Genomic DNA, 144,179 nt, shown 5'->3' with positions numbered 1-144,179 from the left:
TCATTACACTCCCTCCTGTCTGTGACACCTTGGATAATGCAACAGCCCACACAGATGCATTTCCTGAGCAAAGTTACGTGAAGAGTATTTTTTTAGAGTCGAATCCAAATCATTGGTTGAACCCAACACCTACACACTTCCAACCATTTGCTGATAAAACTATCCACAAAGGCTCAATACAGAGGCAGGGAGATGTGACACAATGTAAAGAGAAAATTCATAAGAATGAAAAATAGTTTCGTGCTCAGGGACAAAGCTTGCCCTGGTAAATTGTTTCGTGCATATGAAGTTTCTCAACCTGAAACTTGACCAAGTCCAGCTGACTTGATGCCACACAATGCAAGTTCAGTGTGCAAGTCACTCCTTTGACCACAGCACCCAAAGTTGTTTTAATAGCTACGAAGTTCAGGATGTCAGGTAAAGGCACAACTTCAGTTATAGAGAAAAAAAGATTAATAAAGTTATTTACCCTAACTGTGATAGTTTCATCCTAAACCAGAAAACAACATAACTTTTACCAGGTGATCATCCAGAATAAACCAAAGCCCTACAGGTTAAAGCAACAATCCTTAACAAAAAAAAAAACCTACTGTCTATGCACAAACCAGATAAAAATTACCTAAATTACCTAAAACTTCTGTAAGCATATTTTTAAATTAAAAATTTAATACAAAGGACCCAATTTAAGAAGTTTCTTGAATCAGAAAACTTTTATCTGTCTGTTTTCAAGGGGATGACAAAGCAAAATTGAAAGATTAATCTTCTGCAGTTGAAAATTAGACGTGAAAGTATCAATGCTTTCATGTTGCTGAAAAAAGATGCTTTAAATTTTCATTGATTTTTGACACCTTATAAAAGCGTTAATGATGCTACACGAAAAAATTATTCAGCGACTATGACAAGTAAAATTCACTATGGAAAAAAATGAGAAACTACTTTATTCCCTGATTTTTTACTTCACACCCATAATTTGCATAAAAGATTGCTAACTATACCATCTGGGAAGGACACACTTAAGGTGAAGGAAGAGAGATTGAACTAGTTGTGTGTGGTCAGGGTGACCTGTAGAAACAGGGTGAGAACTTGCTGAGCTTCATGCTGCAGAAACGGATGTTGCCTCCGTCAATGCCCCGTAAGTTACAGGGAAGTTAGTAACTCGTTTTTCCTTTGGAAATGGAAAATTCTTCCATTTTCCTGTAGTCCAGGAGCTTTTACAGTTGGCTTCCCTTCCCTCAGGGCAGGCTTTTCTTCTGCTGGTGGGAATCATATGTACAACAAGAATTGTTTGCAGCCATGCCAGGCACATTTCCAAGCAGCTGGACAGTTACCTTTAAAGAGGACTTCTTAGTTCCCCCTCTTCTTTTTGTCAAAGATATTGCAGGAAAGCTGCCAACCCCTTCACCAGAGCAATGCACTTCCAATATATAGAAACCCTCCGATTTATATATTTTTTTGCACTGCACACAATCTTATTAGAGCTTCTGTGCCACATAGAATAACAGAATATGCCACACAAAATAACATTAGATCACAATTTCCAGGATATTCAACACCTTGAAGGTGCAGCTTTTTCCATCAGCTTCACTTATGGGATCTATAACAATATAAAACCAGCACAGAACCCTGACAACAAGGCATTTTGTGGAAAAGGGAAGTAACTTTTCCTGGAACTTAAAGAGGAAAAGCTTGAGGATTCCCCACATCTGCTCCTAAAATGATGGTCTGTGAAGACCTTCTGAAAAGAGCATAAACACAACTGTTATTTGGGCATTCAGCAGAGGGTCTGTGTGAGTGAGCATAGTCCAGTGGTTACGTTCCCCAAAAGACAGTAGTGATAGGATCACACCATGAATTTTGCCAGGTTCTTCCCTCTCCTGAATTGCCCTGTGACATGTATTACCTAGTAAAGAAGTCTCACTCCTAAAAACCTGCAGCATCACACCAGGAGAACACAGGGAGAAGTAATTGGATGCCAGTGCAAGTGCACAAAGACAAGACAGAACTGCACAATGCTTCAGGTAAATTGACAGGATGCTGAAGAGTTCAATGAACAATCTATTCAAATGCTGTAGCACAAAAAGAAAATCAAAACTTTTTAAGCATCAAAAAAGAAAAACAGCTTTTTTTTTTCTCCTTTTCCCAGCTTTCAACAAGCAGATAAAATTCAACTTGCCATTCCATCTTGCTCTGGCAGACTGAGGTAGTTTCTAGGTCAGATACTGAAACTGATGTTTCCAAAATAGCTACATGACCATTCTCCCAAGCATCCTCAAGCACATCTCAGTGCACAAATATGCAAACATTTGCTTAGGAGCAGGTACAGACTCAGTCCTATATCCAAGAGAAAAACCACGGCAGTGAAGAAGATGATTAGACAAGGCCACTTGGAAAAGGGAAGGAAAACACAGATTTGGAATAAGACTGAAGGACAAGGACAGGGGAGATCTCTGCAAGAGAACAAAATGCAGTGGCAAAATGACTACCTAAGAAGGAACAAGCAAGAAAACGGGATCAAAACTCAGCTTGCAGGCAAAGACTGAAGGATCCTACCTTGTCAGGAAACAGGGACAGCATGGATCAGAAATGAGATGTGCTAGAAGTGGAATGAAATCACAGAAAAAGGCACTGCTATAGGGTAAGTTAGGCAGGATGCACAGAATCCTTTGCATGAGGGGAGGCAGTGGACACTGCCTCTTCCCTGCTCCCTCCCATTTTTCACTTTTCTTCTTTTCCTACTGCTGTGGTTGTTTGTTTTTGTGGGGGTTTTTTTGTTTTGTTTTTGTTTTTTTCTTTTTTTTTTTTTTTTTTTTTGTGTGTGTGGTTTTGTGGTTTTTTTTGGTTGGTTGGTTGGTTTGGGGTTTTTTTGTTTGTTTTTTTGGTTTTTTTGTTTTGTTTTGTTTTGTTTTTTGTTTTTTTTTTTTTTTTTTTTTTCCCTCTCTCTGAGCTACCCAAACCCAGCAGTTATACACACATCCATCCTTGCCTCCCCTAACTGAGCCGTGCTCAGTTCTGGTTGTCACAATGCAGGTGAAAACCATGTCTTGTGTTTGAAGTCGAGAGATTCAAGCTCAGCCATGTAGAAATGCAGCAGTACAGCACAGTCTGTTCTGGAATGTGAGACTTGAGAAAAGGATAAGAAAAATGGCCCTCTCTTATTATTCCTATTGTACCCAGGCTTTTCCAAAGTCTCACAGACCCAGTGCTGAGTCATTTCAAAACATAACAATTGCTGGAGACAACTCTCCCCATATGCACTGCCACATTGTACAGCATTCACCATTCCCAAACAGCTGTCCTAACACAAAGTCATTTGTCAGTCAGGTCTACAACCCCCCCAGATTCCTTGAGAAAGCTTAGAGGAAAGTGTTCAGAGTGTCCCATAAGTCTTTTGCCCACCCGTATTTTGATAATGAAAACTAACCCCTTGGTTTAGTTAAATTAGAGATGCTTTTATTGCTGTCATTAAAAAAAAAAAAAACAAAAAAACAAAAAAAAAAAAAAAAAAACCACACACCACCACAAGAGTGCAGCCACTGGAGTAGGAGTAGGGAAAAGCTGAAGCAATGCCTTAAGAACCTGTAATTCTGCCAGTGGATAACAAGCAATTGAAGCAACAAACTATTTATAAACTTATTACAAATACTCAGTTTTTACTGAAGGTATTAAATTTGTACTTGGTACTCTCTAAAGTAGTTAGCACTTACATATGAAATTCAATTTTTGTAATGCAATGAGTTAGAGGAGCCAGCAACTTGGTAATTCCATAGAGTTTAAATGACAGGGCTTCTCTCAACAGATCAATGCAATGATGAGATCGCAATATTAATTCTTTTTAATCATGAAGCAGTCACTCAAAGATCTGGGGAGCGGACTTATCAGCTTAGCTAAACAAGACATTGTGAAATAGCTCCTTTTAAGCTAGTTTTTACTTAAACAGAGGAGAATTACACACCAAATCAGGTCAAGTATAAGGAGTCCCTGCCCTCACTGCCTATTGCTATTAATAAAGATTAAAGAGCACCAAGCCAGGGTATGGCCGTGCCCATTTTTCTACTAAGCAAGTACTGCTGCTGTTTGGTACAAAAACCTTCTGAAAAAGTGGCTTTGGTTTTTGCATTATATCATCCTTGACAGTCTCTCTCTCACCACCATGAACTCCTTCAGCTTTTAGTTTGCATAGCTCCCCACGGCAGGAGTCACACAGCTCAGTGGGCACCATCACGGTGTCAGTCAAGCACCTCCTCTGTCTGCATTTTTCTGAGAAGGATTTGAGGCTTTTCAATGCTTCTCAAGAGTCAGATCATGCTTCTGGGTGAAAGGCTTTTTCTGAAGTTCTCTTTTATACTGATGCTACAGCAAATTGACACAGCAAGAGCAATATCTATTCCACAGTTCTTAAAGGCCCAGGCACTCTGCTGCTGCAGCAATGAGTCTTACAAAAACCTTCAAGGCACAAATTTCCATGTGTCTCCTTTCTAACTTTCAGCCTACATCTTCTGAGCATAACCTCCCCAACAACCTCAGCCCAAATCTTTCCACCTCAGGCGAGTGCAGATCCACGTGGCACAGCAAGCAATGACATTACTTGTGCAGGAGCCACATCATACACAACAGCAACACTTGCCACTCAGCAAAACCAGGGAAAAGATTCCTGCGGCTGGAGCTCTTTTCTCCATCCAGAGGAAACACTATCAGGTATGAATTAATTTCCTTGGATTTGTGCTGTTGCTCTTTTCTTCCTGATATGGTAAGTACTCACCAGTGACAACTCTTCCGCTTTAAGTGCAAAAAAACCAACAGAAAAGTTTTTCTCTGTTTATTGAGGGAGAGATGGGATGCTAAAATAAGAAAACAAATATTAGGTGATATTTGCATTCCTGTGAGGAGTCTTGGCATCTTAGTCAAGCACTGGAACACTTTACAAGCATAATACATCCATAGATTTAAAAAAATTCTGAGAACCATCTAATACAAGCAACATAACCGAACTGTTTCAACTCAGTAGAGCCACAACATGCACAGTGTGTTCATCAGCTCTGAGAGTTATATTACCCCTTATCCATTTTATGGAATAAATTGCATAAGTAAAATACTTTCCATGCTCCTCTGATACATCTCTACTATAACTTAGAAAAAGCTAAATATATGACTCCAGTGAAAACCTGCTTTTGGACAGGTTAAAAAGGTTTCCGTAAATTTGAAGATGCAAATGCCATGTGTTTTATAGTGATCCTGCTTTCACTGAAGGAGGGTGTGAGGTAGGAACACCACTCTTGCTAGCAGGAGCTCTGCAAAGAACACGAAAGGAGTGCTTGCCCAGGAGAGCTGGCTCAGCCCCCAGAACTGATTTATGCTGTGCCGTGGCAATCACTCTTCCTGAGGAGAGTAAATCCCAGCGCCCCAGGCAGCTCACCCCAGCCTTGCTTGCACACCACTGCTCTCTGTTTGTCTTGAACACCATCTGAGAGATGGATCTCAACAATCCCTGCCCTTTTCTTCAAGGGGTACCACAGCCCAGTGTCCCTGCCCATCCCCACAGAGGACAGCCAGGGACCCCTCTCCCATCCAGCACCAGGATGCTTCAGGAGGGCTCCTCCACCACTCCAAAACTACCATTTAGTGGTCAGCCAGCCTCTCTCAGAGCAAACAAATGAACTGATAAGCAAATTCAGCCCTGTGGCTAAAGCCAACTCCTCTTAGCCAACTCTTGTTATCAGATGGTCAGGCTGTTCTCAGCTTCCAAAAAAACAAACCTCATGAAGGTGGTGCAAGCCAGACGGTGCTGAAATATCTTTCACAATGCTCTCCACCAAGTAGTAATAAAGCACAAGCCAATTGTAAACAGATGTTCAGTCTTAAAGCAGCTTTCAGCTGCAGTATATAAATACAGCTTATGCTAAAGAAATGTCTTCAGTGAATTTTGTTAACAACAACTCGTCATGAGAAGCCAGTAAGTTTATGTTGCAGCACTACAGATTGTGGCTTTATGGCTAGAAGTAGGTCAAATGGATTTATAGAGCAGCCCTGACAATACAGTTGTTATTAATATAGGGGTAGTTAAGTTTATCACCAAACAATGTATTCTTATCTCATTTTCTCAGTACTCCAGAGCAAAGTCCACAATATGATGCAGATATTACGTACACACCAGAGCAGCAGACAGCTGGGCCATTAAAAGAGCTGCACCACCAAGAGCACTGCTTCCTAAGCAGTTATGAATCATGAAATAAAACATAAAAATTGATTTCTTTTGTGTGGACATAAAGAGAAGCTTTAATAGAATTAGATGCTTCTTTTGGCGATTGTTATGCCACAGAAGTGTTTATGTGCCATTAAGTAATTTGGCTGATTAACTCTTTTGTATACCAGGAACAAAGCTGATAGAAACCCAAAGACAAATACCATTACCACCTCATTAAACAATATCAGAAACAAGGAAAAGGTGTTTTGTTTTGCAGCAGTTGTGTAAACAAACATCATTCTTACCTACAGAGAATATAAAAGCAAAACAACAACAAAAGTGCTGTAATTGCCATTGAAATATTCAGAGGCTTTTGGGAAGCCTTTTATTCTCTTCTATAAAATATTGACTTTTTGTTTGAAGCTAATAAACTACACCTGCCAAAAATCACTCACATAATTTAAAAAAATAATTACAAACAGTCAAAAAAAGTTACACGTCTTCTCTAGCTTTGAACCAAGCTAAAGTCAATGAACCAAGTCAGCAATTCCTGAAGCACCTTGTGGCTAACACTTCCCATGACTTCTCATATGTCTGTAGGAACATCCTTCTGATGTTTTAGCAACATTGACCATGCTGAACAGCAACTCCCACAGGCACAAGCTTTGAAACCACTTACCCTCACATTTCTAAACTAGAAATGACCTAATTAAAAGGCAATTTAGAACTACCTATTTTTCTGCAGAAAAGCCTCACCTGATTATAGCATCATTAGCTAAATGAGGAACTTTTTCACTGTTTAACATGCAATTCAAATAAAGTCACAAAATGCAAGCAGCTTTCAGCCTGGTTTGAGCAGCTCCCTGTGTGGCCCCAGGTCAGAAGACCCAAGAAGCAGGAGGTGGCACTGGAGCTGCCACTTCCAGAGAAGCTGCAGATCACAGAAGTTGTAGGGTTTAACCAGCAAAACCACAGACTCCAGATACATCTCAGACATTTCACAGAACAGAGCTGTGCCAACCTACAGGGCCCCAGCCCACAGTGCTGCTGCTTCCTCTTGCTTGCAGCAACACTCTCACATCACTGGTTCAAATTCCCCACTGCATTTTGTGGTCATGTTTCCCCTCCAACTATCCTCATCTGTTGCCCAAGATCCTGATGGGTTCCTGTCACGTTTCTTGACTAAAGTAACTGCCCATGTAGGTGAAAGGGTTATTCTGCAGTCATGAGAGGGTGGGGGAGAGAAGAGTGTTAATACTTCTGTTGCCCAGCGATCCAACAATACACAACTTAATCCATTTTGGAGCTTTCTTCAGTGGTTCTTTTACTCATTTTGTCTCCAGGAGAATGCTCCCAGACTCTGCACACCTCCTCTTAGCAGAATCTTTCCATACCACTAATTATTTTTGCTTCTCCCACCTCCATCTCTACACTCTTGTCAGCAGCAGGCTAAGAAAGCACACACTGTTTTCCAGTTGGCTGCACACCACACTGAGGGTGACTGTCATTATTTCCCTTGTTCTTTCCACAACCTGCTGGCAATTACCTTTCTTTATGGTGACAAACCATTTGTTATTTGTGGAGTGCAGTTAGCTCTGAAGCCAGTAAAAAAGAATGTAAACAGCACACATTATTCCTTCTGTTGTACATTAACTTCTATACACCAAGGATCAGTTTGACCCTCCATGTGCTACACAGTTGTTTTATTTTGCCAGGTCCTTGCAAAGCTCCTTTAGTGCAGCAGATATCTATTAAGCACCAAACAGGATGCCTCAGGGTTCAAGAAACCTAACTTGAACCTGCACTATCTGAAATTGGACCTGGCATTTTCTGTGATGTGACTGAAATAGTAACTTTGCTCCCATAGATCACCACTTTCCTTTAGGACCTGCCCTCATCAGTTTCCCTGGTATATTTGGTATAGTTTGGCACTTTTCAGAGGATTGTGACAAGGAGGCAGGCACAAAGAAGAGCTGAACAGCAGGGCTTGAGTCTGCTACACACCACACATGTGCAGCCCCTCCAGGCACATGCTGGGGCACCCTTTAGCCTGAAGCATTCAAAGCTCCTCACTCAGTTTGAAGGCAGAAGGCATAATTTATGCAGATCCAAGGATATTTATACCTCTCCCACAAAGTTCCAAGCCCCTCTCCTGATATTTACTACTGCAGGCTCAATGTCTGGATATGATTTTGTCTAAAGCTGCTCCTCATATTAATAACTTCCAATAACACCCATTAGCTCATCTCCAAATGGCATCCAGCTGCACCAACAGGTAGGCAGTAGATGACTACACCACTGGAAGATCTCTGGTCTCAATCCAACATGAGTAAACATGGCCCATAATTGGGCATTTGTTGCTCTTTGTAGTAATCGCAATGTTTCACCACTTGGCAACATGATCAGAAACAACAGTGAGGAGTCCACCTGGCTAAATCCAAGATGGATCTCTCTAAGAAAATTCATTATTCAGACTAGCATGTTTCACCTATCCAGCAATAACACTGTGTGAACACATAACTGCACGAATTTATGTAAAAGAGCAACACAGTGAGGGTGTTGCAAGAAGAAAAATGAGAACTCAGGCAAAAAAAACCCCACTTCTACAAGATGACTCAAGAATTTAAACATTTGCATGAAAATGCTTGAAAAGGAATATAAAAAAGGCAAAAGGTGGAGGAGCTGTAAAACGTTGTAGTTACCAAAAAAGAAACTACCAGAAGTAACAGACAGTAGAAAACACGCAGACAAAGAAATTAGTTTTATTCTACAAGCATTTTATGTATGCTTTGGTTGCACAACTAGGAGATAGCAGAAGCCAGATGTATTTCCAACTCCACTGAAGGTCATTTGAAAACAGGACGGGGGGTGAGGGGAACATAGGGAGAAAGCTTCTTCTAAAAGGAAAAAAAGTCTCCAAAGGAAATGAAAAAATCCAGGACAATTTCTTAAAATAGTTGAGGTTCAAAATACCTCTGAAATAGAAAGATTCAAGACACAATGCTTGAAAAGTTTTTTCAACACCTTAATATTGAAAAAGACTACAAGGCATCCCTTGAATATGACTGCCATGAGATGGGGCAGTCTGGGATTTAGAACTAGAACTTTCAGGAAGCACGTAAAAACCTGGCTGTAACCTCAAGACCCCACTAAAGCAAAACCTAACTTGCACTCCACAGGTGCTGCAGAGATAGTTGGCTTCTCCAGCTGAGTTAGAGCAGGATACAAGGCTGGAGAAGCTTGTCATCAATCTGCCCAGTGTACCCACAGTCAATAAATCCTCAGGCAGCTCTGAGACTCTTTCTAAGCAGCACCGTGTTCAGAATTCACCCCACACCACTGCAAACTCCACCAGACTACCACTAAAGTGGGGATTTCTGGTAGATGCAGTCAAATACAGTATTGCTTTCCCTCTCCAGCAGTTCCCAAGCCTTCTCATAAAAGCATCACTGGTATTTGTACTTCAGAGGAAGAATACAACCCAGGGTTCATTTGTTTTGTACATAGTTGATTATGTCTTAGAAGACAGGTTTCTCTTCTGTTCCCTGCTCTTTTATGTTGAAGATATAGGGAGAAAAAAAAATAATAGTCTACAAACACGGTTTGTGGTTACTTCATTTCTTTGGACTACATCAAGAGAAATGCTTTTGCAAAGTAATATTACCCAAGGCAACAGCTATCACTCAGATGAAAAGAGAATTTCATATATTTTCAGCCATCACTTAATCCAGTTAACATCTCTACTGACACTTCCACATAGTCTTTTGCATCCACTATATCTCAAACTGATGTTTGTGCTAAAGGACATTTTCTCTCAATTCAAGGAAGGATCAAGTCCTCTTTGCTCCTATAACAGAAGCAACAAGCAGACACCTCAGGATAAGCAGCCAGATCAAATGTCTAAGGAAGAAATAAAAGCCCAGATTCTGAGCAAAGAGAGCATCTGTTCTGTAGCTGTGGAATCTCTCCCTGGGGCTTCATCGAAATGCAGTTGCTTGTTAAAAGCAAGGAGGCAGGATAGATTCAGTTGTTTTCCCTACAGCTACTCCCATTCCAGAGGAGAAGCTGAAAAACAAGGAGAGAGTGTCTGTGCAAATCCCAGATGATGAGAAAACCAGCACCTTGGACACTTGAGCATATACATTTGCTCTTTAAGAATTAGAGTTCAAATCAGCAGGGAGAGATCCATGAGTGCTCCAGACAGACCTATGAGGGAATCGGCCTAAGGAATATTTATTTATCAGAGGCAACACAGAAAGAACAGAGGCTGAGAGATGCCTGCTGCATGAGTCCTGGCAGCACAGTACACCATGACATCCTGGCCATTAATTTTCAGTGTCAGCCTGTGGTTTTTTTCCTTTTTTCAAGGACCACAAGTAGCTTAGAAACGTCCCCATGAGGAGGGAAATCCAGGGTCTGCACTTGTAACAAGGAAGCTGTTTCACTGAAAACCCATCCATTCTTCTCTCTGCATGATAGAAGCCTTCCAAGAGCATTTCTGAAAATGCACCAGGGACACCTAAAACACTCTCCCCACTCTCTCCAAACAGCTTCAGCTTGGAATTCATAGAGTACAAAGAAAAACAAACCATAAAGCCACATAATAGACTGAAATATTACCCAGCTGTGAGGAAACATCAGAATTGATGCCATGACAAACACTATACACTGAGAGATAAGCAACACAAAACTGCTGGGGTGAAAGAAGCCTCCTCACCAGCACATACAGATCCAGACTCTTGAGAGAGCTGCAGCCTGAGCACTCTGGTCACACAAATTAAAAACACAAACTCCAGCAGAAAGTGAGAGAACAACAGCAAACCAGGCTTTTGGGAAGCAATCAAACAAAATTAAACCTGCTTGGCTACATCAGAAAGGATTTTATTACCTGAGGTGCTGGTAAAATACTGGACACTTGCTTCTCAGATGGATTTCTGCATCAGAGCTGTTTCTATCTGCCTACAGAAGCACAGCTCTCCCCCTGCTTTACCTGACAGTGCATGAAGTTCTACAGCTACAGGTAAAGCACAAGAAACTGCACTGTGGGCACATGTCTTGAAGTAAATGAGTGCGCTGTTTACCTTGGAAATTCCTGGCTTGATGAACTGTTAGCAGAGATTTCAGCTAAATATCTTATTGCTGCAGCATGCAGAAACTAAGCCATACTTCACTCACACAAGGTAGTGATATCAGTTCAATGCATTAACATCAGCATTTGTCTTTCTTTTATGCTTGATCAAATAAAATCACTTGGAAATCATTTATTAGCTTGCTTACGGTCTCATTGGTTCTAGAAAGGGTGTAAAACTAGAAGGAAAACAATAAATTGAACCACATTATAATGTTCAACTCTGGCTTGTGTCACTCAAGAATTGCTAATAGCTAAAGACTACCCTAAAATCTAAGACTAGGACTAAGACTGCATCATAACAGTATTCTTAATATCCAGCCTAAGCCTCCCCTGACACATCTTCAGGCTGTTCCCTTGGGTCCTGTCACTGGGCACCACAGAGAAGAGATCACTGCCTGCTCCTCCTCTTCCCCTCATCAGGAAGTCGCAGATTGTGATGAGGTTTCTCTCTTTTCCAGGCTGAAGAAGAAAATAGAATCAATAGCAAGTCTGTTGGAAATTTAATTAATTTGAACCCTTATCAGTTAAAATAGCCATTATGAGAAAGTAATATCAACTTTCAGATGCACTGTTTGTTGACCTGCTCTAAATATTTGTAAAAAAATAAACACCACTAGAACACTCTCCCTGATGGCACTTTATATTTCTAACGTGAGTTGGGGTTTGTACCAAATGACTGTTCTCACAATTAATACCTTTTTATGCACAAATACTCAAAGTTAAGATGCTGAATGATTTGCATTGATGCAGCCAAAGATAAACACAGACAAGGCAACCACTACCTGTTAATGCTTTGAGCATCAGAGCTGAGAGCTTGAACTTACTCCATCATTTCAGGTTGACATTGGTGAACTTATTGTCTCCTAAAGACTTCACAGGATGCCTCTCAGCCAGCAAGAACTCAAGTCACAGCCACATCAAAGATAATTAGCTAACATTTACCAAAAATAAATTAATTACTGCACAGGAATCTGGTCTATTCATAAAGTGGAAACCTTAGGCCTTTTACTGCTTTGTATCTGGCATCAACTCCAAGGACAGCACAGGATGTTCCTTGGGATCACTTCCATGTTTGCACACAAATCCAAACTCACCTTTCTCAGCCTTACCAAGCTACTTGATCCTATCATAGAAATCCCACTGTGGCAATGGTAAGAACAGTCATTTCCAAGTTCAGGTTTCTTTCACTAGGAATAGGAAGGACCAAAGACACGAGCGTGACACCTCATTTTTGACACAGCCTGGATTAGGCAAAGTGTTCTCTCCCCTTCCCAAGACAATTCCATACTGATTCCTACAAGCAGGGCCACTCTCTTACCAGATCCGCTGCGTGGCCACTGAATGACTGCAAACTAAACCCATCCTGAGCTCTTTTTTAAAGGCTGGTTTAATCCAGAATTTATGTCAGTTTCAATACATTAAAAAAAAAAAATACATCAGTTGTTGGGCTCATTTTGTAGTCATTCACTTTTGGGAAGTCCTTTCACCTTCCAGAGCACCCATTTCAGGGACAAGGGCACAGCAGGGTTCCAGTCAGTGACTCCATATCTGCTTGTGTGGCTTTCAGGAATCTGCATCTCAGATGATGTCAGGAAGACACAGTGAGGTCAGTAGAAGTACTGGACAACTCCTCTTGGTACTTCAGCCTGCAAAATTATTGTCCACTTCAGCCTGTTCCCCTCAGGTCCCTTTGATAAAAGCAAAGGTTTGTTTTGCAGCAGGATTTCTGCAAGAACAGGCAGAAGTAACCTGTAAATACTGTATCAATTACTGGGCATTCTGGATGTTTATTCACAGAATTGGAAATACTACAACACTGAAGAAACACAGTCCTTATTTCTGGAAACAAGTCCTATTATAGCCCAAATCATTAACTTCCCCAAAGACATGATGAGTCAAATATTTTCCTGCAGGATAACAACATCCACTGTGGCAGAGTAAAAATAACAGCATGTGTGCTCTGGCAGTTGAAGAATCACCATTTCAGTGGTAACAGCTTTTCACCGTAAGGATCAACTAAAACTTTAATTGCTTCATGCTCACCTCTCCCTTTCCTACTCATCATTTTTTATATTATACCCATCTTGTCATTATGCTGCTGTACCGCTGTTTTGCTGTTCTCAGTTCAAAAACAGAGCAAGCTTAAACTTATCTTCAAACACTGAAAAGATGCAGATACTTGCATATCACTCAATCTTACTACTTCAAAAAGCAGAACTTTTAATTTTTATCTTGAAAGATCATTTCTCTGACCAGCATCACGCCAACTACTGCTCTATCATCTTTCTTCCACCATAAATAAAAGGTATTTCTTCTTCCATAGTCCTCCTCACATGAGACAATGTACCTCTTTCCCTTCTTGCTTTACTTCATATAGTGAAAACGCAAATAGAACATAAGAATGTGAGTAAAATCACACCTGTTTATAAAGAGTGATTCTATTCTCATGCCTTTGCAAATTAAAACAAAATTGTTTCAGACTTGAGGGTAGATACTGTACACCATCCACCTCAGCAGGCTTTGTGGTTCTTAGTGCAGTGTATAACAGCAAAGCTCCCTTTACTCTTTTATTATTATTATCATCATTATGATTGTGGGAGGAGGGAGGAAAGGACAGAAGCAGCTCTCTTACTCTCTTTTAGGAGAAGACAAACTGACCAGCCTTCTGATCAGAAGAATTTGTTGGTACAGGGATGCTAAAAATGAACTTGACTCAATGATATCACAGTGAAATGAAGGTGCAGAGACTGTTGCTAGAATTAGATATTTTATAATGGCCCCTTTCTGTATAATGATCCAACATTTATCTAAATTTCACAAACATACATCTTTAGAAATTGCAAAAAATAGCAGCATTTCAAGATACTGTTAGCACTGCAAAAGCACAAATCCAAATGCCTGCAGTTCTCCAGTCCCTTGTGCATCCATCAAAGAGGGATGGAAAGATGACTGGCTTTAAATTAACTGTCTGACAAAGCACTACAAAACACAGCTATCATGGAAAGATGGATATTTAGTCTCTTACGCTAATGAAAAAATAAATGAACACGTAAGCCTTACAGACAGATTCAGACTTCTAAAATAACTTATCCCAACAGCACTGATGTGTCATTATTCTCAAGTTCAGTTATATTAATCCTTGCAATCTTTCCAAATGCACAGCTTAAAAGTGTGGCTTCCAAGCAGTTCGCAGTACCTCTGATGACTAGAGGTTCATTCCAGGAGAAATCTTTATGTAATGGCCTCATCACCAGTTACACAGGTGAGAAAAAAAATTCAGAAAGCCTTTTTTGTAGCTGAGTCTTCCTTTAATGACTGTTACAGCATAAGATTATACATAGGCCTAGCCATACATTGCTACACCTCAGAAAAATCTCAAAAAGTGACAATACAGCACTTGTCCATGGCAACAGATACAAGGGCAGCAGTTACTAAAAGTGACAAGTGCTAAAAACAGCAGATGAACCCAGAGACAAGGTTTTCCTTGTGCAGATAGGCTAAAATCTGGAAGCCCTGTCTCATCTTCAAAGAGCAAAACTTTCTATTTTCTTAAAAAGCACAATAGTTGGGGGTTCACAAAGACATTGTAAATCAAGATCAAGTTGTTTTTCCAGCAGTTCCCCAACATTAAAGCTTTCTTACTTTACTGTTTCCTCAAGGACTCCATAACATCAAGAATTTGGGGATTTGAGGGGGAGCAAAGTAAAATAAAAACAAAAAAGTATATGGGGAGGGAAAAAAAGTGTAGGCCACCAACAGGAAACACAATTCAGTGAAGAGCAAGTCAAAACCAATCCCTCCCATACACATGGCTGACAATGGTGCCCTCAGAACTAGAACTGAGGTTGGTTATTTCATTCATTCTCCTCCCTGCACAGGCTCCTTGGATAAGCCACCTTCTAGCTTTGAGCTGAGCCCAACATGAGCGCCCAAGTTGTATTTTACAGTAGATTTAGTTACAGCACAATCCAGTCTTTAAAAAACAGGAACACAGAGCATACACGGCTCCCCCGAGCTATCACAGCCTTGGGGTTTGGTCCAACTCCTACGTGCTGTCCTTGAGCAGAGGAACTTGCAACATGCCTTTCCAGTCAAGAGTTGATTACATTAAAATACTCAGTGAGAAAAAAATATCTCCCAGTTCATAGGAGTGCCACACGAGTTCACTTGTGGCTGCAGGCAGGATTTAGACAGACAGCCTGGGGATACAGACTCAGTGCGTGTGGGGAGAGCAAAACACCTCCAACAGATCAGCTGCTAAACCCCAGTCCGGCACACACCACTTCTCATGGTGCACAGCATACACTCCTGCTGGCAATTTGAGCCTTTCTGCCTAAGGCAGCTTGCTTCTCAGCCTGCGCTCTCCTGGCTCAAAAAACTCTACTTGCTCTCTGAACATAAATTCTCCACAAGCTGTGTTGAGGCTTTGCCTCCCCTCAGTGAGTTGTTTTCCAGAGCACATCGGCTTTATGCAAAGTATTTCCTCCAGCAAAGGGCTGGTTTTGGCTTTTGGGCAGGATACAAAGCTTAAGCACATTAATCATAGATTTATTTGCAGGATTAGCAAATCCCCAAGTTGTGGTTTGGGTGAGAAGGGAAAGATGGTATTTAGATGTGAAAACTATAAGACAGTGTTAAGATTAAGGTGTTAAGATATGAAAACCAGCATCTCTTCCTTGATCAACTAAAACACCATTAACTCTCTTTTCTCCTAGAAATCTAACTATTACTAGGAACAAGATGTACTTGGTAATGCTTTCAAGCCTACTACTTTGATAAATCTCCTCCCACATACTGGATCACACACACAGAGCAGCCACCATGCCCAGTGTCAAAGAGGAGAAGGAAAACCTGAGATGTGCCCCATAAACCTCTTTTTATGGCTTTATAATGGCAAACACTAACCAAACACCATTAAATCAACACAGAAGTCCCATGCAAACCAACCAGCAGGCAAGGCAAGCCAGGCAGAGTCCCAAGACAATCCCTAAGCCAGTTCTGTAGGGCAGGAGCTAGACAGAGGGTCCCCCATGTTTCATTGAGAGAAGACAGGCCTCACTCCCACAGGCATTTCCCATCTCAGTTCCCTTAGGACAGTGTGAATGACTTTTTTATAGAAGATGACCAGCCACCTGTACATTAATAGCACCAAGAAAAACTTACACTAATTCTCTTCCAAGCAGCTGGGGGTGACCAGAGCTTGAAACACCCTGCTGGCACAATTGCCACTACTGCATTATACATTCCACATTGGTAGACACACCTAGCAGGAGCAGCAGGTCAGGATTTAAAGATATATTATGGCCAGAAATAGGCTACCTCAAGCAGTGGATCACACTGGAGTAGAGCTTGCCCTAGGAAACCATGGTCTACTCTACAGGCGTGGCTGAGTCAGCCACAAGAGACATGGCTTCAATTACCAAAATCATCCTACAGGAAACGTGCCTGTGGTGCTGCAAACAGTCTTAGCGACTAAAATATTAAAAAACTTCACCCTTCACTTTTGCAAAACAGTTCCTGTGGCTGCTTTAGCAAAAGAGAAGATGATACCATCTCCTCTATCAACATTTGCGTCAGAGCAACAGCTTGCAGCAGCTAGCACCACATTTCTGTGATCACACAGAATTTCTGGCCAGTACCATCTTCAGATTTTGTTTTTCCCCTTTCCTGAAGGGGTGAGGAGCCCATGCAGAGAGCACATCATTAGAAATAGGAGCAAGGGGCATGCAAGTGTCTGTTCAGTTCCATATCCCTCCTGATAAACTGATAGTTCACAAATGTGTGCCAGCTGTTCGCAAATGGATTCTTGTTCACTTGAATTACAATAGACACTTGTTTTGTATTGTTGCTGTGGGTAAGCCACATCTACCTCTTCTTTAAGTCTTGCAGCAGCTTTGAATATTTGAAATGCAGTGGAAGTTTTTCATGTTTAGCAACAGCTTCTTTTGTAATGTTCCCTGAGTTTATGAGCTGTACAAAAGAAACAGAACATGTAATAGCTACTTGTACTAGCAAACAGCTCTGTTGGATATCTTGGGATACAGTCACCTTTCCACCAGCAGTAGGACAAAGCAAACTGACACTTCCATGTTTACTTCCAAAAAACCGTTGAGATTCTCCATGAGGATCTTGCTCAGTGACTGTAATAGAACCCTAAATATCCAGTAAAATTACAGATTTCTTTAATAAAAAGAGCACCTGCACAAACCCAGGCCTCAGAATCAAGTGCATGACCAGTTAGACATGGTTAAAATGCTGGTGTGGCACAAAAAAAAGACTTTCAAAGCCTTTTTCAGTGTATTTGCTTTTGCTCTGATTTTCATTTTCTTATAAGCTTCTTCAGTCTCTCTTTCCAGTCTGACTGCAAGGCTTGGCAAGACATCTCAAAAAATCCACACAGAAGCAATGAGCACTTTACTGAAGGCTCTCTCATGCTCAGGGAAGAGAGGCAAGAGCACCTTGAGACGCAAGAGCAAATCTCTTCCACCATCAGGGAGAAGTCAGTCACTAACAGCAAGGATTAAAGCAGAATCTACTCAATTTTGATACCATTTTCTCTGCTCAAATATGGGTCTCAGTAAGACAGGACAACACACCCTCTACACAGGGTTTCTATCCCACATCACTTAGCAAGAGCATCCACTCACATCCAGGGTCTGGAGCTCTCAACCTTGCCAGCAGTGTTTGAAATCCAGGTGTGTTCAGAAACCCCACAGCCTCAGCCTCTCTCAAGCTACTGGACACACTCCACCAGACTCTGCTCTTTTGTTTTACAAGTGGATCTAGAAAACAGTGCCAAAAAATGTCAAAGTGGAAAGGCTTTTTATTGCTCCCCAACTGAGACTTCCACAAATTCAGCAAATGGTATTTTCAGATAGTTTTCCAGACTGCAGATGTTGGCATGAGCATATCAGCTCTTGGATCCTTTACCCACCAGTTCAACCTTCAGATTTTTCCAAATCATCAGCATAAGATCTCCAAGTACAAATATTTTGCCTGATGTAAAATATGAAACTATTTCCACACATATTGATTGCTGAACTACCACTCTTCTTCAGAAGAATCCAGATATAGACAAGGATGTGCATTATTAATCTGATGACATACAGTGTAATCAAGCTAATTAATTTGACAACTTGAGATTGAAAGGTACAAATTGAGGAAAGTGCTGTAACAAAAGTAGGAAAACATGACAGTTTCAAGCAAAATATTGCATGCAGAAGCAATGTCTTAAAAAGCAAGTTTAATTAGTAGCACCATATATTTTATTATTTTGAAAAGCACTAACTAGAAAAATTTCCAAATTGTTAATTGGAGAGAGTGAAAAAAAAAATGCTTTCTTCACAAAGATGGAACTGAATTCATTTACATACAAGCAAGCCAATGAACACTGCATTAGAAGACTCTTACAAGTAAAAAAAAAAAAGAAAAAAAAAAAAAAAAAAAGCTTTGAAATGCCACAATAAACTGACAGCAAGAAAAGCACTTTTTCCTTCAGGCATGTAGTAACTTATCTTGGAAAAATCACCAGACCAAGCAACCCCGTTGAAGTAAAATTCACTGGAGGAAATACTTTGCTTATTATTTTATTGCTAAAGAGCTCAAATTGGCAGTCATTTCCAGTCCAAAGCTCCATCTCTACCATCCAAACCTTTTGACAGTACTGAGTAGCACACACAATACTCACACAGCTGTATTCATTTTCTTAAGAGATTAAGATGAAGAAATGCCAATTGCAATGTCTCCCAAAAAACATCTTAACACCTCATTCCATCTCAAAACCAAAAATGCAACCCTAAAACACATTTGTGAAGAAAAGGCCACCAAGCTCAAGTTATTTTTGCAACCAATATCCAAACACACCAATTTCATTTAAATGATACAACTTCTCAGTTAAGAGAAAAGGCTTTAAATCTTCTACTTCAAATGGAACTTTCTGGTTCTCCAACTCAAAACAATTCACGTATCAACTTCATCCTCCATGCTACACAATTCTTTCAGATCTTCCAGTGATCAGAACATAACAGAGATAAAAACTGATTTTCCATCTTATAATTCATGTTGTCATTAAGTGTGCATAAATGTATTTTGGGAAGTAAAAATAGTTGGTCTTTCTATTCCTGGAACATGATTAATAACTACCAACACAAAAATGTGAAATTATCGTACTAAATCAACACGATCTATTTAACCCTCTTAGAAAAGGGTTTTTATGAACTTCTATGATATTAAACTGAAAACATTGAACAAACATCTGTACATCTTACAAGAAAAAGTTATGTGGAAATGATCAGTGGATTCCTGTCATAGAAGATTTAGATCCCTTGGACTCAAGTATGACAAAGCTGTGTTTACCATTACTCATGGTGAGGGTGAGCACACAGTGATGCTGAAGAGAACTAGCAAAAAAAATATACAACTTGAAGAGATAAATGGTTTTCATCCAAACTCCCTTGGGCTCATATCCATACAAGCCTCACCAGATAGGAAAGGGACCACTAGGTTCAAACACCACTCTGACATGTTTTACTACCTATCCATGTTCGCATCACCAAAATCAGAAATTTTACACACTCCAAAAGCCCAAAAACAGGTGAGGGCAGAAACAGAAGGGCTCTCACCTATTCTAGAGGCACAAAAAGCCCACAGAGGAGGTTTGGAGACACACTGATGATCTCTGATGTCTGAGCTATACACTCATCTCATGACAATGCTCCAAAGGTTTTTCCACTGCACCCAGAATTAATGGGGTGCTTTGCTCACAATTTATCGATGCCTCACAGGCAGCAGAGGTATCAGACAGGGGCTTTCAGATGTAAAATATAATGACTGAATACACCAAAACAAAATACCATTTTATCTTGCTTTCTGTCTTATGAAAGCTTCTTCAAAACCATTTCATTGTTCAGGCATATTTTTCCCCCCAATCCATATTTTTCTCCTTTTTTTCCCATTTTAATCCTAAACACATTTCTAGGGGTAACCGTGGCTGATGTTAATGCCACATGCAGCAGACAAGCACCACGAGCTCTTTCCTGCGCAGTGAACAAGATTATTTCTTGTCATACATAATTCACAAAGCAAATTAAACATGTCAGAGTTGATGAATATTGTGAAAGTGACTCTTGGAGAGCAGTCAACAGATGGAAAACAGCAAGGTAATGGTGGCCTCACTAATTACTTACAGGCTGAGCTTTTTTGACCATCTCAGAACTGTAGTCAATATATCAAGGTGAGACTGAAAATATTTGGCAAGTACTAAAAGAGCAAAACTTCTTGGCAAGATATCTCATAAGAAAAAAATAAAACTTTTCCTCTCCATATAAAAGGCGTGAAATTCTCACAAAGTGCAGAACCTGGATAATTTACAACTGGAGTGTTGCACTAATAAACTAAAGTAGAAGAATGTCTTACATTTTTTAGTGAGGCAGAAATGTTTTGTGCCATGCAGCCCTGTCTAGGCCATGCCAAACATGAAAAATTACAAAGGTGTGAGTGCACTTTAAAACCCTTTATGAAGGCTTCTATATATATAAGATGAAAAGTTTGGCTTGATTTTCTCTTGTTCTATAGCATTAATAAAATCCCTTCATCCTAAATGAACTTGGCTTTTGCTGGTTCCAGGGCTTGATTAGATAGAAACCAAATCATTTTGTTACAAATGCCAAGTCAAAACAGGGAAAAACTTCTAAAGAACTGCAAACTTGCTGCAAGTTTGTATTTTGGTCCTTCTTGTGAGGAGGAGGAGACTTTATGCCATCAGCCTTGGTATCTAGTTAACTTTGTGTAATAAATCACATCTCCTAGTAATTATACTACCCCTCATAATAAATTGTGTCCTCTTTTCATTACTGTGATTGCAAATCTGTCTCTGTCTCACCAATCTCATAAGAAAATACTTCATTTTCATTGGGGCAACAAAGAGTAAAAGGTAAGAAGCAAAAGGGAAAACTAGCAAACAAGGGGATTTAGGGAACGAGGAGGAGAAAATAACTGGTATAAGAAAGCAAGCAAAACAAGAAAATCAACACTTCATACTTTTCTGAGTGTTACTTTGTACTCAAAGTCAGAAGCTATTGCCATTATTCCATGCATCCAAAGCAATATATACACATACAAGTTACTGCTTATTGTAAAGCTAAACCAAAGTTATTTTTTAGCTGTTGTGCTTGGCTCATTCCTGCTCATGGAGAAATCCTTTAAATCTAAGCCAATTCAGGGCATGGGCCAGACCAGAATTCTCCCTTTCCTAACACAGCACAGGCAGCCCTCTGAAGCTCTCCCACTACTTTATCCTTCGGGGTACATGGATGGAGGACTCAGCAGTAGATTTGCTGACAAATAATTCATTGCATTAAGAATGATGGAAATTGGTCTTTAACACAGCCAGGAACAGCAGCACTAGATATGACTTTGTAATAAATACCTTTGACAAGACCTGAATGGATGTGTCACTTGCAGTGGAAAAATACCAGTGGCAATGAGACCTTAGCCAATATACAAGTACTTTTTAAATTCATATAAATAATAAAGAGAGAATTACTTCTTTTAACTTTTATTAAATTTAAGTGATAAAATATATTACCATTAGTGGAAGAGGACTAAAATATTTCAGTTACATAAAATGAACTTCATCAGTGAACCTACACCAGTGAGTACCAGAAACAGGTGACAAACTTCTCTAAGAAGAAAAGATACAACATAAAGAAAGCTTTGGATGTGCTCATGTGCACATCCATAGAAGGCTTCAAAATCTAAATTCCTTCAGATAAAAGACAAAATAAGAAAAAAAAAATCTCCACAGTGACTCAGTGATGATTTTTGCCGAGGGCCAAGGCTGCAGCTCACTGCACTTGTACAAAGAGCTGGAAACAACATTTTTATTCATGCAAATTGTGTAGTAGTTACCAAGCATCAGAAAATCACCTCTAGCAACATCAAAGAGGTGCTCAACAGAGAGGACTTGTCAGTGTCACCATGTCTTACATACACATGGGGCCAGTGGAGATAAATGTTTCAAAATTCAGAAAAGACCCTATCAAATCAAAATAAAAAAATGCTATATTTATACTGTAATTGAAACTAAATACTTTCAGTACATGATCTCCATGAAGTGGAGTTATTGAATTTCCCACGTTTAGGATCTTGCGGTATCAAGAAAAGAACTATAAAGTTGTAAGGTCCAACCTCACTTATTCATGACTGATATTTCAGCACATGCTGTATCTATGCAGCAGCATTAGTGTTCTGTAGGCATCTTTTTCAATTTGCATCAAGAATACCTCCGCCGTTGTAATTCAACCTAAAACCCATTAAAGCTATTATATTGTGCATAAAAATTGATGAACAGCAAAATTTTGAGCAAACCTAATCACCCATATATTTGGAAACATCTGTTTGATTTTTTACAGGAAGGCTCAGTGGGGTATAATGTGGCATACAGCAATGTAAGTCTCAGCTAACTATAAATCCTGTAACTAAATTAGAATTACAACAAACATAACAAATCTGGGGTTACCCTGTGGTTTCACAGCAGCCTCCTGCTGTAAATGACAGTTTCAAAATACTGATCTAATCTAACATTTACCACACTACTCTTCAATCCTTCTCGTAAGGAATAACAGCCTGATTCCATATCAGCACAAGAAATAAATTTGAACCATACTGTTCAACAGCTTAAGTCACAATCTGAACTTCAAGGAAGCTGAGAGCTCAAGATTTCAGGTCAGAAAGAAATAATTCTTCAGTGAAGAAAAAAAAAAAATAAAAAAGGAAAAAAGATGAAGCAAAGAGTGGTTGGTTGACCTTGAACTGCTTTGGCTTGTTTTATTTTTCAATCAACACCTTCAAGCACAATTAATTCCTATCTTCCTCCATGTTGCACAGCTGTTTATTCTCCTCTCTATATTTTCATGAGTTTCCAAATTCATATTTCACAGAAAGTGTGGAGCTCAGGCAAACTTGGAAAAGCATCTATCTCCATTTGCCTTCCTAAAAACCTGCTTGTGTCCACAGGAAAATCAACACACCATAGTTGAAAGGAGTGTTATACAATGGGAAGACATGCCAGCACTCCTTGAATTACCCAGCACAAACCCCAGCATTTCAGAGCACAACAAAAATGAACTTTTTCATTACCCATCTTCAGTACATCTTTCATTCCTACAGAGAATGAAATTTTGTCCTTAAACCAATAAGAAACATTGCCTGAAGTCAACCCTCAAGAAGCTGTGTGACCTTTGGATATTCTAAGGAGAATAACAAAAGCTCTTGCAAATATCTGCATTTATTTGGTTAGAGAATTAATGGTGCCAGCCCATCTCACAGATGACACATGCAGCAGTAGCAGCTGCTCTTTCAGACACTGACTGTAGCCAAGTGACCGTGCCTTGCCTTGAAAAATGGATTGCACTCCATCAAACTTCTCTGCGCGATGATTTTATGAAGGCAGTGTGATTTAGCTCCTGGCGTAGAAGCAGATACTTTCCTGCATGATAGATTTCACATCTAGACATCCAAGATGCTGGACAGATCAGGTTTTTCACATCTAAAATGCCAGCTTCTTATTAAGGTGACAGCTGGGTGTGTATTCATGCACATTCACACTTTGCAAGGAGTTTAGGAAGCTCACAGGAAGCACATTCCTGCGTGTGGAGCCCACTCTATGGGAAACAAAGTGAAAGCCTCCTCTGGTCCATTCAGGTTTCCATGGACACTTCAGAACCAGGTTGGTACCCTGGAGATGGTCAGGAACATGCAAATGAAGAGCACACTGAAGAAATGAGGCGGTCGCTACATCATCTCATGATGGGCTTCAGCAGCAAACTCAACACACTGAATTCAGCCATTCGATGATGAAAAAGGTTTGTATGATTATGTGTTTCATGGTTAAGTGTTCTGCCTGCCAGCACATGGACTTGTTTAAAACTCCACTTATAAATCCATGTATGGAGTACTCTCTCCTTCAGTATTGCTTGTCTTGGGCCTCCCAAGACAACGTTCCTTCTCTCCACATTCCATTTCCTTACAGGGCACTGGAGAAGGTGGCACTTGAACTCCCACAGCCCACCAGAGTGGGCAGTGCTCCCTCCACCACAGAGGAGAGGAAAAAACCTGCTGGCCCCAGAAACAGCAGGCTCTGGGTGCTCAGTGAGCGACCAGTAATTAATTACCCAAAGAAGGAAGTGAAGGTTTGAAGCACAAAGCTGATCAATATGGTCATTAGAAAGAAGGATGCTCACCAATCTTCTGTGCCATTCTGGAACTGCAGCTTTCAAAACCACAATGTAAAGTATTCAGTCTGTGCATTAGAGTATTTACATTGTCTATCCAAAAGTATCAATCAATCAATTTAATAAGTTTAATAAGCACTTTTCATTTGGAACATGAATCTGAAATTATTCCAGCTTCCAAGACTTCCTCAGTCCCTTGACTACAGAAGACCCTCTGCCTTCCACTACTGGTAAAGGCCTCAGCTGATTTTGGGTCTTTTAAAGAGATGTACAAGTGTCACTTCAGCAAACTCTATATGATGAAACCCTCTGGAAAGCATTAAAATTAATAGCTGTCCATCCTGAGTAGTAGCCAGAGCATTTCTACTGGTAACACAGATCCCACAGCCAAATCCTTGTTGTATGATGCAGTCAGAATATTTGTGCTCAGTCCCAACTTACCCCTAACAAAGCCTTACCACAACAGGGACTGACTATTTTCTCTTCCAGGTGATTCTCCATTCCCAATTATGACCAGAAATTTTTGGCAGGACCCAGGAGAGTTTATTTCCTAAGTAAGCCCTGTCTGAACTGGCACCTAAGTTAAACTTCCATTGCAAATTCATGGTTGCCACTATTGTGAAACATCCTCACACAGCCAGAGGAACTCAGTGAGAGAAAGGGGTCACTGTGAAATTACTGCTGCTTACAAATTTTTTTTTAGTGCATGGAAAACTGGGCCATTATTTCCCTAACTCATATTTTCCATACATTTAGAATTATGCAAAAAATCATCCTTCTATCAAAAAAAGTATTCTCCATAAAGCATTCCATAGAATTATAACATATCCATTACAAAGATATTTCCTACTTTTTGTCATTCTCCCCAGTGGTCAGTTAAACCAGGTTTCACAGCATTGTTTCTTTTAAGTCTATTTTATAAGTGATTGAATGCTAGAGAGATGAGCAAAATGCTGCCTGCAGTATTTATGCTTATTTTTCACAGCTTGAAATTGGACTGGGATACTGAGAGCATTTCAGAGTCTGTGCAAATCCCCTCTTTGGATTATTTACAACCTGTTGATGCATATTGAAGAGCATACCATAAAATATCATTAAAATGATAAATCTGTCCTCAACTACTATGAGCCTCCCCATCTCCTCTTCCCCTTTCATACATTTTCAATTGTTTTCCTTTCACTGCTAACCCAAATATGACATTTTTTCAATAACAAAACAGACAGAAAGCTCAGCATCTCAGGATGCTGAGATCTCTGATATCCTCACCTATGGTGGTGTGAACTGCAGGCAGAGACTGTTTTACTGAAAAAACAAAGATACTGAGTGAAGAACAGGAGTGACAACTATTTGCTGTAAATGGATGCTGCAGATACCAGCTGGAAACTAAGATGCATTTCATTGTCACTAATTAAATTTGGATATACAAGTAGCAAAACAAACAAACAAAAATCTGCAAAGAGTTCCTATCTATAGCAGAAAATCTCTTTTCTTGCAAGCAACCTCTGTGGTACTCACACAACAGCATTGCTTTTAACAGTTTATAGTGCAAATTCTACCCTCCTATATCTCCAAGTCACCATCCTGCAAGCCTCTGTTTTACTTTTTCCCCCCTACAGTTTTCATTCTTTTTATTCAGTAGTCCTCTTTGATTAAAGTCAACAGAGTTAAATCCTTGCCATCATTTCAGTGCTCATGTTGCAGGCAGAGTTTTCAGGCTAGAAATATCCATATTCTAAAATAGAAAAGAAAGTCAAATTCCCCTGGAGTGCAGTATTTCTTTACTTTATCACAAACATCCTGTATGCTAAATGGCATCTCTCTCCCTGAGGAAGCAGGTTTTCCCTCCTTCCAAAGCAGTCAAATATGGAATGCAGTGCAAGCTGTATTTTGAAGTTATTGCACAAAAGAAGAAATATCCCAACATTTATTCCCTTTCCCCAGGTGAACACCAAATTACAGCCAACTGTAATTCAGAGAGAGGCAGGGGAGAAAGCAGAAGTGCTTATTCAGCAAGCAGAATTGTTCACAAGTTAAAGGGAGTATGTGCATTTACAGGAGAGGATTTTGGTTGCAGGAGAGGTTGGCTGTATTTTACTCCTGTGCTGCTTCTGCCAACTCTATGCCTGATGTTCCAGGACAGCATGGTTCCAGAAGAACCAAACACACTCTCTCAAGGAGCAAAGAATAAACCAACATTTTATTGCTCAAATATTATGAGCTCTCACATGCAAGCACATGGGGGAAAAAAAAGAAGAAAATCTCTCCAATGCCACTTACAAGACAGCCAAGACTCCTTGTTTTTACCAGGAAAACATTAAAGCCAGGGAAACTTTCCCACTCAGAGTCCTCCTCAAGGCATCTCTCTTGCCCTGCCTTATCCAAAGCATCCTCTAATCCCTCTCCTTGGGGCTGTGCTACAGCAGCTGACAACAGGCTAAACCATAGCTTGAGATCCAGAGAGGCTTTTGTCCCAGGAAACAAAGCTCAACTACCATCCCAGGAAAAGCTGCACACTACCTCCTAACTGTCTTTTGTTTGACCCACAAGCTCTTAAAGCACTCAACCTGTAAAATAAAAGTAATCTCTCTGGTTTAACTGCTCCTGCATCACAGGGCCAGCCAGACCTTGGCTTTGCACCTCATGCTGTGCAACCAAATCATGCACACACACCCCTCCATCATGCAGGGAACATTATTATTACTAAAGCTAAACTTTCCAATCTAATGTAAAGACAGGAAAAAAAAGAACAAAATAAAAAATACAAAAACAACAAAAAATTTGTGAACTGCTCATGGTGTATGTATTTATTTGAACAGAGAAATGCAAGAAATGCACCATCAGGTTGATGACCCATCTTCCCTGATCCTATCCAGACTTCTGGGCAGGCCCAAGCATAGCAGCTTCCAAAACAGTTTGTCCCTTCACTGTGCAAACCTTCTGATAACAATTCTACCCTTCAAATATCTCAGGTTGCTGTTTACTCAGGAATTAGCCTGGAATTTCACCATGGTGGTTTTTTGGGGTTTTTTTTTTCTGAAGAGAAAGTCTCTTTCACTTATAATCTAAAGATTTTTTTTGTTTGTCTCATTTATACTATTGTAGGAAGGATACAGTGACCTGAGGTGATGGTTCCTCCTATTTCTGCAATTAATAACTGCATTAAACATGTTATCTGTAAAACTGGGAGAGTATTCCTTGCTTATTAATGTCTTACTCTTACTGGAAGAAGAAAAGCAACCAGTAATTTCCATTTAGACTGATTAGAAAATGGAAATATTACTTGTAGCAGCTGTCAACATGGTTTAAAGGATCTTTTTTGCTGTTTCTTGAAAACTCTTTCAAATCCAAAAATCAGAAGCCAAGAATTAATTCCCAAAACAGTATTTCAGATATTAAAAATGGAAACCTAATCTGGATCTTGCAGTTGTCACTATTGACTATCAAGTTATGGCCATGTAATTGTTGCACGTTTCTTAAAGACCATTTAGGTAATTTTAAGGCATGTCCAGTATGACACAGGTCAGTGAGATAGATTAAAGGTAATAAAAGTGGGTAACACAAGGGATGAGCCATATGAAAGGAAGCAATGTCTCCAGTCTGTGGCCATAAGTTTATACAAAGTTGCTTCATTTTTGTTATTCATATATTTTTCAAGCCAGATATCATCTTTTGTTTACTGTGCTAGCTATTAAGCATTTCAAATACTTAGGATGGCAAGGATACAGAAAAATTATGTTTCTGCTGCAATTTTAAAAAAAAGAAGAAAAAGAGTTTGCTGCATCAAGAGACTTCCATAGTGCTTCAAAACTATCATTACTATTATCCAAAAGTTACATTATGCCTATTTACCTTGCATTGAAACTGTGCTTTATTTACCTTCCATTAAAGCTGTCTGTAAGTAACTTCAGACTTGCAGGTAATCAGCACAGTCACTGAACTCAAAGCAAAATTATACACACCATGGAGAAAAGAAAAAACCACCCACACTTGTTCTATTTAGTTACTGGTTATTACCCTGCATGAGGACACCTGGAGAACTTAAGGGTAAAGATCAGGTATATAAACCACAACTCTCTACCCAAACCATCAGCACTTCTACATCTTTAGGACTTTCAGAAGCAAAATTCCTTTCCTCTGCATGTCAGGCAAGTTCAGGTGATCATTTCACATTTACTCTGGGTCAAGTCACACAGTGAATTCCTCTACCTGAACAGATACTTGGGGACTGTGCAGCACCTCCCCAGGAGGCAAATTATTTCCAAACTTCCCCAGGAAAAGAGAAATTAGGATAGGTATTAATAATCAGTGAGTGGTCTCTGGCTGTTGTAGCAGTCCTAAGAGAGAACAGCTCCTCTGAAAAGCTGGGCTGATTTTCCACAGGGGAGGCAGATACTCCTCTCACCGAGCACCAAAGCTGTGGAGGATTCAGGGGTCCTGACTGGAGCACATTTTTCAGAGAGAGGAAAAATCAAAAGCAAGTTGTCTGTTGACAGAAATGATAGCTATTTCAGAGACTAACGTAAGAAACACTTCAAGAACTCACTAGGATGAGGCAGGATTCCTGAATACAGGTAGCAGCGTGGAAGGAGGAGCTGTGCAGTCAGACACGGCAGCCTCACCAAGAAGCTCCCCGAAAGAAGCCCAGAGCAGCTACAAAACGTTTCACTTCACATCTTCACTGCAGTTACTGACAGCACATCAATCCCAAAACACTCCCAGTGCACTTCCTAACTCTCACCTTGGCCTGAGCTTGGAGGAATGACAGTGCTGGATTTGGAGCAAAATACAAGAATCATTGACCAATTTATGCACAGACAGGTGTTGGCATGAAGGCATAGTGTAACAGTATATTGAATATTGCACACAGAGGTGGATTTAGACATGCTAAATCAAGACTTACAGATATTAGGGGGAAAAAAACTTGGCAAAACTCTTAGTCTCCCAAGTTTCTTTCATAGTGTTGCAGCCTTGAGCAAAATTCTAATAGCATCATCTGGGTTTTACATTCACAAAATTGAGTGTGCAAATTCTGCTGCATACAAATAAGATATTTGCATATATTTGACCAAGTTCTGTAAGTTTTGATAAAACTTATTAACTGCTTTATCAGTACAGTAGAAAAATCCACCCTGATGTTGATATGAACCACTTTGAGAAAGAAAAACAATAATAAATCAGGCTTGGCAGAAATTGAAATTCAGAAGGCAGGCTGATCATCAAACTTGAAAAATGTTATTTAGTGATTCACAATAAAACAAATAACCTGCATTCTCCAATTCCTCGGTTAATGTTTATTGATTAAGTTTTGTTAGAAAAAGCTATTAGCAGTGCATATCCTTGGACAGGTGCTTAAAGCAAGTGGTGTAACTTATATCTAACTGTTTGTTCAGTGAAAAGCATTTACCAGGAATTGTTTTTCACTCTTGAGGGGGTAAAAAGTGGGAGTACTTTGCAACAATGCAAGCAGAACAAATTGAAAAAAAATGCATTCTATTTTATTGGGTTATAAAAATAAGTCATTGTCAAAGTTTCACAGAGGTATGGTTAGTATGTTCAGCCCTACATTGCATTGAAAAGGTTGTTTTTCTATTTCTAGACTTCAGAGAGAGCTTTGGAAGAGAAACTCCAAAATTCCCTAATGCATCAGAAACAGATATTGAATTTTTTATCATTAAATCATTAATTGGATGCAGCATTCCATTTACCTACAGCTATTCTGAAATCAAGCCAGTCTCAAAGATTAGAATTTCCACCACCATTCTTGCATGTTTTAATCCTGCAGAGCAGTTTTCATTCTAAGTGCGTCAAGGAGAAGGGAAAAGAAAAGAAAAACCCTACAAACCATTATCAGGCAGTTATATTATTGCTGTAAAGGCATCAAACAGGTGACTCACTTAAATCTAGACAGAAGAGAACACTGTGTTCTTCTTCAGTTCTCACCTTCCAAGAAAAAGGGGTTTACTAAAACAGCAGCATGACAGTAATAAATTGTAAACAAGTATGGATATTCTCTGGTCATTCTCTTATGACCTTTGCTTAAAGCCATCACAGGCTTCTGTCCCAACCAATCTTTGTTTCTAATTGTACTTCAGGGCATCGTGGTTTAATGAGCTCAGCCCAGCCACTCACTCACTCCCCCACAGTGGGATGGGAGAGAGAAATCAGAAGGCTAAAAGTGAGAAAACTCATGGGTTCAGAGGAAGACAGTTTAATAGGGAAAGAAAAATAGAAACAAAGCAAAGCAAGGCATTCATTCCCTGCTTCCCATGGGCAGGCAGGTGTTCAGCCATCCCCCCAGTAGGGCAGAGAGAAAATTATTAGGGCCTGAGAAAACATTATTATAAACTAGTCACTTAAGTTTGCTATATAAACTTGCCAAGCCAAAGTAACAAATCCTGAAAGTATTTTGCATATCCCTACAAATAGCCACAGCAAACAATGATTTTCATGTTCCAGAGACCACAGGTACACTGTTAGATAGAAAGTAGTCATCCAACAGTTGTCTACTGGCTGAGTTTTACATCAAATAATTAATGCACAACATGTTTTGTGGTCTTTTCTGCAAAACCTGTACTGTTTCAGCTTAGTATTCAACAAAATAAATGTTCTTAAATACATGTTGTATCATCATCAATAAACAGCACACTCTAAAGGTCAGTATATACAAGTTCTCCAAGAGAGCATAAAGGAAAGTCATAAACAGTAGGAGAGCAAGAAGAGTCAGAAGGGTACTAAAAATACCTCATTAGAGTGCAGCGTCGTCTCAGGAGCAATGTCTCAGTAATGCCACAGATGCCACTCTGCTGAACCTTTTGCTTCTTTCTAAGCTTATATTAGAAAGAGCTATCACAAAGGGACAGTTTTGCTTGAGAGAATAAGTGTGGGAAAAGGCTACTGCTGCAGGGTTTGCATTTCCAGCAGTATTCAAAACCTGTCATTAATTACAGGCAACTACACAGAAGAGGAAGCAAGTACTCATGACCAATCTCTATCATGTCACACCAAAGCCCTTTAAAGATTATTTCGCCATTTCATTTTTAAAGAACTTTCATGAAGTTCAATCTACTCCCATTCGCATGATCTTCAGGGGCTCTGGTTTAGGCTAATAATTGTACATTATAAGAAGAGAATAATAATGCATAAAACAAAGGGTCAAAATAGGGATATGTCTTCTCAGAGCCAGACACTCAACACCAGATGCCTCCTCATCTCTAAATACAAGGGTCACAACATGCGTTAAAGCTTCTTGAAACAACCCCGAGAGGGGGTTCTTGAAACAACCCCAAGAGTCAGGCAAAGGTGGCGTGGAGATGATCAGCAAAGACAAGACTGCTCACCCAAGAGGCCCCTGAGGCAGCACACAGTGAGGCTGGAGCCCATCCCTAAGGGTGATGCCCTCCACATAGGGGAACCAGGTGCTACATTAATCTGTCCTTAAGCTGAACAAAATAAAAATGTATCAGCTATAAACCGTAACTCTGCTGAGGTAGATTAGAGACACTCTGTGAGGTCACCTTTTCCCCAGCATCCACCAGACCTAATCCTTTGTCTGCAGCCTGAATGTGCCACTTCAGGTGCCAGCTCCAAACTCCCATCTTCTTCTCTTCCCATAACTAAACTTGCAGCTGCAGAGCACCAAAACAAACAGACAACTTACCCAGAGGACCTAGAGTTGCCACTAAGGTGTTACTTTTCAGGATACGCCCTAGTGCTGAAGCAGAGAGGCCCCACAGCCCAGGCAGGCTGAAAGCAGCTCAGGCTCTCCCCACCCACCTCCTCCAACAAGCAAACCCAACTCCTTGTTTGTGCTGCTTTATGGAAATCACCCATTTCCCACCTGGATCTGATAACAAAGTCAGCTGGATCCAATTGCAAACAAAGTCAGCTGGATCCCGGCCTAAAGCTCCACCTAGTCTGCAAAGCAGATCAACAGGTACATTTGTGAACTCAAAGTAACGTGTTTATAGTTTTGGATGTGTTTTATTATTGACTTCAAGTGCTTTCCCTCATAAACACCTTCCATAAGACTGGTGAATGATGTTCTCATGTTCATTATATATATATATATATATATATATATATATATATACACATATATATATATACACACATATACATATACATATGTGTGTGTGTGCCTAAAAGTTCAGAAAAAACACAAAGGAAGAATCTTGGTTTTCAGATAAGACTTCCTTTGTTCCTCACAAAGATAGTTTCATAAAAAGTAATGCAAACCAAGAAGGATTAAAGTTCAAGGAAAGCAGTAGCTGAGCTCCACACAGATGATGTCAGGAGCAAACTAGCAAGACACTGGTCACTCCTATATCAAATAAATCTCAAGATTATGGATGTGACAGATGTCCTAATGATATTTTACTATTCCTCATAAAGATTCTAGGCTACTCTTAAGACAAAACAGGAGTAAGAAGCAAGACCTACCCTAAGGGTATGAAAACGATTTTGAAAGATCTTCCCTATTAAATGTTAAGACCAAAGGTTTTTGTTAGAGGAGGAGCAGATTAAAGACTGAAAAAACAAAAAGCATGCACAACACAGGAATCAGAGGAAAGAACATGATCAGAAGGCATCTTTCTCTATGAGGGAGCAGGTGAAGGTCTAATAGCTTTGGAGGCAGGCAAGGATTTGCAAGGTAGAAGAGACAGAAAAACACAAATGGAAGGATAGAAAACGTATGTAGACAGTGGATGTTCCCAGGAAATGTATGAAAGAAAAATGTTCAAAGCTCCATAGTGACAGAGAGAGCCTTGCATCTCTCAGAAAAAAATAAAAAAATAAAGAAAGGAGGAAGCACAGGGATGATTAAGGCCAGGCAGAAAACTTAACAGACGTAGTTTTCCATTGGGAAACAATGGGACAATTAGCTAAAGTTTTTCATGGCAAAAGCACAACTGTCAGTAACTTCCTCAGTCTTCTTGTCTTTGGTGGAAGCAGCCATTCTTAGAAGTTTTCCCTCCATTTTAGATAACTGGAAGGCTGGATGTAGTGAATGACCATGAACTTTATCAGCCTCAGGTCTTGGGGGTCTCATCCAACATGCAGCCCATCAATATAAATCTACGTTCACTTTTTTTGTTGTTTTGAAACTGCTCTGCACTACTCCTTCCCCATGACAATCTCATCATCACTTACAAAGTCTCATTTAAATATCTCTTGAAAAATAAAGCCATCATCTAGTGATTTATGTTAAAAAAAAACCCACCACAAAGCTTTACCTATATTCTTGCAGCAGGAGTTTTTACAGATTGAAACACATCTGAACTTGAAAAGAGTATGTTTTTCAGAGATGGAGGAAAACATGTAGATAGATAAGTGGGGGAGGGTCCTAAAATTTGATTTACATTTTTACAAGTCAAAAAACTGAGGGGGAAAAAAAAGATCTTACACATTTTGAGAGATATAGCTTGGTGACAAAGCTGCTTTTTAGAAAACAGAGACTTTTAAAATCTCAAACACATTGATTCCATAGTCTGTATTCAAAGCAAATGCAGCAAGCTTTTGCACAGAAAAAGATGAACAATAAGCGAGCTATACACTACTCACTAATGATGCAAGATGCTATTTCAGAGAGTGAGATCTTTAAAAGCAAACACTGTCATGGAAAGATGCATTTATTTAGAAGTCATTAGAATATTTGTCTCATTTATTCTTCCATTTCCTCACCTGAGCTCAGTCTGTTTAAGAGCAACACAGTCAAGCTGTTTCATAATGGAAAATTCAAAACCTTTGCAATAAATATGTCCCTAGGCTATTTATTTTCCAATGCAATTTTCAAAATATTAATCAAAGCACAAGAAAACAAAAAGACTCAGAGATACCTGAGCAAATCTAATAATTTTAACTTCTATTAAATGTTTTCTCTCTTGTGTGAGCTATTTATTTTTCAGTCAATCAGAACCAACCATAGACAAGGATTTCGTGAAGAGAAGTAGTAGAAGCTATTTAGTGCCAAGCTGGGTTGGAAATTTTTTAATATCTTTCTGGATGTGGTGGGCTGACACCAGGTGCCCATGGAAGCTGGTCTATCATTCCCCTTCTCAGCTGGAAAACACAGAGAAAATATATCAAAAGGCTGATAGGTCAGTACAAGAAAAGGGAAAGGTCACTCACCAGCAAAACAGATTTGACTTGGGGAAATGGTTTTATTACCCACCAAAGTCCTTTTTCTCAGGCTCAACTTCACTCACAATTTTCTCTCCCTCCTCCCCACCTGCAGCACAGGGGTAGAGGGGCTGTGCTCAGTTCCTCACACATTGTCTCTGCTGCTCCTTCCTCCTCAGGGAGGGCTCCTCACACCCTTCCCCTGCCCCAGAGTGGGGTCTTTCCCATGGAAGACATTCTCCACAAATTTCAGCAAGTTCCCCTGGGCTGCAGCTGCTCATGAACTGCTCCAGTGTGGAAACCCCATGGACTCAGGAGTTCTGCCAGCAAACCTGCTCCAGTGTGGGCTCCTCTCTCCACAGGGCCCACTCCAGGGTGGGCTTCCCATGGGGTCACAGCCTTATTTCAGGCATCCACTAACAAAGTTACATTTAAATATCCAGATCCACTGTGGGATCCTCCATGGGCTGCAGGGGAATCTCAGCTCTGGGGTGTGGAGCACCTCCTGCCCCTCACTTTCCACTGACCTGGGTGTCTGCAGAGCTGTTTCTTCCCTTCTCACCCCTCTCTCCAACCACAGGTTGTTGTGCAAGTTTTCCTCCTTCTCCTTCTTAAATCCCAGAGGCTGTTCCACCATCCCTGAGGGGCTTGGCCTTGGCCAGCAGTGAGTCTGTCTTGGAGCCACCATGCACAAGTTCTGTTGAACACTAGTTCTGTTTCTGTGCAAAGCTTCTAGCAGCCCCTGCAGACCCCCACCATCAGAACCTGGTCATGCAAACCCAATATACTGAATTAAGAAGGGTAAGGGAAGGGGAGAAGAAAATGTTTAAATAAGAAGTCCCACAGTCTTCGTGGCAGTCAGCACTTGGCTGAAGCAAACAGTGGCAAATATTGATCTAGCTGTGCAAAATGTCATGTTGGTCTCATTCAGTCAAAATCATGACAGATGTCCATGAAAAGTGTAAAAAAAGCTTAGAGCAAGGGATGCTAGACTTGACAGCACTGAAATATAAATGTATGCACACAATTTAACCACTTTGGAAGGCTTGCTTTATTACTCCTCTGCTGTTTGGCTGTCTTTTTCTGATTCTTCTCCAGCACAGATCCTAGGTTCATTTTGAATAAGGTTGTGTAGAAACCTCCTCTGTCATTCCTGATGACTGATATAGATGACTTTTTCTTTACTGAAGAAAACAGATTTAAGTACTCTTAACATTTGCATTGTTAGACCTGCTTTTTTTACATCAGTTGGAGGCAGTTATTCCCTTCAGCAAGTTCTTATTAGTTTTAAAACTATCTTGAATATGACAAAGACTCTCATTCTCAGTGAAAGCAACTGAGCCCCACAGACTTCAGCAAACCTTCAGTAGATTCTGAATCAGAACAAAATCAGCCCAGTAACTGGTCAATACCCTTGGGCAGAGACCAGAGTGCTTCTTATCAAAATTATTCTGGTAGCTTATTGGAGGGAATGAAGTTCTGGGTTTTCTAGGCAGGAGTCTGAACAAAATGGTCCTGAACTATCCAAAGGGAAGGAGTGTTTTAACATTAGAATGTGTTTGGGATTTTTTTTTTTTTTTTTTTTTTTTTTTTTTTTTTTTTTGCCTCTTCATCAAATGATAGAATTTAAATGAGTTTAATGATGTGCTGTAAGGGCACTATTACAGTAGCTATCAGGATATTGTACACCATTTTGCTCTGTAATTAGAAATTTTCCCATTTCCTTTTCCAGTTGACTGGATGTTGCCCTGATTCCAGAATCTGTGTGGTTGTGTGTGTGTGTGTGTGCATGTGTGCAAACGTGATCACAGCAGCTGACAGAACAGCAGCACCCAGCCAAGTGGAAAATACAACTTTCAGAAGATAAAAAACATGCATTCCCAGAGACAACAATCTGTCTGAATAAGTCATCTGTTAAATGTGGCTAGCCAGTAATTGAGCAGTGAAAATTATCAAGATTTCTAGTGGCTCTCATCTATTTTTTTTTCTATGTTCCTTGTTATAATTAGAAACAGATATCGTAAAATCATAGAATCACTAAGTTTGGAAATGTCATTGAGTCCAACCTTTGACCAAAAACCACCATGTCAACTCAGGGCTGTCATATCCACCTAACTCTTAAGCACTTATCACTTTGGATAAATAACTGCATTTCATAGAATCTGAACTTTAGAAATATATGTGAAAGATGGAGGACATTCTCCCTTTTGAAAGAAGGAGGAAAGTACAGGGATTCTGTCAGCTTCTGTAGCTCTTTCCAGTACATGAATATACACTCTGATATATGCTGGCATGAAGAAAGCCACCAAAGTCCCAGTGGACAACTGGAATGGAAGTTACTAAATCTAAGAAAGAGGTAATAAACTTCTTGCTGGCACAATAAATTAGGATATAAGCATCCTTGTCCTCCCTCTCAGCTGTGTATTATATCCAGTTCCAACATTTCTGAAAACTCTAATGAATTTTTCTGGTAACAGTAAGACCCATGCTTTTCTTTTGAGTGCTTTCTCACTGCATTCTGCTTTCCCTGTCCATTGTGAGGCAACATTCATGCTTTTTAAAATTCCAGTCCTTTTCTTCAGTCACCAGGTGCTGTGCATCTTCTTTCCCAGCATCTGACAGGATAGGTGTGGCATTTCCTTTTTTCCAAGGGGCAGCCTTAGCTTCTCCAGTTTTCTTTCAAGAGTAACACACCACACTCTGTCCCTGCTAAATGTGTTGGAGGGCACCCTTGAGCTTAATGCCTTGTTCTCTGTGATCAGAGCAGGTTTGAATACGTGGAGTGTAAATATTATTTACAGGGAACAAACATCCTCACGTTTCTCCCCCTCTTAGATAGATAGCAAAGAGACACACACATTTCATTAAGCAAAAATGATAATCTGTTTTCCTAAGCAGCAGTCTTCATTCTTGCTTAATAATCAGCCTTTAAGTCAGCTAGGAGCACTTTAATTAAAGGATGCAAACAAATGGTCTGATTTTCAGAGATGTTGAGCACCTGGTATTGCAAACTGCACATGGTGTGTCCCCTCTGACCCCTGACCCTCGTTAAGGGCACACCACAGCACATGGTGGCTGTGCAGAGTCAACTCTCACCTCTGCAGACATCCTAATGTAAATAACAACATCATAACCCCTGTCATCTAACTGAAGCTAACCTGGTGTCTGCATGGCATAGTTTATCCCAAATCTGGAGGTGTTTATGGTAAAGTAGAAAGGAAAGAAAAAGAGTAGAGGGATTTAAAAGCAGGGGGAAATGGTCAGCTAGAACTCTTCTAAGAGCACAGCAGTAACAATCAAAAGAGGACATGCATCCCCTGCAATGCTGAGTTATTGCCTTAATAAACTACTGCCAAGGAGGAGCTTCTTGCACAAGACAGTGTGGCCCTAGAGACTAAACAGCAACTTTTATACTTGCCTTTCATAAACCCAGTGGGAGGAAATTTTTCTGACAGCAGTATCTGCTACATTAATTTCTTACATCAGTTCAAACTGTTTTATCTTCTGTTTGGTGTCTTTGGTTGTATCCCCACAAATGTGTTCAGGGCCTCTTCTCCACTCCCCAGAAAGCAAATATATTCAGAGGGGATCTGATGGAGGGTGTCACAACTGTAAAAACCACACTAAAACTTCCCTTTGTCCATCTGTCACAGCTGCTATCAGCAGACATAAGGAGGTAATATGAGAGGTAAGGAGGAAGAACAGGAGAGAAAAAACTCCAGCATCCAAATCTGATTAACCTCCAGACCTGCAGTTACAACTCAAGAAGAGAGAGAAGGCTTCTGCAAGCAAACCTCTGCCATCTGATCCACCTAAGTGAATGGGAAAAGATGAAGAAGCAACTAAAGGAAACAACTAAAGCTCCTTAACATTCCTGGAAAAAACATCCCAGAAAGGGAAAGAGCCTCCACAGGGATGACATACAGTCATCATATCATTTTTTAATTTTCTTTTTATTTACCATTCAAATAATCCATTATTACCATTTTAATGTCATAATGTCTTAGAGCCTGAGTCCAGAATCAAGACTTTAATGCAGCAGGTGTCCTTCAAATTCAGGGCAAAAAGACTGTCTCAGAAAGCTTGAGATTTAAGTACATAGGATGTGTGGACATTCTTTCCCAAATAAATTCTTCATGAAGCTGTTTCCAGTTCAATTACCCATTTCTGGTTTTTTTATTATTATTATTTTTAATTTCATTGAGGAGATTAAATAACTTTATCTAAACTAACACAAATATCACTTAAAACTTTCCCACCACTTCTTGACTTTCAGTTCAACATATTTTTTTAAAGAAGTTTAAAACAATCAAGAAATACTTTTCCATAAGCCCTGTGGCTACATGTGCTGTACAATGCCTTGCTGGAATGACAGAGTAGATACCAAAAGCAGAAATGTGTTCAAAAACCACCTGTAGACACTCTTTGAAAACAGATCCCTCAAGGTGGTTAGATACAAAGGCACGGGTAGTACTTCAAACCTTCATTGCCTAAGATTCATCCAGATGAGAGACTGTTCCAGGACAAGAATCTCCCTGTATTTGCCCAGGTCTTGTACTTTTTTCCTAAGTACCCACTGTCAGCTCTCCTCAGGGAGAAAACAACAGACTCAGAAAGAATTTCTGCCTGTCCCAGCACGACCAGTCCTGTGTAAAAGACAATGACAAAAAATTGGCTCAGAAAAATAAGCTTTAAATTGCTACCTGATATGATCAAAACAGAAAAGCCCCTTGCTACCATCAAATCTGTTTCTGTGAGGCACAGCAGCTGAACAAGATGTCACTGCACTGAGCAGGGCACAATCTGAGGATGAGCCACAGTTTGAAACCAAAACAGCACACAAAATAACAACGAGCAAACTCTTAGCAAACACCACAGGAAGCAAGAGGTCCTAAGGAGATGTTTGAAGGAGATGGAGAAACTGCTTGCTCTCACTGTGACATCCAATGCCCTTGCATACTGTTTTGGGAATTACTAGAGAGTTTCTGACACCATCAATGTCACTCAGGCAGTTTTCCCTAGGAGAAAACATGTTTTAAAGGTTTACAGACACAGCAGAAAAATAATACGCTAAATTGTCAGTTCTAGAGAGGCACTTTTCACATTCCTGCTGGACTGAGTGTAACGGCATCAATCTAACACCAGATGCAGACTACAGTGCAGAGATTAATCATAAACAGTTGACTCTTACTGGTCAGGAGCAATGGACAGAGCAGGAATGTTTTGCTCTTATTTCTGCCGTTTCTAAGGTCACTTGTGGCATAATACATTAATTCAGACTATAGCCAGTGATGCATGTAGCTGAGAGAGGAGATGGTATTCACTACTGCCAAAACCTGCAAAAGGAAAAACAGTGTTCAGCTCATAGAAAACTGGAACTTAAAAATCCTGCTGAAGACAGGTCCTAAGCAGCAAGTTCAGCACCTGGCAGGCACCAAATGACCCATGGAAACTGCCCCTAACTAGACTGGTGAAGCTACAGTGATGCAGGTAGTTCTTAGAACTTCTGTCTTTAAAGGCTTTGCTTTTCTTAGTAAACAACATTAGAAATTACCTTCGAGTACTATCAACTCTTTTAAGCTTTTGTGGAATAAATATTTGCAACTGGATGTAGGGGCTGGTTTCACTGAAACACATTTTGGGTTTGCATCAGAAACAAGAACTCGTATAAAGGGAGGTCCAGGCAAACAATAAACATCATGAGCTAAAAGAAAGGCACTGAGTAGCACTCTGGGTTATTTGACACCAAGATAAAATGTGCACATGGGAAGGGAACAGCAAAAAGTGTGTAAAGAGGAGTTCAAATCACTGCCTGCAAACAGGTTGTCAGCGTGGCACTCAGCCCTCCCAGATCATGGGCTGGAAACAACCACCGAGAGGTGTTTGAGTCTGAGTCCTGGCGCTGAGTGCCGAGAGGGAGGAGGGAGAAGGCGCCGAGTGTGTGTGCGGGTGTTGGTGGGCGCTGAAGAGCCGGGGCTCAGCCCGGGGCCAGCGGGTCACAGCTCCCGGCGTGTCTGAGCTCCTCGGGAAGTATCGCCCACTCCAGGTCCGGCTGGCTCCGACAGCTGCGCTGTTTCCCTGCAGAAGAACCGAGCACATGCTTGTCCACCTCTGCACCACTTTACACCTGGCATCCCTTCCTGACACCCGGCGGTGACATTTCGGGGGAGGTTACCAGCCTCACCCCTGAGCGCGCACCTGTGCAGATCCCAAATCCCACACAACTCGGGCGCTTCAAACACACCTTCCCCTTCATCCCCGCTCCGGGCAGCAGCCTTTCCACCCAATTTAGGATACACCAGCCCCCCTTCCCTTACATCCAGAGGGCTGGTGTGGCCCCTCCCAGCCCCGGAGCGGCGGGGGCGGCACAAGCGCAGGGTCAGCATCGCTCCGGGGCTGCGGGTGGGCGCATCCCGGGAGCGCGGGCGGAGCACGCCGGGCATCCTGCTGGCATCCTGATATCATCCTGCCATCATCCCGCCGGGCATCCCGCCCGCCCCGCGCAAGTTGCGGGAGCGCGGAGCCGCCGCGGCCGCAGCGCCGGGCAGGGAGCGCCGCTCGGGGCGGTGCCGGAGTTTCTCCTCCTGGCTGCCGCTTCCCCGCCCTTCCCCGCCTTCTCTCGTCTCTTTTTTTTGGCGGGGGCAGCTCTGGCTGCGGCGGACGTGGCTTCGCTCTCCGGGACCGGCGCCTGCCGCGGTGCGGATGCGTATGGACGGATCCTCGTGAAAACAGCTCCTGACGTTTTCCCCCCCACACACACAAAAACAACCCCAAACCCAAACAAACCACCCACTTGGATAATTAAAACGGTAAATCTAGCTAACTTTTCATTATCTTGCTTGCTGTGTGTATATATATATGTAGATATTTATTATTTATCTGGCTTCATTTCGTCATCTTTTGGTTTTTGTTAATTATCTGATCTTGTGCTGCCAGAGAACTTGAAATATTGGGGTTTGGAAGAGAGGAGGACTCCGTTTCTGCTTTTTCCTAAAGTTGGACTGAAGAAGGAAAATGTTCCTAGTTCATGCCAGCCTTGTGAATATGTTTACTTGCTTTATCCAACCTGAACAGAGATGAGATTTCCTGTGGCAGCATCCTCTTGAGTTTGCTTTTCCTTTAATTTTTGCTGGTAACACAGCCAAGATGTGTGTGTACTACACACATGCAGTCCTGTGGGCTGACGGATTTTGTGTGCTGGCATTCACAGCTGAGATTCCAACTGGGCTTTGGATCTCTTTAGTTTATGATGTTAACAAGTGAACTGTCTTCTGCTTTCATCCTAATTCAACTTGTGGATTCTGCCAAGAGATCATCTAAACCAAACCAAGTGTTTCTTAGCCCTGTAAGTATTGAGTTGCCTTTTCAGGGATAGAAGCATGCTCTCGTTTGTACAGGTCACACAATTTGTACATTAATCTTCTTAATCCAGAGGGCTTTTGTTTGAGAGGATATTCATTTTATCCAGTCCCTGTATTGGTTGAATGCTTTATGAGACTGGACGACCTCAGGCTTTCTGCACATTATGGAAACCAACTTTAGGAAATTATATGTCTTTGCTTTGTTAGGTATTGTAATTCCACAGATACTTATGCTTGCTACTATAAACTATTCTTCTTCTAGGAATATTAATCCAGCAGATATTTACCTGAGGAAAATAAAATTTAGAGGTTAGTTTTTTTAAAAAATCAATGTATACAGAGAAAAGACTGCCTTATTCTCATCAAATAATAGAAAATGAGAGCATCAGTTGCATAGGTGGTAAAAATTACTGACCTGAACTTTGCTGTAAAATATGGGCTAAACTCCCAAGTCTGACTTGGGAAAAACTTAGCTATGGGTAGACTCTGTTGCTCTTCATTGATTTTGTTTCTTTCCTTTCTGAGAAGTCAATCATGTATTGATCTGCCTACCCATACATGCATGAGAATATTCACCTGCACAGGCACACACCTGATACTGTCCAAGTGCAGGGAGTTGAGGTTTCAAGCCACAGAGGACTACAAACAATGCAGGGGGAAGCAAAAAGGAAGAGGGATTTATAATATTTGCTGTTGGGCATATATTTTAGGAATATTACCTTGGGAATGAGTCTCAGTAGCCAAAGAGGAGAGGCAGGACCTCACGTGCACTTGGCACAGCTTCTGCTCTGAACTGCTGCCTGCTGTGATCACGTCTGTATCTAAATTAATCTTTGGAAAACTTGTGTTCATCCATCATTTATCTTATTAGTGTTAAAAATGAGATAAAACATGCATTTGCTGGTTAATTTGGTCTGCTAAATTCTAAGATCTGTTGACCCAAGAGACAAGGACTTTGCTTAAGGGCTGAAAAATTTTATTTTGTTTATGATCATACAAACTGCTGTGTGCTGCACGCTTCACTTCTTGCAGTGTGGCATGAAACAGGAATATGGAATTAGGAGTGATTGTTTCTCCTACACATGGGACTACAAGGGGTTAAGTGATTGGTTAGCAGGAATGCTCAGAGCATTAGTAACTCCGAGGATTGTTTTCTGAACACTTGGAAAAGTACAGCCTTTGACTGGGGTTGTTTTAAGGTACTGTGAGTAAACTGCTCTTGGTGGTCCCCCAGCCTCTTCCCAATTACCATTCATGCCTTCTGTCTTTGATGGGATTTCTGCAAAGTCCAGATTTCCACCAAGCCTGTCATAAATATCTGGAAGTTTTTTCTTTTTGATTGTGGAGACTGAAGCACTTGGAATGTTAAAGGAGGGGAAAAGGTAATCAGCTCCAAGCTGCTGTGAAAAGTTAATACAGTATCTGAAATAGGATTTCTGACTTACCTAAAAGTCTGCTTTTTTAAGAGGAAATTAATCAAGCCTTCATTGTTTTGGAGGTTATTGTTATTGCTATTATTCCCAGAAGTTTTGGACTCCACAGCTCTCAGTGAAACCTGCAAATAAGCAAGTTTCCTTGCACGATTCCTCCTCCTTCCTTCTCTGAGAGCTCCAAATTGCCTGTTTTTTCATCCAGGCTGACAGAATACAGTCAGGCAGGAGGCACCCACTGCATGTAGAATCTGACTTTTCAATACTGAGATTCCTCTTGAGCTGGGGTTACAGGACATCTCTCAGGTGCTTGCATTATTTTGTGCTAATTCCACATCTTAGGGTGACATACCACTATTCTAGTGTGTGAGAGAGCATAAGTAATTAAAATTCAGGTATTTTTAATGACATACTGATGCACAGCTGTTAAAAGCAATGACTGAATTTATTTGATTTATTTGAAAGAGTAACACCTTTTTGCCCCAATTTTCTCTAAGGTGTTTACTGGAAAAAATGCCTTATATGATGCCAGATTCAGTGTTTTGCCCTACTATTAACCCCCCACCCAGAAAAGGGGAAAAAGGCACAGCTTCAAAATGCATGAAAAACTGACTTAAAGATAGCTTTAGCTGAAATTGAAATCAGTTTTTATACCTTTGTCTTTTAAATGACTAATCTCTATCTGTGGGTGTCCATTTAACCTGTGATATAACTTTAGAAACTGCTGAAGGCAATTTGTACTATAGGATCTGAAGTGATTAACATTGGGTACACACATGCATAAAGCATTTCAGTATTTGATGGGTTTCATCTCTTGGCTTTGGATGCCTTTCTCTTTTTTTTTTTTTTATTTTTTTTCTAATGTCACACTCTCATCTGCAGGGTAATTTATGAGCACAAGCAAAGGTTACAGACTCCCTAATTCAAACTTCAGCTGTTATGGCATTTTTATACAAATGCTCATTTTCTTTGTCATACCATTTAGCAAAAAGGATCAATGTGATCCATTATCCTGCAACTATTGTGTGGAAAAAAAAAAAAAAAAAAAAAAAAAAAGTGGTTCTATCAAAAATGTGTCCCCTGGTTGTATTTTTTTGTAAACTAATTATATATGTCAGACAAAATGTTGCCTTCTGCTATTACATTATGTTTCCAAATGTAATAAAGTTGGGGAAGTTTCAGTGCATGAAAAGAACAAAGTATTTTTTCCATGGGCATTTGATGTCCATGGCTGGAGATTTGCTCCTGGCAGAGAAACAAGTCCTTCTGCCTATGCAATTCACATTTTAATTAAAACCAGGGCACATTTCAGAAAATATTGGGGAGGTATATTATATACATTGAATTTCAAGCGTTATTTTTTTGATGGTTCATCTTAAAAATTAATGCTGGAGTAAGAAAATGGAATTGGAGGTCATTTCCTCCACATTCTCTTTGGGTCCTCGGTTCTGCAGTTACTGGAGGAAGGAAAGCACATAGGGGTACAGTGAAATATGCAGACCTAGACATCCTAAGAATTGACTAAACACTTTTGAGTTTGCCTTGCCTGCAGTGGGAGTGTGTCACATGGTAATTTGGGAAGCTTGCTTGGAAATGGAAGAGTTATGAAACTGGGTTTGCCTCCTACAGCTGTGTATCCCTGTGTGTACATTTGCAGGTTTGCTGTAGGGGAGAGGTCAAGAGCCCAAAACTAAAAGTAGGATGGCTGATTTTAAATAGGCTTGCTCTGCCATGAAGCATCAGCTCAGCCCTGTGAAAAGTCCAACCTAAAGACTCCCACATCACTGGCTCCTCTAAAAAATGGGAAGATTGGAAAAACTCTATCAGTATATGAGAAAAGTAGCCTTGTTGACTATGTTTAAGTATTGTTTCTTCTTGTTAAATGCAACATGACCTTTGAAAGTTTTGAATGGCAAGCACCCCCAAATTTAAGACAAGGCTTGTCAAAGTGAAAAAAATGGCTGCCTATGTTTTTGGGGTTTTCTTATTTGTTCCTAGAATCTTGTGCCTAATTCAGTGTATTTTGTAAGAAACCATTCTTTCACTATGTTAAATGGCAGTGTTACCTTTTCAGGCTTTGACTGAACTGGATTTGTGTCGATTGTCAAAAACAGAATGGTTTGATGGTGAAAACATCCAAAAAGAATCAGCCAGTCAGCTGGCTCATGCACAAACACAACAGTTAAGCCCTAAGTGCCCAACTGTTAAAAAGTCATTCTCTGCCACAGGGAACATTGGATTGCCGAGTGACAATCCTGATATTGAGCTGCCTGTGAGGTGCAAAGATGGGCCAAGGTGATTTAGCTGCCTACTTGCATAAATAAGTAGGTGTCTGTGCTTACATATGTACACAAGCACACAGAACAGTTCTGTGGAGACACAACTATCAATGCAAATATCAAGTGTATTTGTCTACAGTACAAAATCCATGATACAAAAAAACAAAATCCATGTGAATGAACAAGAAGTTGTGGCGAATTATGAAGCAATTTTGCGACGATGACCTGCTGGAGAAAGAGGAATGGAAAGCAGAAATGAAAACTAAGAATCACAGAAATGTCTGATCTAGTACATAGATTTTTGACATTTTTGGGTGGGAAGAGTTGGAACTGGCTACCTCACCCAGAAATGCTTGTGCAGTAACGAGAGGGGATCATAATTTGGTGGAAATCTGCCAAAGGGTACTTTATACCTATTGAAGTGTGGTTTCATTTGGCAGCTTCTCCTGACTTGAGGAGAACTTCCAAACTCTGCTGCTGTAAGTCACAATCAAAAATATGACTATGTTAGAACACTTTGACCTTCAAAATAGAATTTGAGAGTATTAAATTATGTACCTGTAACACAGTCGTGTCTGCAATAACAATTACAGGCAAAATGACAAAAGTCAGAATCCCCTTTCCCCTTTTTCACAGCAGTGGAAATAAAAGTTCATTTTAGCTAAGTTCCATTCCTTTTCCTTTCTTCCTAGAACTGTCTGGTTCCTGCAGCAGCTGAGTGAGTAGAGCAGGACAGTTGGCTTGGGTCTTTTCATGGACTGGAATGCCAAATGTTCCTGCTCATCATTCCCTCCCTCTAATAGAGGACACACTGTTCGGTGAATCACTCTAGGACCACAGCAGAACATGACTTCAGCATCACCTTGAATCTCCTGTCCTCCCAGTCCTGCTGTTTTTTCTTGCCTCACAGCAGTTAGGTTTCAGGCAGACCACCCGTCCTCATCCTCCTCTGTTTGAATTTCCTGGGTTTTGACTTGCTGGGTTGCTGCTGATTGCACTCACATGGAACCACTGACACTGCCCTGCCTGGAAAACTTCCTGTGTGGGCAGCAATAATCCTTTGGGCTGTTGTTTTTGCCTGAATCCAGGAGCCACTGTGCATGACACTTGCTGGAGGGTGGCTGTAATGCATCAAAACAAGCATTTTCCAGTCTTAAGTGCAGATGATTTATCTGTATAACCACATTAGTTAGTCTCTAGGTGCATACATTTGGGCTGTAATTGGATCTTTCACTGTATAAGAGTGATCCTTCCTCTAGGAGGAAAGAAATACATTCCTTTTTTTTTCTTTTTTTTTTTTTTTTTTACCTAGCACAGTTGATTTGATAGCATTAAATCCATCCAGTTTATTTGCATTAAGCCTAAGATTATCTCTTAATTTAATATGGGGGGAGGGGAGAAGTAGCTATCAATACTCATTTTCTTATCCTTAGCTTTGTGCTAGATTATAAAAGATGAGCCTGGCTTGGAGAAACCACTGCAGTAGGCAGTGGTGGAGCCCACGGAGTACAAGTTTGTCACCTCGCTGAGATGACTGTGGCTCACTGAGTCACTGATGAGAAGGGGGTGCTCTGAAACCAGCAGATACAACTGAAAGAGGGAGGGCTGTGATCAAAATATGATCTTGGGGAGAGATTTTAGGCCATGGTTTATTGGTAACTCACCTGCTGAAGGATGTAAACCAACTTGGACCTCATCAATATTACTTAGAGATGCAGCCCAGTCAGTTATCATAGTATCTTCCTCTAATTTGTGTTATAATAAATCCTGGTAAATACAGCGCAAGCTTTTAACAGTGCCACAGAGACAAAGCAATAAATGTGTTTTGGTTGAAAATACTAGGAGTATGTACCATTGTCTGGAAAGCTTTAATCAAAAATAGCTCATTATAACAACTATTGTCAAGTTATAAACCTTACACCACTTGTGATTGTTCAGGAGACTCTCTTGGGTACCCTGAAATGTTTTAATTAATAGTTTAATAAAAATTAGTGTTTAATTATTCATTAACGGTTGAGCTGAGGGAATAACCTGTAAAGTTGGTAACATGCAGGTGATGAAAGGTTGGGGAGGAACACAAATGGATGGAACAACTGAGTTAAAATTAAAGACTATCTTAAAAAATGCAGCTGAATAGAACCAGTATCAGGGATGCTCCTGGGCAGGAATAACCAAGAGTGCAAATTTAACCATGGAAAAGACTGGCCGGGCAGAGATGACACCCAAGCAATATCACAGAGCTGATTCATGTTCTGATGATGTAACTGGTGAATCCTTTTAAAAAAACTGCTACATGGCCACCCACATCCTGAACCTGGGCATGTGGGGAACAGAGAGAGCAGGACTGTTCTGCAATGGGGACACACTGGGGGCTGAGGTGACCCCAGCACAGGCACTCCCCACAGAGGGAACACAGCCAAGCACAGGCAGGCAGAGCCAGGTGCCCATAATGGGACCAGTGACAGCCCTAAAACAGCGAGGGGATGAACATGGGGCCACCCAAAGGAGCAGCCAGGAGCAAAAAATGACAGACGTTATTTAGTGACACAGAAAAAAAATTCAAGTGTACCAGAGACAACAAACAAATAATATCATTATCCTCTCAAGAAAACAGGAAAGTCAAACTTTAGGACTCTAATAGCATTTTGGTCTCTGTAAAAGATGCATTTAAGGCTGTTGATTTCTTTCCTAGGGAAATGACTTCCATTCTGTCCTAACACTTGTATCTACATAAACAATCTTCTGTATTGGGCTTGCCCAGCATAATGGCATCATTACCATCTCTTCCGCACAAGGAATTTTTACATTAGGGTCGTAAATCAAGCTCCTTCTCACTCTGCTTTTTACTGAAGGCTTTTAATTTTTTTCTTCCAGTCAAGTCTCACTCTTCTCAAAGACTGTACTGCAGGTCTTATTATGAAATTACCTGAAGACTGACAGTTGCCAGTGGCAAAAAGGGCTCCTGCTGTTTCGTAAAAGGCAAAATGTGTTTCTTTTCATCTAGACCAAAGCCTTGTGTGATTATGGGGTTTTGGCTTTTTTTTTTTTTTTTTTTTTTTTTTTTTTTTTTTTTTTTTTTTTTTTTAATTAATATTTTGGGATGTTTCTATCTAGAATAAACAACCATTTTCTGGTCATAATAAGGATCTGTTTCTACACTGTCACTTCTCTGATTTGCTGTTAAGTCCCTATCTCCTGATCATCAAAACTGTATTGTCAGTTTGAGTTTGTTTGGACCCTGTTATGCAGAAAACCAACCAAGACAAAAGCCAGATGTGGATTTAGAGGTGATTTGTTGAGGAGACCACGTCAAATAAGCACAACAGCCAGGACCATATCCAGATTGGGATCTTTCTGTGCTGCATAGTGTTTTCCAGCACATTTCCAGCAGATCTGCTCTCAAGGGCTCGCAAACCTTTGTGCCATGTCCAAGGATGTGCAATTTGTCCCCTCTTTGATATGAGGCTATCAAACTACCAATCCACTGATTGAGCCCTCATGTCAATTTAGGTCTTTTGAACCATAAAATCTCAAAAAAAACCCAGTGATGATGTCTTTCAGCCACATGGCCCTGTGTTACAGGCCCCACAGTGTGGGCACAGCTGTTTGTTCATCCTGCTCTAGATGGAGTTAACAGGAATATTCTGGGCACCAGCCTCACTTCAGCTGGGGAGCAGGGAACTCTCAGCAAGAGAGACATATTTTTCTGTTTGTTTCAGAGATTTGCGATTTGGGATTAAGTTTTTTGTTTGCATTTCAGATTTTGTCAATGGCCTAGAGGCACCCTAAGATTTCTCCTTGGGAAAAGCAGATCAGGCTTTCCTCAGCCCAGGGCAAGGCAGTTACCACTGGACAGATGACAAAATGAACCAGCAAGATGAGCAGCCCTGGATGCATCCATTAGTTTTTGGCACAAAAGTCAGTGTGTTTTGAACTCTCTGTAAAGACAAGTCTGACCTACAAAATACCTATTTTTGGATCCAGCTGCCAAAGAAAGACAGGTAAAGAGGGCATTAAGTGTGGAGCCTGCTTGTAACTGTCTGTAGTGGCAGCCAGCACCTGTAAGTGTTGGACTACCCAGATCCTCTCGTAACAGCAAAGAATAGGAGCCTTAAAAATGCTGTCACTTTTCCAGAACATGATTTGCTCTTTGGCAGATTGTGTCCCAATACCATGTAAACACACACTTCCCTCATGAACAACAGCCTGGGCTCTGTGTGTACATGGTATTGGGACACAATGTGCTGTTCACACTGGAATTCCAAATCCACTGTGGTCACCCAAAAGCCAGGAGTGTCATCTGCACTTAGATATGTGATCTTTAATCAGCAGCAACAGCGCCGGGTGTATATCTTGTTTTTAGATGACCTATGAAGCTGTCAGCTGTAGCTGCTTGACCTATAACAGATAATGCCATCAGGAGGAACAAGAACTAAAATGAAAAATAGCTTTCCTTGCTTTGCCTAACATTCATCTGGCACTCCTGAAGGCTGGAGCTGGGCAGCACAACTGCCCACAGAGTGAAAGTTCACTATGAAGGTGACCTTAATCACCTCTTTCTAGTGGGCTTATGTTTCTTCTCTCAATTCTCAGGTAACAAGTCAAGTCTGCTCCTCATTAGCTCTATCCTTGATCGTGTGCTGAAATTATTTATTGGCTCTCCTGGTAGTTTGTTAGAATAATGGCATTCATTCCTTGTTTTATACAGCTACATGTAAGAAATAAGCAAACCACATTTTGTCATTTCAATCTACAAAATCTCCCAAACAGAACAAAGAAAAGGGGTGCTTAGATGCACTGATTCATCTGGGTTTTAGTATTAAGAAGCTAAATTCAAAAAAGGTACCAGAAAAGTGTGAAAAGTATTATTTAGGAAAACCAGGCATTAGATTTACAGTGAGATTCTTTGGGGTTTTTAGATATTATCCTTCAGAAGCAGCTGCTGTCTCAATGGCACACATCACTGGTTACATGAAAGATTCCTGTTGAAAGCATGACATCTAATTTCAGAAAAGCAGTCATTAATTTCTAGCTTTGAAAGTCTGTAAAGTGTGTCAATCATTAATGACAATTAACAGAAATTCTCAATGTAGCAATAAATTAATCTCTAAAAAAGAAGAGAGGATAAAAACATGTCTTGGACATTTTCAGGGTTATGTGGTTAAACTAGAGAGGTTTTGTCAACACATTCTGCCTTCAGCTTCAAAATGTTTCTTGTCTTGTGTTCTCAAGAGCTTCAAATTGTTTATTGTCTTGTGTTCTGAAGAGCCAAAGTTAAAGAACCACTGTAACTGATCATTTTAGTGGACCTTATATCCACCAAAACTGTGCCATTTAAAGAAGTAAAATTATTTGTGGATACACTCAAATTCTTTTTTGCCAGAACAAACCTTACCAAACATTATTGAGCATAGATTTGGGGGGTTTTTATCAATCCTTTTATCAGTATTTTAACAATACTGATACAGCGGAAGAGGAAGATAGTTGCAACAGGTTGGCAGTATTTCTGTTTCCCTAACAGTTCAGTAATTGGACAGCACAGTCCAGACATAACTTCTTTCTCTTTGGGGGTTTTTCATCTTGCAACAATTTTAACCTCCCCAAGGACCACTGTCACAGTCCCCTGCTCCTTCTGTTCATTACAGGCTGTTCTCAAACAGGCTTGGAACCACAGAGCAGCAGCACGAAAAGCTCTCTTACCAGCTTTTATGGCAGTCCTGAAGACAGAGATGCTCTGGTTCAAAGCCCTTTTATCTCATTTAGGAGGAGGGCCTGAAATGGGTTTAGGTTAGTGCTCTGAGGGGCAGTAGGAAAAAAGCAATGCTTTGTGTTGCAAGGTGTGCAGGTGCCCACACTTTGAACTGCTTCATCCATCCCCAACACAGGCAGAGCTGACCTCTGCTGGAATCAAAGAGTATAGAAAGTAAATCAAAGGATTTATGTCCACATGAAGAGAGGAACACATTTTTGGCAAACTCCTCATTCCTTTTCAATATGCGTTTGCAGAAAATCCCATTAAATTCTCCCTTGTCGAGACCTGTTTGTGGAGGCTGGTGGATGCAACACAGGATAAATGGGAAAAACAACACACCAGAAGCACAGGGTCTGTGTTCCATCCACTTGCAAGAATGGCCTGGGTCTGCTTGATTAGGACATACCCTGAGGCAAGGATGGAGAAAGAGGGGGATGGGTCCTGATTCTCTTTGGCAAATGCTTTCCACTGCAGACCCACAGAGATGCTTCTCTCCCTTTAAAGGCTCGTGTGGTCTCCACTACTCCAGTATCACCTGGGTTTTACTGAATGTCCATCCCACTGCAGTCTGTGAGGTTGGAAATGTGACAGTTCTTTTCATTTTATTGATTCAGAGGGAGAGGCAAACCCCTGCCTGTGGGTAATATAGGAGGTCAGGGGGTTTGCCTCTCATCTCCTCAGCTAACACAGTAATGATGCTGACTGACTTCTGGGGTGTGTGGTGAGGATAAACTGGTGACCCTCTGCTGTTACCAGGGCCATTGCAACACACCCAATCAGCTCAAAGCAGCCAAAGGCTTTTTTAGAAATTGCTCGTCTCTGCTCCATCAGAAAAACCACATACATGGCAAAGCTCTTTATGAAATATCGGGAAAACAGGTTTGGCCAGGATTTATCTGGGAAACTACAGAATTAAAATGGACCTAAATGCAGGAAGATGACAAAGCAACCATTTTTCTGGCCTGAAGGTATCAGTCTGCTGGAATCTGACTTTCATGTATCAAAGAGCCATGTAACTGAGAAGGAAGGGAACAGTACATATATCTTCACTTCTCTCATAAATCTGGGAGGTACCTTGGTGGAAGTGGCACAGAAATCTGGACTGAAATTCAATGCGACAGCATAGAGCCTAAGTTAAAGTTAGGCAGACAGAGAGATGTGCTGAAAATACATATAGGATGAAGCACCATTTATACCAGAAGGAGCACTGGAAACTTCAGGAGCTGCTTCAATTAATCAGAACTTCAGATAGAAGTGTAATTCTGATTTTTTTACTGCCAATTCTTTTCGTAAAAGCTGCACTTTTTTTAGTTGTGACCAACTAGTTTGTTCCCTTAACTGTTACTGAGAGAACTACTTATGCAATGACATAATTTAGTGATGCCTTTTCTGTATCTTAATGTGTAGTACACCTGTGACTAAATGATTTTTACTTTCCCATTTTTTATTGATACAATATTGTGCAGACTTCTTTGGCAGGAACCTGACATAAAGTTCTGTCTGTGGAGACTAAACACATTTACTTTCTGGAAATTCATTCATTTAATCTAGAGAAGCATAGATCATTTGAAGAATGATAAAATTACATGGTCAGCCTGAAAATTAAGCCATTTATATGAAGAGGTTTGCTCTTATGCAGCTGTAGGTATGAGTCACTGACCTAAAAAGTTAAGGCATTGCAGGGATATTAAGAAAATAAAAATAAAGGATTTCATAAATTGGTGAAGTAATAAAAGAAGACAGGAAATAAAAGACTTGTTTGTCCTGACTGAAACAAAAAACTTCTTTTTGTGCTAATGAGAACAGATCATACCCCTCATGTTTCCTGTTACAAATCTTCTGGCCCAACACCTGTCAAATGCAATTGCTGGATGTTCTGCCCTTTAAAGACCTGTAGCAATCAATGATCAAGGAGTATTGCTCTTGCTTGCAGTAAAGAAGACTTTGCCACTGCTTTCTTTAGACTCTCCCTGCCTGCAATTGCTGCCAGCTCAGAAACAGCTGAATTGCAACAAGGAAGTATCCAGGAGGGGTGGAGAGGGCCTTGTGGGGAGAGCTCTTCTCCTTCTCAGACACAGTTACATCCCACCCAGGGAAGAGAAGGTAGTTTTGGTTGAGGGTAGAGAGGGAAAAAGAAGGAGTAAACAATACCTTTCTTTCTTTCTTTGCATCTTCCTCTACCTCTAAGGCCTATCCTGAAAGAGAGAATCACTTTGTCTTCTGTCTCTGTAGTGGAGGGAACTACAGGAATCTGTTCTCACCTCTCATTTGGTGCCTTTGAGGGAGAACTGTGTCACTCTGAGCTCTCAGACAAGAGCCTTATCTCCAGCATCTGCAGGGGAGCAGCTCATACATTGCAATAAACTGGCTTGGAGTCAATTCAATTTAGATCAAAGTGATGATAATGCTTTAAAGGAACTAAAGAGGAGATTCAAAAGATCTTTCTGTCTTCTGGAAGGTTATCCAGCTAGTTATTCTTATCCCTTAGGTTTGTTTGCAAATTCAGGTTCCAGGTTATTTCTAAGTACCCCTTGCTCAAGTCACAATGGTTTTTGTGCAAGTGCTTGTCTGTTTTTTACCCTGTTTTAGCTGAGTGAATGCAGAGGCCAGTGGGAGGTGGAAGGGTCCCTATCAGAGCAAAGGTAATACCTTAACAAATAAATTGTGAAGATATAAATATTCCGACTGCAGTCTCTGTTTTTCAGATTTAGGTTCTCTGTGATAGGGAGGAGGCTGTGCCACAGACTGTGCCATGGGGCTCTGTGTCTGATTACAGAATTAATTCCTTATTTAAATAGGTTTTCCTGCCGTCAACTTGCTGCTGTCTCAGACACAGACATGACACCACCACCCTTTTATTCTCCTTGTCAGGGACTCATGAATGTGCTCCATGCCAGCATCTGCAAAGTGGCTGCAGGGTGCATCTTCCTGAGCAAGAAGCAGGACCTGGACTGGACTTGGTGACAGTGCCTGCTCGTGTGGAGTGGGGATACAGAAAAGTCATTTCCAAGGCAGAGAAATCATTCATGGATTGCAAAAGTCCAGGAAGTCTGAGCCAGGAATTCTGGTAAAAGCTGCAATCAGATTGCAAATATACATATAAAACATGATCCTAAAGAAGCTGCTAAATCAAACTGCCATAGGATAAACACAGATGATGAGAAAAAGATGGAATAATTACAAGCCAGAGACTGAAACTTAACTTCTGCTATATCATCTACCTGTTTTTCCCTCATACCACCCCAGCATTCTTGCTAGACCTTTCTGAATCACACTTGTGATATACTGTCAGTTCAGCAGCAGCAGAGCTGGGGATAAGGCACCATGATTAAATCCTCACAGAGACTGTAACAGAATAAATCAAATTATGTAAGTAGCTAATTTTCATAATTTGAAATTACTTGTCTTTTATGCAGTCAGAATCAATCTAGGCTATTAGCAACTACTTTGGAGTATTTTTGGATATAGTTTATGAATGCTCTAAGGGAAAGCAGCAAGACATTTTTGTAAGCAAGTTTGTAATGCCAAGTCTTGCACTGGGTTATACTCAAAAGTCACTTCAAAAATGATGGCATAATGGTCAGTTCTGGGAAACCTGATAGCCCAAAGCACAGTCAGAAAAGTGCAAGTAGGAATCAGAGAGCTGTTTTGAGAAGGGAAGAAGAGCAAAGAGCACATGGAAGAACTTTCCACCCTGTGGAGAGACCAAGGCTGCCCCTTCCTACAGCTCTCATAGTCACTGCCAGCCCACAGCTCAGGGGGTTTGGGTTTAACTTCATCCTCTGCCAAAATATGTGACCTTGGTGTCACCATTTAGTCTCCCTGCATCTCACTGTCCTGACTCATAAAGCAAGGTGAGGAGCATTCCCCTGATTAACAAAGAACTGGGAATAAAACCCACATTGAACAGTGAAAGGTACTTGAGCTCTGTAAGGATGTGCCATTTCTTACACTGACAGATCTTCCTGTGAGGAGCTTCCCTGCAGCTTCGAGTCAGGGTTACTCAGTCTATTCTCTTGGTATAGGAACAGACAAAATACCTGCAAATAAGTTTTAAGCAGGACATGCAGTTCTGGAGGCCTCCACATAAGAGACCTGCCTCTGATTTTCTCCATAGCCATAAGTCTAAAGGATGAGAATTCACAAATGGTGGTTCAGTTTCACAGCTCTCCCCTCCCACCAAGCTGACAGAAGCTTTCACAGCTGATTCTGCAGACCTTCACAAGACCTTTCTGTCTTCTCTGCAAGCAGCAGTGGCAACTGAACATTGATTTTCAATGTGGCTTTTCATCACTGAAACGTTGACACTTTAATTATCAGGAGGCCCTGCACAGGTTGGAATTAGAAAACAATTACAAGTACTTATATCATAGAGCTTACTACAGCAACTCCCAAAAAGTTATCTGAGCAGTGACACTTTGGAAGATTGCTTGCTGGAGTTCTTGTTCTTACAAAAATTTTCACTCCTTCTGTTCCCTCACACAGATTCTCTAATGTCTAATAATATGTTGAACACATGCTGTGGCCTTTCCATTAACAGGGGCTTGCCTTGTATCTGCTTGTTTTCATCAAAGGCAAAGGGACTCTTGATCTCTCTGCAAGTCTAGTTGAAACTGGGCAATGAGTTCAAAGGGGGCTTATGGGGACTGACAATGGCACAATCTTGTAACTGTTATTTCCCAAGGAAACTGGGTTAAAAGGAAGCATCTGGCTATGTGGTAGGCTAATTCAAACCTTCCTTTCTGTCAGTTAAAAAAAAGTGAGAAAATATCTTTTTACACAATGTTTACTAGCAGAGTTTCAGTCGAAGGGAAAATGACTCCCCAATTTTTTTATTTTTTTTTTTTTTTTAATTACTGGGTCTAGAAGAAGGTCATGTTTATGTCTTCAGACATAACTAGAAGAAATTACTCTTTTAAAGTCCCCTCTTTTATTAATTACAGGCAATTTGCTTTGTCAGAGGTTTCCACAGCATGGAGTCTCCCTTGAAATAATTGCAAAATAATTCTCTCTTTAAGGTTGTTTTGAGCAACATGATGGAAGTCTCCCATAGCCTGGTTTCCTACTGGAATTTTTATCCTTCTTGATTATAGGCTGTGTTCCCATGACAATTCCTGTGCTCATGCATCCCAGAATTAGCTCCTAACACGTTCCAGCCTGATGGTACATTAAGCCCACTCAGTGCTCTGCAAACTACATGTACGCTCTAGGTTCTGAGTATGTGGGGAGAGGAAGGTCTCTAATTTGGGTATTAAGGCTATGGCATTTAAAGACGGGAGAAGGGATGGACAGAAGGTAGTGGAGGAAGCAAAAGATGCCCAGGTTTATCCCTGATTTCATTTTCTTTTTTAATAGAAATGCCTCATGTTTGCAGGCTAAAAAGGGTATGTAAGAGTAAGCATAAACTTTTGGTGAAATGGAACACTTGCTTGAAAATGGCATCACTTTCACTTCAGAGTCAGCTGACACGGACAGCAGTTCTGTGCTTTGAGTTAACTTTCCTGCAGCTTTCCTTCACTGAGCCCTCAGTTTACCTGCCAGCTCCCTGTTCCCACGAGGTGCCTGTGTGACATTCCCACCTTAAACACTGCAGTGTTCCAGCACTGCACACCTTCCTAGAAGATCTCATCTCAGTCCAAACCTGAGGAATCCTAGTAAAGACCTTCTCAAAAGGAACAGCTCTGTGCTCAGTCCTAGTTGCCAGGAGCTGAGAAGGGAACTCATGGATACTCCACCACTGCAAGAGAAGTCAAGGTCCATTGACAAAAAGGCTGCCAGTAGGTTCTGGTTTGGCCCCAAATGGCACTGATGGATTATGAGGAAGATCACCATTGCATTCCCATGTTTTGTGGACAGTATTAATGTTTCTCAGCCAAGGCACAATGAATTCCAGCCAGGACTCCTGATGGATCTTCATGGCACTTCCAGCACTGCTACCAGAACATGTCCAACCACCACAGCTACTGAGAGAGCTGCTCACTGCCTCTTTTCCACCAGCAGTTACAGTTCACACATTAAAGCTGTTCTGAGCCTTTCTGGATGTTTTTGCCCCCAGCCTGTTCTCAAGAAGCTGTCCAGACCGGAGAAGTGAAACTCTTCAACATGTTTCCATCTCAGAACAGCCTACCATCTCGCCATCTGTCACAACAGCTCTTTCTAACATTTTCTTCTCCCTCTTGATGCTTCTTATGCCTCTTCAAAGTTTGCCCTCTGGCATTCTCCAAATGGCACAGCACTGTTCAGCAGTGTTGGGACACTTGCATTTGTGGAGTATCAAAAAGTCTCCTCCCTCCCAGATTTTTCTTGCTCAGTATGATGGTACCATGAGGGTTAAAAAAAACCCCAAAGCTTATTAGAATGCAAGCATGGTTACCAAGATATCAGGTATAGGAGAAAATGCAATTGAGATTGTATTTTGCTTTACAGTTTGAATGATGCTCTTTCAGCTACCTTTCCCTTCTACAAGATACATTATCCAAACTAAGATATGTAAAGATGCCTACAGATTTTAAGATACTCAGTTTGCGTTAATCACAGTCTCACACTATTAGTGATTTGAATTCAGAAAAAATAGTGCAAAATGTCTAATTTTTTGCTCTGCGATTTGCTCAGACCTTCAGATGACCTAAACCCGAATTTCAAGGATAATACATCCAAAGGCAAGAGTGTCACTCTGAGGGGTGACCTATAAAAGTAGCATTGACCTCTCATCCTCACAGATCCTCAGTGAGAAGCTCCCCAGAGAATAATTGCTGTCTGCTGCCATCACCATTTCAACAAGACCCTTTCTGTCCTTGGTGAAAACCTCCTGATCTGATCTGTCCCACACCTCAGGGGCAGCCCATAGAGTTGCATCAGGGGGTTACTACTGATTTCTTCAAATCTCATCCATTTTCCAACAGTTCAAAGCCATACAGGCACCCTCCCAGTGCCTGTGCCAGTGCTGGTCTCCAGGCTGAGCCCTGGAGGAGACCATAGGAGGGGAATTCCAGGAGTGAGGGAAAAACATTGCATTAGTGTTGCTATGGAGATGAAAATTAGCACAATAACTATTGTGTTCTGTTTCAAAGCTTCCCAGTCTTCAGTTTTAACTCCTTCCCCTACTCTACCACTGTTTCAGTTCTGTCCCAGCAACATTCCAGCACATCTGACAGATTTCTAGGCCAGGAACTGGAAAGGGAGTGGCAGAACACATCGGAACCTGAAGTCTGGGCAGGGACCAGAAAAGAAGGAGAAAAAAACTGAGGGAAGTCCTTGTAGAAGGAGAAGATAAAATTAAGGAAAAGAGAAATCAGGAGGAAAAAAAAAAAAAAAAAAAAAAAGAGAGAGAGAGAGAGACTTGTAAGAGGGAGGGAGAGATATGGAAAAATTACTTTTGAAGATGGTGCAGAAACAAAATTGGAAAATACTTTGGTACCATATGGTCACCCTCTACCATTCCTTAATGAAGCCCTGCCCCTCACAGACAGCAATGCACACACTGTGCACACTCAGCAGTGAATACTGAGATCTCTTCCCTCCAGGATGCAACAGCCTGTCACTTTTCTTCAGCACCGAGAGGAAAAGCAAAGCTTCTAGGAAAGAAATATAACATCATGCTTTCCTCTCAGAGGAAAAGCAGAAGTTAGAATTAATTTGATAATTTTAAAATTTTCCACATCCACATGGTTACACTGAATTAGCTGGTTGTGCCATTTCTGACAGGGTTTATGTTTCAGTTCCCTAAAGCTTGCACTTCTTATGGATGAGTTGCTGTTGACCTGAGTTCAATCTTTTCCATAAAATCACTTGGGCTGTAAAAGTAATGCCCTGCCCTTCTTCAGAAACACTGGAAAAGCATTCAGGCAGGATAATAAAGTTTCAGTGGAGCTTGCAGATGAAAATTAAGAAGACGAGGCACTTATGATCAACTAGGCTTCACAGCTACTCACTGTGCACCAGAGGCAGCATCACCAGCTGTGCAAAGTGTCTCTGAACACACCTTTCACCTGTGGAAAATGCTTTCTTCTAGCTGCCACAGTCCTTGTGCAAAACCCAGTGAACAAGCCTTGCTCTGTTACCTCTGGCTCTGCAGCAAGCACCACCTTTGTTCTTCCACTCTTCCAAAATCTCATTCCTTTGCAGCCACCGAGGGTACAGCTGAAATATTATTTTGCCCAGGCAGCAAGAGACACCACAAACCAGTTGATGAGCAGAGGGTAGAACATATCTCCCAGAAGAACAGCTCTGCCAGGAGGCAGAGGTCTAGTCACAGGGAAAGGGGGCTGCAGAAAGAGTCCAAAATGTGGCTGGCAGATGTTCACACTTATACCATTTTTATATACCCTCATCCCACATCCCATCCATTCCTAAAAATGAACACTGATTTCCTAAGCCCAGAAACTGAGGGATTGGAAGTCCATTTGGTACAGGCAGAGCTCACAAAAACTACCCCTTAGACTTTATCCTCCTGTGTCCAGACTGACAAAGCCACTGACTGTTGTGGCCACCCATCTGTGCCATGGCACACCCAGAGACAGCAGCACCCCACGGGGATCTCACTGCACCACCTTCCTTCACTGCTGCTGACAACAACTGGAAAATGGGCATGGCTTGCAAAAGACACATGAATGATCCAGAAGATTTTTGAGGCTATGTTGGTCTCCAGTCCCAGCATTCCCAGAGCTTCTTATATGGTTTCTCATCACCCTCTGAGGGGGAAAAATGCCACAATAAATTGTCCCTAGCCCTTCAAAATGAGAAAGACTAATAAATCACAAGGCTAACTTTTTTGGGGTGCTGTGGTGTCAAAGATGTGCCGCAGCACAGATTTAAAAGGGTAGTGAGGAATGACCAATCTTGGCTATTAGTTGCTGTGCAAAAATTTTCAACTAAAACCATAATTTCTCATAACTTGCATTGTAGGCAAGCCTTCAAAAGCAGGGAGATTAATGTTTTCCCTCCCAGGTTTAAAGAGGATGAAAAGCCTTCACTAATTTATGGATTTATAAGGCATATTTTTGTGGAAGCTCGAGAAAGTCCAAAACCAGAATAGGGATCAGTGAGACTCTCAGTCCAACTATAATTCTACTGTTACCTTTTTATTTCCATCTCCTGTCCCTCCTCCAGCCTTACAAAGAAAAATTGCTTCAGACTCAAAGTCCTTTATCTGTTACTTCTGAAGGCTCATTCCCTTGCTTTCTTGTGAAGAACTGTAGAAACACCTTCCTGAGGAAACTTCAAACCAGACATGAAACAGACAGAAAAACTGCTCTTTCAAGCTCAGAAAGTTAAGGAAAAGGCTGCTGCAAACGAAGCCTTTCAATTAAAGTTTCTCCAGTCAACAAAACATCAGACTCTTCTTCTTATTAAAAGATTATCTTATCTAACAAATGATCAGTTTAAACTTGAAATTCACATGTACTATAGAATGGCTGAATTCCTGAAAATACAGAAGTCATGGAGTTGGATGAGTATGATATTAATTACCCCTTTCCCTGAAAGTCTCATTTTCTTTTTATGAAATATAATACATAAAACTGTGACAAATAACTAAGATCTTTCTAATTGAGGAAGTATCAGGAAAGGGAGAAGCAGCAGGGTATGGATTTTGTTCACATGCCAAAAGCATGGTATATGAAATGTCATTGTCAAGTTCCAAAAACACTGAAGAGTCTTTCTTGGCAGCTAGTTAGTGAGGGAAGATACTTATCTGCTTAACTCTTTAGCAGTGCTGAAAGTTCTAAGTGCAATCCAAAATCATCTTTCTACCATGTTTCCCTCTCATGCTTTTGCAAGAGAGAGTGATGAAATCCTTCATTTTGTGAACCTTAAAGAAAGACAAGAGATTACTGAGAGATCTTTTTTAAGTACTGTACTATAACCTTTATGGATTTCTGAGAAGTTTTACCTTTTGTCTTTACTTATCTTTATCCCTAGAATTTTATCTCCCACACAGAGAATGCAATTTTTAAACAACAGAGTACATGCCCATGTTTCTATTCAAGGGTCACTTCATAGAAAAAAAACTTGTTGTATAAATGCCTAAATTAACTCTCAGTCACACTGAAATCACCCAAACTATAAACACAGTTTTGGAAAATGCTGTTAGTCTGGGGCCATACAGTCTTAATTTAGATATTGACATCCTGATGATATCACTGAGAGGGGATTAGTTTTGCAAGGGTGATTAATCTCATTTTCCCTGTAACATCATGGATGCTACTGACCACTCCATCTAAGTTTGTGCAGTGTTGTTATTAGTATCATCTCACAAACAAAACTTAGCCTGACGTGTCAATAACTTGGGCATCATCCATATTAACCCATCCTTCTTACACAAGATTTATTCTATGCCTCTTTTAAGCCTTAAAACAGCATGGTCAGTGTTAAGGTACAGAGAACTTTCCCACCTTCAGTGAGGGGCTGGAGTGGATGAATTGGTATGTCATGAAACAGCTCAGATGGGTCACAGTGATGGTCTGGAACAAGCAAAGCCGTGCCTGGACCTTTGAGCAATGCCTGGATGAAAAGCAGTAGAGCTTCTCAGGGTGCTCCATCCCACCTGTACCAAAGCATCCCATAGGAAACATGCTGCTTCCCTGGGCTCTGGTTCTAATGCCACCTGATGGTGAGTGAAAATGTCTCAGGTGATGTGAAAAAAGAAAGAAATCCAGGTTGAACTGTATCAGTGTATCAGTTTGACTATTGAACGGGCAGAGTCGTGCCACACGGTCCAGCAGAGAGCTGCTTTCTCTCTTCCAAGGAGTGCCATGCACTTGGGAAGCAGAGTCAACCCTTTTACACGTGTTGCTGGTGTCTCTCCATTGTCATGTAAAATCACCAATCACACCTAGCGCTGTGCTTTGACTGCGGCGTTTCTCGAGCCCGTTTTCGCTTTCCCTTACGCTCAGCCCTCCCAGCTTTGATCACAATGCAGCACCGCGAACGGCACCTGAGAAACATTGCTAGGCAACAGATGCTGCAAAGGACAGCCTCCCCTCCCCTCGCACCGAGGTGGCAGGAGACCTTACAGCGCTCCAAGCTGCCTGTCACAAAATATTCAAGGCAAAACCCGCTTAGTTTTGTGAAGGCGGTCAGTTGAAGCAAGAAATTACTCTGAAAGTAGGAGATGAAAACAAACTGCGGTAGGAAGAAAAGAGGCAATGCAAGGAAATGAAAGAGAAACGTGATGGGAGACAACAAAAGGCAACATTAAATAAGGAGTTATTAGATGTGTGGGAGCAGGTGGAGAATATGAGGAGTGAAATTAGCAAAACACTCATACAAAACAGAGTTGAAAACTTCTGCGTCAGCATAAATATATCTAAGCTTTAATTTACTGCCCTTGTTATAAAAGTTTATTTATTGCTGAAATTCTGGTTAGTGCTCATTTTTACACCATCATATCAAAATTATGTCTACCATGAGGAAACCAATAGTACTGTTGTGTTTTTCTTCTGAATTGCCAGAGTACTTCACATTCATTTTTGCTTAGTCCATAAATGTCACCCATGGAGTAAATAGAAAAGTTTCATTTCATCACCATTTAGGTGTGAATATAGAAGCTACATAAAGCTCCACAAATCATTATAGAACACAAATGGGTATTTCACCCAGAACATAGCTTGAAAGCCACATGCAAACAGAAAATGGTACATACTAAGCAGTGCTAAGTAAGCAAAAGGAATCTTGTATCTGTCTAATGAGAGTTTCCTTTAGGACAACAAAAACAAGCTGCTAGAATAACCTGACCTGGAAGCTGTGAAGCACAGTGCAGTACCACATTTAGGAAGTGTGTTCTTCCATCGTTTGAATCTTTGATTGCTCTTTTAAATGTGTAAATAGGCTTGCCCAGTAGGATGAACAGTGGCAATGAAAACAGAGGCTGGGTATGAAGAACCAACAAGAAAGGACTGAGCATCGAATTAGACTGTGTGTTAGAAATTAACAAATGCAGACTTACAGTGAAAATTAGACTTGGCAAAAGATATTAGAGTGAACTGGGGGGAATAGAGTTACTATGCAGGAAGGACAGAGATTAAAGATAATCTGGGTACAGCCCAAAAACTGGATAAATACTCTGTGCCTTATTTCAATCAGAGATGATGTTGAACAGGGAACAAGAAGCAGAATGGCTAAGGGGAATCAGGTTAGGAAAATTGCTAAGGAGCTTATTTGGTCTTTTGAGACCAAATAATCATCATGGCAGAATTCTGAAAGAACAGGATGCAAAATAGCAGGTAGAGCAAATGCTCTCAGTAATTCTGCTGTGTCAATCCATTCTTAAGCAACCATACAACTGCAAAGAGGTTGCTGAATGTCTGAATTTGCCAAAGTAATAGCTTTGGCAGATAAAGATTCTCTCAACAAACATACAGCTGAAGTAAAAACCAGAAAAGGGAAAATAATGTTTGAGCTGAAGGGTAATATTGCCATGAGAGCAAACACAACATGAAGTTAGAACAAGATATCCAACCTTCAGTGCAATTAGGTTGGGTTTGGGGAACAGTTTTCTGAGGGTAATTGGCATAGAAGTATTTAGAAATGGAGATTGATGGGTTTGGGTAATTAATTTAGAGATGGATTTGCCTGAGGTGGGTAGAAGAGAGACCTTTCCTAGACCAGAAACAAACATGTCTGTTCTTTCTGTTCTCTCAGAAGGCAAAGATTTCTGTTGAACGTGCTGGCACGGCACAGACTGAGTTCTGCCAGTTGTTCTTGGAGAGGAGGGACGAAAGAGAAAAGTCAAGCCCTGTCTGCTGTCACAGGGGTTGAAATCCCTACATGGATCACCCTTCACTCATGGAATTGACTGTACCCATTCTGCCCAGATGAGAGACACACTTAGGGAAAAGCAACCAACTACTTTCCCTCAATCAGTTACCTTTTAACTTTAATAGAGTTTATGCAGTTTTTCAAACCTAAACCAAATTATTGACTGTGTTGAAATATGAAAGTAGAATGTAAGGCATGAATATCTCTAGATTATTACTGTTATGTTTTTCAAGGGATATTCCCTCCAAGGGCTTAACCAAACCTGAGTATGTTTTGTTTGTGAACTCTTCAGCCAACTCTCTCTGCCACTGACACATCACTTTGATAAGTTCCTTTTTATTTGCTTCAACACACCCAGTTAAAATATCTGAGTCATTTCTCAAATGCACTTTGAGGTTTCTTATTAAAAAGCTTTGCAATAGTCCAAGAGAAAAAGCATTCTGCAAATAAAGAACAAAGTTGACTATTCTGTTTTTGGAAAATGAGAGCAGTGCCAATTAGCCTGCAGCAGTCTGATGGTGAAATTCCCTAGCAGGCAAGGTCACTGGAGTTGTGCCTGCATGTTGACACAACCTTTTAATGCATATACTCATTTCAAATAATTATTTTGCATGTCAAGCCATATCTCCCTCTTCTAAGTTCATTTCCACTGTGTAATAGATGGCTTGAAATCCAATTTAATTCATTTTCTTGATGCAATATTCTTCCATGTCTACTATTTTCAGTGCATATTAGATCTTTAATACTTCTGAATGCATCGTATTAAGTAATAATTGCAAATATATATATGTGCAACATAAATTTCCATTTTATAATTTCTCCTTTCAGTCAACTATAATGTTTGTCATTTCTGAAAGCTTAAAAAAAATCTGTTGAATAAGTATGCACTTCAATTGTTCTTCAAACCCACTGAACAAAGACATTTTGAAGCTAACTTGCATTTATTTATCCCAAAAAACAATTCCATTTTCTATTGAATCTTCTTAATGTGTTTTTTTCCCCCTTATAACAATTGATATGCAGTTATGAAATTCAGTTGGATCACAGATTTTTTTTTTTTTTTTCAAAGCTGGAAATAAAATTTGCTAGCATCTCTTTTCTCATCCCCAGAGCATCAGTGTGATGTATTGGAAACTCTGCTACAAACCATAGAGTTTGGTTTGTACAAACAAGAGCACTGGGGGCTGTGGGAAGGTCCAGATAATCTGCTCTCCTTCTAACCCTGAAGCATGAAGAGTCTGGAGGGATGCTGGGACATTGTTACCCTTATATCCCACATGGAGGAGGGTTCAGGAACTGGGGTTTGGGCCAGGGGTTTTTGTTTAGTTTTGCAATCCTCATATAGTGTTCCTCCTGCTTATGGAAAACCAGTTCTTTCAAAAGATTCAACTTTAGGAAGAACATTCTTAGATTTATCTGCTTTAAAACAAGGAAACTACAACCAAACCAAAAACAGCATGTTCTAAATCTGGCTACCTTGCAGACATTGAATTCCACAGACCTTTCTATTAAAACTGTTTTTCTCTCCAATTCTGTTTCACAGAAGGGACAGGTTGTTTATCGGCATGTTTTTCACGATGCATTTAAAGGTGTTCTGTACCCAACTATTCCATTCTAAACAGATTTAACTTGATCACAATGAAAACTTCAGGAGAGGGTGGTAGTGCTTTCTACTTTCATTTAAATGATAGTTCTGTCTGCAAAGTGGTCATAAAAGCAGCAGGCAGGAACTTTTTAGGCTGTTGTCTGTCAGTTATTTCCATCTAAAGTATACATTATCTGCAAGTTAAATTTGGTTTGGTTTCCCCAATCTGTCAGTGCTACCAACTCAGGCTGACAATCAAGCGAAGTCCTTCTCATGCATAATTACCTTTAATGAGGAATCCTCTGGCCCAGTTGTTTCACTGACACTTGAGCATTGTTTCTTGCCAGTATTTTTTGCACAGAGTACAGACCAGAACTCAACAAACAATGCCAGTGACATACAAAAAAACGCTGAACCTGGTTTACTGTCAGCGCATCTCCCGTGCTGGGCTTGCACACCAAAGAAAACAGTTAAAACATCAGTTTGAAAGGCAAGCAAGTAGCTGTGCCTTTGAATACACAAATAACATACCGAGTAGGCGGCAATTTCACATCGAAGTGGGAGATGTTAGATAAAGTCTCTTCTCAGAGCAGCTTCTGAAATACCTGGGACTGAGTGCTGCTTTCACATTCATTTTACTCTGCCCTTTCCTGAACCCTTGTAGCACCTTTTTACCCAACCCCATGGAAAAAAGTTCCAGGACAAATAAGTTTTCAGGGCTTCGAAAGAGACAATTAGACAATTAGACAATTAGTTTCGCTTTCTTGTTTAAGAAACTGTAAATTTTAGTGCTTAAACATCACACTTTTATTTTCCTCTACTTTTGGCCTTAGAAAGTTGGAAAGTTTTATATGCATTGTGCAGAGGTAGCAGCGTGGCCTGAGCACAGGTAGTGTTCTTTATCTGATACAACAAGCTGTTATTTTAAACTGGAAGGAACAAACTGCTACTTAAAGGATGAAAAATGTGTTTCATAAAACACAAAATATTTGTCTTATATCCAACCCAGCGGGCCAGATGTTGATTTTCATTTGGAACAAAGGTCAGGAACCCCTGCCAGTGTGAGGTCAGTATTAAAGCCATTAAGAGTAGGAGTGAGGTGATCTCTCCATTTTTTTCCTTTGTTCATACAGGGTAACATACACTGGTTCCTGCTATCAGTATTTACTTTTATTGTACTGGTATCTGCTTTTCACAGTAATTTATAAAATCACATTACACACCACTCATCTAGTAGCTGGCAAACACCCATAAATTCTGCCCTGATGAAAGACCACTGTGCCACACATGCCTGTGAGACATTTATGTTGTACCCACTCACATCCAGAAGTCAGCCAGTCCCTCATGCCTAAGTAATTGCTTTTGGTGGCAGATGAAACTGTCTTCCCTACTTCTCCAGATGCATGAATTTTTCAGCTTATTGCTTTTTTTGGAGGAGAGGGGATCAAAGTAAAGATGATTATAAATCTCTCTAACTCCATCCATATCAACATCTTCAGACATAAAGATGAAGAGCTTTAAGTATGTTTGCACAAAGACTCTTTCAGCATTATACTGATCTGCAAGAAATGATATATGTACTTGTGTCAGTGCTGCAGAACTTTAGAAATATGCTCGAAGATGAAATTGTCAGTTAATAGCAAATAATCCTAACATTTGCTGACACAGTCAACAGAGGACTGTTTAAAACAGACAGATTGTTATTTACAGCTGTGCCAGACGGGACAGTCTGAAATATGTTTAACTGCTCTTTAGTTAACATTTAAAAAATATTCCTCAATATCTTCAAATAATTTTAAGTTGCTGAGATTTTTATTTGAGGAAAATTTACTTGAAAATATTTTTATGTTCCTGCTGTCAACTACAATTATATGTGTCTGTAAATAAAAGACAACCTGCCTACAGAAAACTCTAACTGGAGCTCACAGAGTAGAAACATTAAATATTAATAAATTAGTACATCTATATCATACAAACTGAGTGAAGTTTGTGGGAAACTTATGTGTTAAATTGCAGTAATACATTATTTTAACATGACATTTATCCTGCACTACACATTGGTGGGGAATTAGTGTCACCTCTGTATCTATCTCTCAGATAAATGGTTAATAACTAAACCATTAAGGAAGGGGCATTGAGGTAGTTCTGGTTTGATTCAGTATTATTTTCATAATTTTGTGGCCCTACATCTTTCTGCTGTTTTCTTCCACCCTTTTGCAATATCCTCTGAGAAATGTAAAATTACTTTAACAAAAGATTTTAGCAGAGCTGCTGGAGTGATGGGGCAGAAACCGTGGCCTGCAGAGCTGGACAAGGCTTTATGGCTTAAAACTAAAGGAAATGTTTGCTTTTCTACAAAGCCAGAATTAATCAGTAAAATACAGTTGTAGTGTTCTCATCAGACCTCCAGTGAGGCATTACACAGACAGTTCACATCTGAGCAGCAAGATATACTGTTTTACAAGCTTTTAGAAATTTTGTTTACAGTGTTTGTGCACTGGACATGTATCTGGTGAATATACCTGGGAATGTATCTCTGTGAGCTGCTTTTTTGTTTCCCTCCAAACAGGTATGTAGACCAAAGCACCTAACTCCATTATAACCTCCCATTTCCCCTTGGATATGATTCAGCTCAGATCTCCAGTAAGATCTCTGGGGACATCACAGCTTCAGTCTTTAGCTTGTCTACTAAGACTTCTGGCAGCACTATCAAGTATTTCAAAAGGTGCAGCCCAGGATCCACTGAAACCTGGGAAAAGTTGATTTTACATACACTGAAACAGCCATTGTTAGCTTGGGCTGGATTTGAAGCATCAGCCTGAAGCAGCAGCTTTAACCACAATTCCCAGTTCCCTGACAGCCAAGGGACAAGAAGGAAAAAAAAGTCACAAATAAAGGGGATAATACAGGGAATAAGCTTGCCCTTCCCCATGGTACTCCAAGGCATCATTTTTATGTAATTCAGAATGCCAAAATCATGTCAGCGGAGGGGTTGGGATGTCATGCTGAGGGGTGGAACAAGGACAAAGGGGTTGTCGGGGCAGTTCCTGGACTGCCCCAAGTACAGGGGCCTCACTCAGATCCAACCCCATCCTTTCTAACCCCACAAAACTGCAAGACAACTCTTTTCCCTGTGGCAGGGCTTTCTTTGCTCCTCCTGGCCTCACACATTCAAAGAGGAGAAAAAATAGGTTTTGTTTTTAGATGCACATAACGCATTAGTACCGTGCATCAATGTGCATAAATAGAAGCCTGAAGTTTTCATTTTGAGGCACGCCAGTAGCTTATGTTTCTCTCATGGCATTGCCTCAAGCATGAATTTTAGCACAGGTGCAGAACAGAATCTTGGAATTTGCATTGGTATTTTAAGCACTGTGTGTTCCCTTCAGAATTCTTATTGCATTTTGGATGTATGTCTAAGAAAACCCAGCGAGAACTTGATCTAACCTTTTATTTGTACAAGCGGTTTGGACAGTCACTATTTTATTAGCTCTTAAATAATTTAGCCTGTGCATTGTTTCTTCTGTTATGTGCTGGAAACACAAATTACAAGATTCTTGTAAGGGTAAACCAATATTTATTCACTTTTGGTTTACCACAGGGGTGCATGGGGGTGGCACAGTTAGCCACTGCTTTTGTACACCTAAAGCCACCAAAAGGCGTTCTGTTGGGTTTGGTGGGTTTGCCTTCCTGGGTAGGTTTTTTTGTTTGTTTGTTTTAATATTGTGCAAATAAAAGCAGTCTCTATCACTCAGGAAGAATGTGGAGTCAGAAAACCCAGTAGACTAGCTGGAGAAATTTGAGAAGAATATTTCTTTTGCTTTGTTTTCCAGCTACAGTAGCTCTAATGGCAGTGGTAGAAGCATTAACACATTGGATCAATAGCCAGATGAAATCTACTGTTCTGGTCCTTTTTTCACTCTTCAGTAGATGAACTGGGGAAAGGAGGAACAGAGAACAAAAAGTTTAAAAAAGAATCCCTCAGAGGCCTGAAAGATGAGTTTAAGTTCTCTTGTTCTCATTTTAAAATTAAATTTGCAAGGTGATTAATGCAGAGCTGTTTAGTCATGGTAATTTCAGATTTGGCACAGTCCTTTGTGTACTGTGCACAGATCAGGAAAGGTCCGTATCCAGTCTCCAAAATTCTCACTTGAGACATTAGCTAAATAACATACCCTCTCTATTGTAGTTCAGCACACACCTTCAAAAGAGATGTACTCTTAGGAAACAGATCTTTTCCAGGACTGTGGAAATTGCATGCAGTTACAGCAACTACAGAGATCTGGGACAGTTACTGGCCCCCTAAAAAAACTTCATTTATGAAAAGCTTCATTTATGAAGTTTTTTAGGCTCCTGACTGTGTTGAGGAGCTGCTGCTGAGCACAGGGCTGTAGGCTCTGTTCAGAGCTCTGAGCTGACTCAAAAGTAGAACCTCAGGTATTTGACTCCTGCAGGAGGTTTCAGAGTAGGGACCTGCAAAAAAAAATGAGCTGCCTAGCATCTCCTCAGCCAGGTGGACTCTGGACCACATGTTTAAGTATAAAAGAACTCCCTCACTCCCATTTCCTCAGTAGAAAAAAAAAATCCTAGCTTTGTAGGGGAGATTTGCCAAGTGGTACTGCTGATCCACTTTAAAGCACACTGGATTTATCACAGCCAATTTTCAGTCCAGCCACATATTCATACAAAAGATAATAGTTCAGCAACCATATATTTTCTATAAATCTATTTTTTTTATGAAGTTATATCAATTGGTGCCATCGAGACAAGATTTTCATATGTAATTTAGAAACCTATCCAGGCAGGTCATCCCACACTCTCTTTGTAGCCAATAAAGTAAAAAAGACAAAATGAAAATTCTCTCATCTGTTTTAGACATTTTACTTTCAGATGTAAAGCACTGCACCCTAGAAAGACTATCGAACATAAAGAAAATTAAAAAAACAGTCATAATTTATAGATCGTTGTATTACATGCATCCAAAGAGGAACAACAGAGCTGGGGAAGGGGTTAAAATACAAGGGCTTTGAGGAGCAATTTTGAGGAGGTTTAGGGAGAACCTTATCACTCTCTGAAGGGAGGGTGCAGCCAGATGGGGGTTGGTCTTTTCTCCCAAGTGACAAGTGGCAGGACAAGAGGAAGCAGCCTCAAGTTGTGCCAGGGGAGGCTTAGATTTGATATCAGGAAAAAAAAAAAAACTCTTAATGGGAAAAGTTGTCAAGCCCTGGAACAGGCTGTCTACAGAAATGGTGGAGTCACCATCCCTGGAGGTGTTTAAAAGATGTGCAGACGTGGTGCTTAGGGACATGGTCTGATGGAGGACTTGGCAATGCTGGGTTCATGCTTGGCCTCAAGGGTCATTTCAAACCGAAGCACTTCTGTGTGTCTACATTTAAGTAAAATTCTCTCTTCCCTGGAAGTTTTAAGTCTGCTGAAGAACTAAATTTGCAGAACTAAATTAAAAGTAGAACTAAATTAAAAGTAGAAACCATGTCTCTTCTTTTAAATGGATGGATTAATGTTGTATAAAAATCCTGCTCCTCTCAGAATTGTGTCACTGGAAATGCTGTGTTAACTTCCCCAAGTAAAGGGACTCTCTTAAAGTAAAAATATTCTCAGTCACAGACGAGCTGGTTCAGGATACTTGAAGTGGAATGAGGATTTTATGAACATTTTCTCCTCCTAAATAAAATTATTAAAAAAAAAACCAAGCCGAAAAGTTCAGTTCAAGGAAGCAAAATATGAGAGAAAAGCAATACACTGAGCATAAAGAATGTATGACTGATCTGAAAAACTTAATTTCACCACAAATTCTCTTCCAGATGTAAAGATACCTCACCCATGCCACTGTCTGAGATTGTTTTAGCTTAATTAGTTTTTTAAGATTAAATTAGTTTTTAGCTTAATTAGTTTTTTTTAAGATTAATTAGTTTTTCATTAACAAAGATGGATATATGACATCCTGCAAGATGATATTGCCACTATTGTGGCTTTTTAATACATTTGTGACATTTGATATTTGTTGGATCTCATCTCTTGATTGCTTAGCTTCCTTGTTATAGCCCAAATTGTCTTTACTTACATTTCTCCTTCAATAACTCCTACAAGAAATTCTGGAGACACCAAACCATCCTTGCACAGCATTTCTGTTCACTAAAAGCATTTTATTCCAGCACTTTAGTTATTAATTTTCTATGCAGCAATTTATTCTCTAGCTTTCCATGCATTTGAATTTGTAAAGCTCTGGTAAAACTTAAATTTTCAGCTAAACTTTTTTTCACAAGGCTCTTTTTGTCTAGTACTGAGAGCTGCCCACCTCCTTTTATTATCAATGCATCTGAGGGCACATGCTCCAGAGGCAAAAATCTTGTTTACTTGGTGCTATTTTCAGCTATCAAAATAGTTTGCAAACATTGTCTTTGGACACTGCAAGGATAAGATTTTGGAGTACCATTAGTGCCTTTAACTACAAGAAATACCAAGGAGAATAGATGGCACAAAGCTTCTGAAGGAGCGCAAGGTTGTGATTAGAAGGCACTTCTCTCTGTGTTCAGGCTCTGTCTGAATCTTCTTTCCTTGACAAGCTGTGCTTTGGTGACACACATCAGACATAGTAACAATCCTTTTCTAATGCATTTTGAAGATATGAAGGTATTGAAAACACGTTGGTGTAGAATGGGGCTGTTCGGCTTTTATGTGTCTCGTCAGGCAGAGAGGAACATCATCTGCTCTTCCCTCCATCTTCTCATGCCTCCTCCATCCCACATTCTTTTCAGCCCCCCTCACAGCTCAGTATGCTCTGAGGAGTGACTTGTGTTTAGTCCCTGCAAGCAGATCAGATGTAGACTTGTGGGAGTCGTGGAATGTAATTTTTTGTAATCTGTCACTATTAGGGAACAGAACAGTGGCTTTTTGGCTTAAATATAGTCCACTTCACACGTTGTGAATAGCTTCAAGTTTTTGCAATTAAATGTATTTTGTTTGATTGTGCCATTTGTACATTTACCTGCTTCTTCCCCCCGTAACTAAAAATTATCTGATAAGTAGTCTGGTTACAGACAGGAGATCAGAGCAAGGTCTGCAACATTTCACTACAAATATATAGAAAAGCCTTTAGATCATCCTCTAGTGTGGCAGCTTGGAGTGGTGTTTTTAACAGTGACTGTTTTTGAAAACACCTACTCAAAAGAAAAATCAGGGATGAAATTGTTTATACAATCAGAATCCCTTCACTTTACGGTATTTCTATTATATTCAAATTCGTGTTTGTTCTGGCTCTTATACATATTGAATGCATAAAAGATTTCTAAGTCTGAGTATTGTGTCCAACTTAATTATGTTAGTTCTGCCTTTTTATTTATGACTTTAATCCAAAAGAGTGGATTTGGCAACCAAACCCATGTGAGGGCTTGTCTTGCTGTTGTAATAACCAAGGTCACCAACCTGCATGGGCCACATTTTAGGTTTTATACGAGTCTCAGGGAAGTTTGAAGGTTTTGGTTGATCAACGAGTGAGATTTATGCTTTTATCCTTAAATATGACCTTGCAGAATGCTGCCCAACATGACTGGAGCTCTCAGGTTTCAATTCCAAGAGACAATAACACATTTCTCACAAAATAAAAAGGCAAGATATTTTACAGTTTAGGAGATGGAATTGTTTAATCCCTAATAGCTATTTGATTAGGGATCAATAACAAGAATTCGTACTATTTCTGTAGAGATTATGTCAAAGAGATGGCTAAAAGGAGGAAAATCAGGTTGCACTGGTCAATCAGCATTTGGCTGTGAGTTGTTGGTGTGATGCAGGTGTGGAAGAAGTTAATGACATCAGAAAATGCTTTAGGCAAGATAATTTTGGAAAAGAAAAAGCATGTTGTTAAAGACTTCACTGAAATACTATTTGGACTATTTTCTGGTCATTGACATTCTGAAAAAGGTAATGTAAGTAGGAATGGGTACAGAATAATAACAAAAAAATTATGAAAGGAATGGAAAAGTTACAAGAGCTTAGAGAGTTCTTTTTATGCCGAAGCTGAAAGGGGTCAAACAGGAAGATAAGAGATCTGTTTCAAAGGCATCAGTAAAAATTGAAGTAAATACAAACTCAGAATGAATCAGCTAGAACTGGAAGCTGGGCAAGGAAAAAACTTGCTTTCAGGCTTATCAGCATGAAAATCTGGATCAATCTTCCAGACAAAGCAGCTGGGATGAGGAACTCTCACTGTTTTAAAAACATGATTCAATCACATTATGTAGGGATTTATAAACCTAAGAATTTCTGCAGACTGAAAAACAAGTCTGTGCTACAGATTCTTGAGTTGTTGGTGCAGCAATACAGCCAAAACAATTACTATTAAAAAAAAAAAAATACACCTATACTGTATTAAGCCTCTGCATCAGAATTTCTTTTGTTTACCCGCCAAGAGCAAGAAAGTTCTTTCTACCTTTGACACATCATTTGTTTTCCAAGTTTTTTTTCCTCCTGCCCCAAATCCTGTGAGAATAAATCTAGAGTGTCTTTCAGCATTCAGCTTTACTGCCCAAGGTTGGCTCCATTGACTGGCTGCAGCTCAAAACAGGTTGTGAGTAGCACGTGCCAGCTTCCCTGCCAAAATTCAATTCCCAGGTCTAGACCAGGGGCAGCAATGCCCCTGCAATTCCCTCAGGCCAAGCCAAACCATTTCAGCACCAGCTGAGAAGAGCAGAAAGCTGAGAAAAAAAAAAAAAATTTAAAAAATAAAGCAGTTCACTACCCTTAACAAGAGACATAATCTTCTGTAGCTCTGGACAATTCTTGCATCATATCACCTACTACTGCAAGTACTTAGGCTTTGACAATATTTTGTTTGTCCATGGCTTCTGTCATTTTACCCCATATGGCCTGTCTTGGTAACAGCATTATCAAGCAATTTGTTCCTGGACCGCCTGCAAACATGCAAAGTAGATGTTGTGCAGACCTGCTAAATCAGACACCTGTGGTCAGACAGCCTGTGCATGCAGGGGGCTGGCACAGGTCTTCCAAACCATTAATAGCATCTAAAGGAAATTTAATCCTGTAAAACAAATAATTGTAGATGTGGAACTTATGTTTATGTAAGTGCTCTGGAACAGCAGTTGAGCTCTTCTGAAGTTGATAGTATTTACCTCAGGCAGGAGCACTTTTCAAGCTCTGTTTGAAAATAATTGGTGGCACTCCCTATATAACTTGCTCTGAGAATTAGGTTGCTAAAACACAGTGAAAGGCCTGCATCAACTTCCTAATACCCTTCCAGCTCAGCATGTAATTTTAACACCTCTCCCTTGACCAGGAGCTCTGGCTGGCAATAAACTCCTGAGACCTTTTCCTACTTATGAAAATGCTTTCAAGTACTCACTGCATAAAGAGCTCAGCACGCTTCTTCTCCTCCATTGATAGCTCTGACTGCCCTTGGCCTCTCCCCAGCTTCACTTGGAAACTTCTCCTTCCCCAGGTGGGTTTCCAAAAACCACCTGGCCCCAGCCCATTCCATGACCTTTCTGTGCCCTTGCCCACAGGGCCAAGCTGGATTCAGATGGGGCTGATCTGCCCCTCTTACCACGCTCCTTACCTGAGTCAACCATGTAAAGCAGGAGGGAATGCACTCAGCAGACAATTCTATCATGCTGTTAATAATTGGAATTGTTTTAACTGAACAAAACACGCTGCCAAATGAGTAGGCAGTAATGGTAACTATTATCACTTGCACTATTCATGTGTGGTGACAAGGCAGTATGACCTAACTGCAGCTTCCCTGTAGTTCAGCTATTATAGACATCACAGCTGTGGTTTCCAAGAATGGTCTTGGCAGTTTGGACATGCTGCTGCCAAAAATAATAAGTGAATTGCAAGTTCAGTGTCACAGCCGGCTTTAAACATTAAATCATCCTCTGATTTTGTTTACTAAGATCTAAGATCTCTCCTTTTACTTTTCTGTAACCACAGTCTTTGCTGAAAGAGGACCTTGGGGATGTATGCAGGAGGATTCCTTCTCAAAACAGGAATAGACCAAAAATTAAATCACCCTACCATATATATGGAGGAGCAAATTCCACATAAAAGCAGAATTAGTATGCTGATTGAAAGCAAACAGAGGAAAACAAAAACAAAAACCAGTTATATCCCTTATTTAATAAAGGGTTTTCATTACAGTTTTCAAAAGTGTGATTTCCTTTAGCCACACATTATGGTTTAAAAAACAGGATGAAATTCTCCAGGTGTGGGAATTACAACATAGACTATCAAGGAAAACAATATATAGACAGATACAAATCAAAGCAGAGAAATTTAATCTATTTAATCATTTACATAGGCCTGTAGTACCTTATGATTTCTCCCAAATTCATTCACTGCAATATCAGAGATTAGTTTTCTCCATAGAATAGTACTTTCAGAGGCAATCATCTACCAATTAGTATTAATTAAGATCATAAAAGATGAAGTATTGTATAGGAAGCAACTCTCTAGGGTGAGAAACATTAAAGCATCTGTCTGCTTAATGGGTTGAATCCTGACTAAGCACTCAAGCCCACCCTTCTCTCAGCATCCACACAGGCAGTCTCTTGCATTCTGTATCCAACCTGATTCTTTTCCTGTTTCCCAGGAGTTTAGAAATGGAGCCTGAAACACTGATTTCAGATGTGCCACTGCAACAATTTGGACCTTATGGCACAACGGATGTCCTGTTTCCAAGTGTTGCTGATTACTTTTAACTTCAAGATTGAAAAATATGTTCAAGCTAGGGAATCTGAGGGAAGTTGTGAGCTAGGTACATCTATTGATGTGTCCTTCAGCTCAGAAATGTTCTTTCCCCTTCCAACAGCCACATCAGAGATCAGAGTGGTCCCTGCATGCTGCAAGTGTGTCCTTGGTGCACTTGTTATCCGGGAAAAACAGAAAAAGAAGGGAAACTGGAAAAAGAAACTGGAAAAAGAAACCAGAAAACCTACTGATCATAACTGATGATAACAACAGGGAACGAGATTAAACGTTATTTTTGGTAGGGGAATTTGAGCCACCATCAGCCCTGGAGATAACATCCAGTAAGCAAAAAAGGGCTGCCAACAAATGTCACAGCCCTGAGCCAGGGCAGCCAAGCCCCTCAAAGTGAGAGGTGACAGAGTGTGCTGATGCCCTCAGTGTCCTGACAGGGAGTCCAAACCTTCTGTGGAGAGAGGGGACAGGGACAGAAGAGCAAGGTTCAGGAGAAAGACAATTCACATATAAACAGAATGGGGTGAAAAGATAGATCAGTTTATTTGTAGAAGATTCTAGTGTCAAACCCACTAATTTGGAAGGAGAACATCAGCCAGCAGGTCGGACCGCATGCTGGGCAGAAAGCAATGAGGAAGATGGAGGGGGAAAATAACAAAAAGAAGCAGCAGCTAATGGAATCAATTTCTGAAAATGAGCCTAAAGTGTTAGAGATGCATGCCCCTGCCATGCAGAGGTCTAAATGTGTGTAGGAGGAGAGTGGGGGTGGAAGTTCATGCAAGCAAAATCTGACATCAAATACTGACTCTGTCTATTGTCTGAAGTTGTTAAAACCCTGTCCTAAAGAAAGCATGCTTTTACAGAGATACTTCGGTAACAATTTCTTCACTTCAAACACTGAACAAAAGAAATTCAGGAAGAAACTTTTTAAAATCATCATGCTAGAAGTAAACACTTATACCACTAAAAGGTGACTGTTAAAGTGATGCCTTAGGTTTTAGCTTTCATGTTATTCAGATTCTGTATTGCCTAACTTCCCAAGGCATCAAAAGCAGGTATCACCTGAGTTTATTTTCATTTTCTAAATCCAATAAACAGTGTGAAATCAGAATATAAAAGAGACAAAGAGCTCATTGCTAGGAGGTCATTTAAACAAGGAGCTTCTTAAGAGATGCAAAGTGATTTCAGTATTATGTAATCCCAGTCACTCAGCAGGGTGTCAGAGACCTATTCTACTTAAGCAGATATCCCTCTAGACTACAGCAATACCTGAAACACTGCAAAACACTTATTTATGCTTTTGTATTTTACAGTGATCACAAAGAAAAGCCTTCTCTGGTTTCTAAGTGTTAGGAAACAAATTCCATCCAGTTTTGTGAGTGATCTCTCCCACAAGATGCTGTCATGAACCCACAGAGTGGAGTCACAAGTTCTGGGCTTTATTTGCAGCCATGTAATCCCACTGCTCCCTGAAGAGAAAACAACACATGCAATGGAGATCAAAAATACTTAATGGCAGAGAGCCAGATCCCTAGAGACAAACTAACAGCAGAATAAATGCTCTGAGTCATGAAATAGCCAAAAGGACAACTGCTGAAATGAGGTAAAGCGGAAGTCTGACAGAGCTTGAGATTTTTGGCATTAGTAGAGAGGTTAAACAGTCAAAAGAAATCTTGTTAAACACCTGTTCATTTTATTTCCTGCTGTAGCATCCAAATGTTATTTAAATTCTGTTCTTTCCTTAATTAGTTTTCAGGTTACAATCTCATGTCACCCTCACAGTAGGTATCCTGCTTCTCCTTTTATTCAACCCAGAAACAGCTCTGCTTTTATTGAGAGCTGGAGACTCTTGGTGTCTCAGTCCTTCACTGATATGCAAATATATACATACATAGGGATACACCTAATACCCTGTATTATGTATTTTCTTCATGATCTACAGTAGTTGATACTGTTTTAACATGATATTCCTGTGCTCGTGAATGATGAGGACCAATATCCAGAAATTTGAAGACACACAATATAAAAATATTTACTTTAAATGCTCAGAACAAAATTATCCTTTAAAAAAAAATCAGCTGTGTCTTGTTTTCTGCTAACAAGCAGGAGAAGAGGTGAAGAAGCTGCACTGATCTCTGGATGCTGAAACTGGCCAGGTCACTTAATCAGGCATCAAATAATTTAGTGTGAACATAAAGAAAGCTGTAGCTTTCAGTTCTTCCCTCAGTTTTTGAGAGGGTATGGATTAAGTTAGGGGGCACCCAGAAGACAAGAAGGAGGACAGAGATGAAGAGAAAAGCCCTTGGAAATTGCCTTTGGCTTTTGTCTCTTCCCTCACATTTCTCCCTCCCCTTTCCTACTTCCACTCATATTTGTTCTCCTCACTCTGAGCAGCCTCCCTTGAAACTCCTCTCCTACTGTCAGCATCCAGCATCCACCCTCCTTGTACCTACGGTCCTCCCAATCTTTCTGGTACATCTGGAGCCACCTGCTCTATTTTATCATCATTCTTTCCCTTAACCTGCCAAGCAGATATGTTAGAAAAATAATTATTGAATTCTCATTGCCAAGCTCCTTAAATATAATCTTTGCCTGAAATACAGCCTTCACCAGAGTTGAGCAACATTTTCCTCTTTCCAAAGCATCCATATGCTAGTGCATTTTGTCAGCAGAAGTCCTAAAGGTCCTGCACCAACAAGCAGTAAATCTTAGTCTTCAGATCAGCATCAGCTATAGGCATTCTCTATGTAGGCTTTACAAATTATATGTTCACGTCTGCCAGTGCAGGAGCCCCACATATTCCATTTGGCTGCCCCTGAAGTTCCAAGTCTCAATGTGCAGGAAGTCACTCTCCTCCCTCCTGTTTCCCATAAAACAGCCAGAGCAGCAAACGTGACTCTCCCCACTTTGCCTTCCTCCCTAGTCTACCACTATCCTTCCCTCTGACTCCCTTTCCCAAATCTTGGCCAGACCAGACCCTTATCCTTGGGATCAAAGATTTCAACTGTGTCTCCACAACTGACACACCTTGAGTATGTTCTGTCTCAGCTGTTTCCATCCCCACTACTAAACCAGGTATTAGTCACTGCAGAGACCTTTCCCACAACAGAAATCCTATCTCCTCAACTAGCCACATGAGTTCTGTGGTATTTAGGTGTAAATCTAATTCCTTAGGCTCTTTGAGCACAAATCATAAACCCAATACCAGCATTAACCACATCCATGCAAACCATGGCTAGTTATGAGCCATTTGCCTCCTCTCCCCTCAGCACTGCTCATCCAAACTTTTCTTCTGTGGAATCCTCCAGACCGCAAAGGTTATGGTTAAGCTGAGGGCTAGCAAAATTCCCCTTTCTTGTCCAACACTGGGCCATTGCTGTGCCCTCTTTCCTGTGTCTCTTGCCCTGGCGAAGTAGCTTGAGAACAAGCCCAGTAGGGCAGAAGAGAATCTTGGCTCAAGTCATTCTTCCCCAGGCAAAGAGGAGCAGCCATGGGTGCATTTTTCCAAGCCTACTTCCACAAGCAGATCAGATGCTGCCACAGATGGAGATGGCAGCAGTTGCTAGGAGCAGTTTTGGGACAGTCAGTCTCCACAGGAGCCACCCTGGGGCCAGTGCCAGACCTCCTTTGCATCACATGAAGTGAGATACAACAAAGGCGACTATCAGCTCGCTCATCTCTGTAAACACACAGCCAGGTGTTCAGTCTTGACAGGTGCCACATTGGCTAAGAGAGGCTTCAAACAACAGGGTCTGTCTAAAAACCCTGGGATCTTTCCTGTTTCAATCCCCTTGCTTAGAGGATTTGATATTTTAAGACAATTTTCCTCCCGGCTAGCTGAGCTTGCAGCTCTGCCTTAACTCTCCAGTCAGGATAATGAGACATTTGGTTTGACCTCACCACTTCTGGCTGAGGTTGTACCTTGCTCCAACACTGGAAACTATTTTAAGAGGTGAAGAGAAGGGTGCTTAGGAAAGGGAAGCATTACTCATGATTGACAAGTAAGCAGTTCTGTCTTCAGAAGCCAAGGGGGAGGATATGAGCCTTAGGTTTAGGACAGGAAAATAATGAGATTAAACGCTTCTCTGTCTTTTCATTTTACATCCTGCTTTCTTAAAGATGTTCTTTTCTCTGAGGGAATCTGAATATGAAACTCTGAGATGTTCTGCATATTTCTTCCTTACCTCAAGGCTTTTATGTGAAATTTTGCAGCATCAAATCTTGGCTTCAAATTCTTGAACTGTCCATAAACAAGAGTGGAAAATTTATGGTGGAACAAGCACAATAGACTTCTCATAGGAATATAAAAGAAAGTATCCTATTATTCCCCCCAAAAATGCTCTGTGGACACTTCCATATTGTCAGTATAAAATTGATTATCCAATCTTCTGCATGAACACAGTGTACTTAAAATCAATAGCATTTTTCCATTTTAAAATGTTCAGATTTTGAAGACTGATCTTTCTTCTAAGTGTACATTCTTGTCATTTGCAATGTAAAGGGATGCTGAGGACAATGAAAAATTTGTTTTCTGTTTGCTGGAACAGAGTGAAAGATCCTGTTTCAATTATGGTTATTTGCAGCAGCTTTACCTACCTTTATCCCCTCCACTGCACACCTCATTCCAGCCTCTTGTACTTCTCTGACCTCTCTTTGCTTACTCTCTGACCTTGGCCCTGGCAGGGGGTTGGAACTAGATGATCTTTGAGGAACCCAAGCCATTCTAGGATTTTACTGAATGTCCTATTCATTAGTAGTACAGGCAGGAAATATCATGTTATTGGTATTTGTCTGCTTTGACGAACATCTACCACTTCTTGACAGATTGTGTGGATTTTTCCATTAAGAAAGGAACAGATTTACTCACTTCTTTAAAAAAGCACTTTCACCTATTCTTGCTACCTACAGCTTCTTCAGGGCAGGTACTTAAATACTAAGAAGTTTTAGGTCCTAAAAGTTTCTAACAAGCTGAAAGCACTTCTGCAGGTCTTGTACTCGGATCAGTATCTCTCCCCCTCTCTCTTCCCTTTCCTTAATTGTTAGATGCTTGGTTTCTCAGAAGTGCTATACATGGTGAATTGATGAACTGTATCTTGAGAATTCCCAACTTTTCTGTAATATACATCTTCTCCAGAGAACTGGCAAGCCTAAAAAGTTCATCTGCAAACACGTCAGCCTGAACCAAAGAGGCGCAGATTGAAGGCGGTGACTCACTAGCTCTCAATGGAGTGGCTTTGTGCACTCAGCTTTTTCCCACATTAAACAGTTCTAGGAGAAAAAGTTGTGGGGCTGGAGGCTATTTCGGGGTTTTTGCTTATGTGTAGACTTCTGCTCCACATTAGCCTCTGGTTTCGTACAAAATGAAGTAAACCTAGTAAACTTTTTTCACCAAAAAAAAAAAAAAAAAAAAAAAACCAAAAAAAAAAAAAACCACAACAACAACATATTTAATAAACTCCTTAATCTATCATCCATTTTTTCTTGGAATTTGCTAATATAGGCTCAAGTGTGCACAGATATGCCCATCAACTCCACAAAGAAAAAAAGACAGTTTTGGTAGAGAGAGTGATCTGATGAATGTGCACATTTATTTAAGCCTGGAGAAACTGGACAAGGTGCAAGTGACCACCCTTAACATTGAAAACTTATCTAGTTTCTGATCCATAGTGAAAGAGAGCACTGGCAAATTTCAAATCTTTCCACAGTGAATGGACAACAGATAGTGCAGCTATCTCAGCAGCTGGAGCAAATGAAAAATAAAGTGGTTTCACTCACAGCAAAAGTCGAGCCATTAAGAATTTGCAGCCTGTAGTTGGAGAGGGGTGAATGAATGTTTTTGTCTGAGAATAAATAATAGCAGCAATGGTCTGTGACTGACACTGGAAAACAGTAATTACCATGCTGGATGATAGTGGTACCTTACCTTTAATCAAAAGCAGGCAGAATGCTCAACTGGCCACCCTGGGCTGGAAAAGGACAAGGAAGAGAAGGGCATTTTCTGCATTTGGTACTAGAAACTGAACTGTGTGGTTTTCGAGCCCTAACACATCATCTTAAAACCAAACCCTACTGTGAAGCATGGGGACTTTTAATGGATATGGTTTAGTGCACGATTCGGCAAAAGACTTCAGAGAGCTTGTCCCTGAAAATGTTGTAGAAAAATCTAGACAGCTTTACCTAAATCTGCAGTCTCTCTGATAAATTTTTTACCCCCACTGTAAAAGGAAGCTGATTATTTCTCCCTCCACTGTCTTTTAAAGAGAAATGTGCAACTTTCAGGTACAAAGCCAAAATAAAGAGTGCACAGCATTTTCAAAACTCCCTTATTTCAATGGCATTAATAATTGATTTTTTCATAAAAGAAGTCCTACTTTTTCCTCATTTAATTACAAACCTCTCTACAATGTTCTCAAACACATCAACAGAAACACTCTACGTGCAGAAAGTTAGAAGTGATTTATAACTACATATTAAAATGATGTGCTTGAGATGTTCACTCAGCCAGGCTGCCAGTGAATTTTCCTAAACTGACCCAGCTTTTGGACATGGCTTAAAGATTGGAGTACTGAAACAAAATATAATTTAGCAGAATGGAGAGCAATTCTTTGCACATCACCATTGAACACATCTGTTTCAAAAGGTACCTCTGACACCAGCATCCTTTGGAGTTGCATTCATCAGGGCCTCACAAACCAGCCAGTTTTGAAAATATTGAGTAAAAGCTGAGATTCTTAAATTGACTTTAATTGAAAGCAGCAATGAAGGATAATATAAACATTTATGTTAGGTCTACAGGCCTTCTCTGGAAGAAAAACATAATCAGTGCCTGCTGTATCCATCATCATTTCTGTGTTCCACAACTAGAACTCTTCCCCAAAAACTCTCCCAGAAGCAGCACCAGCATCAAGAAGAAAAGAGTTAAATAGTCTCAACATGTTTCGGTAAGCCAGCATGGTGACCAGAACCCCAAACTCTGAGAGTAATGAACCAACACCAAACTTATCTGTATCCAAAGGGTTGCCAAGCCACTGATAAAGCTTATGGCAAGATTCCCTTTCATTTCCCAAGAACTTTGTCTCTTTTAAGTCTTCCATCACCAATAGCTATACTTTAAAAGAGAGAGACCATTTCAGGAAAGGTTGAGCCCTGCGATAACTTTACCAAAAGAACGTTACACAGGACTGAAGGGCTGCCTGCTCTAGAGACATGAATGACCTTTTGATTTGTAAGACATTTGTCTGTGAAAGAGGCAGCACACAGTCTGCTGTATCAGTCCAGAAACAGCATACACATTCTTTTAATCCCATTCTTAGTCCTCTGTCTGTTAATCCCTGTTTTTCCTCACTAGCAGTGCTCTGATTGAGTGATTAAATGACAAGAAAATTAATCCATTTTATCAACACAGCTTTCACAGAGAGATAGTGGTGTGCATCATAAACTTAGATGACCAAGAACCAGCAGGTTACATCAACAAGTCTATTAATACAGCTAAAAATGTAACTTGCCTTTAATTCCAAGAAGACTGAGGCATTTCATTATTTCCTTAAGTCACAGACTGTTCTCCAAATGACTTTGAAAATGATAATTTTATCCCAAAATGAGAGCCCAAAATTTGTCATGGTAGAGACAGATAGAGATGTGGAATTGTGGTTACAACTTTGTTGGCAGAGAAGGAGGTAGTTTTACTGCATATTTCTTTATTAATTAAAATATACATACTTTCTCCTTGAAACTGAAGTTCAGGCTTTATTTTCAGTCTTAATCCAGAAATCATCCTTTTCAGTTTCCTGATCTGCCAAGGTTTGACAGGCAAGTCCCAAAAATTGTGACAAAATTCTGTAGTTTCCATTACAAGTCAAGATAATTTGAGTCACTCTGGCTCAGCTTTACCACCTTTTGGAACTCTTGAGTCACTTTTGACCTTGTTGCAAGGCCTGAAGAATGTAGAATTGTTTCTTAAAGTAGACGAAGGGGCATTTTCATTAAATTTCCTGTACTTATGTGACTCACAGGAATGATCCATATAGAAGAGTGTAAAGCAATCCTGACTTGGCCTTCCTTATCGTGTCTTGTCTCCTCAGACTTCAACCTTTCAAAGAATGCTAGGGCCAGAATAAAGTGACCTTCCAAGTAGTTCAGAGCCCTAGATGGGAACTTACAGGTTCTTTATGATACAACATTCATTTCCATGAAAAAAGCTTCTCTCAGTCATGGTTAATCAATGATTGGGAGCCTAAATGGTTATAAATATTGTATCCATTTCTTTGATTTATGTTTCATAATTGATTCATCCCAAAGCAAAAGAGAGGGGAACACAGTGACATAATTCTGTTGTAATTCCACTTAAGTTATGTAATTCCTTAACCTTATTAGCCAAGCTGGTACCAGTTTGACAGTAAGCAGTGGGAATGCTCACAGATGGTGAGGGCTTGCTCAGGCATTGCTACTTCCACACTTGTGTGGTGTATGTGAGGATACAGTGACAGTACTCAGTTTGCAGTTTAATGCAAACAACAAAAAAATTGTTGAGGAGAAAGAAACAATCCCACAAGTATAATCTGGCCCTTTTTTTTTGGGTGGGGAGGGAGTTTAGAAGTGATTCGTCTTTGCAACTTCACACTCCTTTGCGCTTTATGAGCCAACTAACTTTATGTAGTCCTCGTGGCAGAAATGGGTCTTTGGGAACAATAAAGAAATCAGTCTTTCATCCTGTTCAACAACCAACAATTTTCCCCTGCCATATGATGAGGACAGATGTGGGAGGCAGACTAACTTCCTGGAGCAGCAGAGGTAGGCACAAAGCATCCACAGTCTAATCAAGACAGGCCAGGCAATCTCATCTTTGTGCTTCTCCTGCCCAGCCCTGCCTTAAATCCTCATCTGCAATTAGTGATGACATGATCTAATCCTCTTCATACAAGCCATCAGAGGATTGTAACTTCATATGGGAAATGTCAGGGGAAGAAAAATACGGAACAAGAATCCTTTCTTCTCACAAAAGCATTCACTACCAAAGGAGGAGGAACTAAAAATAAAAACCAGACAGACTGTAAGGGAAGTTTGTTTAGAACTAAATAACTCCAGAAAAACAACTGGGCTTTCGCCCAGCTTATTGGTGTTTCTTTGTGGGATTGAGATCTTGTTTGAGGGTGCAGTTTATGCCTGCAAAATTTCATACTGAAGTAGTTGCACTTGTGAGTAGGTATTATCCTCTTTAGGTAATAAAAGCAATAATGATAACAATCAGATTTGTTTCTAGAATTGAACAGTAGCTCAAAAACTATCAACAAGAATTACTCACTAAACCACCCATTCTACATATTTAACTCTTCGTTTTGCTGCCACTTTCTAGATTGCAAAGGTTTCTTTGAATTTCATGGCAATGAACACTGGAAAGGGAGAATTTATTTATACACAGATGATGTAATTTATGCTTCACCCTCAGCAATATTTATCATGCTCAGATAAATGTTGTTATTAATATTGTTATTATTATCACCATTACCATCATTCCTATACAGAGGAAATACACTTTGAACGCATTTCTCTTTTTTTTTCACTTGTGGCAGGGAGTTTTTGACATTTGGGCATCAGCTCTTTCTTCTTATTTCATGCATTTGCCCTCTGGCCATTGTCAACCCCTGCAGCCCAAATAATGAATTCCTCTTTATTGTACTGTCAGTGTGCTGTCATGATTGCAGACTTCTTCTCCTCTGGAAGGCTGTTTTGTAAGTTATTTCTGAAAAGATATACCACATATGTGTTTGGGATTTATAGGACTGTACTGATCCATCATTTTCTGGAACATCTGATGCAGCCACTATAAATTTAAAGAAAAAGAGAATTCTCATCCAGCTATGGATGTTAAGCCATTCTAGGGAGTATTATCTGCTTCTAACTCCTTGTTACTTTTGTACAGGAAACACAAACTCAGCTCTCCAATTTCTGTTTGCCTTTACAGTAAGATTGTAATTTTCTTTATGCCACCTTCACTTCCTGCTGCCTTTTGAGTAGACAAAAATTTGTATGTGATCTTGAACTTAGGTCTTCTGCATGATAGGAAATGATGCTGCCAGCAGAGCTTTTAAAACAGCTGTTAGATTTATGGAAAGATGTTTTTCTTCCATAATTACCCTAGAAAAAGGTGCAATTTTAAAAAGTCTTATTTAGCATCCTTCACACAGTAAGAAAGTAACTTTTATTCTTCTCATGGAATTATTGCAGATGCTATTTTTAACCATAAAAAAAGCTTTCCTTACAGACATTTCACAAGATTTTTCCTGTTGTGTTTCACAAGACCAAAGTCCTCATAATATCAATGTCTTTGCTAAGAAAAGAGGGCTGGAATAATTCTGGGTTTTGGTTATTGACAGACTTCAACCTGCATAATAAATATTCAGACTTGAAGGAGGATCTGAGGCTTGAGAAGCAATGGAAACAATAAATGTGTTTTAGAGATGGAAGTAGGTCCAGAATTACTTCTGCTGGACTATCTTCCTAGAGGAAGTTGCTGCCACACACAAACTGAGACTTCTGGGGTTTTGAGCAGATGTGAAATGATTTTATATTGGGTAAAAAGAGGCTTGGGTTTTGTTCAGAAATATTAAGTCCTCATATGTACAAAACAACTGCAAATCTTTTAAAAGTTTGGCTTCTCTTTATTAAACAAAACAGAGAGTTCATAGGATTTGGGGTAATTCCCCATTATTTTTGCTTATGTAGGGATGTTCTATCATAACAAAAATTACTCTAATTGTAAATTGCCTATCAATAGTTCCAAAAATCCTTATTTCTGCAGTTTTGTAATGTCTTCTCTGTCCTCAGCTTATAGGAATCACTACTTTAAACCCAGCCTCACTTCACTCATTGAACACTACCTGGTTTTTTTCAGATGATCTTAGAAACTTAAAAGAAAGCATAATTCTATGTGAACATTGCTTGCTAGCTATGTAAGATTCATCTTGGAGATGTGTGTTCAGTTCCTGTGTTGATCTCCTAGGTCCGGGGTACTTACATTTTATTTGAACTGAAAATGATGTGGTAATGATAATGAAATTATAATGATAATGATAAATGAAGAGGTAAAACAGCTCCATCCACACAGCTGCATCATCAACAAGGACTCCCACATCCTTCCCATGCAGAGAGGGTCTTCACAAGAGCTTGTAGGCAGCTTGCCAACCAATCTCCCTGCACAGGAGTGGCTGGCAGCACTCCAAACAAGATAACAGGGAGCAAATAGTGATCTAAACACCCAGGGGGCCTCCTCATCCCCTTCAGAGGTCACTCTCCCCATTCAGACAAGAATGAAGTCATTGGATGGCAGTGCCAACAATGAAAGTCTTGACTGTGTAAGCACATGCCTGTCAGAAATATTCCTTTTGGCATTAGAGGACCAGGAGAGAAGTAGGGAATGCAACTGGAGATGGCCTGAATGCAAAGAGCTGTGTTCCTGCAAAACACATTTGAGATGAAGATGAAAATGTGAAGATGCAGGAGCTGAAAGGGAAGAGAAAGGGAAAAGGATAGACTGCAGGGGTAAGGCATGTCCGAAAAAGACCTGAAATTAGTGAAGAAACAGAGATTTCTTATTTGTTTAGAAAAGCCAAATAAAATCTCTGAGGCGTTTAGGTGCTGCCTAGAAGTTCTGACACTAAAAATTTCTTACCTGGGAATGAAGGTGCAAGATCTCAAACAGAAGCCAGCTTCCTCTCCATCCACCCCTTAAGATGAAAATCCTTCTGAGAATTTTAAGATCATCCTAAAATCATACCAGCTCTTGTGCACTCCTGAATTGTTCATTCAGAACAGAGTTTTGCTACATCTGAAGGAGTGTGTTGAGAGAAAAGGATGGAGGCAATGGTTACACCAACAACTTCCAAACAAAACCAGACAAAAGGGTCACTCTGCCTATACCTTGATCAGTTACTGATGATAACCTGGTGGATGCTTAACGAGATACAGCAAAGTAGATCATTATGTCCTGAGTTCTGTGTATTCCCACAGTAGATCATGCTGCCCCCTCTGCCTTTTGTCCTTTGTGACCTTGGCTAGAGAGAGAAATCTGAATTACAAAGGAGAGCAGGGAAAAACAGAGCACAGGCACTCATTTTACTTTTTAAACTCTATTATTACTGCCAATAAGTTACATTTTGAAGGTTAATGTTCTGTACTAAGCAGTAGACTTAATTTCTGAAAAATGTCTTGAGTCTACCAATGGCATGGGTACAAAAGTATAAGAGCTTTTACTTTTCCAAGTTTTTGCAACAAATGCAGCACTGACATTGTAGCTCACAATTTGCTGGGTGCTCTCGCCCTTCCTTTAGCAATAATGAAACCAGAACTTCCCAAAGTTGCACTGACAACCTCAAGAACCCACATAAGCTACTAGCCTAGCCTAGCCCACAGAATCATAGAATCAGTAAGGCTGGAAAAGAACTCCAAGATCATCAAATCCAACCCTTGACCAAGCACCACCTTTTCAACCAAACCATGGCACTAAGTGCCATATCCAGTCATCTCTTGAACACCTCTAGGGATGTTGGCCATAATGCCAACAGATCTGTAACCACCCTCAAAGCCTGTCCCAGAACACTCTGAGCTGTAAGAATTCATCTGATACCAGGTAACAGCCAAATGTTAGCATAATTATATTCTGGATAAATTACCATGTTATTTGATAATGTGTGAAGAATTATTAGGTTTTATCCTTTTTTTTTCCCCAGGAAATCAATGATAGTTCCTTATTTCTTTTGTCACTTTTTCTTCTTTTTATTCATTTTGCTCACTGACTGCTGTTCTCCTTTGAAACAAGAACTGCTTTTGTTATCTGATTTTCTACATTTTAAGCACATTAGCTATTTAAAGATTTTATATTTAAAATTAAATCAGCCTACTCTTGGTAGAATGATATATTTCTGCACTTCACAGCGCAGACTTTTCACAGTGCATATTCTTTTGCATTAGGTTTCCTCTTTAGGCAGTCTCTTGCCATGAGACACTGCTAACTGGGAAAAAAAAACATATTAAAGTTGGGAGAATGCAAGAAACAATGCCTTGCAGTTCAAACATCACATATTCTGGCCTGTTTATCTCTTCAGCTTAATAACAGCGGGTTAATGCTGCAAAATGCCAAGTGCTTGGGCTCCTACTGCAGTCAGTGGGAATTGACAATTAGCACCTGACAGATGCACTTGGGTGCTAAAAGCCTGAGACACAATAAAACTGCTGGTTTGGCTAAACAGCACAGGCTTCCTTCCCCCTTTCCTTTAACTGGTCATTTATCTTCAGGAAAGTACAAGTCAGGCCTTTCGATTTGTTGAGTTCCTCAAGTGGAGTCGATTTCTGGAGTGTCCAATCCTGCCAGGCCCTTGCTGGTCATTAGCTCATTACAAAGTATTTCTCTCATCACCAGCTTTGCTCTTCTGTGGACTCTGAGCAGGGCGAGTTCCTGGCACTGGACTCTAAGCTTTTATACAATCATTCCCAGTTATCTGAAGAGATCCTGAAAATTACAGTTTAGGCCTTTCTGAAAAATCTTTTCCTTCCTGAAGTAGACATCATTCATTGTCACTTACAGTCTACATCCTGGGTTTTTTTTTGCTTTCTTACAGGTTTTTGGCAGTATCCAGCGTTCCTGAGGCTGATTTAATTCCTACTACCAGTCCTATTCCCAGAGGCAGCTTTTCCAAGGTGATTCCTGACACAGGAGATGGTGAGTTGCTTTTTACCCTCACACACACAGAATTTATACATGTGTTTGTGATGTACCTGCTTTAGAGATCAAATTCATTTGGCTGAGTCTTCAATAGGGATTCTGCAAAACAGGTTGGATACAGAGTTTTGCTGACCTCTGCCTGACTGACCTTTGCTTAAAGTAGTACAAGAGGAGAGAAAAGTCTGCACTGCAAAAAGCCTCACGTGGGAGCAGGGAAACGCAGCCAAGTGAGGGTTGACCTGTGGGGTTACTGAAGGCTTAATGGGGCAATCTGTCCACTCAGTGCAGTGGAAAGCTGCAGACCAGCCAGGAAAAGATGTCAAAGAGGACAATCAGTTGAGGAAAGGAGAGCAGTGGCTGACAGAAGGATGACTGAACAAATGAAGAATGTCCAGCCCAGTCTGAGAAATTCAGCCACTGCAGAAGCAGCTTAGTCTGCAGTCCTAGATCTGAGCGACCTTCTCCACAGCCTTGGACATTTAAACACTCAACATCTACTTTAACTGAGGGGAAAAAAACAATGGTGCCAATATAACGCTTCATTGCACAGATATATTTTAAAGACTTAACCTTTGCAAGACATTTTGAAGATGGAAAGCCCAGCAGCACGAAGATATTTTGTGAGAAGACTTTTCTCAATTTTTTCATTAGCCACTGTATGATTGATTTAATTTCTGGTTTTGCCTTGCAGTTTTACCAAGTGATCTTTTTCCATAGCCTAATTGTAGATTTTTACAACAAAGATGAAATCCCAAGATCCTTGTTTCTTGTAGTCATTCAAATGCAACAGCTTAACATTGATAACATTTCAGAAGGACAATTGGTCTGAATACAAAAATGTTAAAAAACAGAAGGGTAAAACATCATGCAGCAGTGTCAGGAGAAAAAAATTGTAATTTAACACTAAGATGTGTGAATAATAAAGCAAAAAAGAAACAAAGTAAATCTTCAGCAATCATTTAATTGCCTGAGCAAATGAACATGAAATATGATTGCTCATAAGTGAACCTGAAAATTCCACATGTTGAGACAGAGTAGAGTGTGCCACCATTTGACATTCAGAGACATCCTAAGGTATTTAATCACAATGCTTTTTTTTTTTGCTAGAGGAAGAAAAAGACTCTTAAGGCTGATGTTTTCCCATTTTCAGCTCTCCTTACCCTCACCTATATCTACACAAGTTCTGACCCCTACCATCTCAGGATTGCCTCAGGACACTCTGAAAAACACAGCAAATGGCACTTTAAAAGTCTTACAGTGAGAGGTAAAGACAAAGTTGCTGCATTTATAATAATAGAACAAATAAAAAATGTTACTGGGCAGACGTAAAATGGACTAAAGTCACCCAGTTGGTTCATGGTACTGTTAATGAAACATAGAGATTTTAGTGAAAAATAGGTCAGAATAGGGGGCAGTTTCAGCCCTTACAGGCCTTTGCTGCTGCCATGAAGAATATATACAGAAAGACAAAGTCTCCAAGTTTGTATTATTCCATACTTCTAAGCTGGATTTTACCTTGGCCAGGAATTCCTCCAACTGTCATCTGTACACTTAATAGAGAAAAGGAAGACTTTTATTCTGTATCTGGAAAGTTCAGCAGATTCAGGTGTCGGGAATGCTTGGTTTGAAAGCTTCCCTTTCCTTTACTTTTGTCATTTTTAAAACCTATTTTCTCTCTTCTAGTTACTGTTTTTTATGTAATAGGAGAGAAATTTTGGCTGTTCCTTAATTCTACTATAATACCTGTGGTGACATTAGAGAGGGAAATTACCTGGTAGGAGAAAACGAAACTGAAGTATAAACAGGGCTTCTGTTTCTGATGGAAATGGTTTTCCTGGCTGCATGCTGGTTTCCAAAAGACAATGACAGGCTGGCAGCTTGAAGAAAACAGGTTTTGACAGCCCATGTTAGTGAGCCAAACATTTTCTAACACCTTGTGTCACACAAAACACTTTCATGCCATCTGTGCTCCAGCAGCAAAGGGGTTGTTCTGTCCCAGGCAAGAACCTTTTGTCTTTGCAGAGTCGTAGGAAGCAGAGAGCAGGTTTATAACATCTGTCTGAGGCTGGATGTGTGCAGGGTGTCATCTCCTCCTGTAAACCCTCTGTGTGTCCCTGGCTGCCCACAGCCTGCCAGGAGCAGCAGCACAGCTCAGCAGACAGGCAGAGAGGAGTCAGATTTTTTTCTTGTTTAACACTGCCTTGGCTGGCTGAAGACAAGAAATAAAGATGGGAAGGAGAGGAAGAGGGAATGCAATTTAAAGGCAAGCATGAGCCTCATTAGCACTCACTATGCAAGTTCCTTGTACTCTGGGGAAGGTAAAAATATTTTTCAGCACCTTTTCAAGTATTTCTTCTAAAAAAAGGGCTTTATAAGGACAACGCATTTCTAAGATAAATATAAGCAGCACAATCTGCAACTTTAATAGATACCAGGAGGGTAATTAGAAAGCATATCTTGATTACAATAAATTGCCTTCTTTGAGCAACTTTGGTGTCATTATGAAGTTGTATGTTTCTCAGTATTGGAAAAAGGGAAATCATTAAAACTAACACTTACATAAGTAGCATAAAGGATTATCCCTGATAGCACTATCAGGCACAGGTTTTGTGCTAGTAAACTCCCATATGCCTATGGCAATTTAAAAGTAACTGAGTTGCCAAAATTTTATGTGATTTGTCAGAATCAAGGAAAAAAAAAAAAAAAAAGGCAAGATCTCTGGAAAGAGAAAACAGCCCTTCCCATGCACTAAGTAAGCCCTAAATGCAGTCTCTCCTTTCAGTATTGTCATCTTTGAGGCTCAATATTTTTCTCATTATCATCCCTGTTTCATGGATTTTTTTCTTACTTTAATGAATTTCTCTTCTCAGGCAAAAAGCTATTTTCTTGGCTATCTTGATTCATTATGCTGATGGAAGCAGCCTTTTAATTTAAGACATTATTATTAAAAGTAATGCATGAAAGGCTTATCTGAAAGATATATTGGGTTGGCAATAGATGCAAATCAAAATGCAACTGTCTAGGTACTCAATTATATATTTTAATGGAAGACTTTGAGCAAAGCTCAGGCAGGAAGGAAAAAAAGTACTTATCAGCATCTATCATTTAAATTACCAGCATATTGGTAGACTGTTCCTGTATTTCATACCCCTCAATAAGGCTGACACTGAAGCTGGGTCAGTGGCCAGCAGTTGGCTTGTGAGGACTCTGCCCTTGCAATACACACACAGCAGTTTTCCAGAAGCATGAGATATTCTTGCATGTTTTTTTCTCCCATGGATTAAGTACTTGCATCTTCCAACATCTGGTAGGATAGTTCATCTTTTGTAATCCATGTAAACATTTACCATCTACTTGCCTTTGAATAGACTCCATACTTTGTTTTTCTTTGGTGTCTTGAGAGATACTCCCTGTGACTCCACAAGAATGCACTCAGAGTGATGCCTCCACTGGGGCACGCACCAGACCTTCAGCTGTCCCAACTATATTTGGGGTTACTTTTAGGTTTCAAATTTGAAGGGCTGACACTGTTGTACACCACAATGACACAAAGACTCTGATTTCAGAAGGCTGAAAATGACTCCTCTATTCTTGGGATGAGTCTCCCTTTTTATACTATTCTACACAGACCAATTCAATTGGTAACAAGAAGACAAACCTCTTCAATCACATTGGTCAGACCAGAGGGACATCAAAAAGAAGTCCCTCCTAGGGAAAAAATGTAAACAAATTTGCATTACAAAAACATGTCTCTTATTTACAGAAAATTCCCTGGGAAAGGAATTTCAGAAAACCAAACATCTCAGGCATGAAAACCAGGGCTACACAGAGCTTTTTCTTCTCTTTTCAGTACAACACAAGTGTCTGAAGTTTATTGAAGAGGGTAAGAGCATCCTGCAGGCTTGTGCATGACACAAGTCCTTCTGTACATGGGCAGAGAGGATACCAGGGAGTTTAACCCCTGCAGTGCTCCATGGGACTCAGCCTTAGCTCTTTGGAGCTGATGTGTTCCCTAGTGCTCAGCCTGGCAGCCACCTCAATCCAAGACTTTTGCAATGCAGCAGAGGTTGCAGGGATCTCTGTAATCCTGGGATCCAGGATCAAGCATCCTGAACAAGTACAAGATAAAATAGACACACAGACTCTTCTAAAACATGAATGAAGACTCTGTAACTTACTGCTTCCTGAAGGGGAAGGTAATGCAGATTTTAAGAACCAGCCTTTAAGCTCACATATTGCTGTGCATGTAAGGAAAGCAAATGTGCTGTGAAAGAAACCTCAAGGTCTTGGAGTACTCAGCTTCCCTCTAGAAGGACTTCCAGCAGGACAGAGAATGAGCTTGTCATCTCACTCTGTAACTGATTCATATCTAACACACAGTTAAATTTTTTTTTTTTTAATTGCTGTCCATCTTTTTATTTTATAACAGTCTGTCAGCTGAAAACTGGCTTGATGGTCAAACAAAACATCACCACTTAAATATTAATGTTTCTCTATGTAGTAGCTCAGCTTAAACAATTTCTGAAGTTTGTAGGCAGCAGCAATGCTGGTAAGTTTTGCTTCAGCACTGAGCTAGAGTTCATCACAACTTTGGGATCATCTCTTTCTGGATCTTCAACCTTTTGGATCTTCATCTCTTTTGGATTTTATTTCTGATCTCTGCACCTGCACTCTTTTAACATATGCACCTACCTGGACTTTTAACAGCAGCTTAACAAGAAGTCATGATGGCAGACAAAAGTTATGACTTAAAATGGAGAGCTGAAAAGAAGATAGGCCCTGCTTGCAGAAGGGTTTCATTTTGATATATTTCCCATTAACACAGAATAATTGCCTCAGCAAAGCTTTTTTGTTCAAATATTTAGGAATTTGCCTGACATTCACTCGAATCTTAGCAGTCTTTACTACATTCGGAAGGACTGATAATTTAAAGATTGTTTTACTTTCATACAGTAGAGTTAATTCAAAGAGTTTTATCAAAATTCTCACCTGCTAAATTTGACTTTGAGGTTATTTTAATTATACTGGAACCTTCTTACTTGTTAAAAAAGTCACTGAGATGCCAAACTTCAATCAGAAACTCAGGACAATTGGTACAAACACTGAGGCAGAAGAAGAGGACCTATCAGAAGTCTGTACTTAATGAGATTTTCACAAGACATCTGAAAAGCTGACCTTTGCCAAGTGCTTCTTTTATCATGTATTGCCAGAAATATGTTACTTCTTTAGGTTATGTATCTCCAGTAGAGTCTATCAGCTAAAATCATGCAAGTTGTAATTCTGCTGAAGCCAGTGGACTCTGGGGAGGAAAATTTTAGCTACAAATGAATAGGGTCATTTACAGTTAAGATAAGGGAAGGGAAGTTACTGCTAGTTCAGTAAAATGCATACAGTTATAATAATAGGGAGAAGAAATGTCCAGGCTTTAAAAATGTGTTTTTAAAAATGATGGTAACTACAATATATTTGAAAAGTTTGTGTCCTGTTTTGAACACAGTGTTGTCATCAGCTAAACATGCTCAGCTGAATTAAACCAAGCTCAGTTATTACAGATAGGGTGGGTACAGCAAAGCTAAGAGCACTTTTGAAAGGCTGAGCAGATGAATGCTCAAATTTGGGATTTTAGTCAGGACCTAAGATGCAGTACTGAAAGTTTTTTCTCTTGCACTTTCAGTGAACAGACACCTTTTTCCCTTTCAAAAATGTGGGGTTCTCAGGACACTAAACACCAGGACTACGCTGTAGTAGGAGCAATTAAAATCTATTAGAATCTATTCCTGCTGACTATCATAACTATCACAATAACACCTTTCCCACCAGAAAATTGCCAAATATCTCTTATTCTCAGTCAAAACTTAAACACTTAGTATCTGTTGGGGTTAGAATTCAACATTCAACTGACCAAACATGGACATCTTGACCCAATCACTCCAAGTTCCTTTCTGCAGTAATGGAAGGAAACAGACACTCATAAGGTGCAAAGTGTCTGGTGTAAATAGGTCAGCACAATCTCACCCCAGTATTTGCTTCACTCCTTTCCCACAAAGGGTGCCTGAAGTGCCAAAGAGTACCTGTCTATAACAGATTGCTTTTAGCTTAGGCAGACACATAAAAGGAGGTGAGAGGAATTCTACTTAAAGAAGCTGGAAAACTTAGAAAATGACAGTTTCATTTCCCTTTATATAAACAGGTGCGTGAAACTTTCTCACTCAGTAGGAGTTGGTGACTTCAGGGAGAGGAGTTTATCAGAAACACAGGAAAGAAAAGCAGGGGGAAAAAAAAGCTTTAATTCATAGGGTAGATTAACAGAAGCAAAAACTGTTTGCAGTGTCCCCAGTGCAGGGGAACAGGTAGCACGGTCTCTTCAAGAAACACTGGCAAATCTTTAGTGAGCAGCAAACTCCATGGGCTCCTCTGTGTGACAGCTGTTTTGTGCTTTCAGAGTCCTTGCTGCAGAGTTTTTGACAAGGTCTGTGCTGTTGTGAGCCTTGTTTCCCATGACAGCTAAGGGCTATAATCCATAAAAATCAAAGCTTGAATGTAAATGTTGTCCTGAAAGAGTGTGTTGGGTTTTATCTGAGCCTGTCGTTAGAAACTTTTCCCCTGGGGTCTTTCAGGTCCTTGGAAAGAAAGATCGATATTTCTGTAGAGAAAAACACAAGGCAGCCAATTGGAAATATTACTTATTCTAAATATAGGATTTCTTGATGTGCCTCTGACCCAGAGCAGCTTCCAAAGACTATTCTGCTAACAAAAAAGTGTTTGGAAAAGCAGGATCCTTTGGAATCAGCTGCTGACATGCTGGAGATGATGGAGCACCTAAGAGACTGATGATAGCCTGGAAATGGAATGGAAATACAATACATTGTGTTTCTCCTATGAGGAAACAAAACTTAGCACTGGCATTCTTTGCAGAATTCATTTCTCAAAAATCTATGAAGTCTGTACTAAGCCTGTACACGTTGTGAGATTTTATTTTTCTGTTACTCAGATTTAATTGAGCTTCCACAGAGATGTCAAGGCCATGTGTCTCACCAGCAAGGTCATCCTATGTCAGATGTCAAGGTCATAAAAGACAGCTAGAATTTCTCAGCCAAGAAAAATATTCACAGACTTGTTACATTGGCAAGAACAACATAACTTCTCTCTGTCTGCTTCTGAAAAATATGGCTGCTGGAAAATATTCTAACGTATATTTCCTGGAAATGTTTCTTTTTTCTTTTCCTATGCTGAAAAGAAAATAACCCAAGGCAGACAGCAATTTCAACTAGATGGTTAAGGTTAGCTTAGGAAGTAAAGAACAGTAGAGAAATAGGGCTTTGGAATAGAAATTTTGAGACAGTGATCATCAGATCTTCACCTATCCCTGCACCGAGCTAGAAATTTAGATTTAATTCTGTACTCCTTTGAGGAGCTGGTATTTACTTGGCCAGGTAAACAAAGGTTTGGTTCTCTGAGGTCTGTTATGAAAATAGTATTTCCTTTACTTTGGAACAGGATTTGGTTTTAAATTATAAATATGTATACTGCTAAGCTGGACAAAGACACACATAGTGCCTCCAGCTGTATCTGAAAGAGTAGATAGGATAGCAAAAAAAAAAAAATCAGATGATTGCCTGCCTAAATATGATTAATATTAAGGCAAATTGCATCAGTAAGCAGTTTACATTTGGTTATTGCAGCTTACAAAAAGACAATCCTAAAACACAAAAACACTGTGTTTGACCAGGAGGAGACATTAAACCTGTATTTGAACTTAATGTCTTCAGGTATCTTGGTCATGGCCTCCATAAAATGCTTTCTAAAGTTTAATAATTAGCAGGGTTTGCATTGATTAATTATGTAAAATAAGAAAGCAGCTGAGAAGCCTGCTGTGGATTCAGGCTGCTATTTAAAATAATAGAAATGGACAATTTGGCAACAAGTCTGATTGCCAGATGCTGAGCTGCTGCTCAGAGAGATGGATTTTGAACTGACCCATAAGAAGAAAGGGCAAAAATTGACAGTTTTGTTGCTCTTGCTCGCGAGCACAAAAATATTGCTGGGTTTGGTCTTTTTTCTCTCCTATCTCTTTCACTGCTTTAAGACACACAAATATAAGCCCCAACCTTTAACACTTGCAATTTACGTTTCAAAAAATAAAACAGTTGCATGACTTGGAAGCTACAGACATATGTCATAAGTAGGCTCAGATTAGCTTAATTAATTGATGCACTGAGTAAGCTGTGAATGTATCTGAGGTACAAAAATGTGAATATGAAGGTCTGTATGGAATTACTCTGGAGTGGTTATTTGCTCATAATTGTGTTACTGCAATAATGCCTTAAAATCCAGGCACTCATATTGAACAAAAATACAATAATAAGTGGTCCATTTGCTAGAGAGCTTTCAGTATGAATAGGCAAAGTGAAGGCTTGGGGAAAAGTGGTTTTGAAAACACTTGTCTTTCTTAGCCAGATAAATTGTAACAATTTAACTAAAGCCCTTCAGAAGCTGAAGTTATGCCAGGCAATTGAAGGTAGGGATTTAATAGTTTGCATCTGCTGCCCATCAAATACACCTTCAGTTGTAAACTTGCAGCCCTAAGAATGTTTCCACAGGCAGCTGTTTTATTCTATACCTAAAACAAGTATGTTCCCATACCCAGCTGTCCTCAGGTATTGACTCAAAGCAGCTTAAACTGTGTTTTGGGCCCACAACCGTTAAGAAACAACATAACTATGAAAAACTTCACTGTGGTCTAAAAAGCAGGCAGGCCAGCAGAGCCTTCTATGAGACTGCAAGCTGTGGTTCCAGCTTTTAATAACTTTTTCCATCAAGCATGGCCTCAAAGCTTTTTGCTTTCACCAGCTTCTGCCCTTATTGGAAAGCAGAGAGGAAAATGAACAGACCAACCAAACAAACTTCGCATGGGTTTGAAAGAACCTTGTGTTCTCCAGGATTTTTTGTGTGGTGTGTGGTGGGTTTTGTTTTGTTGGTTTGTTTTTTTTTTTTGGGGGGGGGGGGGGATTGGTGATTTGTTTTAGTTTTTTTTTTTTTTTTTTTTTCAAGCTCTGGAAGAAGAGACCAAGTGAAGCTTGGAGGTTTGGTGGCCTGCTGCTGCTGCCAGTTCTGGGTAGCTGGGCTGTGGTTGCAAACACAGAGGGTACAGCACAGCAGAAGCACAGAGGATGCTCGTGCCTGTTTCAAACAAATCAGCCTTCTAATCTAAAGAATATTCAGAGAACATTTCTTGGTGTCTTAGATGCTCCAGTGGTAGAAAGAGGTAGTGGCAAAATTTAACAGGCTATCCTACAGAAAGGAAAGTCATCATTTTGTGGAAAATTGGGGAGTATCTACATTCCTGAGCTCATCTGAGGATCCAGCTAGGAAAAAAATAAGGAATAGAGAAGAAAACCTAAGGAAGTAAACTAACTAGAGACTTTTTGTACTTTGAAGCACTGGACTAACTTGCCAGTTCTTGTATCTCCCTCCATTCCCTCAGGAGCCTGACACACAGAATGACTTGGGTTTAGGAACAGCTTTTATAGCTCAGTGTTCTCCAACCTCTGGTACAGCACAGCCCTCATTTACTCTCTGCTGAAGAAAAGCAGAGCTCACAGCAGCAGCCAGGGAAACAAGTCATTGTGCAGATGGAGGGACTGACTGAACCCTCTGGCTCCTCAGGGCCCAGAACCTATCACTAAAGGGGAAGCTGCTACTTTGCCACAGAAAACTTTTCAGCCTGGTTCTCCAGAGCTAGGGGAATCCTTTCAGTCAATTAACAACCTGGCAAAAGCTTTCCAGTTTGCATGCAAGGATCCCATGACACTAAACAGAACGTTGTCCCCATTAAGTTCTTTGTAATTCACTGCTATGAACCAGTAAGATCTTCCATGTCACTACACAGGTATTTTTCACTAAGACTCAAAAAACACTCACTTTGTGACACCTTCTAAATACAGCCACACTTGAAATAGTCCTGCTCAAAACAGCTTAGGAGTTCCTGGGATGGAGGTTACCTATAGAGTCACCATGTTCAAATAACAGTGGTGGATCCTTACCCATTAATTTCCTGTGATCTGTTTCCAATCTATTTTTATTGTTGGCTGTTTCAGCAACCTGTTGTGATTGGTGCTGCAGTTTTAATAATTTCATAGCCAGGGTCTCATGAATTCGGTAGTAGGGCGTGTGTGTTGTTATTAAAACTATGCTTGCAGGTACCTTTCCTGCTTCCACTGTAATTTCTCTGTAATTTATCTTGCATAGCTAAAAGACAAATTTGCAGCTTTGTGTCTCAGAAGCTGAATATGCATTATAGTGAGTTGAAAAAATGCAGGAGAGGCTTTTGCTTGCATACTTCATCTCTCAACAGCTCTAAATCACTTGCCTCCAAATGATTTACCTTCAAATAATCACTTTGCTAGTGAAAATTGAAATTCAGAAACTTTCTCCAAGTCAAGGATTCTCCTCCCCAGTGATGAGCATCTGGGAACAACCAATATAGTTACAGCCCTGAAAATTATACATAAAATGCATGTTTAAAATTTTAAACAAGTCTGTCACAACTCTATAAATTTTACTTAAGCTAATTTGAACTTTGAAAACTCTTGCTTGAACTGCCCTCACAAAGGCATTTTAACACTGAAAAAAATCCCCCAATGTATTTGGTTATGCTTTAAAAGTAAGAAAAAAGAGCTTTCTTAGGAAAGCTTTTAGAAATTTTAGGACCAGAACAGAAGACTAGCACTTACATGAATTCATTATCTGCTTCAAAACAATTTATTCAGAAGCAATGGAACAGAAACAAATTAAAATGTCCCTTTAGATTTCACTCAGGAAATATATTCTTTTATAGGTCTTTGACTCCAACCTTCTGACAGCTAAAATTAACTTTGCATTACTGAAACAGATAATGCACTGTCCTTATTCCATTCAGAGATAATACAGTAAATACTGATTAGGTTTAACACATGAGATTTAGAGCAGAAACATTTCTTAATTTATATTAGTTTGTATTTGTGAATGATGTCTCGCTGCCCATTAGGTTTCACTATTTCAAAACTTTATTTAAAATCAACATGTCAGCTTTAATATTTTTTTGTTGTGGAAATTTTTTTAGTGCTTCTATGTGTATGCATTTATACAAATACTACTTTCCATCACTAAAATTTAATAATAAACATTCTCTTTATCTCCTGCTGCCTGCCAGACAGCTTGTTTGTACAGAAAAAAAAGATACATCCTATTTTGGATTAAATCTGTTCTGTATTTTCAGGCAATGTAATAATCTTCATACAGTAGCAGAAAAATGATGACTTTATAGTGCCATAAAATGTGTCCTTTTCCCAGGATTTTCAAGACTGCAATATGTAGGTTAATACAATCAAATCCCAACTACAAAATGTAGCTCACAGTAATGAGAATGATGTAAAAGCACCATGTGCATTACAGCTAAGGTGGATGGTTTGGTGGCTTTTTTGAGCAATCCTGTCCCTTTTCACTTTTGGGAAGAAAACTTGGTCAGTGCACAAATTTTTATGTCCCACAGTGCACTTGTCCAACATCCCTGACCACCCTATTTATTCCAAAGGCTCTCATATATTTCTTAATTAAATCTTGACAGTGAAATTTAGTTCATGAAAACAATCCATGGTGGTTTGCAAGCCAGTGCCTGTGCATATTAAAGCAGCCCTTGACCAGATTGGGTTTTTTACAGTTCAGTCAGGTATGCCTTGAAAGCATTATCAGGGATAAGTGGTGGGTATTTGAATAATAAGCACTCTGTGTCTGCCTCTGGGATGAAATACAAAGCTCCTCAGGCAGTCTGCAGGGCTGTAAAGCTCAGTCAGAATGTTTGGTATTTTGTTCTGCTGCAAGCAGCCACAGTTTACTTAGACACCAAGCTATTTTCTGATCCTTTTTCCCTGGCAGCCGTGGTGCCTCATCAGCCCGTGTAGCCAGAGGTGTTATTATTCCCATTCTCTCTAACTCCCCTCTCTGACCTATATTCACTCATCTGTTTGTTAGTCTTTCACTTATAAATAGACTTTAAATGTTACTGTGTGAATTCAAACTTATGGTAATAGATAACACCACCCACTCCTATAAAATAGAAATACTATTTTTCACCATCTTACAAGCTTAGAGCCATAATTAAGATAAATTTCAAACACACTTTAAACATCTCAGTCCAACTGCATGCACATTTCAGAAGTGCTCTTATTAGTAACTTGGGGATAATTATTTTCTTCTCGCAGTTAGAGGTGAATTTTATTCCTGAAAAACAGAGTTGCTTTTCAAAGGACAAAGTTAATCTCCCCATTTATTTGAAATCCTACTTTTCATTTGAAACAGTGACAGTGTTGACCTTGTTTGCTCTGTGGTGACTCCTTTACAAAACCAAATGCACCAGCTAAGCCAATGTTCAGCAGCATGTAAGAAGACAAAGGGATTGGAAGTGCAGTACCTCAGTTAAAAATTGTCACCAGAGGCCAATGTGTAAATTAACATGGAGGACTTAAGGGAAACCAGGAATTCCCATTCCAGTTTAAGATATTCCTACACAGGTATGTGTCATTTTCTACACAGGAGAAGTAGATATCCAGAATTTAGTCTTCATTTAGAAAATGAAAACACTGAAATTGTAGAATAGGCACCTGAAGCCACATGGAAATTTTCTCTGTGCAGCACACCAGCAAAAAGAAACACAGCCACCAAACCAGCTGGCGTAGATGGTCTCAGCCTGCCCAGACCTGGCATCCTCTGGAGCAAACATAATTTGACAGTAACTAATTTTTTGGAAAGAAATTCATGGGAAATTGCTGCATGGCCAGGATGTTCCCCTGAAATGTCAGGAAAAAATGAGGCAGACCAGCAAATTTCCTGGGGGAAGTGCTGCCTGCACTGCATTTGTACACTTACCCATAGCTATTGGGACAATTTTCTGCCCTTTCACTCCTTTATTTGCAAGACCAAGAACAGAGATAAAGACTGTCAGGTGTGAGTGTGCTTAGAGGACATCAGCTGGAACAAGACAATTCTCTAGGAAGGCACAATTCATCACAGCAACTCATTTTACTCATGGTCAGCACAGGAAATTGACCCCAAGTTTGAGCCCCAGAGCAATCTCCAGTGTGCTTCCAGAGCCAGACTTAGCACCTGCTGGCCCAGTCCACTTGCCAGTTTTTTTATAGTGGGAAATGCTGCAGCCATGACTCAGGGCCAAAGCAATGTTTGATTTGAGCCCATAACCATCTCTCAGATATTCTCCCTCAGGCTGGTAGCTCTTGTGGCACCAAAACACAGGTACTATAGATAATTCTTATCACATGGTTGGGGGTTTTTTTCAGGTAAAAGCTAAAAAGATGAAAAGCCACATCCTAACGTGGCAGAGTAACATTTTCACACTTGAATTTCATGGCTGTGCTATGGTATGAGGGAGTCAGAATTTGAATGCAAAGGATGTTCTTGGAGAGGGACAGATGTGGTGCTGCCCTGTGTCATTACTACTGCTCTGCAGCAGGCTCAGGCATAAAACCTGTAGGCTTTGGTGTTCAGGTTTGCCCTGCTAGAAATTGGCTTGTTCTCTAAGAGAGCCAATTTTAGTGCATGAACAGTGTGGATAATAAAACAGGAGGCAAAAAGGCAACACAGCCAGAGTGCAAGGGCAGCATCTCCTCAGGAAAATGAGGGAAAAGAGGGAAGAGAGCTTGAGTGAAACCATGACAGGAGAGGATTTATGAGGCATAACAGTCCACAGTATCCCACAACCTTTTCTAGCCCTCCTAGGGGAGAGATGGAGGTTGCTTTTAGACATTGGGATCAAAATTTAGGAAAGGAACAAGAGGAAGTCCTCTCCCCTGCATCTCATACCTAGTGGTAACAAAGTCAAGCAGCCATCCAGGAGTTGGATAAGACAGAATTAAATAGGGAAATTGTGTATCTCAGATTAATTTCTGTAATTTTAAATTAGTACCCTATTTGTTAAATAAAAATAATAGATACTCTTTTTGAATCAAATTAGGTTTTTTCAGATTTTTCCAGGATTCTAAATAAGAAAACTGTAAAGGTCATAAAATGATATATTAATATTTATCTGTGTAAACGATCGGAAGACTTTTAAGAAACACATTTTACATACAGTGCAGTCAAAATTTAAACCATAAGTTTCCTTAAATAAGTGTATCTGTAAGAGATGGTATTCAAGGAGTTTAGAAAAATTATCAGACTTATATTTCTAGATGCAAAGTCATTAAAAATATCTTCAGAATGATCTGCAGAATAAAAGTGACACACTGAAGGATGAGTTAATTTATTCTCTGACATTGAGTAAAGTAGGTTTTTCTTGCCCAGAAATGTAAAATGAATAACTGCAAACATCCATGGTAAAAATTCTAAAGGAAAAAAATGATCACATTGTAAAAACACAGAAGTTACATAGCACCATTTTTAGACATATTTGGGAAGGTAATACCTTTACCTCACAGGGAGTTAGAAGTGCTCATGGTGTTTTCCAGTGGTGTTCATCATTATAGATTTTTCCAAAATCCAGTGAAGGCTTCTGCCCCAACCCCTATGGGCAGTGGCCTTGGCTTTTAGTAATGCACAGCCCTTTGTTTTCACCCTACACCTCCTGGATATCAGCTTTTCACATCATCTTATCGCTCCTGCAAGCCAGAGATGGGCTCTCAAGTCAAGCATTAGAGATTATACAGAGGGAGAAGGGCCTCACTTAAGTGACTTCAGAGCTGGTAACAGATATTAGAACAGAAAGAGAACTAAAATTGATTTTAAGATCCAGAGGCAAGTGTCTGCTCCTGAAGTCTTTAGTTTCTTTTCCCTTTCATTACCAATTCATCCTAAGAAACAAAATCAGCAAGACAAATTCTTTTTAGTTTGGTTGGGGGTTTTCAGAGGGTTTGTTTGTTTGTTTGTTTGTTTGTTTGTTTGCAAAAATGTAGGAAGTCAAAAATCACATTTAGGGTGAAAAATACATGGATAGATTTAGACATCAGCACCCGAATGAACCTCATGATTACGACATTCCTCTCTAAGGTATGAAACAGCAATTCTATTTCCCTTTTCACTCTTCTCTAGCAAACCTGGAGATCCAATAATGTCATACAACATATTGCAATGTGACAGCAGAGTGCAGATATGTCCTATACAGGCATTTGTCATTTTAGGTGTGGGATGGTTTCTCAATGTATTCAACAACACTTTAAAATATTTGCCTAAATTAGATTTTTTACCTTCTGTTGTGCAAATCTGGATTCTCTTCATCCATACAGAGACATTCAAGCTAAAAGGAGCTGTTATAAACACTAACAAAAATATTTTGTAGGAAATAGAAATCCCTATGAAAGCTAACAGGATGCAGAAGGAAGCCACTATATTCTGTAGCATGTACAGGAATAGGGATTCCAGTTTGACCAGATGTTTATAATTAACTAAGGAACAGCCAGACTACTACAAATACTGCAGTGCTCCTCATTCTGCTCAGAAATGTGCACATTCAGAACTAAAATACTCTGTTCATCCATTCCTTTTGAACACAAGAATTAACTAGTGGTACAGGTAACAGAACTGAAGGGATGCTCCCCCAAAAAAAGGATTTATAGACTCATGTTGAATTTATCTTATATTTGAAAGGCAGTAGTCTGCAACAGAGATAATGCTGTTATTTTCATGTCTTGCTCCCAGTGCTCCTAACAATGTTCAGGATACATTTTGAAGATATCCTGATCTAGAATATTATCCATACATCACTTTTCCCTGCTCAAAGCAGCTGAAATAACTGCAGTACTTCTAGCATATTTCCAGGTTAGTTGTCACAAGTGACTTCATAGCTCAGACATGACAACAGCTGGTAGAGAGCAGGAATGATTCCAAAAGTAATTTTGGAAGTGAAGGAATTGAAGAATCTATTGTCTGTTTGTTAACTATGCTCATTAGCTAAGCCAGAATTTAGAAAAAATAATTAGATTTTAATTTAGTAGAATCATCTACCAAGCAAAGTTAAGTGATTCTATTACTTTTTGCATAGTTTACTTTTTGGGTTTTTCCTCAATGTGTTGCCATTAATCCTTGGTGTGGAACCAGCCTAACTGTTTATACTTAATTTAATTGAAACTTGCCATGACTTATAGAAGTGAGAAAAGATACTACTTAAAGACAGTAGCCAATGAACCTGACTTTTAAAACTATATACTCATTTTTTTGCTTAGAATACTCCTTTTTTTTTTCCTTCATTTTTAACCTTCCCTGAAGGCCTATGGTATTAATATCTCCTGAGCTGCAAGTCCTCTTCTAGAACAACAGTTCAAGCACAGAGAATTGCCTTTTTCTGCAAAATGTGCCATTGATTGTAGCACAACTCTGACAACTCAGCCTTAAGTCAAGAACATCTGTGGGCAAAGTGGAGGAACACTCCATTTAAAAATAGACAGCCATTCATTGCCCATGGTGAATTTCAAAGCACTACATTGAGTTGGGAATAATCACCTGTACAAAGCAGGGCTGTGAGGGACTCTGCAGAGAAGGATTTAAGGGATCACAAACAATGCCATGCCATTAGAGAGGGGGGAAAAAAACCACAGAATATTATAGTGCAATATATATAAAGCATCACCCCAGACTGTTAATTTTTGACCACTTTAGGAGGGTCAGGGTCATCCTGGAAAGCATGCAGGAAAGAACAAGGAAAAAATTCAAATAAGTAGAAAATGCAGACTAAGAAGAAGTATCAAAGAAATCGAGTTTTTTAGTCTGAACAAGGGAAGCACATTTGGAAGCCTAAAGGGTGGCACAGTGAGGGAGGGCCAGAAACAGTCCTCATGCCCACCCAGAGCCCAGCATGTCTGGCAACAAGGAAGGTTTAGCTCCAACTTCTGACTGTGTTGGGAGATGGTGCCCAGGAATTGTTTATTTCTATTACTGGAGTGCCTTAAACAAGAGAAACAAATATTTGTCAGATGTGACAGTAACACTGGCATGGTGAAACACTCAAGATTACTTTTCAAAAACCCAGTTTTCTAGGAAATTGTATTTCTGCCTTGTATATACTATTTTCACAGAGGTTTGCCTTCAAAGAGGACTAAAATTGGGACTGGGATAACTGAGTGTTTGACTAGTGTAAATAAAAGTCTTTAAGGGGTAATAACTCCTTGAATTTTATTTTTGTCAACAGCAGAGAGACTCTGGCAAAACATCAAAACCCAAACTTGCAGTCCTTGGAAGTCTTTTCATTGCTCATTTCTGGCAAACTCAACAACTACTAAGACTTTCATATAAGGTTTTATTCTAGCTTTTATTTCAAAAATACTTACCAAGCACCCTTATTTGTGTTTTACCTACTGCAAGTCTTCCTTTTGATCCCCTCTCTAACACTTCACATTCAACACATTGTCTGGGGACAAAACATCCTCTGCAGTTTACCAAAGCTGAGGTAACTTCATGTCAGAAGAATGCTCATGCAGGAAGCAGGGGATGTTCTACACTCAGGGCTGGTTTTTGGGTTTCAGAGAACATAATTGCACACTCGGGGGGCAGTAACTTCTTAATTGCAGTGCTCTGGGGAGTGGGAGGAATCAAAGCAGTGGAGTGTCTGAAAGGGACTTGACACAAGTAGCCAAAGTGGCCTGATCCCATCAGAGGAGAAAACACTTGATCTGTGCTCCAGCAAACACCAAGCCTTCTTCAGGCACTCTGTAAGTAAGTACTTAAAATTGCTCCCCTCAGTGCCCTTCTCTGCTTCTGCTCTTCAATCAGCTTCACCCCTGACATCACCAGCCTGCTTAACCAGCCCTGATTTCTGCTTCCTGCCCCGTGTCCTCTCCAGTTTCAGTGGCTGGGGGTGGGATCGTGGCTGAGGCACTGGGCTGGGGGTCAGCTCCCAGCTCTTGCATGCCCCATACCATACACATTCTGAGTTTTGGGTGTTTATCATGAGGTACATCAGCTGAATGCCCACGGGAATTCTGAGTGCATGAAATTATCCTAGAAACCATCACTTTTTTAAAAAGTTGGGGCTTGGACGTTGGAAAGAACTCATCCTTGAGAACAGTGTTGGAGCACATGCCAGTTTTATTTATTTCAAAGTATCATCCGAGTTTAAAAAGAACTAAAACACATTGCTGGATCAGGACATGTGACTGACTAAAAAAAGGGAATATCCACACCACTTCTAAAGTGTGTCATTTTAAAAGGAATGCAATTATTCATTCTTCAAGCAGCAGCAGCCAACCTGCAGCTCGTGGCAGTTTGGAACAAGCACTTTCTCCAGGCATGCTTTTTCCATGCATCCATTTCGTGCACTATCCTGCTCATTGTCTGGCCCTAGTGCCAAACAAAATCAGGATCTTGGAGTTGGAAGAGAAGACACTGATGAAATCAAGGATGGGCCTCCCTTACAAAGCACTGTGAAGCAGGCATTTTTTTTTAGCTGAGGAACAGAGTCCTGCCTAGCCCCCCAACCACCACCAATCCAGAGACCACTTTGTGACCTGTTTCAGCTTATTTGTCCTACAAACCCCACATTTCACAGTGGGAAATTATGTAAGAAACTTTCAGGGTTATTATGTGTAAGTTCTCTTTCTGGGAATACAGGAAACCACCAAATCCATGAAAACTAGGTACTATTAACACAACCTTGTTTCTCTGATGTGGGTAAACTCATTCACAACTAAAACAGGGTGGAAGACAATGAAATTGGAAGCACTTAACATCTCTTTATATAAAATGGGTAATTTTTTAATGCTGCGACCAAGAAAGGAAACAATGAATGAAATAATCTTTCTGGAAAAAAAATTATAACCTGCAGAAAACTAAACATTTTCAGACATTTTTACCACTCTCAAACTTTGGCACCAGAACAACACACTCCACAGGGCTGGTACCTCATTAATACAGCCACAGCACTGCAATCCATGAAGGAAGAAAGGAGGAGGAGTGCTAATTTAGCTCCAAGTTCCACAGGAGAGAATGTCACACTCACTCCCCCTCAGCAGTGGGCTTTTCATATGGCTGCATCCAGGATGGCTGGTGGCTGAAAAGAGAAATTGCTGCTGAGGGAGAGAAAGTCAGTCACTCATCAGCCCAGTGCCTTTTTCTGCTGTCCTTAACAATAGTACACCTCTTACCCTGCTAAAATACTGTCCCACTTAACCTAGTCCAGGTCTGAGTTGAGACAGAACAGAATGAGGCATGTTGATTTCATGTTGTAAGGTTTTGTTGAAGATGTCAATCAAAGTGAAAGACCTTTGTGGTTTCTCAAAAACAGGTTTTGCTTATTAGCCCTTCATCCTTTACTGAACAAAGGGAGTCAAGTATGTGTTTTGCTGTGAATCCTGTTGGCAATATCAGCCAGATATGTATTCCATGTGTTTATCCCATGTGGTTTTCTCTACTGTAAGCTGCAGCCTAAGATTATTCCTTTTCTATTTTCCCATCAGATAAAACAAAATGGTTGTTTTCATCTTGCGATCTGTAAACCTTTATGTGAGCAGCTTCTAAGAGATCCACTCAAAACAATTAGGCAAAAAACAAATCCACCACACAACTAGTGCATGACATCTGTTATCATATGGGGACTTGCATTTTTACTGAAAGATCTTGAGTAATCTACACATTGGCTGGTAAATAAAAAGAAGTTTAAAACCACTTCAGAAGCTAAATACACCTAAATAATATCTGCATGGTCAATAGCAGAAGGCAGAGACTACAAAAATTAAGAGAGACTACTTGAGAGAGACTACAAAAATTAAAAGAGAAGACTATGCACAGAAACATATCCATTGGGATTTTATTGTCTAAAATAAAGTGTCTAACATAAAATAAAAGGGAGATCTGATGAAAATACAAGAAAAATTGGAGAGTATCAGATGTTAGTAGGAAGAGTAACAACGAAATCCCACCATGGGTTAACTGGCTACAAGTTGCCCTATTTACAAATAATGGAACCTTAACAGAAGGGAATAGGCAGGAAGACAAGCCAACATTTTATACCGAACAATTATTAATGCACCGACAGTCTGAACATTAAGTCAAGGTTCCATAATGAGGCTAACAGTCTGAGGAGATGGTTCAGTCATAAGACTGTTCTCGGCTTAATGGCTGCCATAACCATTAAAGATGAAACACAATATTTGGAAGGCAGAATAGATACAAAGCAGAAGAACATCATAGCAAACAAAAAGGAAAAAGGAAAAAAAAAAAAAAAAAAAAAAAAAAAAAAAAAAAAAAAAAAAAAAAAAAAAAAAGCTCTTGTTCCATTCAGGCTTGGCACTGCACAGCAGGATAAGAAGAAAACACAATACTAGTTTCTCTATATCTCCACTGTTCTCACTTCTGGAAACTAAGTCTGAAGACACTCAAAAGCCAACCACAGCTTGGAGAATAAGTCTTCCATGGTTCCCTCTATAGTTAATGGATAGAGAAATCTCCCCTAAAAGAATAAATCAGAGCAGAAACTTGTCTGCAATTTTTTGTAGCCTCTAGGATAATAGATCAGAAGTTTCTGACATGACAAAAGACAGAGCTTCAACACAAAGGGAGCTGATCATAAATTTGAGGACGGAGCAAACAAACATCATGAAGTTCAACACAGCCAAGTGCAAAGCTGTTCACTCAGGGAATAAAAACCCCAGGCACCTGCAAGGGCAGGAAACCAAATGGGCTGATACCAGCCCTGCCAAAAGGGTCCTGAGGTTACCGTCAGTGCCAGATTAACATAAACCAACAATGTACTCATGTCACAAACAAAGCAAATTACCTCATTAAAATAAGGCTGTCCAGCAGGTCAAGAGGTTATTATCCCAGTCAGCACTGATCAGGCCAGACTTGCAGTACTCCAGACACTTCTGGGAAGAAGGGTAAGATCAAGATGGATGTGGAGAAAATGGAGACAGTCCAGTCTATGAGATGGTCAGGGCTCAGAACACTTGTGAGAGAGGTTGAAGAACAGGGGTTGCTCCATCCTCAAAGAAGGGGTGATCCATCAGAATAAATGATTTAGTGCAAATACTAGTAGGGAGGTTAAAGACCACAAAGTCAAGCTGGTTTTGAGAGTGGCAGGTGAGATAATGAAGGATGACAACATTCACAAACATTGCTTTGATAGGTTCAGGTTGGACACTAGGAAAACTTCCTCACTGTTAGGAGAGGGCAGTCCTGTTGTCCACAGAGCTTGTAATGTCTCAGTTACTGATGATTTTCAAACCTCTGAAATACAAAGCCATGGCTGGCCTGGTCTCTAATGTCAGCAAGCTCCCAGATACAAAGAGGAGACTGGATGAGGCAACTTCCAGCTGCCCCATCCAACCAAGATCTCTGTGATTCTGTGACTCTCCACAGGAGCCTCACTATTAATGGGTTTAGGAAGAAAAGTGTCCCCACACAGACTCAAGCAGTGTGAATGGACTTCACTGAACCTGCAGGACCAAACAAAGCTTCAGATCTCTTCAGCCTTTCTATGAAATATGTATGTGATAAAGAAAAACTCACTGCTGTCTTTCCTTTTTTACCAAATTAATATTACAAATAGTGCTTCAAAGTGAGAAGCTGTAGAGTCAGCTTCAAGCCTTGCAACAGGAAAAAGAAAGCCTTTGAAAACAATGTGGCACAGACTACAGGTGTATTCATCAGGTACATTAGGAGTCTCTAGATAACAGGCAAGTTAATGGCAGCAGTAAATTTCACCTTGGCTATTGCAGGCTGGGGAACAAACTAAGCATGGGGGATGGTTAGCAAAATAGACCTAGACATCATGTGACTGGTAACTGGAGATCTCAAGTCTTTGGCAGTATTTTTTTTTTAATTGTTTTCCATAGTGGAGTACCGAATTTAAATGAGATTGGATTTAAATTTAAATTAGCATTCCATGTCCACTATGGGAGGTGGAAACTGCATATGTGTCCAGAATTAGAGAAAAAAAAAAAAAAAAAAAAAAAGGGTGGGGGGAAGAAGGGAAGAGGAGGGAAGGAATTGTTTGAAGTTTTTTTGAATACATTCTAAGATTTATTTAGTACAATCCTCACAGTCTTCCCCTTTATTTGTGGTGGGGGTTTTTTGTATTTCTGCATTGCTTGGATAACACCAGATCCAGGAATGTTGCAAAACAGTAAGAGAGGGTATTTCAGGTTATTCAGGACTTACTTAAACATGAACTGCAATATTTGACATCCCAAAGAGAGCTTGCTCCTCAGAAAGTTTGGGAAGTTCAAGCTACTTACCCAGTTTCCATTGCATAAGCATCTGAAATTGCCAAGGCTCACCTTGGGCATGAGGCTTTGTGACTAACACAACACTGACCACCCATGTCATATCTAGAGATTGACTGAAGCATGGTGCAAACCACAGATTAAATAATACATATCCATCTCCTTGCTCCTACATCTCTCTTGGGACTAGTGTGGTATGAAGATTTTATCAGAGAGACTGCAATAGCTTCAGAGGCAAAGAAAGGCCACTCCATACAAACACTGCTAAAGCTCATTGTTAGCTTCTCCAGAATGATCAGCCCTCATTTCTGAGATTCAGAGCCCCCTTCTCACCTAAAATTCACCCAGTTCTCCTAGGGTGGCTCTCAGTAGTAGTGCTCCTGTTTTTAAGCCCTGCAGGGTAGAATAGCACTTCTGAATAATCTCTCAGGAGATCACAGCAGGGTAAACATCTGCCCTCTGTTTCTGACCTGTACAGCTGCAGGGGGTAAATGCAGTGACAATTGGTTGCTTGCTTGGATGTGTCAGTATGGGAAGTAATATGGGGATAAAATTGTTCTGTACTGACCAAATTAGAAATGAGTAGCTGAACGCACTTGAATTTATGCCAGTAGTCTCAGTAAGGTAGGGCAGAAACTGAGCAGTGACTTATGAGATCTGCCATCATCACCCAAGAGCTTGTTTTATAAATAATAGTTGATTGGCAGCAACTCAAAGAGTAAAAGACAGAAAGATTAATCCCCAGCTAAAGGACTTAGCAGCGTTGCTCCTTGTGGAAGAAAGGATAAATTACAAGTGATGAGGTGCCTCTGCAACACCCTGTTTCCTTTGGAGAGGAAAGGGTTCCAGGGTGAGAAAGGCAACTCACACATTTTTGCTGGGACAGGCTGGGAGAGAGAAGTGAGGGGGCTGCTCAGCCAGAGCCACCACGCTGCACGGGAAGCAGCAGCACACAAACCCAGAAGGGCTTTCTGCTGAGCCAACATCAGAGTTTCTCACACTATCAGTGCAGACAAGCACTGTAAACAGTGAACACATGCTCACAAAATACATACAATGCAGTTCTGGCTTACACACAATAACATACTGGATAACGCGCACTTTTCTAAATAATTTATGAGGCTCATCCAGAATTGTAGCAAAATCCTGATTTTTTTATGGGGAGACCACTGTAGGGAGAAAGAAGTTTCTAGGGACTATGAAGTCAGCACTTCAAAAGAAAGAAATCAGATTTCTCTATCTGTTCTTACCTAGTACAAAAGAAGCATATTCTTGGGTAATGCACTGAAAGAACAGGAAAAATACCTTGACTATTCTTCTAAGCCCTGTGGCTGTCAGAGACAAAAATACTAATTTTGCCTTCACTAAATAAATCAGCAGCTTAAATAATTCAATCAATTAACAAGACAAGCCTGTAGCTAAAGATATCACCATGAACAACAGGTAGTAAAAATTGAGAGAATTGTCTTTTCTTCCCTCTGAAGGTCTCTGCTGTAAATGTCAGGTGGGAGGCATTATTATATTATATGCAAATAGCTTTTCTCACTTAGAAAACATGCTGATACAGATAATCAAATTCTAGCTGTGACCAACCCACTTCCACACAGAGGGAAAGTCTCCCACAACAGGATCCCTCCAGCTATAAATTTTTATATCCTATGATGAACAACAGTGTTTTATGTCCAGAGCTCCCACACTTATCTATCAGCATAACTACTGGTGTTATTTCTGAAAGGCCTAACTGGCCTTTATGAAATTACACAGCTGCATTTCTGCTTAGAAGTGATGAACTACCAAGGGCATTGCAAAGACCTAAGTCTTAATAAAGTTCCACAGTCTACCTACTGATTTACTGAGCACACAGGACTCCCAGTCAGCAGATAGGTGCTGTCTGATAATAATTTTGCAGAAATCTGGCCCCTGCACGAGAGCAGAAGCTCAGCAATAGTTTAGCAAAGTATGCACAGCACAAAACCAATGCAGGGTAGATAAAGCATTGAGTTATCAGGCCATCTACTGCCCAAGAACCCAAACTAACAATCTTAACATTAAAAAAAGTTCCATTTTCTTTTTTGTCATACCCTAGGGCAGAATTCAGCATTCACTCTACTCACAACAAAACCCAGATCAGCTCTATTTTTCCTTCTTGTGTCTTCTCTACCTGTGAAATTAGGATGAGCCATTGACAATCTGGGCTCTAGATCTTGCAGCAGATAAGTGAAGCCCTACCTGGTGCTAGGAATATTTTCCACGCTGGAAGAGTTATATCTGCCAGCCTCTTATGATCTCTTTTCTACCAACTACATGAAAGAGTTGTTATGACACCAAAGGAGAAAGAAGACAATTTTCTAAGTTATATGCCTGCTTATCACTTCAGTTTTGTTGCCTTTCAGGCTTTGTCACAACTTTGCCATTACTCTCTGAAATTTTCTAGAATTGTCATAAAAAAGTCAAAAGTTGCTGCTTTAAAAGAATATTTCAAGGTTGAAGCAATATTCTAGAGTGAGACACTGCACCCTATAGCTCTTGTTTAGATGCCTGCAATCACCACTGATTCAATTTAAGGAGATGATAAAGTGGGGCTGAGAGTTATCAGCTGCAGTGGTCAAATGGCCTTTTACTCAAGGAGCTGCACTTGAACCCAAAAAGGTAAAGAAGGGCTGCACATCTACCTATCCTTTTCCTTTTCTTCAATTCACTGAAATGTAGCCCCTTTGGGGCTTGTCCTTTGCAAGGCAGATTATAAATCCATGCAGCAAGTAGCTACACTGTGCCTTTAATGGTAAAGGACAAATAATCACTCATTATCACAAGAATCATGAATTTCATGAATATCGTTAAAACACTTTGTCTGTGAACTAACAGATTAACAGAGATTTCAAGCAACCTCCTGTTCTGGTACTTTCTGATACTTAAAAGTAAAGAATCTCAAACTCAATTCTGTTAGAGTCTCCAGTCAGTATTCCCTTAAGTCAAGGGCGATCCTCATAGGGACTTTTAGCCAGGGCAAAAGTATTCTTCGAAGAGAATAGATAATCCAGAAAGAGATAGAAATTTCCTCCATGGAAACACAAAGGGAAGAAACTGTGAAGTTATTTTGTGAAAGCAGTTTGTTTCATTTGTATTGAACATGAAATTAAATGCTCCAAGCAGCACTGAAAACAGTAATTATCTTCACGTAATATCAGTGACATTTTTCACCACAGCATGCATGGTGTTGGGTCTTGAGCTACAGCAAAATAAAAAGCAGCCAGGGGACTGGCTGAGAGGGAGAGATGTTTGATTTGGTTAGGTTTGTTTGGGTTTGTTTTTTTAATAAATAAAAATTTCAAAGCCCATCATCCATCAGACATTCTTGGACAGAAGTTAATCTTTCTTGAGGCATTCTGGTATGATTCAAGCAATTTAATTCAGAATGCTGATGCTCTTGCTGTAGCCAGGCGGGCAGCAGAGCCTTCCAAGCCCACCACCAAGACATTAGAGTGATGCTGCATCTGCTTCCCACCTGAGATTTTTGAGACACCACCCACTCCAACTGGAATATCAGTGTCTGTATTCAGACCTTGACACATCCACTTCAGGGAATGTGCCTTGCACTCTGCACAGTCTGTGGCATTCTCAGAAGAGGAATCTCTTACTGGAGGCGTAGGTTGTCAGAGAACAAAACAACATTTAATGAGTTGGGAAAAGAAATCTTGCAGCATTATGTAATTATTATTTAGGATATTTTCCATTCTAGTGGCTTAGAGGCAGAGATATAAACTTAACTGGTTTTCTTTAGAAAGCTTTAAAAATTTCCAGACTTTCCAGAATATAAAAATTGGGCAACTTTTGCTGTTCTTTATCCTTCATTTCCAAAGGTTTTACAAGCCAAAAGACCTTCTCCTCTCTAAGAGAAGACAACTTGTGCTTTACAAGACTCAATAGATTACCCTGCCATGTTTTCTAGGAGATCACAGTGGTTTCAGTGTATCAGGCTGTCCTTGGCTGACAGAAGGCCATAAATCTGCTGTAGATTTACTGCCTCTCCCTCCAGGGAGGGGAGAAATCACTGTAAGAAGAAAAGGTTCAAGCACATAAAGGGGGAAATCTGTCCAAGCAGGTTCAAGTTTCAAAACTCAGGACAGTATGGGAAGGGAGGGATCCCTTTGGAGCTCCATCTCATAGCACAGGCTGTGGATTGCAGGAAGAACGTGCTTGCAGCACCTCTTCAGCAAAATCCTTGTTATTTCTAGTGGTTTGGTTCCCAAGGACAGTGAAAATAATAAATGAGGCAGCCTCATGCTGTGGTGCACTTTCAAGAGAGGTCACATTTATTTTGTCCATGGGTATCTGACAGTACTACTGCCAGATCCACACACCCAGTGGCAGAAGTTTCCTCCATTTCAACAGAATGGAACAAAATATATGTTTTTAAGAGAAAAAAATCACACACAGTGTGGGTAGAATCTGCCCCGTCTCTGGCTGTGAAAGCACAGAAGTAGAAAGAAGGTGCAGGACTGTTGACAATAGATTGCCATTCATCAAAGCATAAATGTTTACAAACTGAAATTAATACTTCCAAAATGCTAGCAGCATCATGTAAATTACACTGCAGCTCTAAGAGCCCTCAAATTTGAAGCCTCACAGTAGGCCATTTCAGAATAGACAATATTCAAGCAATTGAATCCTGCCAAGATTAACAATATTCAGCAAATCAGAGATGGAAAAGCAAGATCAGTACTGAACAGGATCAGTACCAATGTTGAGAAAATAAGTCTGCAAATTCTTATAGAACGATGAATAAAAGAACTGCTCCAAGAACAAAGCTGTCTGTAAGTCTAATGCTGAACAAGTACATGATACTCTTAGCAGACAGCACACATTTGTTTACAGTAGCTGCAGGAAACAGAGTACTAAACCTCAACGTGACTTCAGGCTTCTGGCAGTCGGTAATGCCAAATTAAGTTTGTCCTATAATGAACAAGAACTTGGCAAATTCCCCAAGACACAAAGTGCTGAGCAATTGTGTCCCTTCAGAAGGGATGACCACAGCCCTCAATCAGAGGCCTGCACCTCAAATCTCCTTGGAAACCAGTCATTTTGGGACCCCCATGTCCTCTAAGTTCCCAGTACAGCATCTGTAGCCCACGGGGTGATGATCATTTCTGCTCAGTCAGTTCTGGCACAGGGTATCATTAACTATTCCCCCTGCCCCCTTAGGACTTGAGCAGGCTCTCCTCACACCTTTGCTGCCCAGCAAGAATCAATAACAAGCAGAGCAGAGGCAGAGTGAATTGAAACCCTGCCAGCAGGACCTGTGGGAGGCCCTGGGTCTAAGATGAAGGTTGTGATGCTCACCCGCTGGATCCACAGAGGCCTTGGAGCAGGACAAGTGCCAGATCCCTGTGCCCTGAGTGTGCATTGGGTGCTGTCTTGCTGCTATAAGCTCTTTCTTCCCCATCAGAGTAGCTGTGAATATTTTGGCAATTTGTAGTGTTGGACAGATTCCATGGAAAGGAAAAGGGAACACTAAATCTCTGACCCAGACTCTCACATGGACTTAGTTTTCCCATTAATTAATTAAGTTAGCCTGCAGCTATCCTACCCTCGATTTTTAAGACGTGATGGGCCAGAAACGTCCCTTCAGACTGGAAGGGCAGTGTAGGAGAAGCAAAGTAACAATCCTCCAGTAGGTTACACAACACACTCACCTGGACAGATAAATTTTACAGGTCATTACAGTCTTAATTAATGCATGTCTTAATTAATGCATGGTTTTTTGCATACTATCAGAAAAGGAAAGCAGCAAGTCTCTTTAAAAAAGTTAAGTCAGTCTCAGTTTTTAAATTACTATAAGGCTGTTTAAGGATGCTGTTCCAGTCCAGAAAGCTCTTGGGAGAAGAAAATGAACTGGCCCTATCTTCATTTGTAACAGAGTCTAGTCTTCCATGAAGGGATTTGCTCACATAAAACAATTTAATTTTCATATCTTTCTCATCTCAGAATAAAAGAAACAAGTTCTTACAAGCATAACACCTGACCACCAGAATTTTGTAAACAGTATGAGCTACTAAATGTATCCATGAATTGCCTCTTTCATCTGCAAAACACTTTTAGAGCCTTCATTTTCTTACATGTTGTTTCCATTGGCTGTTTGGGGCAGGTCATTCTTCCTCCTCTAAGGCAGCTCAACTTTGACTGTCCTGATGAGTCTGCCCAAAGGAGTTTGCTCTCAGCTGAGCTCTGCAGAGCAAAGTGCTAACCCAAAAAAGTAGATCAGAAGCTCATAGTACATGCTCGGTGCTTTCCCCATAGCTGCTGTTACCTCCTGCAGTGTCTGAGCACACAACTGGGATGAGGAATGTTGGCCACAAAAACAACTAGAGAAGTCTCTTTCTTGCTAACTAACCTTTCATAATACTAGTTGTACTCATAATGGTTTGGAATCCTAATTTATTTACAGCTGAAAACTCTTACTTACTGAGCACTTTATTCTTATGGAGTATAATATTGTTTCAAACCACCAAAATTGTCCTCTGAAACAAATTAATTTGTGTAGCTTTATAATCTGGTAGTGTAAATCAAGATAGTTGCAAGTTCTGGTCTATCAAAACAATCTTGAAAGATGCAAGTTAATTTCTTTCTGGAAAACATATGCCATTTTTTGTTTACAGCAAAACCAAACTGCAGTTACATTCACTTTGCAGACCATGGGTAACAGCTGATGCCCTGCTCAGTCATATTTCCCTAAGTAAATCTTACAGCATCTCATCTATAAAGAAACATAGGACTTATTTCCCTTTACATTACTCTGAGATATTCAAATTCGTGGAAAGCTGTTTGACAGCTGTCAATAGCTTCCTGGAACTGGCACCCATTGTATCTAGCAGAGAACAGCATTTCTATGGCAACTGTCTCATCACATTTCAAAAAAACAGACCAACAAGAAGCATCCATCACCTTCTACACTTCCTGTTTTCTCAGTAGCACCTTGTCTTTCCATTCTCCCAACTCTTTAGGGCCAAGATAGGAAGAGAACATTTTTCAGTCAAGCTCTATAGAAGTTTCTGGCTTCTTGGCCACTTGGTCATTAAAGCTCTTAGATGATGCTTCCGAGAGATCTGTGTTGTTATTCCTGCCTCTCCTACTGACCCACAGCAATAATTTTAAGTATCCCTATCATCCTAGGACATGAGGCTGCCAAGGATGTCCAGTTTATCTCTGCCAGAGGTAAATACAGCTCGTGCACCCTAAACACCTGCTGCCACCAACTGCATGGAGGGAGGAAAGCTGTGGTTCATCGTCTTTTTTCCCCCAGAAGCCTCCAGAAAGGCATCACTTGTGTTTGTTTTACTCTTCTAAATGCTCCTCTGTAATGCAGCTCGTGTAACACTGGAGAAATTGATGTGGGAAGTGCAGTCTGACAAGCAGGAGGGGCTGGTACAGGACAGCAGCATCCCCAGGGAGACTGGCCTTTGTGCTGCATATTTGCACCTGTGCTTGCTGAGGCTGCAGTGATCTGAATGAAAGGCAAAGCTGCTCAAATTTTAGAGTTTCTGAGGAACAAATGTAATAGTTATTTTTAACAAGTATTTCTCTGAAGTAGGAAGAGACCTAGAATTCTTTTTTTTTCTCTGTTTCTTCCCAAAATGGCCACTTTAGTATACCCCAGAGAGAGAAAAGTATTTAAAGCATTATGTGCATAAACTCCATTCCCCTTTGAAAAGGACTATAAACAGCTACATCTCACTCTGCAGCTCAAACTGGCTATCATGGAAAAGACAGGCAAACAGCATGATTCAACCATTCTTACTTTCAAGGTCTTTTTTGAAAGATGTTCAAACTCACCATTTTCAAGACTGAAACCTGTCAGTCACAACCCCCACATTCCTTTATGCTCTGCTCAAAGCACAAGATACGTGATTTCTTCTGTTAAGGAACTTCTGCAATTTTTTTCAAAGAATGAGCAAGTTCTGTCGTATTTCACTATTTTTTTCAAGTTCTGAATAGTATCAGTGTGCTCTGATTTAGAAACACTGAACTGACCTGCTCTAAGCATAGACATGCATGGGATGGAGTTTGGGTTTCCAAACTTGCTGTGCACCACATGAACTCTATTAACAGCTTTGCATACTGTATTTGTACTTGACTTACTTGGCTTACTACTAAAAATGTCATTTTAAAATAGTTGTTTTAAACATTTCCATTAGATACCTAATGGATCGCCTAAACCATTAGTCCAGCAAATTTTTAAAAAATCATCAGGCCAGTAAAACATGCTTCCTTAGCAAATTTCTCTCCTTATTTGTCCTTAAGGATCACTTACTCTGTATATACGCACGCAAAATCTTTCAAATAATCTCACTTCCCCTAATCATTTAGCATTAGCTGCATGCAAGGCTATATTCATTATATCAATGAAATTGTTCATCCTTTAGTACTTCCCACAAAAATTAAAGCAATAAGTCTTGTAATTGTTGCTTTAAAAATAGCTATATATTTATCACCAAAAAGGCATTACTAAGAAAATGTGTAACACGTTTATTATTCTGCTGTTACAGCTTCATGCTGCAGCATTGTGCTAATCAGCTTTCTTGTACAAAGGAAGTTTATAGGATTTGAAATAGAGAGAATAAGATAATTAGAGAATTGATATTCTATTAATGAACCAATACCATTATTGCAGAACTAATATGATTATTGCAGAAACTGTTGCTCATCTACGCTGCACTGTACTGTCCCAGATAGAATTTTAGAGGACTGGATTATTTTCCAAGGAAAAGAATGTCTGGAGAGAGCCTTCATCATCCTCTAATTCTCAAATATCAGCAGGGAATTCACAGAAAGTTCATAGGATGAGATTTTATACATACATATTTCTATATTTATATAAATATATATATAAAATAAGAAAAATTGACATCAATATTCCAGTGTCGGTTGAGAGCACCCACTTAATTGTCGGCTCCTGAGGGCAGGCAATTCTGGGAGCTTTTTGGAGGAACTAACCAGTTTGAGGAAGGCCAGGCAGAGGCTGCTGCTCAGGTACAGCAAGGTGGGCAGTGATACTGTGAAATCTGAAACTTCCTCTGTTTCTGGGTGCACAGGTCTTAGAAATGTCTGCCAGCCAGCCTTTCTAAACACAAAATAACTGCACAGTAACTCCCAAAGTTTTCCTTCCCCATAATACAAAGCTGTCATTGCAATGCAATGAGGATGTATGGAGCAGCAATTTGAGGACTCTTATCAGATAGAAACATTCATTGCATTACTTGATAAAGAAGAAAAGTCTTCTGCTTACCAATATTATCAAAAGTGCTATGATGCAGGAAATATTTATATTTCTCCTACTAAACCAATGCTTCCTACTAGCCTAGTACTTATAACCTTTAAATCCCAAACTCTAGGTCAAAGAAATTAGCAGAAAATTGTAGTAAATTGTCAGGCAGCACAACTGAATGAACAAGACAAAAACTAATCTGATGACAAGGGGGTAAAAATTTGATAAGCCTTTCAGAACAGATGTTTCTTCAACAATCCCCTGTTATGCTGGTAAAACAGTTAATGAAATTTTGAACCTGCCAAGAAATTTTAACAACTCAATTAGACATTTCCTGTAGAGAAGTTTATAAAATACTTCTGTCTGAACTGAGGAATAAACTCATACAGGACACTGCTTGACTTAATAAATTCTACATTGATTTAAGAAAATCAGTATTAACTGATCTGAAACTACCACAAAGCCAGTCTAGCAGCCTGCATTACCAAAAGTAACTTTCTGTAATTGTTCAATTTCAAAAACTGCTCAGAACAAACATGACTTAAAACACAGATTAAGTATCTAAGTCCCTTGAAACCCATTTCAAGCACTGGCATATTGGATCAGCTGGGTCATAAAGAGAGTGCAAGACACTGTGTACCAGCTTTCCACTGTGGCATCATTCACAGCTGCCAGTTTTAAATAATGGCCCGAAGGAGCTTTTCCAAGTTATTCATGGATCACTTCGGAGGAAGGATGTGAGAGTTATTAGAAATTACTCCCAATGATATTGGTGTGGGAAGGGTGAGGTAACCAAAACCCACATAGGGAGGATGGCTCTGAGCCTGCCCCATTAGACTTCCCCAAAATACTGTGGGCACAGCAGGTGGGGGCAGCAGGGCAGAGGGAACAGGCACCTCCTCACTGCACCTCACCTGGCCCAGGGCAGGCTGGAATCCATGAGCTGGGAACACCAAGCCATGGTGTCCAGGAGGACATGGAACAGCTGCTGGGGGGAGATTCCCCACTCCCCTCCATCCCTGACAGCTTTTACTTTGTCAAGGACCCACGGCATGAACTAAACTCTCAGAAGTCCCACCACAAGGAAGGAGGCAGGAAAGAGTGATTTTAGGCAGGATTTCCAGTCCTGGGAATCAGGGGTCACATCTTTGGCTCCAGTTACTCCTTTCAGGCTGTGCTGTTTCTTCACAAATCCCTACCACAACTTCTACTACCATCTCCCCCTCCCACCCACCAGTGCACTACTCAGAAAGATGCCTAATCCTGTTTTTGGAGGGGGTTGTTTTGGGATTTTTCGGTGTGTAGAAAACCTCCTCCTATACATCTATGTGTTTATAGAGATTTTTCAATGTTATGCACACAGACACATTCTTCAAAACTCCCAAGCAAACTCTTCACAGTTAAAGTTCTCTGCCTTCAAATGCCAAGGTCTCCCCAGTGATCCCAAATACTCACACATCTGCTGCAATTTCCTTTGAGAGACATTTCTTTCATCCTAGAGGAAATTTATTAAAACGCTGACTTTTCATTTAGGACACTTTCTAATTAAGTACCAATCTTTAAAGCTTCTGCCTTCTAAGACTTATTGTTCTTTGCACAAGATGAGAAGGCAGTCACAATTCATTGTCTTTATAGAGGCACATATTGGTTCAAAAAAAAAAATATTTAGCAGCTTGCAGTTCTATGTCCTTGAAGTTAGAAGTGGTTTTATAATTTAATATAGTGAAATAGCCAACTTTTGCTGTTCTAGACACAGGCCCTCAACACATCCCTATGTCTATGGTACATTTTAAAAACATGTAAATTCTTTTAGACTGTAATTACATTGTTGAAGACTCACTGAAAGTTCTTTACCTCACATCTCATATTCCCATATTCTCCTTTATGAGAAACTGATTATTGACAATAAGATAAAATTCAAGTGGCACAACATACAATTTTCCAACTAGAAGAGAGAGAGAAAAGGAGAATTTTAATGCCAGAAGTATTACATGAAAGCACCTATCTTCTAAGAGTAATAAAAACAGGCTGAAATGAGATGAAGCCTAAGTTCTCTTGCCTTTCTTCTGAGTTGCATTTCACAAGGATGTAAAGACAGCTGGTGAACCCAAATGGGCTAAATTCCCCAGCAGAGGTCATCTCAGTGTTGACTACAAAAATGCTAAAGAATGCTCCTTTCATGCTCTGCTCTGTTGGTTATCTTCACTGGCAAACCACTGCAGCTCTGAAATTTTCATGCCATGTCTACAACCTTCTCTGCCCACTCTGTAACACCACAATAGACATGACAAATGTTCTACTTGGAAATCTTACCTGTTGACCTTCTACTATGGATCTCTTAGGCAGGGTTCGTCTCCTTCAGCTCTAGAGGGCCACACTGCACACTTCTGGATCTGAGTCAGTCTTCCCAGGCTCCCTTTACAATCAGTGGGGAGAAATAAGCACCCCCAGGCATCATTCACTCGACTCAGTTGAGTCAGCTACTTCAGGCTGAGAATAACTGCCCTGGAGATGACTGCTTCCCTGTGTAGGGTGACAATTAAGGATTAGATGGCTGCATTTAGTCAGTTAAATCCCACCATCTGTGGTTTAAAATGTTATTTTCCCCCAATGCTCCCAACATGGAGCATGACACACGGCTAGTGAAATCTCACATGGTCGTAAGTGGAGCCTGTACACAATAACCTGCTGGAGGGTTTTCCCTCTAAAGAGCTGATTTCCTCTTGAGAGTACAGGCTCAACATTTCCCAGCAGAAGAAAATCATCAGTTTGCTCGAATTAATGTGGCTGAACATGTGTACTAAAATGGACTTCCACTATTTTTCACCCTTATATTCAATCATTTGACAGAACACTTCACGCTCTTAGGTGCCTATTTCAATCCAAAACACTCTCTGAATAGCACTTGTAGCTAATTGATTTGTCATAATTTACTTCCAGCTTGATCTCTAATGCTCCAGCATGGTACTTTCTAAATTTTGAACCCAGCAGAAGGCTCCTGGGAGAAAAGCTTCTCTGAGCTTCCTCATGGGGTTTTCAAGCTGCAGTTCACAGATGAAGGAGCAAGGGAAGACAAACATCACCTCCAGCCACGCTAGAGGTGCATGAGGCAGCTGCCACTCCCACACACCTCCTGAGTGACTGCATTTCATCCTTTGGACCAGCACTGACAAGGAGGCAGGGTGCTCCCTGAAGCTTGTCCCTTTGGGATTTAAAATAGGGGTGGCTGCTAGGACCATTCCTCTCCAGTTTAGAAATGGCAGTTTCCCAAAGGGAATGAAGAGGTCACTCTGGGAACTACCTGACTTTTCCAGTCCCCAAATCCAGTGTCATCAGTGCAAAGACAGACAGACAGGTTTTATTTTGTCCATACACTCAAGCAAGGTACCATAGTGTCAGAATAACCATCAGCTGTGGATCTTTCTCTGCTACCAGGAGCTTAGCCCTAGGGATACCTTTCTCCAATAGAAAAAAAAAATGCTATTACTTTTAATCATTCATGTATCTTCTGCTAAGAAACAAAAGATCACTCAGGGTAAAGCATGGAGGTAAAGCTGAGCCTAAGAGAGGAAGCTGACAACGTAAAATGTGCTTGAAGACAGCCTACCAACTGCACAGATTACTCCAACTTTCCTTCCTGAACTTCACAGGCTTGCTTTGCTTCTTGAGGTGCCAAGTACACAAACTATAATGCCAGATCTCTTTGTGGCAAAGATAAACTACCCTAGGAACAACACTGGTGATGCCTCATCTAGAGCTGGGTCATCTGCCATCACTGGCAGAAAAGTGTCTTTTCTGGTCCCACTGCTTCCAAACAATAGCTCTTGCCAGCAATTGTGGAATCAAATATGTACCACAGTTCAACTTCCACCATGTGAAATAGAAAAGGGATCAACTTTCAAGTTAAATGCAAAGTTAATTTGAAAACTTGTTGCCCTTTGAAGCATAGTTATTATGATGCCAGAGTTATTTTCAGCCACACTCTTGTTTCTAGGAAAAAAAAAAAAAATTCTTACTAGAGAAGATAAGATTTGGAGAGAAATTCTACAAAAATTGTCTTTCATGGATATATCCTTGAGCTTCATCCTACACCTTTTTATGTAAGAGATCTTCCACCTGTAGCTCTGCCTTGGCTAAAAGAAAACCCAAGAACTTCTTTCTTGTTATCCTGAAGCACACCAAGAAGTACTTAGTCAAAGAATTTTGGCTTTACTTGGAGAGAAGTTTACAGCTGCTAGCCAGCTAAATGGTCTTTAAGTTATTTATACTCAGCTCTCTTGTTCACTAGCAACTAAGAAAATTACTGCAGCCTTAGGAAGTCATGGTGAACATGTTGATTTGCCATCTCTGAATCCCTGCTTTAGATGTTTTAGGCACTTCGATAGTTTCTTCTGGAAGGAAGCACCTTTTGGCCAGAGGATTGTGATGGATCAATTAACAGGATCAATCAGCATTGGATTTCAGCTCACCTCTGCAATCATCAAGTCTCCCAAGGACTGGCGCAAAGTTGCTTGCACCCTGGACTCCAGCTTGCATCTTTGAAAACCCTCATAACACTACCACACCTGGGTGAAACCATAACTGCTTCAAAGTAAGAAACCTCATAAATGCAAATGCCACTGAAACCAGTATGTCATTCTTAATGGTAAGCTCCTTGTCTCAGACAGCTTTTCAGCATCCTAGACACCCATAACATTTCCAACTGGCTCTCCAGGCTTAATAAATCACCTGTGAAGTTCAAGCAAGAGCTTACAAAGTCCTCTGTAACCTTGCAGTGTGCTTAGGCTGGATTTCTACCTGGCAGATCAGAAGCAGTGGACCCGAGAAGCAAATCTCCTCCCCAGGAGATGCATCAGGAAGGATTTGCTGCTGGGTTCTCTGCTGCAGAACTAATGGACATGGCTCATGGCTCAGACTGCTTGCAGACTGTGCAGAGATTGGCAGGGAAAATGCGACCAGCTCGCTGCTGCCAAGGGGTATGGAGTGGGAACGGCAGCCAAGAGGGAGCATTTGGTCAAATTGCACAGAATGATATTCTAAAAGCTCTGTGAAACAGGGGATTGAGCTTGGCTTTACTTCGAGACATTTTTGCCACTAGAGCAAAAGGAAAGTACTTATTCGACCTCTCCTGGGGCATTGAGTCGCCCCTTTTTTACATTTCTTTGCAGCTTAAGCAAAAAGGTAAAACTCTTGTCTTTAATCTCACTAATGCCTGCATTTCTAGTAGAGGAGGAAGGAAATGGGGGGCCAGAAAATATTCAATTTCTCTCCCTACTCATAGGTACTCTACTGCTAATATTATCAAACATCTAAATGATTAATAAAATAAAGAAACCCAAAAACCAATTTAAGTGCCATGTGTTGTTGGCAATCCAGATGTCCAAAGACAAAAAATGGATAATTAAATTTATATGTATGTGAATTTTCCATTGCCACTCATTATTAGTGTCATAATTCTGGGTGCTGAAGGAAGGGTTACATCTCCTTGATAGAGAATGTTTATTCCATTAACTCCTTATGTACAAGTGGGAAAATTACAGTAGTGCCTAGAGGAACAGGTGCACCATTAAGCCTAAGTATTAAAAACACAATTAAACAAATACAATCAGTGACATAGTGTTTGCAATATAGCAGAATAGGAAAATACTATTTAACTACATATAATTCCTTTAAATCACATCAATTTTAGATACTTAGCTATAACATTTCCTAAGGTTGAGACTCATTTGATTTAAATATCTAGGCAAGATGAAACCTTCTTTAAAGGTATGCAGGAAGTTACCGAGATGTTGAAAGGGTTTCTCAAGAAATTGATGCATGTGGTTTTTTATCCAGTTTCATGGAGAACAGGAGATCTTTATGACCTTTTCTGTGGTCATAAACAGAGCTTTAGGAAAAGCATGCAGCTGAATCTATGACTTTTGGCTAAAGTCAATAAATACAGGCAATATGGTTGTTGTCTTTTCAAAAAAGAAAACTACAACATTAACACTAAAAGCTTCTTTACAGCCAATATAATATAATTTCTAACCACACAAAACCAGGTCCAGAAAGAGGCATGTGGATTCCTCACTCCCTACCAAGTGTTAGAATCTGTATCATCCATATAGGAATAAAAAAATCTCCTGATTGAACAGAACACAGAATTTGAGCATGACTTTAATGTTCTGATCAAATGGCAGTAGAATTTTAAATGAAAAGCAAAGGCTTGAAATGGCAAGAACTGCTCAGATTGACATTTTTACTGTAGTCAGAAGAAAGTTCCTGTGCTCATCAGTCTCTTGTTTTGATAGATAAATGATTCAAATAGTGTTCTCCCAGCAGTCCCAAGCAGAATTTGTCACATTCTTAAAGGCAGCTACTTTTCAGACTACCCGCTCTGAGACCACACAGATAAATACTTAATAACACAGCTTGTGAAAACTTTTCAAAGTCAATTGCCTTTCCTCTGACACACCTTTTGCTGGTTTTACATAACTGCTTTTAAAAGTGCAAATGCAGTAAACATCATCCATGGTGAAGTGAAAATATAAAAAGACCCATTCCCACATATAAGCCACTGCAATCCATAGCACCACTTTTATTAGCAACTTGCAATGCAGCCAACACATGGAGATGAAGAAGCCTGAAGAAGTAACTGCTGCTATTATTATTGTTCTTATGAGTGTCTCAGACAGTGGCAGTCAAAAATCCAAATACTTCCTTCAGTTCCAGACTGGAAAATAACATTGTCATGCCACAGAGTCAAGCAAATGAAGAGCCCCCTGCCACTAGTTTCCTACACGGATGTCTCTTCTCAGCAATTATTCTGCAGACTTCTGTTAGCACAATGCTGTCACTGACGCAGCCCAGCTTCCTCCTCAGGCATACTTCCCACCCACACAAAAACTCAAGAAAGCACACTCCCAGCAGTTGAAAAAAAGGTCAAAAGCACCTCTTCCCCTACTCTTACATGTGAGCAATAGAAAGGCCACAAAAGACACCAAATTCTTGTAATTCGAAGACAGCTCAATATCCTCCTTCTGGATATTCTGTAACAACTATCATGGAGTAAAAGACTTTTAATCATATTATGCTGAAAAAATACATTATTAAGTAACAATCAAACAGTTCTTATCTAAAAGCTGTTAAGGCTTACAGACCCTAAGCCTTGATCTGGCAATTGTTCAGCCAGACAGAAAAACACGTATGAGACCATCAGTGGCACAGGGCAAGGAACCCTGGCTGAAGTGCATCTATTTTTCCAGCTGTAAAGGAATCACTGGAGGAAAAGGACTGATAAATAATTGGCTTGAGTTCAAAGCATCTGATGAACAAACTCCTTTTTTGTTGCATTTCATTATGCAAACAGGAGGGGACGAGAGAAGAAGAAAGGAGGACCTGCTGTGCCCCCGAACACAGCTCTGCTGATAGCAGCTCCCTGAGGCTTCAGCCACTCACTCTTTCACAGACCCAAACTTCTCATCAGTGCTTGTCTTTGAGAAGGTTACCTCGAGCAATGTGCAAGCATTTGACCATGCTAACACCTGTAAATACTGAGCATTGTTAATTTCAAGTGGTTCTGCAGCAAAGCTTTCTGGGGGTCACTACTGGCACTTTTTACACCACGGCATCTGAGCAACCTTGGATGAAATATTAAATATATATGATTAAAGTATCCCACACTCAGACTGAAGGAAGAACAACTGGAAGCTGTAACAGATTATTTGAGCTGGATATTTTCTAGCCTAAATGTGTTTTACACCTTAATTCAATCTTTCCTTCCCAGGACTATCTGCAGAGGTGACAGATTTCAATATATTTACAATGAACAAGTGCTGGATTGTCCATTTTACACTCTGAAGTCATCCACTCACCAAGCTCTCCTAGTACATCATGGAGCACAATTTCCTAGCAGTCACAAAGGACCAGCAGGGATCCCACCACCCTGCTTGGCACCATCTGCTGGGCACTGCAGGGCACGTGGAATCCTGGGCATGCAGGGTGGATGCCAAGGTGGAAAAGAGGTGCTCTGGTAGAGAAGAGAGAAATCAGTTCAGGGAGGTGGGAAGGGGCCAGCACAGTTGCTTGATTTGTATTGTCCTGCTCTGGCATCCAACAGGGACCTTTCCAAAACAGTTTTGGCAGTGATATCCACTTCTCCCAACTGAATAACAACCTCTAGCATTTAAACAGACTGATCTGTTTCACAGGCCTAAAAAGGTACATTTTGACACAGTTCTCTAAATCGGGCAGAGGCAAACCAAAAAGGGCAGCCAAGTTCTCTGAGTTGGACTCAGATGCAGCTGCTTTTATCCAGGATTGCCCACATGGACACCAGCTCCACCATTCCTGCTGCAACATCCACACAAAGAACATCATTCCTTCTTGCCACCCAAATCCAGCACTGCTCACTACAGGAAAAGTAATTATCTGTTAATCATCACAGAAGTCAGAAGCCAACATAAAAGCAGCAGTTATATTCAATAAAAAAAAATTAAAAAAAAAAAAAAACAACCACAACAACAGACCATGTCAGGTACCCATTTATCTAAATTAAAATCTTTATCAATTTCAACATAATAAGGAGCATAAACCTACTGATCCCATTAAATACAGCTGAAAAACATCTTACAGCAATGCTTTTCATCATAACAAAAGGTTAATCTAATGAGCCTGTGCCATATTTGATGGTTATAAGACGTAGTCAAATTTTATTTTGGGGGGTTGGTTTGTTGTGGTGAGTTTTTGTTGTTTTCTATTGGTTGTTTTTTGCTTAGGCTTGGGGGGTGTTTTGCTTCTTTTTTCAGTGCTCTTCTGCACCTACTTTCCACAAAATACCTTATCTCCAACTGAGATAAGAGAAACCTTAATGGTATTTAAAGGTCTGCAGCATTTTTACCACTACTAGCTGAAAATAATAGGGAAGCAAGGACTTCAGTGCATTGCATTTTTATCTCCTACAATGCTACCACAAATCACTTAATTTCTGAAAGCCCCTGTGCAGTTCGTTATAGGGTTTTTTTCCAAATTAAAATTTGAATTTGGACTTAGAATAGTTGATGAAGGAATGGTTATGTCTTTGCAGTGTTCTTCCTCACAGTGCTGCTTATTATCTAGTGAATAGAGAATATTGACAGTCAATATTGTGGCCAAACCAGGTCATACTGCAGTAATCAAAAGAAATTGTGTAAGTGTATAATACAATGTTATTTCCCACACAATCGATTCTAAGATTTTAAGATAAAGTTTGCTGCATGGCCTAAATTAGCACCTAATGATTTATTTTTTTCATTAGGAGGGATTATCAGGAACAGAGAGAACAAAGAAACTCAAATAAACTCTTTGCAGGTGGAAAGTATTATGACTTCTTGCCTGGGTCTAAAACAATCCATTTGTATTATCAGAAAGGAAAATAATCTTGCAGTAGAGGTCAAGTAACAGCAGAGCCAGGAACATTTTTCCTGTTCCAACAGCTGGTGATCTGGCTATTACTCTTCAGTCTTACTTGAAGCCTTAGATACTCAGGTCAACTGATTAGAGAGAGCATCCTCCTAATTTATGCACATATAACCACCTGTGTCTTTTTAAGAAAGTCTCTAACCCTTGGGACTAGGAGCGGGAATAATTGGTATATATGAACTAGTCACACCTGAAAGATTGTGAATAAAGAAACAAAGAGGAAAAAGAATCACAAAAGGTAATGTCAGCATTTAGTGGCTGAAAATGGGAAAAGCTGAAATGAGGAAAAAAACCCTCAAGGTATTATACAGAAGTGAGCACTTGCCTGAATCTGTTCATTGCTCCTTTCCAGAAGACTTAACATTATAACATTCTTCAGCTTCAAAGAGCAAAGAAGCATTTTGAACACTAAGGAAATGTAGTTTTCAATGATGACTTCTTAAAATAGAAAACATAGAAATGATGGTGATTGTACACATATATGCACAAGGACAAACAATGTGAAAACCTGTACTACAATCCTCATTGCTTGTCAACAGTACATTGATGTTAAAATGTTAAAAGCCTTTTCGCATAAATTTCAGTAGCTTCAGACATTAAAATTGAAAAAGCCTTTTTGAGCAGACAGCTTTGAAGTTATAATTTGGTCTTTTCCAGTCTCCTAGTAGAAAAATAGTTTTTCATGCTACAGTCCATAGGGAAATTCTTCAGCTTCCCAAAGTGACAGTTGGGCTGTAAGCAAACCAGGGAAAGGAATTCAGCATTTCCAGCAGTGCTAAGCACGATGTTGTTGTTCCCATGCATAACAAACAAGCCAGATCATGCAGAAGGAAGGGCTCACCTTTGATTTTTCCAGGCCTCTTCCAGTCTCTGAAGATCAGCACTTTAATCATTTGCCTCTGTCCTTTACTCTTGCTTTTACCATGTTATTATGTGAAAGCACATCTTACAATCTTGATCTCCTTCAGAAATGACAGGGGCCACAGAAAGCCTGTGATTGCTGAGAATCCATTGGAGGTTTTCTGAACCCTCCTGCAGCAGTTCAGAGCACTGATGTGCCTCCTGTGGATTTGGGCAATTAGACACAATCTGTTTCATGCTTCTTTTCACAACCAAACTGATATTTCATGTTATCAGGTTTTTTTAAAGTCGTTGTGAAATATGGTGAAATACATTGCAAGTGTGCACCAAGTTCTCAAATAAACATTCTTATCATATAAAAACACAAATTTCATTTTCTCAGCATTTTCTCAACTTAAGGAGAAATCAGCTGCTAGAATTATTTCCTCTTTATGTTATGATTACAATCTAAATCTAAAAGTTAGATTTGCACAACCATCTTTTGAAACTGCATAGGTTTTTCTTACTCAGGAAGCAAAGAGCTGAAGTGCTGCCCACAAGAATCCCTGGGACAAAGTTGTACCTAAACTTCTAGACAGTGCTGAAGGCTTTCATAATCACAAACTTATGTTTTAAAAGATCTTAGAAACCCAACATCGATAGATTCTCAAAGGAAAAAAAAATCAACAGGAAAACTAAAAACTTTTAAAAGTTTCCTTAGTCTATCATTCAAGATTCTTTAGCTGCTTTATCAATGAGAAATTTTGGGGATCAACTGGAGCTGGGTGATCTTCTTAGACAATGATCATCTGTACTGAATTCCTGGGACAACTATAAGGTTGGTTTTCATAATTAATTCTGAATCATCTGTTGAAATTTTAAGGAGCCATTCACAGTCATCTATGCAGTGTGTCAAGTGTCACAACTACATCTGAATTATGCAAAGGAAAAAAGTTGTGTGTGACAGTCTGTTATTTTCCTATCAGAAATGAAAATGAGTTCACAAAGCATTAGAGAGCTTAAGAGCTGATTTAGTAATCACAGCATCTACATCAAGAGACCTGGCAGATCCAGGAAGCTTCCTAAAATAAATCCTTGTTTCTGTGTTTGGGCACTTTTTACACTGTCCTGCTGCCTCAAGCTTCCTGGAAAGTGGGGTACCCCTAAAAATACACCCAAGGCTGAACATTTCCAGGAATTATTCAGCAAGCTTTGATGGCATCTGACCACAGAGACAATCATTCTCTGCCAAAATAGGACCTTGGGAGATTTTGCTGGGCTCCCAGTCCTGACCACACACAAGTCATTTCCAGACTAGCTGCCAGTCTGGGTTGGTGGCAGCTGCTCCAGTCTGCCTTCCTCTCATCCTCGCTGCTGCAGACACACACTGAGCCAAGGAAACCTGCCAGGAATCTCAGAGATCTCAGAAATCCCACACGCTGACTTCCACGGCACCGCGCGGATGTGCCACTTGATGCATCTTAGTTCTCCAAGGGAGCTGCTGTATCTGTATAATTTCAATGCAATTCAGCACCACTGTGGGATTCAGAAACATGCAAATACTAAGCAGGGGTTACTCCAGCACGTCTTCTTCCCAGCCATTCTACTTCCTCTAGTGCTCCTCACAGCTCTTGCACACGATGTACTGTCCCCTATCTCCACAGCTCTCCTCACCACACTTGATTTCATGCAGGCTGTTCTGCGAGTCCTGTCCCTGTTAGAGAGGATAAGGCTGTCCTTATTCTGCCTAACACTGGTGCTTTCAAAAAGAATCAGATTGCAGTGCAATAAGAAACTGAAGTAAAGAGAAAGGCATGCTCAAGAGCTGCAGAGTAGTTGGAAACTGAAAAGAAGGAAAGCTAACACTCAATCTGCACCAGAGGTTTGCCAGCATAGCTGCTTCCCAGATCTCAAGACACAGATGGTTTAAACAGCCCTGGAACTAATGGGGTTTCTGCCATTAGCATTTATGCCAATTCACTGAGTAAACATAATTAATCTAGCTAAAATATTCAGGTATGTCAATGCTAGGATTCAAATCCCTAAAAAAGAAAATTTAAACCAAATAAAGAGAAAAAAACCCAACAACAAAATCTCCACACAACTGGAAAAGCACATGAAAACAGCAAATGAGGACTTCCTGGTTTTCCTGTGGTGCTCATGGAAAGTCTGATCAGTTACCTGCCCACATTTATGCTCTGCCTCCATGCAGGAGAAAGCAGGTACAAGAATAGTTCTTTGTATTGTATCACCAGCACTGTGGCACCCCATGCAGAGTATAGCAAAAAAATCATGTCCTGATTAGTGCAGATCTAAGCTTGAAGGTACAGATTCTGAATTTTAGAAAAACAGCCCCCAGCTTAAGTGTACAAGTCATCAAGACAAGGGAGCCTGGCATCCTCTGGCAGAAAAGCATTGTCTGAAAGAAAAAGCAACAAACGTTCCTCCACAACAAAATCCTATGCCACGGATGCATCACTTTGAGAAAGCTTTCCACAAATTCTTCCTGTTTTTCTGGCAGCTTTTCTCTCTGTCTTTCCCATGGAGACTGGGAAAAAAACCACAACATTTTGAGTTCTAAACCTCTAAAAGGTTGATGCTCTCAATATCCTCCCTATTCCAAAATCATCAGCTTTAAGGACTGTTTTGTTTGTTTTGCTTGAAGTACTTCTTGGCCAGGGCTACATGCACATCATTCAGGGGAAATAGCCTGAATTGTCTCAGTTGGTCTGGATTAAGGAAATGTTAGAGAAGTGCTGTTTAGGGCAAACTCAATGCAGAGTTTACATCTGATAGGATTATCCCACGCCATATGGATAATAAGATCAAGGGGAAAAGACCTTCAGTCTCCAAGATGATCAGGTGAGGACTAGACAAAGACAAGTGACATGGTTAGGAGTATAAGGACACTGGGAAATATGCAGTAAGACAAATACTATCTAAAATAGCATCAGTCTCCAAAAACAAGTCAGAGATGAGATTAAATATTAAGTGAATTTTGCTATCTCTCCTAACAGTAAGTGATCAGCCACAGACTTATGCTGTTCTCGTGTCACACAGAATCCTGCTGCAGAGGAGGAGCACAGGGATGTGCCGCCTTCACTCCTCTTCCAGCAAACTCTTCTGAGACCAATTCTCCCTCAAAGCTGTCCTGATGATCACAAGGCAGAAAAATAATTCCCCAACTGTTGGACCAGGGTATAGTCTGAAAATTATGAGGTTTTATATCATAGATTGAAATAGAGTTTTTTTCCAGGCACGCATTTGAAAATATTGATTGTTCTGTTGCTGAACCTCTTTCTTGTAAAAGAGTTTCAGAGGAAGGTCTGTCAGTGAAGGAGGTTTGGGACTTGCAGCTGCACACACAAGTGTTTTCAGAGGGCTGTCAAAGAACACATGGCCTCAAAGCATAAGGATGAGTGGGAAGTGGGAGAAACAAGGCTGCATTTTATGGCTGTTCAAGCTAACTAACACTGCCTCTCAACCTCCTTGCTCCAGCACTGCTTTGTGATTCCTACAGGTTTCAAGCCCTTACCTGAAAAGGCAGTTGTTTTGGAACACGACTAAAGCCAATTTGCATTTTCAACCCCCTGGACAAATTTAGTTGATAACAATGAAAACATGCCACTCCTGCCTAGTAAGAAACTAGTTGTACAAATTAGATAAAAAACGGGTAATTAGTCACTTCTTTGATTCACTACCAATTAAAGAAAAACCTTCAAATACAAACAAATAGAAACATTGCTTTTTCTTCACCAGGACTAAAGTTAAAATTTTAAACTTTTCCTTAATACAGAAAATTTTTGGTTGAATGGAACATTTCAGGCATTTTAGATCCAAACTAAACAAAGGATGAATGCCTAAGAGGAAGGATGGCAAGAGAGTGGCCCACTCATGTTATGGAGGGTTCAAATTCCGATCCCAACCCCAAGTCCAAGGGGATATGTGCCTCTAAGGACAGAGTGGTGGCCATGTGGTTACATGGGATTTGTCTTTATAGAACACTTCTGTGCCATTCTGCTCAGTGTGGAGCTCACACTGGGGGATGAAGTGCTCAAACACTATTTCTCACATACATTTATCTATTTTAACAGCTAGGAGCAGCAGCAGCAGAAAAGGTGGCAGGCAGCAGATCCTGTGGGCACTACTGTCCAGGACCTGATCCTCTGGGGCTCTTCCACAACACATACAACACAACAGACAACTAGCCAGGCCATTATCCTGAGAGATCTGGACTAGGGGTTCAGGCCAGCCTCAAATAAGAGAGGAAACCAAATCCCTTCACCTAAAGAATTATAGAAACAAATCACTGTCACCCCTTCTGGAGAACTATGAATAGGGGAATGAAATTTTCTCTCTCTCCAGCCAAAAATGATCAAATTGTAACAGGTTCCCTCTGTGACCACCCAAGAGCTGAAGCTGGATTTGGGAGTCGTGTTATATAAGCAAGTCCATCATCCTGTGTTCTTGCTGCTCCTCCTTCCCTCCCCCCATACCCCTTAGCTAGATTAAAACAGATGGCAGAGGGACATGAAATAAGGAGCAAACACAGGCAAGTGGGTAATTTTCCAAAAAGAGACAGAAAGCCAAACCCTTAACTTCAATGTTAGAAGCAGCAAGGAATGCATAATTACCCTCTGAACATCACATTCTTCCACAGAAGCAGAGGCAGTGGTTGCTACAGACATGATGACAACAAGCAGGGGAGGGATCCTCCAGGCAGCCTTGACAGGCAGTCTGGGACTACACTGCAGTCCTAGAGACACAAGCAGAGAGCCTGGCAAAGGAATCACAGTAGGAAACGTGAAGGTGAGTTAATTACACCAGCAAGATGAGGACAGAGCTATTCCAGTGCTTCCCTTTCACCAAGGAGCACTGTTTTCATTACAGTCCTGCTGGAGTTGGTGCTTGCATCTCTCCTGTCAGCAGCACCCAGCGGCAGAGGGCAAATTTCCCTTCCCTGGCAGCTCGAGGAAGGCTTCAGACTTTGCATTTCAGCTGCTTCAGTGGAAGCACTACCTACCTCTGTTGGTTTTGCTCCAGGAGCAACAACATGACAGAGAAGACATTTGGGGTGGTAATTTTCAGGGCTAAGTCTGTCAGACTTTGTCATTTTAGCCATTTGGGATTATTTCTGCTGGCTGAATGAATTTAAAGAGACATCCAGAAAATTTAAAGCAAGCATAATCTTTGTTGTGCCTGACACAAAGCATACTGCAGAACATCATTTTGCCAACAGAAGGATTTTTAAGACTGTTACACAGCTAAGACAAGCACCAAATCCAGGTTCAAGACACAGAAAGGGACTTTCTTTTGCCATTCTGTAAGAAACCACAGCACCTGTGCTCAGACATGGAGGTACCTGTTCTCCAGGACTCAGATTTGTTTCCTTCCTGTGTTATAAAGGTATTCAGGGCATGCTGCAAAGCCTATTTATTTGTCTGTGCTTTTCCTGAGGCGTGCTTGGGAGACAAAATTCCACATTATCTTCAGTTGATATTACTTCAATTGATTTATCTGTAATTCTGCAGTTATTTGTCGTCTGTGTTTCTAGGTCTGTTGTGACCTTTTACAAGTGGAAATTATAAATAACTCCAGTTTGTGGAGACTCATACAGAAAAACCTAAACAGCTTTTAAGATATTCCTCTAGTTGCCAATACATTTCAGGTCCAGACTGTGCTCAGTCCCAAGGACTGGACAGCATCACCCAAACAGGGAATCTTGAGCATTATTTTAAACTTGCATATACAAACATTTGCTGACAGATTAAGAAATGGAAATAACTCTGCCTCTGAGTTAAGTTGCAGATATGAGGGAGAAAAAAGAAAAAAAATAAGGTTTAAAGCATGCAGAAATGCAGACTGGGTAAGAAGAGTTGGCAACCTTGTAATTTCTTCACACTTCAATCTGCTGACAGACATCTATTTTGCATTCCAGGAAAGGCAGGTTTGCTGCAGCAGCTGGCAAAGAACTTCCCTCACAAACCTTCCCTGCCTTGTCCCAGGGATGTACTGTGGCTTTAGGAGCCTTAGGAAGAGTTATTGGCAGGGAAGAATTTAAAGACACTGAGAATCAAGTGAAAGTGCCCCTCTACCCTTCCTTCCTCTGTTAGGACACCGGGGCTCAAGCTCAAAGTACACCCCCCTGTCAGATCCAAGTACAAGCTCATCTTTCTTAAATGGATTTTTTTAATCCAAAGCAGCAATATTTCCCTCTACTCACATGTAATATGATGGATGAAGCTAATTGTTATTAGTACGTCACTTGGTCAGTATCTAAAGGTACACAGTCACATTAGGAAGGATTTGTACAAGTTTATAAAGCCTCATAAAAAATTTTAGATCCAATTGGCTTGCAGGTCAGAGTAGGCAACAGAGCAAGGGATTCCTGCTGGCAAGTGAAGTGTTTCACTTCAAAGCCAGCTGAAGACTGCTGGAAGGTGGAAAAGTAGGAGCTTTCTTTGCCCCAGCACAACTTTGTATTTACTTAAAGCACAAAGGCTGCTATTGGTGCCTGTAGCAGTTTAAATGCCCTAAATTCAATCCCTGGCTTATTTTGCTGTCTGATTACTGTTACAGTTTCTTAATTAAAGACACATTTTGCTAATGAACCTACACTGAAAAAAAGAAAATACCTTCTCCCACCCCCCCCCCCAGTATCCCAAAACATCTGTATTTTAAAGCAGTACTTAAATCCTAATTAGCACGTTTTCTCCCTGCCAATGCTTAAAGCCAAAAAAAAAAAAAATTTAAAAAAGGAAAAAAGAAACAGGTCCAAAAATCAAGAGCTGTACATTTCTAGCAGTTCAGTCAACATTCAGAACCCCAAACAGGAGACTGATGATGCCTTTCACAAAGGTATGCCCAGTCATGTCTCTCCAGCATTAGGCATTTTTATTTATTTTCCAGGTTTTCAAAGACAGAATAGTACTGTTTTTCAAACCTGGAAGGGCAGACTAAGGCTGTTGAACAAGAGCAATTACATTGTTATTTTGTAAATCTCAGTCACAAATGGGGGGTTACAGGCTTAATAATACATATGCTCAGGAAAACCTGAAACCCCACAACATCCATTTTCTTTGAGTGGCCACTAGACAAATTTAATGTTTACTTTTGTGATAAGGCTGCACAGACAATTTCACCCATGCCTTCTAAACATGATCAGCAAGATGATATATGTGTGTGTTTGCAGATAAGGAAGTATTTACATTCAGGTCACCTTAATATGCCAGGTCTGGAAGGGAAGGAAAAAACTATTTGTACAAGTGGCTAATTCCTCCTGTTCCACAAGAAATAAATCATGCTGCTAAGAGAAAGCAATAAAAATAAACAAACTGAGGTTCCAGGGAATTCCTCTTGTTTTACAGTGAATTAGTGGAAGCACTGTAATGAATTTGCGCAAAAATTGACCAGGAAAGGCTAAAGCAGAGGGGCAGAGGCCAGCTCTCCTGCATCCTAATCCAGCGCACTGTCTACAGGATCATCCTTCATACTCCTAAAAGTGGATTGGTTGTTTGCTGAGGACAGAAGGCAGCCATGGAAACTGACTGAACTGAGTTCCACTTCAGAAAAAAATCCAGGATTAGGTCACTCTGGCCATTATCAAAAGAGAAAGAAGCAGCAGTCCTTAAATACCAACAGTGCTTCAACTTCACGTATTTATAAGACAATATTTTTATCTGATGATCATCCAGTAGTGCTGCACAAATTCCCACCAGTTAGAAAAGGATCCCCACCCCACTTGACCAGGAAAGCCACCCAATTTTGTGACTGGCAGTCCTAAGCAGCACAGCCCTCTCTCTGCATGGCTCTGCCTCCACACAGAGAGTCACAATCACTGCACAGAAATGTGCAAGCCAGCACATTTCTGCCACTGTGCTTCTCATGAAGAGCCTCCAAATCACAGCAGCACTAAGGAAACTATTTATTCCTACATGTCACTTTTACAAATCTACCCATACCATCTTCCTTACTCCACGGTCTCAAACTGAAGAATCTTTCAAAAACGATTAATCAGCTTTCATTAGCTCTAAATTGCTTTTTCCTAGCTTGCAATTAAGGACTAATATCCAAAGAGTTACAAATTTATAAGGTGATTAACCTTAATGAGTAACTGTTTTAAAGTATGATCAACTGCTGAATATCAACAGATACCTTAGTTTTTCCAAATAAACATTTTTCCCTATTTATTTGCACAAGCTTGAAAAGGATTATTTATTTAGCAGAGGTTGACATTCACCAGATAATAGCATATGTGTCTGTTCTTTCCCTAAAAGGCAGCTTGCTATAGACAAAAATATCTGCAAAATAGAAATTAGTGTGGATTCAGAAGGTTTTAAGGTGACACAGACACAATGAAAGATCTGTTTTTACCTGTGTAAGGTGTATTTCAAATTCAGACAAAGGAACACAGAAAGCACACACATCGTGATCAACTCATGTACAGGACAAGAATCTGTTCAGCATGTGTAAATATCACCACATAAAATACATTTCCTTTCCTTGTGGTTCCATTCAATTAAATGTTGGTCAACCAGTGCTAAAAAACATTTTTGAGTAGCTATTGCCCAGGTTAAAATATCAAAACAAGTGAGTGACTTGGGTCCAAGGTTATAAACAGTACATGAGATTCTTTTTCAGCCACTCCAGCATAATATCGAAAAGCCTTAGTTATGTTAATGAAACCAAACTTCTGAAAGAAAAATTATTCACAAATTTCACGTATTACCCTACATGTGGCATCCAACGTAACACAAGTGCAACTCACTCACTACACTCAAGAATCTGTCAGAGATAACCCCACTTAGGTATCCATCAAGTAGATCTTACACAGGAAATTGCAGGTCAACACTCACTAGAGGGTGAAACCTGATCCTCTTTAGAGCTTGTCACTCACAGTAAAAACTGGAACCTCCAATTCGGCTGCTGGACACTCAGAAACTCTTCTTGATAAGAATTTATCCCTAGAACACAACCAAGAACATCAGTATTTCCCTGCATTTTCCTTCCTGCAGAGCCATAGGAGGAGTTAGGCTATTTCCATAGAGAGTCATTAGCAGAACAAGAAGCACCCAAGTTTTCTGCAGTTTTCTTTGGCAGAAACCACAGAACAGCAAAACTCGAGGAAAAGTAGAGATGTTCTCAGGAATCTAATGTATGTATAATACTTCAACTAGACAATAAGTGAACCATTTGAAGATTTAAAACATATTAAGCTGTTTTATTTTAGAGATGTGTAAGAGGAAGACGTAAAATGACACTTTCATCACACAATTCTGCTCTTCTCCTGTTTGTATGGTGTCACCCTAGGACATATGGGCAATGTTTCACATTCTGTTTTCTCTTCAAAACTATGTCCCAGTTAAGAAATCCCATGTTTAGCTAATACACGAGGAATGAGTCACTTATTGATGGGGGGAAATGAGTTTATATGGGGAAAATAAGCATTATGCCTGCTGGATTAACGTTTTCAACAGTCATTACATCGGTTAGTGGAGCGGACAGCTCGAGCCTAAAAGCAGTATTATTGCTTACTTTAGGATGAGGTTGTTCACATTTAACCAGTTTCAGGACTCCTCTACAAAGCATTCAGAATAAGTGCTTTTAGCTGGAAGAGAAGTAAGTATTTTTAGCCACTCAAGGAAACAGGCTGGAGTTTGGAACCAGAATAATTTCTAATGATAAGTCTGAACTTCATGTAAGCTTAGGGCCCACAGTCTTTCAAGAAGACAAAAATTCAAGGGTGCATTATCTGAATGTTTTTACTTTTCCAACAGGTAACTGCTACGGGTAAAGACCATCTTTAAAAGGGAACATGGATTTAATAAACTCAACTGAACAAAACAGCACATCAGAAGAACCTTTCAAATGGGCCACATCCAAGATTCTCATTTCCATTACCCTGTCTGTGCTGGCTCTAATGACAACAGCCATCAATTCTCTGGTGATGACTGCGATAATTGTGACGAGAAAGCTCCACCACCCTGCCAACTACCTCATCTGCTCTCTTGCAGTGACTGACTTCCTCGTGGCAGTCCTGGTGATGCCCTTCAGCATTGTCTACATTGTAAAGGAGACCTGGATCATGGGGCAGGTGGTGTGTGACATTTGGCTGAGCGTAGACATCACGTGCTGCACTTGTTCCATCTTGCACCTCTCCGCCATCGCTTTGGACCGGTACCGGGCGATCACGGATGCCGTGGAATACGCCCGGAAAAGGACACCTAAGCATGCTGGAATCATGATAGCAGTCGTATGGATCATATCCATTTTTATCTCCATGCCGCCTTTGTTTTGGAGGCACCAGACAACCAGCAGGGAGGACGAATGCATCATCAAACACGACCACATTGTTTTCACCATTTACTCCACGTTTGGCGCCTTCTACATCCCGCTGGCCTTGATCCTGATCCTTTACTACAAGATCTACAAAGCAGCAAAGACATTCCACAGGAGAAGCGTCAGCCGGATCGTGAGGGAGGAGGGGGTGAATGGACAAGTCCTTTTGGACGCAGGTGAAAGGAGCACCAAATCAGCTTCAATGCCCAGCACGACAGAGAAGACCTCAGATCCCCTGGTGAGCTCTGATAAAATCAACATCACCGTACGAAGCCCCAGGTCTGAATCCAAGCACGAGAAGTCCTGGAAAAAACAGAGAATCTCCAGCACGAGAGAGCGAAAGGCAGCAACGACGCTGGGTTTGATCTTGGGGGCGTTTGTGATCTGCTGGCTCCCGTTTTTTGTAAAAGAAGTAGTTGTTAATACCTGTGAAACATGTCATATCTCAGAAGACATGTCTAATTTCCTAGCATGGCTGGGATATATAAACTCCCTTATCAACCCTTTAATCTACACAATCTTTAATGAAGATTTCAAGAAAGCCTTTCAGAAGCTTGTGCGGTGTGGGCAATACCTTTAAGAGCTTTTGCTCATATAAGGAGAACATAGTCATTGTTTTTTAACCTGTATAAATTTATATAACTGAGATGGCATTTGTTGTATGTAAGGCAAAGCACCAGGACTCTGCATTTACATTATAATGACTGTTTTGTACATGTAATTTTGGGAGCATTAATTGCCCAAATTTTAAAGAGATGGATCATCTGGGATTGGTTTTGCTCTAGAAAAAGAGGTAGCATACTGTGGCTCTCATCCAGCTGGGATTTGCACAGCTGCCTAGCTTGAAGCATAAGGTATCACCTTAAATATGAAGGAAAACACACTTGAAGTAGACAAAGAAACAAAACTTTTTTTTAAAGTAACCCTCAGTCATCAGTGAAATGTTAAGTAAAACAACACACATGTTCTAAACCCTACTGATATAAGACAGAAAACACACCATGGAATGACAACATGCATCCAACAGTCTGGCACAGGCCTGCAGCATAGAGCCAAGCCATTCACAGCCAAGGGTAGTAGCTTTAAATATATCTACCATCATCCTATGTCAGTCAGCTGAGTGAGTTGCAGCCTTGCCTTGTCCCATAGATGGACTTCCCAGTGTTACACAGCACCCCAGCAGCAGGCAAGGGGCTCTCATGGGTTACCAGTTTCATAGCAGGCTGGTGTTGGGAGCCCTCTGACATTGTACACCCACAGCAGATGTGAGTATAACCCCAAGGGAAACGGCCAAACATCTGGGGCAGCTCCAGTGAGCTGGGTACACGGAGTGCCCGGTGCTCTGAGACACCGCTTCCCTGGAGAAGGGAAAGCTCATAAAGAGCAGCTGGCTCTCCTTGGGGAGATATTAGAAGGGAGAGAAGCAGGAGACATTCCTTTCTCCATGTCCTCACACCTGGCCAGGCACAGAGCCTGTTACCTGCAGCACCAAACCAGCCACAGCTCATGCCCAAGCTGAGCACTGCTGACAGAGGGTGGCTTAGTGAGGTTTGAAGAACTGGGGCTGACAGCTCCAGCTCAGCATGTTCAGCCCTCCATCCAAGTATGATGCCCCTGAGCCTTTTCTCAACTGCCCCAAGCACCAGGGCTGTGCTCCCTTTCCAAGCAAGTGAGAAAGCACCGCAGTGCTGGCAGTGTGGGTCTCTGGAAAAGGCTGTGCAGCACCTTCTGCAGCAGGGGCAGAGGGAGTGACCTCAGTATGCACTGCACACCTGGGCAGGGGATCCTGTGGAACGCTCACTGAGAAGGTCATCTCTAAACCTCT

General features: G+C 40.3%; 1 protein-coding gene across 1 annotated transcript; it reads left to right on the top strand.

The window, feature by feature from the left end:
• Positions 1 to 41,366: 41,366 nt before the first annotated feature.
• Positions 41,367 to 142,934, top strand: HTR1F (5-hydroxytryptamine receptor 1F; the record flags this gene model as incomplete). The annotated part of the gene is made up of 3 exons (XM_083855834.1): positions 41,367 to 41,472; positions 90,171 to 90,271; positions 141,793 to 142,934. The coding sequence occupies exon 3, from the start codon at positions 141,831 to 141,833 to the stop codon at positions 142,932 to 142,934; it is 1,104 nt and encodes a 367-aa protein (XP_083711960.1). The 5' UTR covers positions 41,367 to 41,472; positions 90,171 to 90,271; positions 141,793 to 141,830.
• Positions 142,935 to 144,179: the final 1,245 nt, after the last annotated feature.

This window comes from Zosterops lateralis, assembly GCF_965231275.1.
Source record: "Zosterops lateralis genome assembly, chromosome: 2".
Taxonomy (NCBI): domain Eukaryota; kingdom Metazoa; phylum Chordata; class Aves; order Passeriformes; family Zosteropidae; genus Zosterops; species Zosterops lateralis.
Note: the sequence above shows the minus strand (reverse complement) of the source record. Positions and strands in the feature narration are given on the sequence as shown.